This window comes from Megascapheus bottae, unplaced genomic scaffold (genome assembly GCF_031878675.1).
Source record: "Megascapheus bottae isolate mThoBot1 unplaced genomic scaffold, mThoBot2.hap1 HAP1_SCAFFOLD_40, whole genome shotgun sequence".
Lineage (NCBI taxonomy): Eukaryota > Metazoa > Chordata > Mammalia > Rodentia > Geomyidae > Megascapheus > Megascapheus bottae.
Window position 1 is genome coordinate 3,814,615 of NW_028327715.1, and position 144,179 is coordinate 3,958,793.

The window sequence follows — 144,179 nt, forward strand, 5'->3', positions numbered from 1 at the left end:
AGGAGTCAATTATCACTAGCATGCAAACTATGTCTCATGGTGATGACTGTAACTTCAAAGATAGATTGTTGATATCGAGTCTCTGTCGATACCTATAGTCATTTCCCTTGTACTGGACTAAGTAAGTGTGCTTGCTATTGGAAACCCACAGTTCAGAAGCTGGTGGGTGCTGGAGCCCATCTTGATACTTCCTTTCCTACCCTTTCTTTCCTTTCTCAATTCTTTGATCCCATATTCCATTCTTGGGCTGTCCCTGTTTGTAGTTAGCAAAAAGTGGCATCCTAAAGTGGCTGGGAGTTTGGCCTAGTGGTTAAAGTGCTTGCCTAGCATGCATGAAGACCCGGGTTCGATTCCTCAGTACCACATACGTAGAAAAAAGCTGGAAGTGGTGCTGAGGCTCAAGTGATAGAGCTCTAGCCTTGAGAAAAGTCCAAGAACAGTGCTCAGGCCCTGAGCTTAAGCCCAGGACTGGCAAAAAAAAAAAAACTATACGAAAGTGATAGCCTGAATTTTCTAGTGCAGGCTCTTCATGAAGTTTTATATAAAGGTACAGGTATGTTAATGAATTAAAATAAATCTAGAAAATAAGGGGAAAAAAAGTGGCATCCAATATGGGGCTTGTCTGAAAGGTGAACTGTAGTATTTGAAAAAGCCAATCAAAGAACACTGAGAGGGTGGTTTTCATGCTGAGTATGCTGCACTGCCTTACAAGACATTTCTAAAGGTGAAACAAGCTAAATCCACGATGGGCTTTCTCCTAGGACTGGCAGAGGCTGGATTCCTAATTCCCCACACAGGGAAATCTTGGCTAAAACCTGCCTGGTCAGCATTTACAATTCGGAATGTGGTGAAACAAGGATGTCCACAATCAAACATTCTAATACTACCTAAGTGCTTCTGTTTTTATACCATGCAGGAAGGGAGTGCAGCATAGGTTTGTCCCTTTGATGAAAGTAATAAATTAAGAAATCCCATGAATATGAACAACTAAAGGGGAGGGGAGGAAGGAAGGATCAACAGAAGAAAATGAGGGAGGGGTAACAGTGATTAAAAACAAATGTACTCATTACCTTATTTATTTGACCCACTTGTTCATTACATATTTTTTTTGCTGGTCCTGGGGCTTGAACTCAGGTCCTGAGCATTGTCCTTGGGCTTTCTCAAGGCTAGCGCTCTATCACTTGAGCCACAGAACCACTTCTGCCTTTTTCTGTGTATGTGGTATCAAGGAATTGAATCTGGGTCTTTGTGTGTACTAGGCAAGCACTCTACCACTAGGCCAAACTCCCGGCCTCATTTACCTTTTCAATAAAAAAATAAATTAAATAAAAGAAATCCATGGTATTTTTACTATGAGAAGAATGAGACATTGTAAATTAACTCATATCTGAATTATACTTAACTGTCATCTTCTGAACTTTCCACATGCCTCTTTCAGTAAGGTTATCCACATTTATAACTAGTCACCATTTTCAGTACTTGAAGTTGTGTTTTTAGTTCAAGGAAATATGATCAGCTAAGTAGTATGCATGAGAAAACTATAAGACAAAAATCTTGCACTTTTTGCCAAGAATTTTATGTACTATTTTAAATGTTGGTTTTCTGATGTCTCTTGCAATTTAAGCCAATGATATTCTCAGTCATATTTCCCCTAATTTTCTCCTACTCAAGCATCATTTGTCATCAACTGGTTTGATAGTTTTATTTAGTGAAGTGTAACTGTTTACACGAAACACATGATAATGCACACACCCAGAAACAATTAGGTCAGGGAAAAATCACCATGTGTTAAATTTCCCATATCTGTGGGTATTAAAAAATGTAAACCAGCCACACCCATCTGACAATTTTGGATTGAATGCTTGAGCTGGGTTATTTTTTTAAAGACACAGAAGGAGTAATAGATTTGTAAAGGAAAATGAACAGGAAATATAAATCACTTCTATTTAATTTCCAGTGAATACCTTTAGTTCTTAAAGGGATGGAATCCACTCAGTACATTCTTGGTAAACCTTGACCAAAGTCCATTAGTGCTTCATGTGTACTTTAAGTCAGCCTTTTAGACCAAATTCATTTTATTCTTTGACATCTAATTTATTCTAGGTAAAACAGAATGTGACAGAAATATTTTTCCTTTTGTCCCTAGTTTTCAACTTTCAGTCTCTCACAAATTTAATTCACAATGATGGGATTATTTTTGGTGAATAAAACACACAAAATATCAGGTACATGTAAAATCTCATCAAGATCTACTATGGCTAATGTACTGTCTGGCTCATTCTCTTCTTACCAAAGGAGTCAAAAGTTTATCCTTTAGTAAAGTTCAATTTGTAGCAGCCAAGTAAGCATATTTTCTTTCATTTGCAGAAACTAGATCTAAAATACACTAGGCATGATAAATTATACCAGACTAGGCATTTACACACAGTGAGACCAAAAGAGTATATACTTAGGGGAGGAACACGAAGGTGTAATACTTGTGAGTCTCTGATCATATAAAATAATATTTATCGAAATGAATTTCAGGAAATGGCAACAAGAGGGATTTCGAGGGTATATTTGATTTTGTTTGGTCTTCTTTGTTCATTTTTCTGTCTTTCAGAGGGTAAGGAAGGCACAGAAATGGAAAGGCAAAGGGTGAACAAAAGTAGCAAAGATACTCATTAGACAATGTGTTGAAAATGAACTATACAACTTGGGGAAGGGAAGGGAAAAACTGGGAGAGAGTAAGAAAATTGTTCAAAAAGAAATGAACTCATTACCTGACTTATAAAACTGTAACCCCTCTACACATGACTCTTAAAATGACAATAATAAATAAATTAAAAATCCTACTACACAGGAAGGAAATGACAAAGGAAGCTATTTAATAAAAGACAAATAAACAATTACCAGTAAGTTTATCCTAATCAATCAATTATCACATTAAATGTAAATGGTTTAACATACCAATCAATTAAAAGTGTGGCTAGACTAACTAAATAACCAGATCCACCTACGTACTTTCTCTGAGAGCTTGCAAACCACAAGGAGCCTGCAAGTGAAATGATAAAGTTATCTGCCACATGTTGGTGGCTCACATCTATAATTCTAGCTATTCAGGTGGTTGAGATCTGAGGATCACCATTTGAAGATATCCCAGCACTCTTATCTCCAACGAACTGCCAGACTTTGTTTAATGAATGTCTTTGTCTTTTTTATTTGTGATCGTTTCTGCCCTGAAATTCATTAATTTTGTCTGATACAAGTTTAGTCCAGGCTGCTCTTCGGATTACCATTTGCATGGAGTATCTTCCTGTTTTTTGTCAGTACTGGGGCTTGAACTCAGGGCCTCGGTGTCATCTCTGAGCCTCTTTGTGCTCAAGGTTAATGTTCTACCACTGAGTCACAGCACTATTTCCAGATTTTTCTGAATAGTTTATTGGACATATGAGTCCAACTGACTAGCAAAAAAAAATAAAGGAAGGTACCATGAAAGTTTTAACCCAAACCACTATACTTATATGGCAGCAAGGACTATACTTATATCAAACAAAATAAATTATAGGTTAGAAATGATCACCCAAACCATAACTTCGTTATATAATGACAAAGGAATCAGTTCACCAAGAAGCTATAAAAAGTGTAAACATGAATTGAAATAGGAAAGGGAAGGGAGGAAAACAAGATGATTGGGAGGGGTGGGAAGAGGGAAATGGGGACACAACCCATGAGAAGGATATCAATGTGTGAGAAATAACGCACCTACTACCTGGCAAATGCAACTTTAACCCCTCTATACATTATCCTGACAATAAAAAAGAAAAAATTGTAAACACATATGCATCCAACATTGAGGCATATGAACATATACCACATATGAATAGAACCAAAGGAAGAAATATATATATATATATGAATAGAACCAAAGGAAGAAATATATATATATATATGTACCATAAGATTACAGAGTGCAATACTCTACTTTCAATAATGGTTGAATCATTCAAATAAAGAAATATTAAAAATTGAACTATAATATAAAATTTTACAACACCAAATTCTTTTTATATATATTTTTTATTGTAATTAATAAAAGGGTTACATGATATTTGCCAGATAGAAGGTGCATTAATTCACATACATTGATACCCTTTCACATGTCTTGGTACCCATTACCCTCCCCCCACCCACCACCCACTCCCTGTATTGGTTTTCCCCCCTTCCCTATCAAGTTTCAGATAACCAAATACAAATAAATTCAATATATCATATAACAAAGTGAGATACTATAACAATATGAGATACCCAAGGGACAGCAAAGGAGATGAGGGATAACATAGTACATTAAGGACAACAATCATTCGTTATATGGCTTTTGTTTCAATATCCTGGAGGTCCTTTCAATTAGCTTCATACTATATGGCCTTATGTATCAAGGTTTTGCTCTATTGCAGATCTCTGCTAGGAGAGCCCAAGGTTTCTATTGATTATGACAAATGAGGGAAACCATTGAGCCTAAGTTCCTTTGAGTCTGGCTTACTTCACTTAATATGATTTTTTTAAGTCTTTCCATTTCCTAACAAATGGGGCGATGTCATTCTTTCTGACAGCAGCATAGAATTCCATTGTGTACAAATACCACAAGTTGTTGATCCACTCATCAACTGAGGGACATCTAGGTTGGTTCCATATCTTTGCTATGGTGAATAATGCTGCAATGAACATTGTTGTGCTAGTGGATTTAGTATGCCCTAGTTTCTGGATGGTTGGGTAAATGCCAAGTAGTGGAATTGCTGGGTCATAGGGGAGCTCTATGTTTAGCCTTTTGAGGCACTGCCATACTGCTTTCCATAGTGGTTGAATGAGTTTGCCCTCCCACCAACAGTGTAGTAGTAACCCCTCCTGGCCACATCCCTTCCAGCATCTGTTATTATTTGTACAACACCAAATTCTAATAAGAATGTACAGAGAGGTACAGGCTCTTGGAAGACAGTGTGACAGCTTGAGGTAAAGCTAAAAACAGATGCATGTATGTGCTCTAGCACTCAGTCTCACAACTAAAAAAATGAAAAGTTATGGTCACACCAATTTTATACAGAAAAGTTTATCATACCTTTTTTAGTACACACTGAAAGCAATCAGCATGCTTTGAACTAGTGAATGAATGAACACACTACAATATATCCATATAAGTTTATGCTAAGCAATGATAACAAGAAACAAGCTATCGTGGGGACCTTAGAGCCCAATAGCAAGAGCTCTTACAGGGTGTAGGAAGAATGACTGGATGGTATAGAGAAGGATGTATAGAGATTGTCTGATGCCAACAGACATGGCTGGTGTGTGTGTGTGTGTGTGTGTGTGTGTGTGTGTGTGTGTGAGCCTGATGTGCATTTGCCTTATTTTGTATTTCAATAAAAACTCAGAATTCTGAGTGCCTGGCATAGCACAGCGATCCTGCCTAAAGACACAGCGAGTGACTGTGTGCCCCTAATCCTTATTTCTCCAGACATCCTGTTATCTATCTGTTGGCAAAAGAGGAGAGGGGAGGAAATTCTGGATTTCTGAAGGTTATCCCAGACTCTCTCATTTCTCCTGACAATGTTCATTGTCTGTCTTGCATAATACTTCCCGTCATCATGATATCTGGCAAACTATTAAGGCATACCAAAAATATTACAGTGGAAACTCAAGTGTATTGCTAAGACAGATATACTACTCTGCAAAGATGGCATGCTGTATGGCTCCAACTTGATGGAATTAAAAAAAGGCAAAGCCAGAGACAGTAAAGACTTAGGGTCGTTAAGGGCTTCAGGGGTAGTGGAGAGACACACACAGGTGATGCACAGAAAAGTTTTAGGACAGCAAAAGTACTTGTTATGATATTATCATGGTGGAAGCATAACATTATTCATTTTCAAACACCATAGAATTATGCAACACCAAGACAATACTGTATTTGCCATTAATACCAGTTATTGTTTTGTGTTATTACTTTTATTACTATAATTTTGATTAATGATAGTGTAGTATTTGTAATTCACTGGGCCTAACAATGCATCACACTGATGGAAGACGTTCACAGGAGTTTAAATTATGAAGGTGTGAGAATTCTCCATACTCCACAGTTTTCTTTTTATAAATCTAAAATGGTTCTAAAGATAAAATCTATTAATGCAAATGAAAAATATTTCTCTTTGTGTCCTAGAATGAAAATTAATCACAAAGCTCACTATATTCTATACAATCCATCTCTGGGAAATTCGTGGCAATGCAGATAAGAGGAGAGTAAGGGAAATATTTTTGATAGTACTCACTTTTGAACTCAGAACCTTGATTATGGCTGCTGGTACTTGAGCCACGCAGCTAGCCATTTTTGTTATTTGTACTTGTTATTTTCAAGATGAACTGGATTTTCTTTTATTAACTTTTTATTTGCCAGTCCTGGGGCTTGAACTCAGAGCCTGGGGCTTTCTCAAGGCTAGAGCTCTACCACTTGAGCCACAGCACCACTTTGAGCTTTTTCTGTGTATATGGTACTGAGCAATGCTAGGCAAGCACTCTACCACCAGGCCAAACACTCAGCCCTGTCTTATTAACTTTTTGTTTTTTTGCCAGTCCTGGGTTTGAGCTCAGGACCTGAGCACTGTCTTTGGACTTTTTAAGGCTAGAGCTCTACCACTTGAGCCTCAGCACCAATTCCAGCTTTATCCTATGTATGTGGTGTCAAGGAATTGAATCTGGGTTTTCATGCATGCTAGGCAAGTACTCTACCAATAGGGGCCAAACTCCCGGCCCCTCTCTTATTAACATTTTATGCTGCCTTTTCAACCTGTTAATAAAAGAGCTACAAATCCCATTAACATAATGTTATGATTTGTTCTCTGGTAATTTTGAAATGTGTGCATCACATGCTTTGACACTAACTAGTAAAAATCACAATTATTATCTCTTCCCAGGAAACTATCTTATCAGTATACAATTACCTCTCATCCATTTTTACCTTGAGTTACTGAATCACCAGACTTGAGCTGAGTGACATAGGTAAGAGGCATTTGCGGTCAGAGACATCGAATGCTTTATTTCCCTTTAGTGATGGCCATGTAAAAACACTAAACCCCAGAGCAAGAGGGAATTCCATGGAATGAAGAACAACGACAATTTTTAATATGGTTTAATCCCCAGTAGGATCACTACACAATCCTATTCTCTTTAATCTGCTTTCCCCAAAGATTCAAGATATCCTCCCCACCCCCTTCTGCTTATCCGGCTACACCATGTGAGCCTGAGTCATCTTTTCCAGTGACCTGGGCATTTGGCACAATGCAAACCCTGAAACTTGCCTTCTCTCTTATATATCTGTGCTCTTTCCATCCACAGGAAAAACTACACAAGTCATTTTCTCTGTTATTATTCCCCCCAAATGCCTATACTCCATTTAGTCATCCCTCAGCCTCCCACAGAGGTGACCACTGGAAAGCACAGTCCTGTGAGATCACTTTCTATTTGTACAGCATCAATACCCACTGTAAATTTCCTGTTCAACATTCTCAGCTGGTGTAAAAAGTCCTGCTTTTTGTAGTGAGTTTGTTAGGAAAAGAATAGAATTGAAAGATGAGCCATTGGGCCTGGAGGAACTCAGTGGTGAGACTGAGTGCAAATTGTTATCTCCACATCACGATGGTCCCTTTAAAAACAATAAAGGAGCAAATGTGAATGCGCATACCTGTAGACCCTGTTACTTAGGTATGAGAGATAAGAGGATCATTTGAACCCAGGGATTTGGGTCCAGGATGAGTAGTTGAGAGGGAAAAAAGAGAGGGGAGCCAGGTGCAGTGGCTAATGCCTGTAATCCTAACTATTTAGGAAGCTGAGATCTGGGGATCACAGATCAAAGCCAGCCTGGGCACTAAAGTCCATGAGACTCTTATCTCCAATTAACCTCTAGAAAACTGGAAGTATGGTTGTGGCTCCAGGAGTTGGGCAGTAGCCTTGGGAGAAAGGGGGGGGAGGGAGGAAGGCAAGGAGAAGGAGAGAGTGAGAGGGAGGGGGAGAGGGGGAGGGAGAGGGAGGGGGGAAGGACCAAAGCTATCAAGTAGCTTTTGTCTAGTTCTCTTATGAAAAGTGAGCCAGTTCTTTATTTCAGTCAGTAAAATAATAGATACTGTTTCCCCCATTCTTCATTTTCTCCAATAAAAAAAAAGATGTTTACAGGTTCTGTTGCCACCACAGCAACTTCTGCTTCCTGCCCCTACTCAGCTCACTCTCGGTCTCTTTGGAAAACTTTGCCAGGTATCATTTTTCTGGAGAGTTTGCTGAAGGTTGTTCATCTTTTACAATCCTTTCTCGTTTCACTTTTGGCAGTTCTGGGGTTTGAACTCAGAGCCTTGCATTTGTAAGGAAGGCACTCTCCCACTTTACCCTCCCACCCTGGGTCAGGATCCTATTTATGGTTTCAGCATAGCTGGAATAACAGATACATGCCACCACTCTCAGGTTTTATTAGTTCAGGAAGTGGTCTTGACTATGTGTGGTGACTTGGACTGACAATCCTCCTGATCTCTACCTCCTGAGCTAAAGAGCTCAGGGACATGGTCCAGGCCCAGAGTTCCAGCCCCACAACCAACCAAAAAGAAAAGAAAAGAAAAGAAAAAAAGAAGTTTCCCAAATTAGAATGTAAGGCCATTCAAAGACTATGGAAATCAGTATGAAGATTCCTCAAAACACTAAAACAAAGGCTATGCTATGGCCCAGCAATACCACATACATGTATTTGTCTGAAAGACTGCAAGACAGGTTACAACTAAAGCACCTGAACCCATGTTCACTGAAACACAACAACCAAGTTATGGGAACAGCCCAGATGCTATACAATAGAAAATCTGATCAAGAAAACTTGATAGTCACACATGGAGAGAGAGAGAGAGAGAGAGAGAGAGAGAGAGAGAGAGAGAGAGAGAGAGAGAGAGAGAGAGAGAGAGAGAGAGAGAGAGAGAGAGAGAAAGGTGGTGGTAGAGGAGGAGGAAGGAGGAAGGAGGAGGAGGAATGGAGAGGAATTGCATTTAGCCATCAGTAAGAATAAAATGTACTATGCAGGAAAATGAATGGTGGGGGAGAATAATAATGAGTGAAATAAGCCAGGCCCAGAAAGAAAAAAAATGATACATGCTTTTCTCTCATTTGTGGATCCTAGACTCAAAATTCAGCTTACCATGTGAACATGCTTTGGACAGGGAATTGTGGGATGAATGTAGACAAAGCAAGAAAGGAGCAGTAGAGGAATGCTGCCATAACACTCAATGGGCCCGTGTGAAAGAGGGAAATGGGAAAGAGTGTGACTGGTAGGGGAAGGGTAGATGGGAAGGGAGGAGAAGGATAAGACTCTGACTCTGATCAAGCCATAGAAACATCTAAATGAATGTACTGAATTATAACTCCCTGAGGCTGGGTCTGGAGTCCTGAGTTGAATTCCCAGCAGTAGAAAACAAAACAAAACAAAAACAAACAAAAGAAAAGACATTTCTCTGCAAAAGTTTCTCTCCCTATGGGGACTTGACCAAATTAGAACATGGTATTCTATTTTCCTCTGCTCATTCTAATGTCCCTTAGATTAACTTCCCTAACTGTTGAATCTTCCAGTAAATTAATAGTCATCATAGAGTTTCTTTTGGATCATCTGACACATGTCACATGTTACTTGTAGGTGTTCTTGTTTGCATCCTCCTAAAATATGATTCTTTGTCATGAGGAATTTTTCTGAGCTGGTTCTTTTGAGAAATAGCATGCGGAGGAGAAGCTCTGAAACAGAGAGAAGTCCTTTTATAAGGATAACTTCTATTTCTAAAGGAAATTTGCATCTAGAACAGTGAACAGTGTCTCATAGCCAGAAAGAAAAGACTGGGGTTACATCAGTATAGATTTCCTCTGCCTTCTCTTTCCTGCCATCTTCTTGTAGGGAGCCTCTCCAATATTTTTCTTTATTTTATTTTCAACTGAAGAGTGGATTGTAACCTACTGTGTGTGTGTGTGTGTGTGTGTGTGTGTGTGTGTGTGTGTGTGTGTGTGTGTCCTGGGGCTTGAACTTAGAACCTGGGCACTATATCTGAGCTTCAGTTGCTTGATGCTAGTGTTCTACCACTTGAGCCACAGATTCACTTCTAGTTTCCTTTTAGTAGTTATAATTGGAGGTAAGAGTCTTACAGGTCTGGAAGTTTGGGTGAGTGATAGAGTTCTTACCTAGCATGTACGAAGACCCAGGTTCAATTCCTCAGTATACATGCATGGAAAAAGCCAGAAGTGGTGCTGTGGTTCAAGTGGTAGGGCTCTAGCCTTGAGAAAAAAACCCAAGGACAGTATTGAGGCCCTGAGCTCAAGCCCAGGACTGACAAAAAGAAAAAGCCAGACTTAGAAGGCTTCTAAGTAGCAAGGCCTGTAACGGTGGCCTCCTTTTTGAGTTACTCATCCCTAGTTTCTTTCTGTATTTATGAGTGACATAGCAACTTTCTATTTTTTTCTCTAATTAATCTATTCTCACTGGCTCAACAAGTTGAAAAATTAAAAAGGTGGAAGGCAGTGTTTTTCCTCTTTGCCTAGGACGTACACTCAAATTACTGTGCCTCCACCCTTCTCCAGAGTTCTATTTGTTTCCAAAAGTGAAGCCTGTTCCATTAACATCACCTCTCACAAATCACCTCAGCCCTGAATGCTGTCATTCAACTTTCATCCTGATCAGTTTGACTCTGCTGGGTACTTCATATCACAAAGATCATACGATCTTCTTTTTTTGTGTGACTGGCTAAGTTCACGTAAGAGAGCAGGACCTACTTTCCTGGTACATGGCTTCCTGGCATATTGAATTGTTCAAACTGAACTTCCAAAATAGCCTGTGTGGAAGGAGTTTCTGACCTTCCCAGATGTAGGCTATTAGACCTTAACATAAGAGCTAGCTTCCTATTGGTGGACAGAAGCAGAATCTTAGGCCAGAGGACACAGGGAAGAACTAGAAGAGCCCGTCTATGGCTTCCTCGACTGGTCTCCTTTTGGCTCACATCCTTTTTCTCATCACATTTAACCATAGCCCTCTGTTCATAGTCAATCCAGCATAAAACCACATATGGTTAGCCTCTTTTTGGACTCTCCATTTCCTTGTGAAAATTCTTCATCACATAAAACTTAAGTAAACGTCTGTGTGTGCTTTTTTTTTGAAACAATATTTCTCTGGTTTGTTGTTTTTGTTTTTGCGGTTACTGGGGCACTTGCCAAAAACTCCATAGGATGGAAGAGAAAAGTATTTATGGTCCCTACAGGAAAGCTCTCAGAGCTCATGCAAATCCCCTCTAATAATTTGCTCTTCTATGGATCCTTCAGTGGGTAGACACAAGCTATTTCCATCTTTTAGCTATTGAGAAAACAATCCTAGGGTCCAAAAGAGAACCCCACCAACTTTACACAATATGGAGAAGAAGAAAAAATGACACAAAGCCATCTTATTCCTTCACAAATTAATGGGGACTATTTTCTGGCTCTGATGGATGGCTGTGTAGCTAGTCTCTCTCCTTCTAGATAGATATAAGCAGTTGTGGAGAAAGCAGTAGAGACAGTAGTTTGTCATATTGAGGCTTGCGCTATCCCCACTGTCCTGTAACACTGTTTTGTTTTCATTTTTTTGCAAGTCCTAGGGCTTGAACTCAGGGCTTGGGCAATGGGCTTTCTCAAGGCTAGCCCTTTCCCCTGAGTCATAGCACCACTTTCGTCTTTTTCTGTATATGTGGTACCAAGGAATCAAACCCAGGACTTCATGCATGCTATAGGCAAGCACTCTACCACTAAGCCACGTTCCTGGTGCCAATGATGTGGACCCAATGTTTATCTTAACCACAGCCACAATCCTGTTTTCCTGTCAAAATTGCTACCTATACTGTCACTCTCCTACTTGGATTCCAGACCATGACAAGCACATGTAGCCGTTCCCTGAAATGGAAATTTGGTGGGAGGATGAGGGGGATTGTTCATGGACTCTGAGCAAGACAGTGATGAAAATATTAAGAAAAAGTCTATTAAAGTGGGACGTCAGCTCAAAGGAAAACACTCAGTATACAGATAAGAATGCTTTTTTGGGGGGCTTGGAGTTTAGCCTAGTGGTAGAGTGCTTGCCTACCATGCACAAAGACCCGCGTTCGGCTCCTCGGTACCACATACATAGAAAAAAGCCAGAAGTGGTGCTGAGGCTCAAGTGGTAGAGCACTAGCCTTGAGAAAGTCCAAGGACAGTGCTCAGGCCCTGAGCTCAAGCCCAGTACTGGCAAAAAAAAAGAATGTTTTTTGGACCCAACGGCTCATGTTTGGAATCCTAGCTACTCAGGGGACTGAGGTCTGAGGATCGTGGTTAACAGCCAGCTTGGACAAGAAAATCTGTGGAACTGGTAAGCATTAAGAAAGTAGAAACCTTGGGCTCTCCTAGCAGAGATTTACAATAGAACAAAACCTAGATACATAAGGCCATATAATATGACGCTAAATGAAAGGACCTCTGGGATATAGAAACAAAAGCCATATAACAAATGTTTGTTGTCCTTAATGTACTATGTTATCCCTCATCTCTTTTGCTGTCCATTGGTTATCTCATATTGTTACAGTATTTTATTTTGTTATCTTATATATTGTATATATGTTTATTTGGTTATTTGAAATAGAATAGAAAAGGGGGGAAAACAAGATGAGGGGCAGAGATGGAGGGAGGGAAATGGGGACCAAGATATGAGAAAGGTTCTCAATGTTTGTGAAGTAATGCACCTTCTGTCTGGTGAATATAATGTAACCCTTCTATTAATTACAATAAAATATATGGAAAAAAGTTTAGCAAAGATACTTTAGGTACATATATATAGAAAGAGACATGTCAAAATGAATTTCCTTTGCATAACCGATTAATGCAATAGATACTTTTGAAAAGTTAAAAAAAGAATAATTGATTCTTGGTATTATAAATTACAAAACTCAGCATGGAGATTGAAGAGTATACTTATTTCACTCTTCTATAGTGAAGCCCTCATCGCAAAATTAGTTGCAATGTTTTTACAACATTTGTGAAATGGTATCTCTGCAACCTGAAATATTTTGTCAATAGTATGTGTAGTTTTGTATTTCCACATATTTCTGTATACAGTAATCATCACCATCAATAAAAGTTATATTTAATAACAAAAAGAAGGCAATATGGAAGTATGGCTCAATTGGTATAGCTCTAGCTTTGCAAAATAGTTAAGAGACAGTGCTTATGCCCTGAGTTCAAGACACAGTGTCAGCACACACACACACACACACACACACACACACACACACACACACACGTTAATGATGGTGGAGAAAAAGGTCTCTTTATTTTAATGACTTGAATGGTTTAATAAGCTTTTCATCTTTGCTTGTCATTTTCACTCTTGTACAACTTCCCATGAATATCCTTTGGATATTATTCTTATTAAAAAAATTTGTCTTAGAAAAGCCATATGATGAATGATTATTCTCCTTAATGTACTGTTATCTTTCATCTCTTTTGCTGTCCCTTGGTTATTTCATATTGTTACAGTATCTCACTTTGTTACCTGATATATTGGATATATTTGTATTTGGTTATTTGAAATTGGATAGGGAAGGGGGGAACAAGATGAGGGGTGGGGGTAAAGGGGAGGGAAATGGAGACCAAGACATGTGAAAAGGTATCAATGTATGTGAATTAATGTACCTTCTATCTGGCAAATATCATGTAACCCTTCTATTAATTACAATAAACATATATGGAAGAAAAACTTGTCTTAGTTTAACAGTAAGTGCACGCAATGTGGGTTTTGTTCTAGGCATTTTTTCTCATTGAAGGAGTTTTCTTCTACTTCTATAAGTTTTCTTTGGCAAAGAGAAATTTTCTAAATTTGTTTCCTCTTGTTCTCTGGCATCAGCACAGGTACACAGGGTAATAAAGCCTTCTTGCCATGCTGGCTAGTGCTAGGCCTGAGAGTCCCAGGCAAAAGGCTCTACTATTAGGCTTCATCTTTACCTGTAAAATTTTACTAGCTGTATTTTCTAGTAACATTTTTAAATACAAATATTTGTACATGTAGAGTTCATTTTAAGAATGAGTTAAGGATATACTTTTGTGTTTTCAAAAAATAAATATTGAGAGCCAGGTACCAGTGGCTTACCCCTGTCATTCTTGTTATTTATAATCCTTGTTCAAGAATCTGAGAGCTGGAGCATCTTGGTTTGAGGCTATACCAAGCCGAAAAGTTCCTTAGATACTACCTCTCCACTTTACTAGCAGTAAGAAGGTTTGGAGGCATGGCTTGAATAGTAGAACTCTAGTCATGAGCCAAGCAAGCTGAGAGACTGATGCAGGCCTTCTGTCCAAATCCCAGTGCTATTGTCCTAATGTCATCTACTAATTTAAAATGTCATCTTATATGGCAGCTCAAAGGTATCTTAGTTGTAGTTTTGGATTCTCTGCCCCACACATTCAAGGTCTAGCATTTCACTGATGATGCTGTGCTAACCACAGCCTTCTCAAAGTACACAGAAGCTTCCATAGCACAGACGTTCCTATTTCTCCTGGATTTTTGTTTTCAATGTGGATGCATGATGACTATCATAAGATGTTCAAAAGAGTTTTCCTAGGATTGGTCTGGAACTTGTTGATTTCAGGAAAAAACATTTCCCCATAAAATTAGTGCAGAGTGTATTAAGGAGTAAATTTCCTTTGTGGTCTTCAGTAAGATTTCATCCTTTTGTTTTTCATTTTTGTTATTTTCTCTAAATATGGTCAAGGAATAAAATCACAACATCATAAGATCTTAACTGGCTTTAGTCTTGATTCTAGGCCTAGATCCCTACCCTCTCTGGCTTCCTGTCCTCATCTATCTTGGTTGTCCTCCCAGACTCTCCTTAACTCAGCAGAGGCAAGAGCAAGGGGCCCTCATATTGTACTTCTAGACTCTAAAGCTAAAACACACATGAACCTCTTTTCTTTACAGAATATTCTCAGCTTCTGGCATTTCATTGAAGCGAGGGAAAACTGACTAACATACTTGGCTTTGAAACCACAATGTCTGCTAGACTATACCACTTTTTCCATTTTAATTAAAAAGTAACCACAGTGCTTGAGATATAGCTCAGTGGTAGAACACTGTGTATGTTCTAGATCTTGTGTTCAAATCCTGGAAGCGAAGTAAGCAAAATATATTGGAAGTGATTTGATAGGGAATCTATAGAGCATCTTTTTCACCTCTAGACTTCATGGCTTTTACCTCAATCAAAAATTATTATGCTGGTGCTAACATGACATTTCATACTTTGGCATTTCTTTTAATATGTATCTGTTGCTATTTTACTGTATGAGATCACATTTTTCCTATCTATTCCCTCCATCCCTCCTTTCTTTATTTCCTTCTATCTTGTGATCCATGAATTCTCTTTCCTGCAAAAGCTATAATCCATTACTACCTTTAATGTGTAGCTTTCCACTGTACTGCCAGTTTCCATTTCTTAATATTTTATGTATGTATCATCAATATTTATAAATGATACTGATCTATAGTTTTATATTATATGCTAACTTTACTGCAGTTTTTATATGGATGTTGTAAAAGCAATTGGGTACCTTTAAAGCAACCAAAAGTAAAGAAAAATCCATCTGTTTCATCTAAGTTTGAAATAATTTCCGTTTAAAGCTTCTGAGATTAGGTCAACATCTGATTCATTTTCACTGATTTACAGTTATATTTACTCTTTGTCTTACATTTAGCCTTGTTTTGAACAGATATCTGTAACCCACTTTTTCTTTCCAATCCTGGGCTTGAGCTCAGGGCCTGAGCACTGTGCTTGGACTTTCTCAAGGCTAGAGCTCTGCCACTTGAGCCCCAGCACCCAATTCTGGCTTTCTTTTTCTTTTTTTCTGTGTATGTGGTACCGAAGAATCAAACCTGGGTCTTCATGCATCCTAGGCCAGCACTCTTCCATTAGGCCAAATGCCTAGCCCTAACCCACTTTTTATAGCTGTATTCTAGTTATTTCCTCCTTTTCCCACTTCTTACATCATCTGGATTCATTTTCCCCTTCTGTACTTTTTGCTTTTGCTTTTTTAAAATATTTTTTTCTCTTCAGAATATACCCCTGATGTTTGCACCAATCCTGCTATATTTCCTTTGTTTGACTTATGTTAACAACGAATATTAATTTATTTCTTCTGCTTTTGTAAGATCCTTTCCCATTATTTCTTTTCATTCTAAACTTCATTCATCTCTAAATATAGTCATAGACTTATTTCAATTGTGGTCAATATTGCTATTTAATACCAAATACAGAGATAATAGATAGATAGATAGATAGATAGATAGATAGATAGATAGATAGATGTATAGAGTTAGAGTAATGAGTATATAGGTAGATAGAGTTAGAGATGGGTAGATGGGTAGATAGACAGGTGGACAGATGGATAGAAGATAGAGTTAGAGAGAGATGAATAGACGGATAGATAAATGGATAAATAGATAGAGTTGCCACTAGTACTGGAAACTCAGAGCCCTTCCCTTCCACCTTCTCCCATTCAGTAAGGTTCCTATTACTTGTCTATTCTCCGAGCTTCTATCCACTGCTGGGAAATGATTCTGGACAGAAGTTAATGGAATAAGAAAGCTTGTGCCCACTTACAAGATACTTATTTCATGTCTCTACTGTTGAATCCTGATGAACAAATTGGTCTTCCAAGGACCATCTGGAGTGCTAAATCCCATGCTTAATAACCCCAAAGTCTTATCCAATAGGTCTTTTGTGAGACTTCAAAAATTTAGCTTTTCATCAAATGCTCAACTAGATCTGATGTAGATAGCTGGTGCCAGTGGCTCAAGCCTGTAACCCTAGTATTTGAAAAGACTGAAACCTAGAAGACTGAGGTCTGTCAACTTCAGCAGACAAAAAAAGTTGAGACTCCATCTCCAACTAACCAGCAAAATTTTCGACTAGTCGTATGACTCAAGTGGGTGAACACCAGCTATGAGCAAAAAAGCCAAGTAAGATCAAAGATCTTGAGTTCAAACCCTTGATCATTTCCTCTGCTTCCAGAAAAGAAAAAACAATAAAGCCATGCTGTTATGGTTGTACTGATGTCTCACTCACAGCCATTCTTGTTGCTGATAATAACCTCCTTCTATAATAAAAGAGGTTTTTTTGGTCGGGGTGAGGTACATTACTTCATGTACATTTGTCACCCCTTCTCATGTTTTTCTCCTACGTCCCCCATCCCACCTTCTCCCATTCATCTTGTTTTTCCTTTCCCTTCCCTATTTCAAATAAACAAATAAATGTATACACAATATACCAGGTATCAAAGTCAGGTAGAGTAACAACATGAGATAAACCATAATAAAATAGGTTTTTATCTCTGATGTGGCCATCTAGTGAAAATAACTGCTTGCTCAAGGTCTCTGCACAAGCATGCCAAAGACATGTGCAAATTAATGCAGACGCATGACAATTTCATAGTATAGTAAGAAAGATGCTTTGCGGTCAATGGAAGTTTTAATTTTGTTACTCCTTTTCATAGGGTTTTAAAAATTATTCACACCCCAAATCAAAATTATGCAATCATGTATGCCTCTTTAAATTTTAATGTCAAACAATGTAAACATGCGTTCTTCTGCCAGTAAACAACTACAATTACCCACGGGCACTCCTACCCTTTTTTTTTCTTAAGGATATTTTTGTTCAGCACACAGAGCTCTTTATTCTCTTTTAAATTGTAACTAGAGAAATGACTCAGATGACTTTTTGACTCTAACCAACTGGGTATTTTATTTGCTAGAAAAATCTAAGCTATATTTGTTTCAAGTGAGTAGCGGCAAGTAACTGGTCAATTACAACCCTCAAAGTAAAGACCACAAAAATCTGGCTGGGTGGTAAGCCCAGGAACAGGCATGCATCAGTCCGGGGGCTCCTCCCTCGCCCCCTCAAAGACTCACTCTTCAGACCACCACAGTAAATAGTGCAAGAGCACACAGAGTTTAGATGATGACTAGAAAAGGTCATGACCTCTTACCTAGATGTTTAACTGGGCCAATTGTCAAATTCTCTGAGCCTCAATACAGCCCTTGTCCGTTTTCCATTACTGTAATGAATTCCTGAGATAACCAACTTATAAAGAGAGAAGATTTATCTTGGCTTTTGGTTTTGGAGGTTCTAGTCCAAAGTTGATTCGCCCCTTTTGCTTCCCAAGGTTAGGCAAGGCAGCAGATCAGATGGAAACATGTTGCTGAGTGAAGCCAGTGCCATTCACCTCATATCCAGGGACCAAAAATGAAGTAGAGGGCTGGAAGTGTGGCCTGATGGTAGAATGCTCACCTACCATGCACAAAGCCCTAGTGTCATGTACACAGAAAAAGCTGGAAGTGGTGCTGTGGCTCCAGGGGTAGAGCATTAGCCTAGAGAAAGCCCAAGGACTGTGCTCAGGCCCTGAGTTCAAGCCCCAGGACTGGCAAAAAAGGAAGAAGAAGGCATCAGACACCCCACTAACCTCACCCAGGGTCCTCAATATCTTTTAGACCTCCCATCAATCCCCATGCCCTTAATATTCTACCAGTCTTTGACAATAGACTCTTACTACATGGCTTTTTGAGAAGAATCCAGATCCAAACCATAAAATGCATGCTATGGTTTGGATCTGGAATTCAAACTTGGGAGATAGTTATGGAGATTAAAATGGGATTATATGTATCTGCTCTTGAACTGGTCTTATGATTTACTTCAGGCTTGTGTGACACAATAGCAATCGTATGGTTAATTCCAGATGAGTCGTGATCTTAAAATATAGCTCTCTAACTCGATTTGAACTTAATGTACTTCATTTGGAATCCCATCCATCCTTGAGGAGTCTCTGAACTCATGAAAGATAAAATGTACATCTACTAGCATGACTGTGTCTATGAAATTAGTTGCATGTGCTGGGAAGCTAACTGCAACAGAGGACAAAGGAGACCAAGTAAGTTAGCATCTAGGGACCATAAAATGCCACCATCTCTGGTCCAGCAACTTCAGAGCTTTCAGATGGCAGGACGAAGGGACAAGACAGGGGTTCATACTCCTGCTTCACAATTCCATTTCTACACTTCCACATTTCCATGCACAAACTATCAACATTTCTGTAGGGAAATTTTCAAAACTAGCATTGTCATTTTAAATTGACCCTGTGATGCAAATTGTGTTTATTTGGAATGTTTTCTTTTTTATGTGAAACTAAGCATTTATTTCAGAATAAGGCACTGTATTTTTTGTTCAGTGATTCAGTAGAAGATTTAATTTCCTAAACTTCATGCATACCTCCATTTTTTGAAGCCTCATGAATGAGTCTCAGAAATCCATTTCAAAACATACAATTCCTATGTGAACTTGACTTCCTGCATAACATAAGAGACAGATTTAATCATTTATGGAGCTCCAGGGAAGAGGGTTGGGTGGGAAGAGGAGCAAGAAGTTAGTACCAGGCAAGCTTTACTTTCTGATCAGAAAGACATATAGAAATGAGAGTCTTGAACTCAAATGCATTTGATTCAGGATCAACTGTTAGGTTAAGCCATTCATCTCAATGCAATGAGGGAAACAGTAAAGTTGTGTTGTTTTAGCTGACATTCATCACAAATATCAACCTACATGTCTACATCTTGCCCAGGCCCATGATACTCTGCTGGGAGCTATAGAGCATTCACAATGCACACTGATATCAATTGTCCCCATTCACATCACCCCATTTGCTGAAATAAGGTATGTGAAAATGAGGCAGAACACAATTCATCCATTTCTTATAGAATCCTTTCCTTTTCTTCAAATAAGTGGTGATAGACTGCAAAATAGTATCTAGACAGGTAGAAATCATAGGGAAGCCAATAGATGATATCGCCAAGTGCCTGAATAGCAAACAAGTTTCTTCTTCTTCTTCTTCTTCTTCTTCTTCTTCTTCTTCTTCTTCTTCTTCTTCTTCTTCTTCTTCTTAATAAAAATGCATTCCAATGAATCTGTTCACAGAATACATTTTCACTTCTCCATTATCTAAGCCAGAAATGTACCACTTGGTGTATTCAGGAGATAATTTGGGGTAGCTCAGTTACTTTAGAAAAAGGATGCTGAATCATGTAATACTGGAGACACTTAATTATAGCTTCTCCCAAAGATGGTGGAGACATGTTGAATGTGCCTTTCTTTAAGGATACCACACAAGAGCTGAGAAAGACCAGAAAGTGAATGCTAAGGCTGTGGAAGCATTTCTGTGCTGTGTGCCCACGGAAACTCAGAGCGCAACAAACAACAGCTTGAGGGGAAGCCAAAGGCAGGCTGTGTATGTATGCAAATGAAGTCTTGTCCAGAGGGCTCTGCTTGCCAGGCAGCAAATCAGGGCCTGTCCCAGGCAGACAGAGCATGGTGCCAAAACCACCCTCTGAAGGTGCATGATGGATTCCTGCCATGGGTGGTACAGGGAAGAAAAGGCATGTGTCCTTGTAGTTCACCCAGTGACAAATGCCTAGCCCGAAAGATAGCTTTGCCTAAGGACCATGAGAGACCACCAATGAGTTCAGATGGGGAAAAGCTTCCTCAATCTTTCTAATGCCATGCTACATTTTGATGCCAGGCAATTAGCCCCAAGGAGACTTCTACTCCAGCTGGAGTGAGAGCTGCTCACACCCTCAACTGTCCCATGGACCACAACAGGACTTGCAAACATCATGCACCCAGCCCAGGGCTGCTTGTTCTAGCTTTGGTCCCTCTGTGAGTCGGCTTCTAGTTGTTCATTATTAAACCCATGGGTTGATTCATCAAGCAAAAGGTGAGGCTGCAGGATTACCAAACTGATTGGCCAGTTCAGTCAAGCCTCAAGGAAAGTTCTAGGATAAAAGAAAAATATCTGCTTCTCCTTCAGAAAAATCCATTCATCATAGTATTTATTGACCTAGGAGTATTGGCAGATGGACTGACCCTCTCTTCAGAGGAATAAGCAGGAGAGTCACCAATTTTCCAAAAATGCATGACCATATCTCACACACCATCGGTGGTAGTAACCAAAGAGACCACTGGAGGGCGCTGCACCCACCCTGCGGTGGTACTCTCAGGCCAACTGCAGTCCAGGTTCTCAATAATCAGAAGCTATGCACATTTGCGAAGGAAGCGCTAATTATTCTGATTTGGTAGTTGATTACACATTGCACACACACACATTGAATTATCAGGCTGTATTCCACAAAGGTCAATAAATATGTGTCAATTTTAAAAAGAAAAGTGAGAACACTAGTCTTCATGAAGCTGCCATGGGGAAAAGAGAGGAGACTTACCCAGGCAGAAGCATTGTTTCTAAGATTAGGGGTAAATTAACCAGGCAGCCAGGGAGGTGGCAGGACTGTAAATGCAATGATTCTGTGATCTTAAGTAAGATTCAGAACTTGAATTTTAAATCCCAAACTAAGGGTTCCCATTATTTGGGGTGGGGAGTAACCCTTTAAAAATACTCTTATTGGCGGGGAGTTTGGCCGAGTGGCAGAGTGCTTGCCTACCATGCACAAAGCCCAGGTTTCGATTCCTCAGTACCACATACATAGAAAAAGCCAGAAATGGTGCTGTGGCTCAAGTGGTAGAGGTTTAGCCTTGAGAAAGCCCACAGACAATGCTCAGATCCTGAGTTCAAGCACCAGGACAGGCAAAAATGTACTCTTGTTGCTAGATGCCAGGTTCTAGTGGCTCACACCTAGCTTCTCAGGAACCTGAGGTCTGAAGATCAAGATTTGAAGCCAGCCCAGGCAGGAAAGGCTAGAAGACTCCTAACTCCCAATCATCCAGAAAAATGGCAGAAATGAGGCTGTGGCTGAAGAGATAAACCACTAGCTTTGAGGGGAAATAAGCCAAGCGTGAGTGTGGGGTGTTGGAGTTCAAACTTCAGCCTATCCAAATATTTATCTAAACAGAAAGCTATAAATAGATAGCCTTGTTCCAAGTCCACTTGAATTATACTAATGTTTTAATTTTTATTTTTAGTAAGAGCCAATCCCTTGTAGAAAGATTGCTATTCTTGATTTGTTTTCTAGTATTTATCACCACTCCAAGGGAGCTCATTTCTAATCCATTCACTCGTTTCTTTTGTATAGTTAATTGAAATAAGGAGTGCTCTGATGAGGCAGTTGTTCTTAAAACAATGAAATTAAGATTGTTTTATTGTTATTACTATCATTAGGGTTAATTGCAGCTTATTAGCAACAGAGGAAATCTAATAGGAATGGAGGATTCTGTAATTTAGAATAGCTTACTTGTTTTCATTTGTGAGATAAGATTTGCTCTAAGTGCTAAAGCCAAAAACAACAGAGAAGAGAGAGAGAGAGAGAGAGAGAGAGAGAGAGAGAGAGAGAGAGAGACAGAGACAGAGACAGAGAGAGACAGAGAGAGACAGACAGACAGACAGAGAGACAGACAGACAGACACAGACAGAGAGAGGACAGAGACAGACAGACAGACAGACACTGGCAGGCAAAGGCACAGAAAGACAGTGAGACAAAGACAGAGAAAAACAGAGGGAAATCAGCTCTGTGTGAGGAGTGAGGCTAGTCCTTCCCGCGGAACTGTAGGAGAATGCACTGCCCGCTCTGTACCTTGGGAGAAAAGCTGAACTGTGCTCTATGGATTGTGTGTCCTTCGAGAGCACTGGTTGAAGCACTCCAGGAGGACAGAAGGAAAGCCCTATTTTTTTTTGGTGGGGGGAGGTGATATGAGGGAGTTTCTGGCTTTCCTGAGGGTCCTGTCTTCATAAGATCAGACTTGGGGGGTGGTATGTATGTTTAGCTTGAGCTTTGTGCTTTTGCCTGGCTTTGTCACTCAAGGCTGTCACTCTACTATTTTGAGTCACAAGTCTCTACTTCCAGCTTTTTCTTATTTTGAATATTTTTATTACCCTTAAGATGTACAGAGGCGTTATCATTCACCAAAGCAGTTTATGGACACAGTGAAGCTTGAACCATGTCACTCCTTGCAGCATTCTCACCCACCCCTCCCCTTTCATTACTTCTCCTAATTATAGGTTATGTTTTGATTATTCTTCCCTTGGCCCCACCTTTCTCCTCTTCTAAGTACCCATTTCTTGGTACTTATTTTTCTGGGCTATGACTTAGTCTTTTTGAAGAATTAGACTGCCTAGTCAGGTGAGGTGACTCATGCCTGTAATCCTAGCTACTCAAGAGGCTGAGATCTGAGGATCAAGGTTCAAAGCCAGGCCAGGTACTAAAGAACATGAGACTTTCTCTCTCTCTCTCTCTCTCTCTCTCTCTCTCTCTCTCTCTCTCTCTCTCTCTCTCTCTCTCTCTCTCTGTCTCTCTCTCTCTCTCTCTCTCTCTCTCTCTCTCTGTCTCTTTCCTTACAAATGGTACAACATCACTCTTTTTAATGGGATTGTATCAAACTCATGGTAAAGGACATAGAACATAGCTAACAAGCTAAATAGAAAGCCCAGAGAATGGGAGAAGATTTTTTTACTAGATATGTACATTAGCTCAAATAAGGGCCTAATATCAAGAATATACTTGGAGCTCAAAAATTATCCATCCCCAAAGAAACCCTCAAAGAAAAAATAACCCAATTAATAAATGGGCTAATGACTTAGAGATTTCTCAGAAAAAATGAAGTGGGAAATGGCCAATAGACAAATGAAGAAATGTTCAACATCGCTGGCCATAAAGGATATATAGATCCAAATAACACTGAGACACCACCTGATCGCAATTAGAAAGTCAATACAAAGACTACTAATAATAAAAGATGCTGGGGTGGATATGGCCAAAAGGGAATTCTATTACTCTGTTGGAAAGATAAGCTTATTCAGCCACTGTGGAAAGCAGTGTGGAGGTGCCTCAAGAAAATTAAAACATAGAGCTTCACTATGACCCAGAAATTCTACTCCTGGACGTTTATCCAATAGATCACAAACAAGGCCACACTGAAGCCACCAGCACAATGATGTTCATTGTGGCATTATGTACTTTGACCAAGATATGGACTAAGCCCAGGTGGGCCCTCCATGGATGAATGGATCCAAAAAATATACACAGTGGAATTCTGTGCATCAGAAGGAATAATATTGTACTTCCAGCTTTTTGGTGGTTACTTAGAGAAAAAGTTTCATAGACTTTCTACCCAAGATGGCTTTTTAACCCTTGTTGCTTAGATTTTAGCCTCCAGAATAACTAGGATTATAGGCATGAGGAACCAGTGCCTGGCTTCAAAACATTTTATTTGGAGAGTTCTGTGAGGGCATGTAGCTTCCCCACCCCCACCTCCATGTGCAGCCAGGCACGGAGAAGAAGAGGAAAACTCCTATTTAATGAGATATATTAACCTTTGATAAATGGATATAGGAAACTGAGACAGATAATAATGAAACCCAGGTCTAAGAACATTGGATAATGTAGTGAGCTATTCTAGGGAGTTGAGTATGGAGGAGAAAGAATAGAAGCAGCCCTAGCATACTCACTGAGCTGCAAACTATGTTCCCTGAGCTGGGAAGATGGGGGTTGAGAGAGGCGGCAGGGATCTAGGACTGAGGGACTCTCAATATCAAGCATCTGCCAGCCCAGTGAGAGTGGGGTGATATGTATTCCAGCAAGAAATCGGAAGATCCCTCCCAGGGCCCCAGCTCACCAATTGATCAGCAAATAGCAGCATGGTCCAGACCACACAGGGAAAATTGATTTCTGACATCAACGCAGGCATCACATCCCAAGGTGACCTTGATGGGATGGCTCATGGAAATCTCTGAGCCTAAGTGATGCCAGGCTAATGGCCCCTCAACTTACAAGTGCCAGAAGAGATAGAAAACTGGCCAGAAGTGAAGACTTGAATTTAATTTGTATGTGCCAATGAAGAACTGTTTAAAACATATTTAACTCTATATCAAATAGTTCTTCAAGTTAACTTTCAAAAAGTAATTCATAGCGAGGCTATGAGCAAATGGCTCAGGCCTGCATTCCTAGCTACTCAGGAAGCTGAGATCTGAGGAGCATAATTCAAAACCAGCTCAGGCAGGAAAGTCTGTTAGACTCTGATCTCCAATAAACTACTCAGTAAAAGACAGAAGTGATACTGTGGCTTAAGTGGTAGAGCATTAGCCTTGAGCACTAGGAGGTTTAGGGACAGCACCCAAGCCCTGAGTTCAAGCCCCAGGACTAGGAAAAAAAATGTTTCATGTCAGAAACAAACAGGACTGACTATATGTGTCATTCAGCTCATATGGTGAAGAATCTGAAACTAGAAATATTTATTTGAGGGCTCAATAGTAGAGCACCAGGCTAGCATGTACAAAACCCAGGGTTTCATCTCTGATACTAGCAGGGGGAGGGATTACTTTTATGAAGAACTAAAATGTTCACTGTGTCTCATTTTTCACAGGATCTTAGGATCTGAAACCATTATGGACTCAATGGCCCTCAGTAGGGCCTTGCTGGCAAAGATATTTTCATCAAGTGAATTTTGAGCTAAATTAAATACAGGAGGTTGAGATCCACAGGGTCATTGTTCAAAGCCAGATAGGACTCTAGCTCTAATTGGCCAGTAAAATTCTTGGCTACAGCAGTTAATTAAAGTGGCAGAAAATCAGCCACACAAAAGCAGAAAGAAAGGGAAGGAAATGAAAAGGAAGGGAAAGGAGAGGAGACGACAGGAAAGGAGAGGAGGGGAGGGGAGGGAGGGGAGAGGAGGGAGGAGGAAGAAGGGAAATGGGAATGAGAAGAGAAGAAGAGGAGGTAAGGGGTGAGGGGGAGAAGTGAGGGAGGGGGGAAAGAAAGGAGAGGAAAGGAGGAGAGGGGAAGGGAAAGGAGGGGAAGGGGGAGAAGGAGTGGGAAGGGAAAGGAAGGGAAGGTGAAATGTATATGTATCTTGATGGGATTCTGTGATAAATAATCATGGCTATGACCGGTAGCTACATAAGGTAAATGCATTCCTTTATATTATGAAAATACACTGCATTTGATCAAACTGCAAAAGAAAATAACATAAGAAGACATTTTGAAACCCTTCTCTTCCATTTATTGGGATAGAGAGAAAAAAATGGCCTCCCTATTTTGCTAACCTGAATACTCAAAATCCTACCTTTTCCACATCTCTCTAGAGTGCTTTACAGGAGGAAAGATTTCCCCCCAAAAATACATATTCTAGGGTTTCCTGTCTGTATTCTTAGTGCCCCAGTGTATCCCCAATCCCTCTCTTCCCCAAATCACATTTAAAATTTAGCCCTAAAAACTGCCCAGTTCCCAAAGCATGTAATCTCACAAGCCACTGGCAGATTTCTATTTTCCATCATTGGTCTTTGTTTTGCTCATTGACAAAATCCAGAAGAGAGCTACTGACACCCTACCATATCATTTCTTAGAACTCATTACACGCATAGAACATAGAAACTACTCTTAGTGGTTGCTTTGAGAAATCTGGACAGCATCAATTGATAACACTTGAATCACCTAGAGCAGGGAAAGAGAATGTAGGAAAAAGAGAAAAGAATATCTTCTTAAAAGTCAGCTTTTCTACTGATTATGACGAATGAGGGAAACCATTGAGCCTATGTTCCTTTGAGTCTGGCTTACTTCACTTAATATGATTTTTTTCTAAGTCTTTCCATTTCCTACCAAATTGGGCGATGTCATTCTTTCTGACAGCAGCGTAGAATTCCATTGTGTACAAATACCACATCTTGTTGATCCACTCATCAACTGAGGGACATTGTTATAGTATCTCACTTTGTTATCTGATACATTGGATATATTTGTATTTGGTTATTTGAAATTGGATAGGGAAGGGGAGAAAAAAGATGAGGGATCTGGGGGGGGGAGAGAAATGGGGACCAAGACATGAGAAAGGGTATCAATGTATGTGAATTAACGCACCTTCTATCTGGCAAATATAATGTAACCCTTTTATTAATTACAATAAAAATATGAAAAATGAGCTTTTAACTTGGGAGGGGGTGGGAAAAGGGAACGTAGGAGGAAAACCCAGGAAGGGGTAAGAGTGTTGAAGAAGTAATGTACCCAACAGCTGACTAATGTAACTGTAACCCCTCTAAACATCACCCTGACAATAAATTTTTTAAAAGTCAGCTTTTGAGCTTCTGGTACTTGTTTTTGTCTCCAGAACATCAGAAATGTCAGCAACTTAGGTTCAAAACAATTGGAAAGGCTGTGTTTTGTATTTGAGTTTCTTTTTTGGTAGAGGAAACAACTTTTCAAGAAATATGATTTCATGTGTCTCTAGGGAATTTTTGAGTTAAAAACCAAAAATGAAAAAAATCTCCAAAATCAAGAACACTGGTCACTGGCCTCACTCCAAATAACTGGTTTCTCCACAACTCTTTTCTGAACAAAGCGGAAAGTGAGAGCTGGAGAGAAGTGCAGTTTCTAGAGCTCACTGTCTATCAGCCCCTCACAGGAAGGGACTCAGCCCAAGCGCACCACTGTGGGAGCTGCAGGGAAAGGTAATCTGTCATTGTGCCAAAGAAAAACAACCACCACAACAAATGGAACCAAACAATAAAGTGAAAGCCCATTAACTGAAGTTCTGTTGAAAACTCACATCCAATGGGATCTTGGAGATGCTGTGGGTTCTCTGTAATTTATTTTAAGAGAAATGATTTCATAATACAATGCAAACCAGTACAGGTGGTGGTGGCTCAGAAAGATGCTCTGGTTGTCATTCTTTAACATAACCATACACCAAACCATCCTGACTTGCTACTAGGAAAGTATTAGAGAGCCTTCAATTCTCTAGCAGCTGTAGATGTGCAACACACAGCAACATAAGGGCTGTTGGAGATACTCACACAATGCTGATGAAAACAAATGGCATGGAGAGAGCCTGGTGGTTCCATGACAGCCGAGGTGTCTATACCTATGAGTCCACTTCCATTTCTCCAAGAAGACTGAAAACAAAAGCCATGTAACATTGTAACAGGAACCAAAAAAAATGAGAGCAAGCAAAGCAGGTCCCCTACAACAAGCAACAATACATCTGAGCTGATGTACAGTACCCACATCACTTCCTGTTTCTCTCCATAGATCACAAGCAAACACCCACAGTCACAGCAAGAGGAAGAGGAACTGTTAGGGAGATAGGGCAAAATAGTGGTTAACATAACACATAGCTAATACTGTGATCCATCGTGACATTTCTTGTTCCTATGGTGCCTGCTGAGCTGCTGCTTCCCATCATGCTGTGGGTGCCTGCTCAGCCAATGGAAAGAGGGCAAAGTATGCAGGAGCCATCCACCAATCAGTGCAAAGACCAGTGGAGGAGCCCTGTACTATATAGTATATGTATACACTATATATACACACCACATATACATATAGTGTGCATATGGACATATATGCACATGTGTATTTATACATACATTATGTATGCACTATATATATACACTATATATATACATATATAATAGTCATGGGGCTTGAACACTGGGCCTGAGCCTGGGCAATGTCCCTGAGCTCTTCAGCTCAACACTAGTGCTCTACCATTTGAGTCTACCACTTGAGTTTTCTGGTGGTTAATTAGAAATAAGAGTCTCCAAACGACTAAACATAGAGCTCCCCTATGACCCAGCAATTCCACTACTGGGCATTTACCCATTGGTCCGGAAACAAGGACACACTAAATATACTAGCACAAGGATGTTCATTGCAGCACTATTTTTCATAGTGAAGATATGGAACCAACACAGATGCCCCTCAGTTTATGACTGGATCAACAAGATATGGCATTTATACACAATGGAATTCAATGCCGCTATCAGAACAACATCACCCCATTTGTAAGGAAATGGAAAGGTTTGGAAAAAATCATATTAAGTGAAGAAAGCCAGATCCAAAGGAACACAGGCTTAATGTTTTCCCCTCATCTGTAATAATTAGTGCATATCTAAAACTCTCCTAGCATAGAATTACAATAGCTCATACATAGCTAGATACATAAGGCCATATAGGATGAGGCCAAATTAACAGACTTTCAGGATATGGAAACAAGAGCTTAATTATAAATGACTGTTATTCTTTATGTATTATGTTTTTCTCTCTTCTCTTGTGTTGCCCTTTGGTTAATCTTATATTGTTACAGTATCCCATTTTGTTACCTGGTATATTATATAGATATTTACTTGTTTATTTGAAATGAGGGGAAAATGAGGGGAGGCAGTAGGGGAAGGGAAATGGGACAAAAACATAAGAAGGGATATCAATATGTGAGAAGTCATGCACCCTCTATCTGATGAATATAACTGTAATGCCTTATGCATTGAAATAAAACAAAAGCTTAAAAAAAAGAAATGAGTCTCATGGTCTTTTGGTCTTTTAGTGATCAGCTGCCTTTGAGCTGAGATCCTCAGATCTCAGCCTCCTGAGTAACTAGGATTATAGGAGTGAGCCACCAGTGCCTGGCTATATAGATATATGTATATCTCCAAATTCATGTTAAGGACCTGGAGTTCCTGGATATTGAGCCATCACCCTTGTATTATTTCATTCTAATACCCACATATCAAAGAGACCATGCACCTTTTGTTCTTTTGGTCTTGGCTTATCTCAATCGACTCGATTGTTCTACTTCCATCCCTTTATGGGAAGGAAACTTTCTTATTGGCAGTGATAGTTTGACTGTATCAAAGGGTTGATTTTAAATTCTTGTGTATTAAATAAGAAGATGAAAATGTAAGGAAACTTATCAATTACAAGATAAAGCACAGGCTCAGCAATAACTCAGACTGGAGTATGCAAACCATCAATGGATCTGAGTTTCCCATGCATTAACAGCAGGCTTCAGTCAGCTCACTCTCAACTCAGAAGGCAGCTACAGGAACCAGTCTCCAGGACCCATTTGCTGCATGAGTAATGTTGTTTTATTTCCCTTAAGTATTCATGGAAGCATTCCTGAGCTAGACAGCGCTGGAGACTTCGCAGGAACAATAAAATCCATGAATAATTAATCTGACTTAGGTTGACCCTTCTTTTTAACTTTTCCTCTACCAAAAAAAAATACTGTGGGGTGGGAGTGTAGTCTAGTTGGTAGAGTGCTCACCTAGCATTCAGGAAACCCTGGGTTCTATTCCCCAGAACCACATACTCAGAAAAAGGCAGAAATTGTGCTATGGCTCAAGTGGCAATGCACTAGCCTTGAGCAAAAAGGGTCCAAGGACAGTGCTCAGGCCCTGAGTTCAAACCCCATTACTGGCAAACACAAAAACAAAAAAAACCCAAAACTCTGTAAACCACTTCAAAGTGCCTCATTCATGTAAACTCTGGACTTGTGTCTAGATCTCTTGCTTAACTTTGTGCGCCAGATACACTTTAATATGACTTACATGTGAGCACCACTTACTCTGTCTGGTAAGAGGAGGGCCTTCGGAACAGGTTTCCCAGGAAACATAGATATTGAGCTTTTACAATCCTCTCCTAAGAATATCCTCCTTTGTTCTTACTATGTGAATGTTCAGAGTCCTATGTCCAAGTGTAATTTTTTTGTCCTTTACTATCCCTTGCGTTTACTTGTCAATTTTATAGGCACATTCTAATGATTACAAATGACAGAAATATGCAGCCTATGATTTTGTTTTTGGAGTCTGACTTGCTTCTCTTCATATAATTTTCTCCAAGTTTTTCCATTTCCTTACAAATGGGGCAATGTCATTCTTCCTGATGGATGCATAGATTTCTATTGTGTAGTTTACCAAATTTTCTTGATCCATTTTCTACTGAGGGGCATTTAGGTTGGTTCTATATCTTAGCCTAGGTCTGCCTTACAAAGTTGGAGTCTTCTTACTACTCTTCCCAGCCTAACTTAGTGGGAAATGGGATTTGCTTTGTGTGGTACATCAGGAACGAGGTGATTGTACTGTGTTGGTTAGAATCTCTGCAAGTGATCTTGAGTGTAGGTTGAACTGTGGTCTGTTGGGAATCAGTGGCTTTTCACGAAGGAACTAGCTCTAGAGACTCTCCTTTTAGCCTGCCTGGAGCTGCCCTCAGCTTTACATCCTGTTGAGTGTGGTTTTTATTTTCCAGTGAAATTTTACAGACTTTTGGTTTTTTAATTCCAGGGGTCAAGGCTGGCTATAGGTTGAACTGCTATATGTCTAGAGTGTTGAGCTTGTCTTTGTTCACTGAAGAGAGGTATCTCCCTAAGGCTGCATCCTCCAGGACAAGGCTATTTCCCCCTGAGCAGAGATGTCCCACCCTGGGTAGAGCTATCTCTCCCTGAAAGGAGCTTTCTCCCCCTGAGTGGAGCTGCCTTCCACTTGCTGGAGCTGCCTCTCTCTGGCCCAGTTCTTCATTTTCTACCAGAGAGGGATGGTTCTAGGTTATCAGATCTTTTGCCCTCTTGAAAAATGTCATTGACTTCTCTGTCCCATGTTACTAGCGAACTGCTCTGGCAGGCTCTATGCCATTATCAAAAATGGTTTTCTTCTTGGGTGGAGGGAGGGTTTCCTTCCAGATGTTGTTCTCTGGGAGGGAATGAGAAAGTCTTTTAGGGGTGTTTCAGACAATCTGTGGTGTAACAAGCTGTCTCTATATCTGTCTGGGGTAGGCTGGGATGTGGATTCCCATTCCTGGTCTTTAAGTTTAAGCTGAGAGTGAGTGGAAAGCCTGAGCACACTGTCTTTTCTGCTTTTCTCCTGGCTACCTTTGGTTACCTCCACCACCAGTGGGTTCTTAAATAGGTCTTCTTTAAGCAGGGTGATTGTAAATTTTTTATATAAATCTCTGTATTCGGTGTGACTGTTTAGATGCAGAAAATTCAGTGGGACCCCGTAATTCTACTTCTTCAGAGGGAGCTCTGTTGGTCCACTGTTAATTTTCTGTCATCTTCCCCCTTGTTCAATTTCTTACCAGAAACAACTTCTTGGAGTGTTTAGACATATTGGATCGTGCTACAGGCCCTCTGATCACACCAACAGTCATCGAGGCTTCCCTTGTGATGAGAACACAGCTAACGCATGTCAGGCAACTTCTCAGTCACGGGAGATTGAGTTCGAAGTATTAATTACAGGGAATATAGAAGAGTAATAAAAGAATAGATTTGGCATTCAGATGTAATTAGACACAATAACTTCATAGGAGAAGCACACACACAAATGAACAATAACCAGTGTTGATGAAAACTGGGAATAAAAGGGAGTCCCATGCTATGACACCGGAGATGCAAATTGGTGCATCCATTCCAGAAAATAGTAAGGAAACTCAAGAAATTAACAGCAGAGCCTCCTTGTGGCTCAACAACTCCCTACATGTGTACATGTGTCCCTGTCAGGACATATTCCCTTTCCATTCTTGATAGCGTTACTCACAAAGGCAAGATATCAAAACAACCAAAGTTTCCATAATGGACAAATTGATGAGGATACTTTGGTACAATTTTAAATTCATGCATATATATACATATATGTACACATATGCAGGTGTATATATTTACATATATATATATGCATGTGTGTGTACATATGTATATACATTATATACACACATGTGAATAAGGCTCAGACTTGAAAAAGAAGAGAACTTGACATCTGAATGGGTATTCAGAGCATGCAAGTTAAATGTCAGATCAATAAGAGAAAATACTGTAATAATCATATTATATGTGGATTTGTAAAGTCAACTATATAGAGATAGAGAATAAAATCCCAATCCAGGATTGGGGCTGGGGAGAAACTGTGAATATGTAAGTCAAAATATGCAGAGTAGTAAATGTGTATGATTGACAGCCAGAAACACAAATGTCTAAAACAGTAGGACTGAAGCCATTAACAGTGTATTTATTCTATTCAGGACTTTTGTTAAATGTGCACTTAAGAGAAGAATGTGAGATTACAGCTATGTTAATTGTGTCCATTTAGTAACCATTTTATCTGATGCTCTTATGACATCATATTGTGCATCTTCTTGTTTTACCAGTCCTGGGGCATGAACTCAGGGCCTGAGCACTATCCTTGGGCTTCCTCAAGTCTAGAGTTCTACCACTTGAGCCACAGCAGCACTTCCAGCTTTTTCTATGTATGTGGTATGGAGGAATTGAACCCAGGTCTTTGTGCATGCTAGGTAAGCACTCTACCACTAGGCCAAATTCCTGGTCCATATTGTACATTTTGATAGCATTTATCTTTATAAGTTTAGCTTTACCACTTAATCTTGAGCAAAGTCCTTAACGTCTCAAAATAACTATTCCTTATCTTAAAATAGTGTAAAATATTATCTTCGTGTACATGTGATAAGATTGTTTATTTTAATGTTATTGTCAAGGTGATGTATAGAGGAGTTTCAAGGATGTATGCATATGGTACTGAAATCCAATACTGTGACAACAGGGGATAAACCATAGAGGAAAAAATACAAAAGAAAAAAAAATAACTTCATATAGTACATTAAAACAACATCCTCTTGTTTCCTCTTGTTTCCATATCTTGGTGTTCATTTTGCTTGGCTTCATTTTATATAGCCATATGTACATAGCTATTAAGCTATATACTAATTATTACAAATGAGGGAAACCATGGAGCCTATGTCACTTTGGGTCTGGCTTACTTTACATAAAATGATTTTTTTCTGTTTCCTTATGAATGGGGCAATATATTCTTTCGGATGGAAGCATAAAATTCCATTGTGAATACTTAGTGATGAATTAAATTATTGTTATACATGTACACAGATATGATCATTAATAGTTTGATTCTCTTTCTTGGTAAACACATATACTTACTGAGGAAAATTCTTCTCAGCATGTTCTTCCACCTAACTTCCATTTGTGAGCGAGCATGCACCCTGGCCTCATGGAAGTGGAGGAAACCTGAAAAACTATTATTGTCTCTAAATTTGGAATGCCAAAAGTTAAAAACGGGAAATTAACAGGGGCTGGGAGTTTGGCCTAGTGGTAGAGTGCTTGCCTAGCATGCACGAAGACCCAGGTTCAATTCCTCAGTACCACATATATAGAAAAAAAAAAACAAGAAGTGGTGCTGTGGCTCAAGTGGTAGAGAGGTGGCCTTGAGAAAAGCCCCATGACAGTTCTCAGGCCACAAGTTTAAGCCCCAGGACTAGCAAAAAATGGAAAATTAAGATGGACATCTTTGGAATTTTTAATTAAAATTTATAAAGCAAAAGCAGCTGTTCCTCAATTCGTTTTTCTGGCCTTGGTTTCTAAACCATCCTGGACGTGTTGAAGGTTTGTCTTTTTTGACATATTAATAACAGTCTACTACTTTGGAAGGCAAATGGCATTGGCAAGAGATTAACTTTGGATGAGACACTTAAAAGTCCTCCTTGGCTTGATATCTTCTTTATATTTTGCATCTGAATTTCAAATGCAGCAACAGGATGGAAAGAATTACCTATGGACACCACCGAATGTCTCCTGAACTAAATAAAGATCAGCTATTTAAAGTAACTTCATATGGAACAAATTAATTCACTTCTAAAGGAAAAAGAGTGAATTCTTGAAATCCTCAGGATCATTTCCCAGCACCCAAGACCTGAGTATTGGATGGTGATTTTTATGTGTGTGTGTGTGTGTGTGTGTGTGTGTGTGTATACATATATATAACACATATATGTTTAGAATATATAGTATAAATCCTAACTCAACCATTAAGCAATTTGTGTTACATCCAATAAAGTATATAACATAAAAAGGCAAGCAATACACAAACCATTTAACAAATTGAATAAAACAATAAAGACAAGATAAAAGACTTTTAAAACAGATAAGAAGCAAATAAGATTATAAAAGAAGGACATCATGGCCACAAACCTAGCCACACTAATAATCACATTAAATGTAAACAGTTTCCAGTTAAAAGACCAAGATTTTCAAAGGGTCTAAAAAAGCCAGACACTGATATCTCATGCCCATAATCCTAGCTAGTCAGGAGGCTAGGATGTGAGAATTGCTGTTCAAAACTAGCCAAGGCAAGAAAATTCGTGAAGCTCTTATGTCCAATTTACTACCAGAAAACCAAAAAGTGAGCTGTTACTCAACTTGGTAGGACTCCAGCCTTGAACAAACTATCTTAAGGATAGCACCCAGGTCTTGGGTTCAAATCCTACAACTAACAGAAAAAAAAGAGGGGAGGGATCTAAAACAAAAAGCAAGCAAGCCCTTACTGTTGTTAGAACATACGCTGAATAGAAAGGAGACGGGGGGGGGTGGGATATGGAGGACTATACGACTCTCACATTGTGGTGATAGAGATAAATTAAAAGGCATCTTTTAGGAAGAGATAATACCAATTCTTATACCTGAGCAGAGGCAAACGGACTGTTCCAACATATTAATAGTGAAAAGTAGGTTAGGGCTTACTGAAGAATAAGAAAAATCTGATTCCTAGTCAGTAAATTGAAATTGTATTTTTACATTTCTCTGAATAAAAAATAAAGCTAGGAAAGTTGTAGAATACAAGAACAATGACAAAAAGGCTGAGCCACTGTGATTTTAACTACTCAAGAGGCCCAGACATGAGGGTCACAGTTCCACGTCAGCCTTGGCAGGAAAGGCTGTGAGTTCAAGTCCCAGGATACATGCCCCACCTCACCCCACCCATAGACATAAAGAACAAGGACAAAAATTCAGTGGTATTCCTATATACCAATCATAAATTGAAAAACAACTATATATAGAAAAGGTAATATAAAATGTGTTGGGAAAAATACAAAACTATATAAGAAATGCACACTGAATATTGTAAATATTGCTGAAATGAGATGTATTCCTTGTGTATGGGTTGGAGGAAAGCCTTGTTATCATTCCAGTTTTGTCTACATGATATATCAATTTCATGCAAATTTAGTCAAAATAAACATAAGCAAGCCCTTTGTTTGATAGGAATAGTCACGTTAATAGTAAAATTCACAGGGGAAAAACAATCGATACCAAATAAACCCAAGCAAGTTGTAGACAAAGGTGGAGAAGTTACATCCTTAATTTCAAGGAATAATTATTAAAAATAAAACTTAAGATAGACAAAATGATAAATGACACTTGATGGAAGGAATAGAGATAACTCTACATCTGTATCCATGGCTTTATGACAAAAGTACTAAGGCAGATTAATTGAGAAGAAATAGTTATTCGAAAGAAATAGACATCTATGTCACAGTGACCTAAATTTAGCAAACTGGCAACACTTTATATCTCTAAATCCAACTGACAGTCAAAGCAGTTGCATTAGCGAGATGATTAACTGTACCAGGCATACAGAACGAAGACCAGCATTCATTGGAGCAAGTCCTACCCAAGCCCTGACCCACTGTTCACTGAACACACCTCTGTGTTGGAGCAATTGATGAGCCTCTGTTCAGGTATGCCCGGACCCATTCCTCATACATTCCATTTTCCCTTTCATTGCTTTTTTTAGTGCCATGTCTTAAGTGTCTTTATTTTTCTTGGTGTTTACCTCTGCTGTGTCCTTATCTTTTTTTTTATTATTTAGGTTGAGTCATGATCCCTTGAATTCCTTAGGACACAACACTCAATACTCCAAACCTGGTTTGGGGGTAGGTTAGCTACCAGTAAATCCCAACCCACCTTTATCTTTGTCATACTCTGGGGTGCACCCAAAAGTTTCTGTCTCCTTCATAGAACAGCTGTTACCCTCCTCCTTGTATTTAGTTTGCAGTTGTGTGGCTAGAACTTCTTTTCTAGGCTGTAGCAAAGGTCAGGCAGATTCTAACTCAGTGAAGACTGGTGTGTCCTTAGCCTTGCCTCTTCAGAAAAGTTTGTTATGTCTTCTTGCATATGAGAGCTTTCGCATATATACTGAAAATTATGGGACTGTACATGCACAGATCCCTTTTAAGTATTGATTGAATCCTGAGCCCTCATCTCCCTAAGACCAATTCGTTCCCATGCCTCAGACTCCTCCCACATTCCCTGAGCCTATTACAGAGGCCCATTCTCAGCATCTCTGAGCCACCTGGCTCGAACCCACCAGTTCCCTTAATTGTGCATTATTGCTCGTTCAATTTCCTCTGTGAAACTCCTTGCTCGGCTACTTCAACACTAATGTGTCTCCATCGACTCATGTTGCAGACTCCAAAAACTGAAGATCTTGTCCTCAGAGATAACACCCAAGGGTCAGGTCCACACCTACCCTCCAGGGTAGGATGCCTCCAGCCTCATGGTTCCAGTAAAAGCTCCACTTTTCAATTTTACAGTAGTATGACAGGAACAAATGCTAAACAGAAACTATCTCTCTAATTTTCACTTGTGATGTTTTACCCCAGGGTAAGTAGAGGAATGCCAGTCCTGTCACACTACTGGACAGAAATAGTAAGTCCCAGCACCCAGCCATAGTCAGCCATGAGAGCCTACAGAGTACTGGATTGCTGAGTCAGAATGGTTAGTAGGTTAAGAGTCTTCAGTGTACCTTGAATTAACAACACTGTCCAGTTATAGGTCTATCAGGGCTTTCTGGGTATCATAAATTGTGGTCCTTAGAACCCCTTCTGTCCTTAACAGATGATGTGACATAAAACTGGCAGACACATACATATCCAGTCAGAGGGAGACAAACAGAGAGACCCTTAGGGCAATGCCTTTTGTGAGGTCCCAAGGTGTTATCTACGCTGATGTCCCTTGGAGTTGTTACGAGTGATTTTAAAGCAAAAAAATGAAGTGTTAGAGGAACCATACTGTGACTGAGAAATGGCCTCTGCAGGATTTCTGCACAGTCCACGTGGAGTGTGGGGTCAATGCATGGATGAGTGGCATCTTAGCTGCCCCATAGGAAAGTGCTTACCAGGATAGAATTGCATAAAGCAAGTGTTTAGGGAAGCTAGGCTGGTGACCACAGTGGAGTAGGAAGCCTTGAAACTGTCCACAGTCACTAAGCCTGTCTGCTTAGATCTGAACTTCCATTGTCAATGCATGTTGAGGCTAAAACAAGTAAGAATTAACTGAGTTTGATTTTTTTGGCATCATTGATTCCCAGCTCCTCCCTCCCCCTGCCCAGGTTTCACCAATGGCTCACTGTCTAGGCTGAGTCCCCGAGGGAGGTCCCTGAGTCCCCTTCCCTATTCTTGATTGAGAGTAGCTTCAAGGTCATCGTATGTCCTCTGGGACTGCCTTTCCTGGAACACAAGAGGCTGGTGCAGGAAGTCCAGCAAGGAAACAAAGACAAGGCCTCCGAAGCCGGTGTGGTGGCTTCACTGGCAGGAGTCCTGGCAGTTTTCAAACTGATGACAGGCATAGTGTCCAAACAGCTGTGAAGTCACAAGGGCAAGCCCTGCTGTGGACAGAAGAGAGGCTTCACAGCTGACATTTCCCAGTGCCAGGCTGAGGGGAAGGGTCTCTGCCTTTAAAAGAATTGACCGACCAGTTTCATGCTGTTTTGCTCATTCGCACATCTACATGGGCACACATCTACCTGTGTGCCCACACCCATCCACACACACTGAAGAGTGTTTACAGTCAAGAATTGAAGCTGAACACTGTATCTAACAGTGCTTCATAGCACTTAACAATGATTAAACTACCTAACAACAGTCGCTCCTCCAGGTCCTACAGATAGTTAAGTTCCTCCATCTCCTAGGAATCATTTACAAAATGCAACCCGATGTTGCCAATAAAATCAATCTAGCAAAATTTTGCTGCATTTTTAATTGCAAAGTCCTGAATAATAGAGTGGCTTTATCATAAACTCGATTAGATCTTAATTGCAAATGCATCTGCTTTCCCCAATTGATATCTTTCCTGTAGGGAACCCATAAATACCAGATGTTGTAAGCTGCTCTTTACCTGGAAGAAGGGTTTCTCTCATGTAGCAATAATCAGCAAACACAAGAATCCAATTCTTCACTTCTCTAAAATATCAGTACCACTGCATACATTCTCATTCCCATATCCATGTCAAGTGATAGCTCCCTGTCATACCCAAGTTAGTCATCAGAGACTGCCATCTCCTGTCATCTCTCTCCTGCGCAACCCCACAGATTTTATGTACATTGGTTCACTATGTTGATGGCACCATGCAGGGAGAGGCTGAGGCTGATGTCATGGCCGCGATGGTCTTGCAAGGCACATGTGTGAGTGCTATGGATTGGGAAGTGGTTGAGTGTGTGCCCCAATTCATAAAAATGAAAAATATCAAAATGTGTAAGGCACAGAAGAAACAATCCTTATATTAAATGCTTGTGGACTATTGGCCACTTTCTGGGCTTACAACTCAAGTTATTATTTTAAAAGTTAAATCCAATGTAGGTAAAGGAAATAAAACAAAAAAGAGAAGAAAAGAAATTTTTTTAAAAAACTAGATATACTGCAGTGTCCAATGTAGCAACACATTCTCTACACATCTGTGCAATAATTGGTATATGATATTCCAAGTCAAATGACTAACAGAAATTGAATTTTATTATTTTTAAAGGGCAAAAGGAAAGAAGAGAAAATTAAAGTTTATTCATTGTTTATTCATTTGTTTTTCCAATCTATTTTTAAAAGGTAATTCTGCCTCCACTGATATATTTCCTTCTACAATTTTTTTTTGCCAGTCCTGGGCTTGAGCTCAGGGCCTGAGCACTGTCCTTAGACTTTTTCTCAAACTAGAGCTCTACCACTTGAGCCTCAGCACTATTTCTGGCTTTTTTTTTATGTATGTGGTACCAAGGAATTGAACCTGGGTCTTCGTACATGCTAGGCAAGCACTCTACCACTAGGCCAAACTCCCGGCTCCCTACAATTTTTTTTATTATTTTTTTTAATTCAGAAAAGTAAAATATAAAAAAGGAGAAAACTACTGAAGCCAGTTTCAATCTCTTAACATAAATCAATAAATTGTTAAGCCTTTTTTTAAGACTGATCTGTTACAGGTAAGAGGAGGAAAAGACAAAAATTTTCATTGTCAAAGATAAAAGAAATCACCATGGATTCTACAAATATTTAAGTAGAGTTCTGTGTGTAACAAATACTTGTTGATGAGTCAACCTTTATAGAAAGGGTAGATAAGACCACTGATTCAAATTTCACAAACAAGATTTTTATTTAAATGGAAAGTTTATTTTTATAATTAATTTACGTTATTGTTATTATAAAGGCGATGGAGCAGTTACACAGGTCAGATAACGAGTCCATTTCCTTCCAGGCAGTGTCTTCTTTTCCTTGCTCTCTCCCACTCCCTCCTTCCCATCTCTATCCATGAGTTGTCCTGAAATTTTTTTTGGCCAGTCCTGGGGCTTGAACTTAGGGCCTGAGCACTGTCCTTGGGCTTTCTCAAGGCTAGAGCTCTACCACTTAAGCCACAGCACCATTTCCAGCTTTTTCTATATATGTGGTACTGAGGAATGGAACCCTGGGTCTTAGTTCATGCTAGGCAAGCACTTTACCACTAGGCCAAACTCCCAGCCTACCTATGAGTTGTTTACCAGTGTCATTTTCTTCATTGACCAGTGATCTCCACTGCTGTACTTTTTTACCCTTTTCCCTGTTCTGTATCCTCCCCGTAATCACCTGAAGATACATATGTGACTACACTATACATAAAGTAAAAAAGTCTATTAAGGAAATTAATTAAATAATTTAAAAACCCTCAGGCCTCAGGGTATAGCTCACTGTTAGAGTGTTAGGTTCTGAGTTCCAGTCTCACCATTAGGAGAATTAATACTTGAAAATCTTCTAACCAAGAAAAAAGAGAAAAAAATCCCAAATATACTTAGGAAGAAATAATAAAGTGATTTAATTCTTTATAAGCTCTTTCAGAAAGTGGATGATGAGAAAATTCTTCTAATTCAGTTTACAAAAGGAGCACTACCCTAGTACAAATGCATTGCAAAAATCTACAAACCATGAATTTAAGTGTGCAATCATCCTCAAAATTTTATACATAAGGTCCAGGACCCTGAGTGGCTCACCCTAGCTACGCAGAAGGCTGAGATCTGTGGACTGATATTTGAAGCCAGCCCAGGCAGGAAAGTCCATGGGGCTCTCATCTTCAATAAACTACTCAGAAAACTCCAGAAGTAGTGCTGTGGCTCAAGTGATAGAGCACCAGGCTTGAGCACAAAGAGGCTCAGGGACAGCCCCTAGGTCCTAAGTTCAAGCCTCAGGACTGGCAACAACAACAACAAAATTTATGCATAAAGTTCAGGCATTATTAATATTTATATATGGACATGTACCATATATGAATTTTATATGTATATAATGTGGAATATAGTTCTGGAATATGTTATATGCATCTGTAATAAATGTTTAATATATATGCATATATATGATAACCATGCCATGTTTATCAGAGATATAAGGCTTTTTAATATTTAAAAATCAATTCAAATAGAATTCAAATAAAAGACAAATGTATGTGATTGGCTCAAGATCTTCAATAAATTCATCAATAATTTATAATAAATTTTTTCACCAAATAGAAATTTCTGCTGGGTATTGGTAGCTCACACCTATGATCCTACCTGCTTAGGAGGCTGAGGTCTGAGAAGCACAATTCAAAGCAAGCCAAAGCAGGAAAGTCCCTGAGACTCTCACCAACCATTAACTAGCAGAAGGCCAGTAGAATTGTAGCTCAAATGGGAGCAGGCCAACTTTGAGCAAAAAAATACCAAGCAATAATGTGAAGTACTGGCACAAGAAGGAAGGAAGGGGGCTAAGAATGTGGCTTAGTGCTAGAGTGCTCATGCAGGAAGCCCTGAGTTAGATACTTCAGTACCATAGACACAGAAAAAGCTGGAAGTGGCAGTATGGTTCAAGTGGTAAAGTGCTAGCTTTGAGCAAAAGCAGCTAAGGGACAGTGCCCAGGCCCTGAGTTCAAGCCCATGACTGGCCAGAAAAGAAAAAGGGAGGGAGAGGAAGAGAAAGGGAGGAGAGAGAGCAAAAATGAAAGGAAGATTATTTACTGGATAAATACAATCAAAGAAAAATAAATACCACATATTCAGTGGTGATCAATGTCCTGTGTAAATTCAGGAATAAGGCAGTTTGTCTGCTCTTAAAAATGTTTCTGCAAACATTTAATCAGCTAGTGCAATAAGGAAGAAAAAGAAAGAGGAATGCAGATTATCATCAAATAGTAAAATTCTATTCACAAAAGGTATGATTAAGGAAACATCAGTTTTTAAAGGTCTTCAAAACTATTGGAAATAATAACCGAACTTATCAATGCCACAAAATGTAAAGCCAATATATGAAATATTCATTGTATTTTATATATTATGATAACTATTCAATCGAATTTCAAAAAACCTTTTAGAATACTATGAAAAAACGCACTTAGCAATTAGATTAATAAAATATAAGCAAGAATTCCATAGTGAAAACTGAGAAAAATTAAAGATCAGTATAATATTAGAAATGTTTATTGGGAGGACCTATATTGTTGTGTTATTGGTTCTGATCAACTGAATCAACCCAAGTCCGATAAAAAGAAAAACAATGAGACTTATTTAATAGAAACTGACTACCTAGTTCTAAAATATACTTGGTAAAATATGTAATAATATGCTTTTGTTTTTAGTGTTATATGTATTTAATCTTAAGGCCTTACAATTGTGAGGCAGGCACTCTACCAGGTAAGCCATGCATGTTCCCTTTTGATTTTAATGGGTTTTGAAATAGAGTCTCATGTCTTTGCTAGGCCATCCTAGATTGTAAATCTTCCATTTATGCCTCCTATTAGGGGGATAACAAATGTACACCACTACATTTTCCTCATTGTTTTAGATGCAGAGAAGGAAGTCTTATTTTTTTCTGATCTTTCCAGTTGTCACTTCCTATTCTTATTAAGTAGTTGGAATTAAAGGGATGAGTCTGCAAGTGTCTGTGTTTATTTGAAAATACAAAGAATAACCAAACTTGTTTTGAAAAAGTAGAAAATGGAAACAGGTAGTTTATCTTGTGTGGTTGTTGTTCTTAATGTACATATGTTATTTCTCTTTTTCCCTTATGGTTAACTTCATGTAGTTATTGTATCTGACTTTGTTACCTGGTATATTGTATGTACATTTATTTGTTTATTTGGAATAGAGAAGGGAATAGGGAAAAACAAGATGATTGGGAGGGGAAGTGAGGAGGCAAATGGAGACAAAAACATGAGAAGGGATATCAATGTATGAGAAGTAATGTACCTGCTACCTGACAAATGTAACTTTAACCCCTCTATCCCTTATCCCAACAATAAAATTTAAAAAAAGAAAAAGTAGAAATAATTGCCTTCTAGGACCTCTCCTGATTCTATTAATATCTTACAGGATGCTATGATGACTTAGATAATGTATTAAGCATAGAAAATGTACCAAAAATTTCAAAGATGGTGCCACATATATGGTCAACTGATTGATATCGATAGTGCCAAGAAAACTCATGATTACTTCCAGATATCTAGAGAAAAAAATAAAAGCAAAATAAGTACCAAATCCAAACTTTGTCTTACACATCACACACACACACAACACACACACAAAGACACACAAACAGCTGAAGATATAAGATTTCTGAAAGCAAATATAGAACATTTTTGTATATTGTATATGCCAGATTTTTAGAGCATATATAAAGCTAAAAGTAAAGGAAAAATGATGAAGAGTTATTTCCTAAGCTACTTACTCTTTCCAGATGGATATAAGAACTGGATTCTAATGTAAAATTAAAAAGATTTATGACTTATTAAGTATACAAATTTTAAAGTGACACAGAATCTCATAAAATACCAGGTCTGACTTCTTATTTTATATATGAATGAGCTAAAACCAAAAGATTCAGATTCATTCCCATTATTAATGGCAACACCACAGATTCTTTTTGGGTTCTGACTGCTTAGCACAGCCTGCATTACAGAATGGTAGCTCACTAACTACTCAGTGAATGTGCATGGATGACTTCCAAATATCTATTTAACATAAAAATGTCCCAAAGTACTGTTATAATTATACTTACTATTTTAAACGTAGAAGTAATATAATTTTAGTTTAGTTTAGTCTACTGGAGGAAAAGAAAATGACATCCAAAAATGTGTACCTCAATAGCCAATTCTGTCATTATTTTCATCAAGTAACAAAGACCAGACCACCACGACTTTATACTTTTTTTTTCTTTTTACAGTCGTGGGGCTTGAACTATGGACCTGGGCATCATCCCTGACCTCTTCAGCTCAAGGTGCTCTATCATATGGCCACAGTGCCACTTCCAGTTTTTTGGTGGTTAATTGGAGATAAGAGTCTCACAGTCTTTTGTGCCCAGGCTGACTTTGAACCATGGTCCTCAGTCTCAGGCTTCTGAGTAGCTAGGAGTACAGGTGTGAGCCACCGGCGCCTGGCTCAACTCTTTATAAATTTTAAGTGGGATATGTGGCATCACACATGGAAACACCACTGCTGCTTAGCTGACTGCCTTACATGAACTCTTCCATCTCTTCCGACTGGAGCCACATGATGTGCCCTAAGGACTGGGCCCTTGTCATTTGGCCATGCCAGAAAAAGAGGCAAAGTACTCATTTCCACACTCTGCTCTATACCGGCTTCCAGTGATCAGGATGCCACTTCCTTTTGATGTGTGGCATAGTTTTCCATAGAAACAATCTGACAGCCAGCCACAATGCATGAACTCTGGAAGGAAGTCCAGGAAGCAATTCAAATCCACCTTATTTTCTCCTTCTTGGCCAGAGTACCTTAACTCACCCTTCCACTTTCCTTTGCCTGGGGAGTTCTATTTACTGTGTATTTCACTATTAGAATATTCTTTCTGTGTATATAAGGTCTAACATTCTCAGCATGGAAAGTAATAAGGCCCGCCTGTTGATAAATCCTTAAGATAATCAATGTGTAAAAGAGAAGGTTCATTTGGGCTCACAGTTTGAGACATTTGAGTGAACCCCCTTTTCATTTTCAAGTGAATTCCTTGCTTTTCTGCTTCTAGTTGGGGGAAGAAGACACATACCAAGGTAGGAACAGGAGGTGGCAGAGCTCATCATCTAGCCAGTACTCAGAAGAGAGAAGAGAGAAGACAGGTACTGGGAGTTCACACCTTTAATCTTCGCTGCTCAGGAGGCTGAGATGTAAGGATCACAGTTCAAAGCCAGCCCAGGCCAGAAAAATTTAAAGGCTCTTTTCTCCTCTTAACCACCAAAATAAAATCCAGCAAGTAAACTTGTGGCTCCATTGGTAGAGTGCCAGCCTTGATCAAAAGAGCTCAAAGGCAGCTTCCAGGCCCTGGATTTCAGGGCCTACGATTGGCACATGTGCACATACACAACACATGCACACACACACACACACACACACACACACACATGCACACACACAGAGTGACATTTCCTGTTACCAGACGGCCTCCTAATCTCCCAACTGTCTGATGCTAAGGATTAAGTGGTTAATGGGCATTGGGAGACAACTAACATCCAAACCACAGCAGCCTCTTACCAGATACATGGCTGGCTTGCTTTCTTAAGAAATAGTTTCTTAAAGTGTGCTTTCAGTTTCTTTTCTGTGTACTTTTTTTAAAATATTTTTTATTGTAATTAATAAAAGGGTTACATAATATTTGCCAGATAGAAGGTGCATTAATTCACATATATTGACACCCTTTCACATGTCTTGGTCCCCATTACCCTCCCCTCCACCCCCCTGTCTTGGTTTTCCCCCCTTCCCTATCCAATTTCAAATAACCAAATACAAATAAATCCAATATATCAGATAACAAAGTGAGATACTGTAACAATATGAGATAACCAAGGGACAGCAAAAGAGATGAGAGATAACCTAGTACATTAAGGACAACAATCATTCATTATATGGCTTTTGTTTCAATATCCTGGATCCTGGAGTAGATTTCATATCTATACTACCCTGTCCCCTACATAAGGTATGACCTAGACACCAGATAAAAATGAATCTTGTAGCCAGGCACTGGTGGCTCATGCTTCTAATCCTAGCTACTCAGGAAGCTGAGATTTAAAGATGGAGATTTGAAGCCAACCTGGGCAGGAAAATTGATGACATTCTATCTCTAATTAACCAAATGAAAAGCAGGAAACAAAATCATGACCCAAGTGGTACAACACCAGCCTTGAGTGAAAAAGCTAAAGGATAGAACCCTAGCCCTGAGTTTAAGCTCCGTACAAGCTCACAAAAGAAATATAACTTCTTAAATTCCCCCTAACCTTTAGATAAGTAGAATGGTATTATTGTACATTAGACTTCCCAGTTTTCTTTTGGAAAATTAAGGACGTCATTTAATTCTAAGCAATCAGAAAGCTTCAGTTCATAGAAACCTTAGAACCACATATTACACTCATCACTAGGCTCGTTAGTTGTAGCAGTGTGGAATAGACTTACTTGTAAGACCTTAGCCACTAACTATGCTCTCCCATTTCACAACTGGAACTGTTTGCACACTAAGTTTGCAGTCTCAGGACACATTTCCTGGCTTCCTCAACCAAGCCACACTGCTACCTTGGTGATATATTATTTTCATGGGGTTTGAAACTTCTCAAATGAACTGTTTTAAATGTGGAAAATACAAAATCCTATTAAAATGCTGGTTTTAAAATATATTGTCAGGTTCTAAGTTGCCTATACTTTTATGAGATTTACCTTCTGCAGAACTCAGAATGACAGCCCATGTCTGTAAAAGTAAACAAAGTGAAATCTCTCCCCCAGATATTTTTTCAACTTTCTCTGATAACTTACAATTAGTCAGAATTAACTGCAATCAGTAGAGTAAATCTCTGGAAGAAATGTGTCTTGTTAGTATTTCTGATTTAGGAAACATTTTTCAACATGGATTCATTTCTCAGCCATACCTTATAACTCATCCTATTTTCTCCAAGTGTACATTACTGAGACAACTGGACTCTCCCAACAGGACATGGCAGAGGCCTGAACAGGTTTGCCAAAACAGTTCCATAATGAATTTGTACATACCAGATTAAGCCAAAACCAAATCTCCATGGAAATTCTGACAAGAACTACTGACAGATACAGGGGCCCACATATATAGAGAATATAGTCTTCTCTTACCCAGCACCCCTAAAGTATCAGAGCTTTATTTACATTTAGTGCACAATAACTCAGCACTTCACTTGCTGAATTTTAACAAAGAGAGTGGTGAGTCTTTAGCCAGCCTTGTGTTGTGATTACCTTCAGAAAGGTCACAGATGGAGAAAAGGAAGTAATTCACTCATAATAAGCTTCTCTAGTACATAGTTGAGTGTATAATATGTTATTTTTATATGCAATCTTTTGGTCTTACTGGCATAACTTCTCAGGCAATAGCTTCATGAAATATTTATTTGTTCAACATGTCTCATCATAAACAGGAAGGTGGTGATTTGTAGAGTTTTTTCCTTCGGCTTTATTCTTTTCATGAGTGAGTAATTGACTAGTAGTTTTGATGATTACCAGAGTTTTGATAAATGATGGGATATTTGTTAACTTTTGGTCCTTAAGTTTGATAAAATAAAACAAGAAAATTAGAAGCTGGGCAATTGGCCTGGTACCCATAATATACAAGAAGAAATTGATTAGTAAAAGACCTGGATATATGCTGGGGTTTTTTTCCTGGAAAATACAAAACAGAATAGAAACTTGAGAAACATTAGATGCTGACTTAAAAAAAAAGAAAGGAAAGCCAGAAAAGACAATGTATACCTATAATATCCATTTCTGAGCTAAATTCTGACAAAAAGGGATTACAAATTAAACTTCCAATTAGGTATAAGATTTTTTTTAGAAAATACATCTTTTTTCAAGTACAAAAGGATTCAGAGTAACTCTATTTGCGATCTCTTTAGAAGTTAATGGTTCTTCAAAAACCAAAGGGCTTTTCTCTAATCTCAACTTTAGAAACAAATCACAAAAAAAGAACATTTATCTTTCAGAAAAAAATATTTTAGGCTTTCTTTTCCACAAAAAATGGAACTTGGTTAACATCTTTCAAGCAATACAAAAATGTTCAGCCTCCAGGAAGATTACTTTTAGGCTGTCTTTTCCACAGAAACAATTAAAAAGCAAAGACTCTCCCAACAGGTCATGGCAGAAGCCTGAACAGGTTTGCCAGAATAGTTCCATATTGAATTTGTACACCCAAGATTAAGCCAAAAGAGAAAAGAATTTCTGTTTTCAAGAATTTGTTTCTGTCTCAAAGAATTGATATGATTTGGTAACAAGGTCTCTGACCTTAGCTATTCTATTTCTTCTTGCAGGCTCTAGATATTGCCATAGACTGTCATGTAGACAATTGAGCTCAAGTTTAATTATCAAAGTCGGTCACAGGTTCTATAGAGAACCTGTACACAGTAGTCTGACTGAAGGTCTGATAGGAAACCTGTTATTGTCAATTGTTACAAGGAGATAAAAAGAACATCTGCCTCTCAGACCATTTCTCTTTCCATAGGACTACCAGCAAAAGGCTTAAATCCTGGACACTTCTGGACTAAACCTTGAAGTTTAATTCCATCTGCCCTTTCTCATTCTGACTTAGTAAGCTAAGTTTGCTGTAACAACAGAAAGTTCTTGTCTCAATTGACATCAGGACACCAGTGCCCTCTTCCTGACTTGCAGAAGATATTTCTTCCTATATGGCTGTATATGCTGTGTGATTCGGTCCTTTTGTGCTCAAGGGTAAATAAAGAGTAAGCCCTCTTTGTTTCTGCTTGTAAAGGCACTAATTTTGTCATGGGCCTCCACTCTCCTAGTCACATTCATCCTAATCATTAATCTTTCTAGTCACTTCTCAAGAGTCTCATCTCTAAATACTATCCATCACATGAAAAGGGAACAGCTTTAATATGTGAAGTTTAGGGACACACATTTTGTCCACAGCTCCTCATTTTGAACTCAAACAAGCTGGAAAGCTGAAAGCACCTGGCCACAAATCTCAAAATGAAAGCAGAGGTTTACAATAGGGCAAAACCTAGATACATAAGGCCATATAGGATGAGGCTAAATGAAGGGACCTCCAGGATATGGAGACAAGAGACATATAATGTGTGATTGTTGTTCTTCAATGTACTATGTTATTTCTCATCTCTTGGTTATTTCATATTGTTACAGTATCTTACTTTGTTATCTAGTATATTGTATATATGTGTATTTGTTTATTTGAAATAGGATAGAGAAGGGGGGAAAAGATGAGGGGAGGGGTTAGAGGGAGGGAAATGGGGACAAAACCATGAGAAGGGGTATCAATGTTTGTGAAGTAATGCACCTTCTTTCTGGCCATTATAATGTAAATCCTCTATTTATTAAAATAAAAAAGAAAGTTATCTAGGTTTCAGAATAACCTGATGAAGTCTAATAATCCTGACTCAATCCACAAAAGAATTATCCCAGTGAAGAAGAGCTTTCAGCCCATTAGAGGCAGGATTCTGTCCTCTATCCTGAGTGAAAACAGTGACCCTGGTTTCATGGCTCTTAGAGAGGAACAAAACAAACATTTCATAGAATAAAACCTTGTACAATAAATGTTCTTACCCCCAACTGCACCAGTATTTCATTCTTTTTCATCTAAGTGTCACAGTAATAGTGGAAAAAAAATGACCTTGTTTTATAACATCTAGGCTATTGTAGTTCTTGACATCCAGTGGTTCTATAATTTTCATAAGAATTCTACTTCATATGTTATACATTTCTCTGCAATTTGACATTGTGGATGTACATCTGGATCTAATCTGAAAATTTCATGCAATAATTCTGTAGTAAAATAAATTTTATGAAAAACTAAAGAATGCAAAGACATAACCTAACCCTAAATTATGTAATTTTTTACTCCTACATATGTTGGCACTTCTCCTCAGAGATGAGCAACCACCAAATTCTGACGCCATCCATACTCTGAATGAAGAAATGAGTATAGATTCTTATACTTTTCTATGGTCTATGCAAAGGTAAAGCCCAGACATAACACCTTTCAACTCATTTGCAAAATTGATTTTACAAAATTGATGGAGACATTTTCCCTAATGTATTACCTAAGTTTTCGTTTAAACAAACTTTTGTTTTGAAGGAAATGAAGGCAATGTGTAACTTAAGTAGAGTAAAGATTAGTATTCGTAGTCTTTTTTGAAAAAAGCATGACTTAACTTTAAAATATGCCAAATTTTGCTTGAGACAAAAACACTACCAACAGGGCCGGGAGTTTGGCCTAGTGGTAGAGTGCTTGCCTAGCATGCATGAAGACCCGGGTTCAATTTCTCAGTACCACATACATAGAAAAAAGGCGGAAGTGTTGCTGAGGCTCAAGTGGTAGAGCTCTAGCCTTGAGAAAGCCCAAGGACAGTGCTCAGGCCCTGAGCTCAAGCCCAGGACTGGCCAAAAAAAAAAAGGGCATACTAAATCCACTAGCACATCAATGTTCATTGCAGCATTATTCACCATAGCAAAGATATGGAACCAACCTAGATGTCCCTCAGTTGATGAATGGATCCACAAGATGTGGTATTTGTACACAATGGAATTCTATGCTGCTGTCAGAAAAAACGACATCGCCCCATTTGTTAGGAAATGGAAAGACTTAGAAAAAATCATATTAAGCGAAGTAAGCCAGACTCAAAGGAACTTAGGCTCAATGGTTTCCCTCATTCATCATAACCAGTAGAAACCTTGGGCTCTAATAGCAAAGATTTGCAATAGAGCAAAAACTTGATACATAAGGCCATACAGTATGAAGCTAATTGAATGGACCTCCAGGATATTGAAACAAAAGCCATATAATGAATGATTGCTGTCCTTAAGGTGCTATGTTATCTCTCATCTCTTTTGCTGTTCCTTTGTTATCTCATATTGTCACAATATCTCACTTTGTTATCTGATATATTGGCTACATTTGTATTTGGTTACTTGAAATTGGACAGGGAAGGGGGGAAAACCAAGAGCAGGGGTGGGGGGGAGGGTAATGGGGACCAAGACATGTGGAAGGGTATCAATGTATGTGAATAATGCACCTTCCGTCTGGCAAATATCATGTAACCCTTTTATTAAATACAATAAAAAATATTAAAAACAAAACAAAACAAAAAAACACTACCAACAAATTTCTTCCTTGTTCACCAATTGGTTATACTCATGGTAGCTGTAGGAGAGAGAGAGACAAAGAAAGAGAGAAGAGAGAGAGAGAGAGAGAGAGAGAGAGAGAGAGAGAGAGAGAGAGAGAGAGAGAGAGAGAGAAAGAAAGAGAGAATGTGTATGACTGATCCCTAGACATGTAAAAGATTATGACAAATATGAGAGAATGATTTATAATAATTTATAAATGTTATATTCATAATACTGTAGCTTCTGAAAGAATTACAACGTGAAATTAGTTGGTGAAAAATCTCTGCTGTCTGTTGAGAAAAACCACATGGGACTTTCTGCTTGGTTTTCAGTGCTTTGACCTTTAGTATTCTTTCAAGGGCTTCAGGGAGGAAATACTCCTATGGCATATTTATAAATTAGCTTATAGATAATTGGCTGATGGGTAAGAATACATTTACATCAAATGGAGCCCCCAACTTAGGAATGGATTATACTTTAATAATTTGCAAGCAGATCCTTTCCCTACAGATAATCACGCGATGAGTAGATTGCTTGGCCAGCTCACAGAATTCATTTTATCCAAACAACAGCTGAAATGGTCTTGACTCATGCAATGGCTTCTGTGTCTGTAGATTTAGCAATGAGGAAGCCAGCTAGAAAAGACTAAGCTGTACTGCCTGGTAACTGTGGGGGGCCGAGTAACGCCATGTCTAATAACTTTCTGCTGAGACCCGTAGTAGGGGTAAACACGTGGACCTCTTTGTCCTGCTCACCTGCTGTGCTGATAGGCTATGGCACCGAATATAAGGAGGAGGGATTTGGGGAATAGAGAGAGAGATTTTCCTGCCTTGATGAAGCTGCTTGGCGTCTCTGTTCGTGCCCCTGGGGAAAAAGGCTGAGTGCGGGAGGACAGTGGGCCCTCTCCTCTCATGGCTCGTCCTGGTCGGGGCATGTTTTTCCCCATCCCTCCTACTAGTCAAGAGGGCCCGGGGACGAAGGACCCCAACAGTAACTAATAAATCAAGGATTTATGAACTGAGGCCTGCCTGTCCACACTACCTCTGTAGGACACCCATATACATGAGTTGATAAGAATCTTAGTCTTTATCCTATCAAGTTCCCTCAGGACAAGATAGTTAAGAAAAACGTGTCAAAATAAGATCAGCATATTCCTATTATTGGAAATACTAAAAAATTATTTTGATTTATAATATTTTAATTACATGGCTTAAAAATAAAACAGAATTTAGTTTATGAGCCAATTATATCTATAGAACAAATCCATTTTTCTGAACCACAGCAGAGAAATCAGAGATCTTTGTATATTACAGACGTGAGAAAAATATGTGGGAATACCCATGTACCCAGGCTAGAAAACTTTTAAAGGCAAACATTTACCATTGAATTAGCCAGAAATTGGCCCCAGATCTCTCTTGTCAGGCTGCCTGTGCTGTGGTTTTGTGATTACTATTGCCTGTATCATCAATTTGTATTTACTATAGCCCTCTCTTAAGTGGAAATGCAGTGTACTGCCTAAACCACAAAAGCCTCTTGTCTTTTGCACTCAAGCATTAATAATGCATCCTGATGGCTGCTCGTGAAAGCAAGTGCATTTACAAACTATGCGTTAACCATTGAGGCCTCCAGGCCTCTGGGGAGCCTGATGCCACTGCTTCCATGGTGGCCTCTGCCAGCAGCTGTTCCCATCCAATAGTGGCTGCCAGCACCTGCAAGCCCCATATCTGCTCACAGAGACACAGACTCTGGGTCTGATGAGTTTACCTCCTTCAAGAAAGGAGGCTTTTTTAAACATTTAGAAGGTGATGAATTATACTGGAACCATAGAAAGCCAAGGTCAGCAAGTAAAACACTACAGGTATTTAGGGAAAGTTAAAATATTTATGGAAAAGAGGCTTTCTCCATGAGCAATCTGTGTCACTTATTACAACACAGCCCCTTCCCATTCCTATCTCCCAGAGAGACTCATTTGAGATAACACTCTTTAGTGCAGGCTCAAACTTTTGTTCCTTCCAGCTCTGTGACCATTTACATATAATTAGTGTTTTATATCTTATACACCGTCCTGCCTTTCTTGTTCCTTTCTCTCCTTTCTTCCTTCCTCTCTTCCCTCCTCCCTTTCCATCCTTTCTAGCCTCATTTTGTCATTTCTTTCCCTTTTTCCTTCCTTCTTCCTTCTTTCCTTCCTTCTTTCCTTCCTTCTTCCTGAGGTCCCTTCTCTAATTTGTAACAGTAAAATAATCTTCCTAATATCTTTATGTCACCTTATGTCTGTTTTGCTTTGTCTTTCTTCCTGGAATCTCACTTGTCAGACAGCCTGGCCCACCTCCTAGCTAGGGCTCTTCCAAAAACCACATACTTTAGCTTCTGCTTATATTTCAGAAGGAGGCTTTAAAGATGCCTTCTAGGGGTGGGTTTGTTTTATCTGTCCATGAAACATTTAAGAGGCAGGAAAGTGTTTAAAGCATGCAAAGGTTTGAAAGTGAAAAGAAATCCATGAAAAGAGAGTAGTCTGATTCTATAGAGAAAGGCCCAAAGTGGAATCCACTGGAGTCTTCTCAGAGAGCTGCTTTTTTAGTTCAGTGTTTCTCCCATATCTCCTCCCTTAGGCTTTGCTATGATTGCTTGATGACTTGTGCTTGCCATTCCTTAACTCTTTTTTTTGGCCAGTTTGGGGGCTTGAACTCAAGGCTTGAGCACTGTCTGTGGGTTTTCTCAAGGCTAGAGCTCTACCACTTGAGCCATAGCACCACATCTTGCTTTTCCTATGTATGTGGTATCAAGGAATCGAACCTGGGTCTTTGGGCATGCTAGGCAAGCATGATACCACTAGGCCAGACTCCAGGCTCCTCTTAACTCTTTTCATTGGCTGACAGGACACCTAGAGCATTATGGGAATAAGAAGAAATTTGAGGCACTATGAGAACAAGAAAAGCCACGATGGGCCAAGTATTATATCCCACATGTTATGTTTGCCTCTTTTTATTCCTTTCTACCGAATTGTTCTCCTTTATTTCCCTCACTAAAAAATGATAAAGTACAAAAATCACCTTTAATAATTTTCTGTATCATAAAAAATGTCTCTTTCCTACATGAACCAAAACACTGTGAGAGAAGAACAATAGGGGAAAAATGCATAATAAAAAGTTTCCCAGTTGGGAGTTTTGCCTAGCGATACAGTGTTTGCTTGCCTCATAGGCACAAAGACCTGGGTTCGATTCTTCAGTACCACATACATAGAAAAAAGCTGGAAGTGGTGCTGAGTCTCAAGTGGTAGAGCTCTAGCCTTGAGAAAGTCCAAGGACAGTGCTCAGGCCCTGAGCTCAAGCCCAGAACTGGCAAAAAAAATAGTTTCCATTTCATATTTGTACCACTCACATCATAGGCTTCCTACCCTCACCAATGCCCAAAACAGTTTTTTTTTTATTTTTACATATTTCTTTAAAATCCAGATAAATAAGAAATCCATCTTGTCTTTCTCATTCACTTGAAGGTATTCATAAACCGAAGAATAGCAAATAATTTTGTTAGGTATAAAACTTCACCAAATTCCATGGAGCTTGAACAGTTAAACGTGGTCTTGGAAACACATTGGATTTCCAGTAAAAATCACCTAGATGGTTCCGTCATATGGAACTGCTTCTTTTTTTTTGCCAGTCCTGGGATTGAGCTCAGGGCCTGAGCACTGTCCTTGGACTTTCTCAAGGCTAGAGCTCTACCACTTGAGCCTCAGCACCACTTCCGGCTTTTTTGTATGTATGTGGTACTGAGGAATCGAACCCATGTCTTCATGCATGCTAGGCAAGCACTTTAAACACTAGGCCAAACTCCCGGCCCCTGGAACTGCTTCTTAATACCATAAAATAATGTAAGCAAAGTGGGATGCATTCCTAATAAAAAAGAAAGACCCTCATCTTTCTGTGGTCTTGCCCAGCTATCAATAAGCATGTGGTTCCCCTGCTAATTTATTTTTCTTAAAATAGGGTTGAAACCTACAGATCATCTGCTATTCCAAATTCAAAATGGAATTCATCTTGTATCCTGCCCAAAATGCTAAAGGGGAAACCTCCAAGAGGAAGATCAGATCTAGTCATCTCATGTTGTTTAGTGTTGCTAAATAATGAATGCCTAAAAGATGAAGCGCAGGCTTGAGATGGTTTTAATAAACTATGAGTGCATATGAAAGTGGCAAGTAAATTTCATCCAGAGCCATTAAGTTTAAGGAGCACTGTTTGGCCATTATATAAGACATATTTATTTGGGCTCTCTTTCCATAGAACATATTTTAAACAATGTAAGAGAAACACAATTAATATTACCTGGTTTTTCTTTAAGATTATAATTGAATGGAGTCTATTTACGTAAAATCTTTATAAACTGCAAGCTCAAACACATGTGCCATCAGAAAGATAGAGAGACCTTGGATGTTTTAAGCAAAGAAAATATAGCTTTAACTGAAGGAAAGGTCTAAGTAGAGAATACAATATTACAAGCATTTACAAGGAAATTTCCTCCTTTCCTAAATACTTCCCATAGATTACTGGCACTAACACATAGCAAATTATAGATCTAACACATAGCAAATGACATGTAAACCTTTGTTCAATCAGATGATGGGAAAAGCATTAGAAATAAATGTGAGTACATAATGCTGCGTGTGAATCAGGGAGACTGTTCTCACATCCTCTGTGCTGGCCACACTGTGAGGGCTACAACATGTACAAGCAGAAGACAAAAGACAGACTGAAGTTTTTCTCAGAAATCACTCTACCACCTCCCAATTATCACTAGAAGTTATTTGATCTGCATTGTCTTAGTTCGAGGATTGATACATATATATTTTATGGGGAGGGCCACCACAGACACCTGATACTCAGCAGTTAAGGTAGCCAATAAATAAGTAACTATCATCAGTTACCAGTCAGGGTCCTAAGGCATTGTAGGAGCCAATGACCAACATGAAGCTAGAGGTGTGTCACCTGGAGTAAACAGCTGGGGTGTTGATATAGCAGCTCTCATAAATGGATGACAACTACTCTTAGGGAGTACTTATTCTCCACTGGCAATTCCTCTGTGGCTCTACTTCACGAGGCAGCAAAATGAGTTTAGCTGACCAGTGACCTCCCTTTGGTAAAAATACAAAACATGGGTGAATAACTGGCCCTGACGAATAACTAGACTCCTACCTGTAATCCCAGCGATACAGAAAGCTAAGATCTGAGCAGTATGGTTCAAAGCCAGCCCAGGCATGAAAGTCTGTGAGACTCTTATCTCCAATTAACCACTTAACAAGTATATGTTAACAGTGTGATTCAAGTGATGAAGTGTCACCCTTGAGCACAAAAAGCTAAGCCAAAGGATAGTGCCCAGGCCTTCACTTCAAAATCTATTACTGGCAGAGACAGACAGACAGACAGACAGACAGACAGACAGACAGACAGAAGAGGGAGGTAGGGAAGGAAGGAAAGAGAGAGGGAGAGTGGAGACAGGGGAGAAAGAGAGGGAAGGATTAAGGGTGGGAGGGAGGGAGGGAGAGAAGGAAGAAAAGAAGGAGGGAGGGAGGAGAGAGAAAGGGAACATAGGCATAGATTTTGTTAGGTTTGAGTATTAATGTAGGAACAACAAGAAAAACACATAGCTACTGGAGCATCCAATCATGGAATCATGGAAGGTCAGTCATGGCCAGGTAAGTACGTATAAAGCCATCAGTTTCCGGTCAGAGATGCAATGAACCTATTTCAAACACTCTGGTTGGCCCTACCATGTGTATTGCAAAGCATGGAGAAGGCACCCTCTCTTCTATTCTCCTCTTCTTGTCTCTCCTCTTCCTGTCTCTCCTGAAGAAAGGACACACAGAGTCAAGGAGAAACAACCCCACCTCACTGGAACACACCCCAGAGGTGAGGGCTGGCATGCAGTGAATCCTCCATGCTGCGGAGAAAGGATGCCTTGCCATTCTCTGCCCAGAGGAACCAGGCACACATTCTCATTTGAGTGATGCAACTGCAAAAAAAATTAAAAAGTTTTCCCCCAACAAATCTGAAAACATTACTCAACATAGTTCTAAAGTAAAGTAATATATCTTGAAGCCTGTAATGACTTTCTGCTGACTGTCGAGAGGTTGAAAAAGTTCCCCACTAATATCCAACAGCTGACAACAGTTTTGCCCGAGCAAAGTACACACAGCCTTCTCCTCAGAGCATGAATGAGGGCCATGACAAATGGATCTGTCATATGAACAATGGTATTACTGAAGAGGCAGCAGGAAATGGCCCTGACCACTTTTCTTATAACTACAGTGATTGTGGCTATTGCTTCTTATTTATCATCTGTACTATTGCAAAACAATGAAGCCTGACTCATCTAATACTGAGGAAATATAGTTTCTATCTAGATTCGGAATTTCTGAAAAAGATTCACATTCAAGATGACACATTTTGAACTTTTTTGTTGTTTTTTTTAGCCCCAGTACTGGGGCTTTTTTGCTCAAGGATGGTGCTCTACTATTTGAGACCTGCTTCACTTACAGTAGTTTTGGTTGACTGGAGGTAAAGAGTCTTAACAGATTTTTCCCCTTGGTCAGGCTTCAAACTGCAATTCTCAGATCTCAGCCTCCTGTGTAGCAAGGATTACAGATGTAAGCTACAAGCACCTGGGTAATATTTGAACTTCTAAAAGACAATACACTCTCGCTAGGGTGCCATGTCTTCTTCAGGGCCATATTTGAATGATGGTAGGTGTCTGGGGTTCAAAGAGATTGCTTTGTTCTATAGACACGCATACTGTTGGAAGCTCTTCATGAAGAGGCTATAAACACAATGAGTTTGTTCTTATCCTGGTTTAAGGACACTTTTTTAAAAGTGCCGTTTTTCTAGGGATTGAACTGACACACTCCACTTGAGTCACAACTCCTGCACTTTAGCTTTTCATTTAAATCGGGATCTTGTGTTGTGTTTGTCCCAAATACTCCCAGACTTTCATCTTCCAAGTGGCTGGGACCACATAGGCATGCCCCTGGGTTGGGCTTGTATTTGAGATAGGGTACTGACTAATGCCTGAGCTGTCCTTTAACCACAGCTCTCCCTGTAGTTACTGAGATTACAAACACTCACCACCAAGCTGAGTATAACAAATTTTTATTGGCCAAACTATTTTGGGGTACTAAACTTGTGCTGCTAAATGTCCATAAGAGAAAAAATTACGATAATTCTAAACTTCAATGTATATCTTAATTCACTTTGTGATTCTAGAATTAGACTGTTGTATGAACTGAAAATGGTTCAGGATACTCCACCCCACTCTAACAGCAGGTCATACTTATAGCCAAAAAAATAAATGATTTGCTGAAAGTGGTTGTTAGAAAGAGACCACTTGATTGATGGTGGCTTGAATATGTCTTATCTGAATATGATTCAAAGAGCAGGTTGGGATTGGCTGGGATTCAACTACTTGTAACAAGAGGGAGGTATAATCTATTTGTCTATTGAGTTAGATTTCAAATTGCTATGCAATGAGAAACAAAAGGATCAAATTTAAAATATGGAGGTGAGGTGGCTTTAGGGCAAACTAATGGTATGCTTTCTCAAAAAGCATGTCTAAGAATGCATTTCAGGTCTTTTTCACAAAATAACCCATGGAAGTAGAAACTTATATTTCCTTTCAGCTCACAATCTTTTCAGCAAACATAGAAAATAGAAAACTTAGATGTTCATTGCAGCACTATTTACCATAGTGAAGGTATGGAACCAACCCGGATGCCCCTCAGTTGAAGAATGGATCAGCAAGATGTGGTATTTATACAAAATGAATGGAATTCTATGCTGCCATTAGAAAGAACGACATTGCCCCATTTGTAAGGAAATGGAAGGACTTGGAAAAAAAACATATTAAGTGAAGTAAGCCAGACTCAAATGGTTTCCCTCATTTGTCATAATCAGTAGAAACCTTGGGCTTTCCTAGCAGAGATTTTCAATAGAGCAAAACCTAGATACATAAGGCCATATAGTGTGACGCTAAATGAAAGGACCCCCAGGATACAGAAACAAAAGCCACATAATGTGTGATTATTGTTCTTAATGTACTGTTATTTTTCATCTCTTTTGCCGTCCCTTGGCTATCTCATATTGGTACAGTATCTTACCTTGTTATCTGATATATTATATACATGTTTATTTGGTTATTTGAAATAGGATAGGGAAGGGGGAAAACAAGATGAGTGGCAGGGGTGGGGGGAGGGAAATGGGGACAAAAACATGAGAAAGGGTATCAATGTTTGCGAAGTAATGCATCTTCTATCTGATGGATATAATGTAACCCTTCTATTAATGATTATATATATATATAAGAAAATAGAAAACTTAGAGTGGTTTTTGTAGTAGTACATGCATAGGTTATATTAAAATAGACAACCAAATGCAATTTACAACCCCTTCCAAATGATCAGTGCACAATATCTCAAACCTAAACTCCTAGATACACAGAAAGCTGAGATTTGAGACTGGTGTCTCAAAGCCACACTGGGCAGAATCTGAGGTTGAAGTGTTAGAATACCAACCTTGAATAAAAAAAGGCTAAAGGAAAAGAGGCAGGCCCAGAGTTCAAATCCTCATATTGGCATACAAAAGCAAAAACAAAACAAAAAAAAAACAATGGGAAAAAACATCCCCAAATGGCAGACCTTTAGCTCATAGGAGAGCATACAACTAAACTCTAAACATAAATTCAACAAGACATAAAATCTCCAGGTTTCTTTTTTTTTTGTCGGTTGTGGGGCTTGAACTCTGGGCCTGGGTGCTATCCCTACGCTCTTCAGTTCAAGGCTAGTGCTCTACTACTTTGAGCCACAGCACCACTTCCAGTTTTCTGGTGGTTAATTGGACTTTCATGTTGGGCTGTCTTTGAACCCACATCCTCAGGTCTCAGCCTCCTCAGTAGCTACGATTACAGGCATGAGCCACCGGCGCCTGGCCCATATTTTTAAATACAATAAATACAACTCTACATTTGGACCTAGATTTGAATTTGTTTTTCACTAGATTACTCTAGGTTACATATTCCTTGCCACTTTTTCTATATCCATGATGTTCAGCCATCTAAAAATCATAGACTGAAGCTTCATATTCACAGACAGAAGTCTTAACAATTAGATTTATTTCAGTTACATGCATTTCTCTAAATCATTGACAAAGTTCTTTCTTTTTTTTTGCCAGTCCTGGGCTTGGGCTCAGGGCTTGAGCACTGTCCTTGGACTTTGTCAAGGCTAGAGCTCTTCCGCTTGAGCCTCAGCACCACTTGCGGCTTTCTTCTATGTATGTGGTACCGAGGAATCGAACCTGGGTCTTCTTGCATGCTAGGCAAGCACTTTAACCACTAGGCCAAACTCCCGGCCCCAGAGTCCTTTTTCTTTAAAGGGTCTAGGCTTATTTTGTAAGCCTAAACCAGACAGACTAGCCAATGAAGGGCAATTTTCCCAATGGAAGAACCAGGCAAATGTTTACTTTCAGTCAGGTCTTTACTAGGTGTTAACCAGAATGATGACAAACCTCAGAAAGCCCTGAGCTGAAGGGTTCTGCCATTCCCTCTCTGTGAACTTGTACAGTAAAGCAAGCAGGTACTTCAGCATTTTCTCAGCCTTCTCATCCATTAGCTTGGAAATTCTGTGGTTCTACACTCTACCTCGTGCAATCAGAAAGTGTCATCTAGGCAAAGAAAATGGTTCTAGGGGAAAAAACCACATTTTTTTCTTGCAAATGAAGTACCAGTATGTATGTGTGAGCATGTATTTATCTATGAATACTGGGCTTGAACCTGGGGCCTCTGGTTCTTGCTTTGCCTTTTCACCTCTGTTACAGGAGCCACACAGTTCCACTTTTAATGCTCAGGCTGGCCTGGAACCTTGATCTTTCAATCAGTCTCCTGAGTAACACGAGTCACCAGCACTCAGTTGAGTCTGTGCCTGAGGGCACCATCTCCCTAAGATCAGAGTTCTTAGAAGCCAACAGAAAACACGTTCTGTAAATCTCTCACCAATTTCCAGTTTTTACCCAAAGCAATGGTAAATGTGTGACATATGCTGGTTTCAGCAGCCTGTTCAGTAGATGGGACTCAAACCCATTCATTATTCAGCTGAAAACTGAATGCAACTTCTATGTCACATTTAAAACAGAACTTTCCAAAAGGCAGTGTGTTTTAGAGCTCAGGAAACTTCCTGGCCTTCTGTTCCCTGGTTTTTCTTTCTGCTTTTCACCTGGCACCTGCTGTGGGCCAGGCTCACAAGACCACAGGGCAACTCTTCCAAGCCCTTGTGTTTGCACAGGAGCTGGCTGCACCTGCCTCCACACTGCCCCCTTGTGGTAGATGCTACACCAATTGACTGATCTATTTGTTTCTCTTTTTTTCATATATTTTTTATTGTAATTAATAGAAGGGTTACATGATATTTGCCAGATAGATGGTGCATTAATTCCCATACATTAATATCTTTTCACATGTCTTGGTCCCCATTTCCCTCCCCCCCACCCCCACCCTTCATCTTGTTTTCCTCCATTCCCTATCCAATTTCAAATAACCAAATACAAATATATATGATATATCAGGTAACAAAGTGAGATACTGTAACAATATGAGATAACCAAGGAACAGCAAAAGAGATGAGAGATAACATAGTACCTTAAGAACAACAATCATTCCTTATATGTCTTATGTTTCTATATCCTACAGATCCTTTCATTTAGCGTCCTACTATATGGCCTTATGTATCAAGGTTTTGCTCTATTGCAAATCTCTGCTATTAGAGCCCAAGGTTTCTTGAGGCTAAGTTCTTTGAGTCTGGCTTACTTCACTTAATATGATCTTTTCTAAGTCTTTCCATTTCCTAACAAATGGGGCAATGTCATTCTTTCTGACAGCAGCATAGAATTCCATTGTGTACAAATACCACAACTTGTTGATCCACTCATCAACTGAGGGACATCTAGTTTGGTTCCATATCTTTGCTATGGTGAATAGTGCAGCAATGAACATTGTTGTGCTAGTGGATTTAGTATGCTCTTGTTTCTGGGTGGTTGGGTAAATGCCAAGTAGTGGAATTGCTGGGTCATAGGGGAGCTCTATGTTTAGTCTTTTGAGGAACTGCCACACTGCTTTCCATAGTGGTTGAACGAGTTTGCACTCCCACCAACAGTGTAGTAGTGATCCCTCCTGGCCACATCCCTTTCAGCATCTGTTATTATTCGTTTTCCTGATCCTGGCCATTCTAACTGGAGTGAGGTGGAATCTTAGAGTTGTTTTGATTTGCATTTCTTTTATGACCAGAGATGTTGAGCATTTCTTCATGTGTCTATAGGCCATTCTTGTTTCTTCTTCAGAGAAGACTCTCTTTAAGTCTTTGGCCCATCTTTTAATGGGATGGTTGTTACTTTGGAGGTTAGTTTTGGAGTGATTCAATTTTTTGAGCTGTTGATATATTTTAGACATGAGGCCTTTGTCTGTTGTATGGTTTCTCTTTTTATACCACACCCTTAGATGAACTGCCATAGTAGAAGTAGTGCTGTGTGCACACATATGCCATGGCTTTTCTCTTAACAACTCCAACAGTTTGTCTAAGCTACTTCCTTGGCAGTAAAAAATCAAATTTATGTTGCTGGAGAGTAGTCCTCCAGCTTGAACTCACAGCCTGGGTGCTGTTCCTGAGCTATTTTTGCTCAAGGTTGGTGCTCTGTCATTTGAGCCATAGATCCACTTCTGGTTTTTTTTTCAGTAATTTATTGAAGAATCTCATGGACTTCCCTGCCTAAGCTGACTTTGAATTGCGATGCTTAGATCTCAGCCTCCAGAGTAACAAGGGTTACATACATAAGGCATGAATACACAGCATAGAAGAAAATGGGGGGAAAGGAAGAAATCTCAAAGATTAACTGCGATCATGTAAAGAAATTAGGGTTCTGAGGAGTGAAGTATCTTGTTGCAAACGTTAGAACTAAGCAGGTATTCTGGGCCAGTTCTTTGGCTTCTCCAGGTCCTGCATGGCCTCCTGTAAACCTTCTCTTTCTCAGAGCTCATTGTGAAGTAAGCTTTCATGCTCATTTTCCCTACTTAGCCTCAGTTCAGGCTAAGGAACTCCTCCGTACTCTTCATGCTCATGAAAATTTTTTTCCAGTCCTCTAGGGCCTATATTTTAGACAACATTATAAATTCATGGATTGTGTACTCAGAGCAAAATCAATTCTTGCAACATTGTTTTGTCAAAATCACTTTGTTTCTCTGGTACTTTGATGTATGTCATCCTGAATACTGTCAATTATGTGGACTAATTTGACCCCTTTTCAAACATTGTCTGACCACACCACAGCCCTTTTGAACTGAGTTTCAGCCTACCTTTTGGTAAATTTCAGAGTTGTTGTTTTTTTTGTAATCCTCTGATTCCTTCAATATTAATTTTGTGGGGGTGTGGGGTTTACTAGCTTTTTAGGGAGACTATATAGATCTCAAAGCAACCTGCTCATATTTGCAGTGGCTCTTTAGTTGAATTCTGAATCCTGTTCTTCAATACACTTTCCTTCTTTCCTTCCTTCCTTCCTTCCTTCCTTCCTTCCTTCCTTCCTTCCTTCTTTCTTTCCTTTCTTTCTTCCATCCCAGTACCGGGCTTAAATTCAGGGACTTGTGCTTTCATTTGACTTTTTTTCCTATCTGAGCTACCTTTAAACCATAATCCTCAGATCTCAGCCTCCAAAGTAGTTAGGATTACAGATAGGAGAGCCATTAGCTCCCAGCTGGTTTGAATTTACCTACTTTTCTTTTGGTGCAATTCTTCTGGGCCATTACTTCTCAACTGGAGTCTTTTTCTGACACAATCCATTGCATATTTTATTTCAGATCTCAAATAGTCTGTGTCATTTAATGGTACAGTTTCAATCAGTGATTAATAACAAGCTCACAGTTGTTTCTCAAAAAAAGAGTTTACTGGCAACCATCTCAGGCAATTTTCTAATATAAAATATTGAGTGGCCATCATTCATTCACAATCAAAGGCTTTTGTTTGCCCAAAAGCCAGTCAGCATAAGTACATGTTGCTGACATCTTTATTATCACTTCTTCAAGTTCTTTTTAGAGATTGCTTTAGAGATTGCAACATGCATCTTTATCACGATTTCTGAAAGTTAACTTTTGATTACTGCTGATGAAATGTAAAAAGATTTTCCCAAAATGCATACAGTTGAAGAGAAACACATATAGACACATATACACATGTGGTCAGATAGCCCGCATCTGTATAAGTTCATTCCTTTATTAAAGATCAGGTTACCAATGAAAGAATCATCTAAAAGATTTTCTTTGGTCCATTTTGGAGTAGAAGTTAGAGTGTAATTGCATTTGTGGTTCACTATGTAATGTCTTTTTTTAACATTTCAATTCTAAAAGATAGTTTTCACGAATATGGAATTATTGGTTACAGTTTGGGCTTTCTTTTGCTTCAGTATTTTGAATGTGACATGGTCACATCTTCCATTTTGTATTACTCCTATTGAAATACTATCTCTTCACCAGCCATACTGCTCACATGCTGCATGTTATTTTCTTTCTGCTGTCAAGTATTTTTCTTCATTTTTGGTTTTTGGATATTTGAGTATGATGTACCTACTAGCGTTTCCTTTATCTTTAGTTTCTTTTGGATGTATTGAGATTTTTGAATTATAAATTAAAGGGTTTCACAGTATTTCTGCAGCTATTTTATTTCAGCGGCTCTCTATTTCTTTATCATTCCCTTTTCACTCTTCTGCAGAAGCTCCAACTCCACATACCTTTGTTATGATTTGGATAGGAAATATTAAAAAAAAAACTCCATGTACTGAAAGCTTGATTTCTAATGCAATAGCCAGAAGTGAGGTTTTAGGAATATTGGATTTCATGGTCTATGGATTAATCAATGTATTAATCTATAGCTGCATTCATAACATCATGCTATTATTGACACAAAGTGACAAAAGGAGGTGGGCCCAGCTGGAGGAAGTAAGTCACAGGAGGGTGTGCTCATAAATATTGCACATTTACCTCTGGTCTTTACCTTCTGCCTTCTCTCCCTCATGTCATCTCTCTCCTCCTCCTCTCCTCCCTTCTCCTTCCTGGCTATCCTGATGACAGAAGCTTTGTGTTACCATTTCCCCTGTGTCACAGCAGTATGTCTCACCACTGGCCTCCAACCATGGAGCCAAAAAACCATGGATGAGGAAACCAAGAATCAAAATACATCTTTCTTCCTTGGAGTGGTTTTCTCAGATCTTTGATCATAGTGACAAAAGTTATCTACCATGACATTGGTGCTTTGGGTATTGTTTTGCAAATCCCAGAGGCTTTCTTCCTTTTTGGAGATTATTTTCTCAAATTGAATAACTTCTATTATTTATCTCACCAGGTTCAATATGCACCCATTGTTTATTGAGTCATTTTATGGTAAATTTAGAAACCCTGTAATGATGCAATTTTATTTTCTTGTCAGTTTATTTACTATCTTTTTTGTCATTTTGCATTTTTATTATAATGAGTATCTGATGTATTTTTAGTAACACTCAGATTATGAATTTTTTAAAATAAATTTTCAATCATCTATTAAAAAATTTAAGAAGGGTTGGGAATATGGCTTAGTGGTAGGCTGCTTGCCTAGCTTGCTTGAAGCCCTGAGTTAGATTCCAAAGAACCACATACACAGAAAAAGCTAGAAGTAGCATTGTGGCTCAAGTGACAGAGGGTTAGCCTTGAGCACAGACAGGCTCAAAGATAGAGCCCAGGCCCCGAGTTCAAGCCCCATGACTGAAAAAATATTTTTAAAAAGTTAAGAAAAGGAAAATAAGGTTTATTCACATTCACCTGCATATTTATAATCCACTTCTTCATTCTTCCTGAATAACTAAGTTTCCATCTTGTATCATTTTCTTCCTGCCCTCTCTTTGCTAGTTCAAGTCTGCTAGTCATAAATACAGATGAAATCCATCATTTCAGTTTCCCATTCGCAGATTTTTGTTACATACAGAATTATGTGTCGATAGATTACTTTTTTGTTAGATATAGATTATATGCCAATAGCTAGTGGCTATGTAGACAAGACTAGCCTTGAATTTATGATCCTTTTGCTTCTTGCTTCAGCTTCCTGGGTACTGAGATTATAAACACACAATACCAGACTCAGCTTTTCTTTAGCCATCTCTAGTTTGCTGTTAAGCTTTATACATTCCATCCTAAGTTTAAATTACTTTTTATACCTTTTTGTTTTTTGTACAGCTTCTTTGCAGGAATATAACCATATCTATTCATTTCTGTCAATTTTGCCTTCAAATTTGTATTATATTTGCATTTTAAGTAAAATTTGCATTATAATCTATTTCTGGTTGAATGCCTTCTCCCTGAATTATGAGTTCTGTTTATTTGATTTTGTTTTTTTTCCAAACTTCTCATTATAGCAATTTTATCTGTTGTTCTATGCTAAATGCTGTTTTCTTTTGTTCTTGAGTGCAATGTGTCTGCTTAGTGCCTTTATATGCAGAACTATCTCACTTTACTGGGGCTCCAGTTCTTGAGGTTTCCTGTGGGTCTTGGAGCAGATCTTGATTGTCAGGGCATTATATAAATTTCTTCAGTTATGGACATTCTAGGACTTCGGTGGTAAGTGATAAGACTGTTGCAATTTGATGAGAGTCCAACTCTCTTCAGGGAATCAGTTAATTCTGTGGAGATTTTTCTATCCTTTATGTTTATGATTTCTTGTAGGCTCTTAGAGTGCTGCTGTAGGGGTTCTAGATCTGCTCAGTATATGTAGGTATTTTCTTTTTCTTTTGCCAGTCCTGGGCTTGACCTCAGGGTCTGAGCACTGTCCTTGGGCTTTCCTCAAGTCTAGAATTCTACCCTGAGCCACTGTACCACATCTGGCTTTTTCTATGCATGTGGTACCAAGGAATCAAACCGGGGTCTTCGTGTATGCTAGGCAGGCACTCTTACCACTAGGCCAAACTCTGGCCCATGTGGGTATTTTCTATGAAACTGTAGCATCTTTACTCTGCCTCCCACCAATTAGTAGGTTTTTTTCTCCTTAATTTAAAATCTTTGTGACAGCCATGAACTCTGTATTTTGACATATAATTCCCAAACAAGTGGTAAGGTTTCCCTGCTTAAATTCTAACCATTCCCATGATGTGTGATTTGAGATGATTTTCAAAAGAAAATTGATATAATTGTAGTTCTCATCCAGTGTGCCTTTTCTCTCTTTTAAGGATCAAATGTGTTTTCATTCTTCAGTAACTTCTAATCATTGTGGTTTTGAAAATATTTCATCCAGCGTTTATAATTGCTGTGTGCAAGAGAATTCGTATGACCAAGGGTATTCCAGTACTTCTGGGTCTAGAACTCCAATAACTATAGTTAAATATTCATTTGTCTGTGGGTTTTGGTTTACTAGATCAAATAGGCAATATATATACAAACCACAAACCACATGAGGATCAGATTGTGGTTACAAATTTTCAGGTACAATTATTCATTTGTACCCAGAATTCTAACTAAAATAGTCACATTCAGAAACTCACAGTGTCTTAAGTACATTTTTTATTCACTGTTTCACTGACAGTATAGTGTTCCATCAACTAACCTTATTTTACATGACATTACCTGCAGTGTTTTCCCTGGAGGAATATTACCCTTTATTTTGTTGTCATTTTTTTTGTTTGGTTTTAACACCATTGCCTGCTGCTAGGGCAACCAGAGAAAGATCATCCTGTTCAATTTTTAGTTAAATTTTAGTGTGCTTTCAGATCAAGCTGTTTACTTAATATACTGTTTTTATGTCTAATAGAAACACCAAATATTCTCTGCCTAAAGCAGAGACTCTGAATTTTCCTATCAACCATCTCTTTCCTTCAGGCTTCTATATTCTAGAACAAATACCATCATTCTCTATCCTCCTCTATATGCTCAATCTTCCTCCAAAATGCAATCTCAATATGTCCATTTATCTCTTCTCTACCATTATCCTAGCCTTCTTTTTAGACCATTGCATTGCTTCCAGCCAGCCAATTTATTCTACTCTCTGACATAAACATTTAAATATATAGACAATATCACATTACTTTCCTGCTTAAAAGCTTAATGGTGCTATGTTCTTGTCAGTATAACATTCAAACTATTGTCATGGGCTTTATGTCCTGTACAATAGAATCATGGGTATCTTTCCTGTCTCAGCATCTATCACTCTTCTCATTTCTCCACACATACTGACTAGAATAGTGCTCTCAAATACACATTTAACACATAATTTGGAAGAAAGGCATTTTGTATGTTAGAGAGAGTGTGTTCAAGTGCTGACCACATAGGAACATCTTCCAGCATGCTAAAGGTAAACATGTGATTCCAGTCCATTCCAGTCCACATGGCTAGAATAAGTTGGGCTCATCAGGTTGGATCCTGAAGGTTGAAATAGTACGGAAAGTAATTTTTAAAGTTTTTTAGTGTAATAGATATCAATACTTGAACATCATTTTGTTGCAAACTAGCTAGGAAAGGCAAATTGGCACTCTGCTTAAACCTGTGACTTCCTTTTACCTTTTTTGGGGGGGTCAGTTGTGGGGCTTGAACTCTGGGCCTGGGCACTGTTCCTGAGCTCTTCAGCTCAAGGTGAGAGCTCTACCCCTTGAGCCACTTATGGTTTTCTGGCATGAACTTTCCTGTCTGGTCTGTCTTTCAACCATAATCTTCAGATCTCAGCCTCCTGAGTAGCTAGGATTACAGGTATGAACCACCAATGTCTGGCTGACTTTCTTTTTATAGTGATTATCTAAAGGATTGATCAGTAACTCTTTCCTCTAGACTTCAACACAGTCAGAATGTTAAGCTTTGGGGACAATCAGTCTGTCAAAAAAAGTTTGAATCCAAAGCATGGTGCAAAATTAGCTCTCAATACACTGTCATAAATGACCTCCATATGACCCTGTAAAACTTATAGACACTGGAATTCAAATTTCATACAAATCCCTATGTCATGAAACATTATTATGTTTTTGATCTTATTCCCACAGTTTAAAAGGTGAACCATGTTTTCAGCTCAGAGATTAAAGAAAACAAGTCATGGGTCAGATTTGCATGGGCTGTAGATTGCAATACTTGAACTGGAGCACCACGTGGGTCACGTTGAAAACTGTTATATAACTTTATCCCAAAGTTACAACTTGTCTGGAAGTTGAGTATTGCTTTCCCTCCATCACTACTTGATCTGAGAATAGCTGTGAGTGGGCAGAATCCCAGAAGCATGTCTTTCAGTGAGGCTGTGGGCAAAAGATAGAGTTTTCTATAGATATCCCAGACCAGCTTATGATGTTTAGGAAATGCTAACAAACAAATAACAAAAAGACCCATTTCAAAGATGAGGGCATCTACTCAGCCCTTCAATACATGTGGTTATTGAGTGATTTCCCACCAGTTTTGAAAACAAGACAGAATTGTCTCAACATACAGGGAGTGTATCAAAGAAGACAGGAAATCACAAAAGTCATGAATTAGGAAGGACTCTGCTCTGGGCATGAGAGAAGGCTACCCTGAGGAAATGGTGGTGAGGCCAAAGCTTTAAGAATGAAGTGTAATAAAGAGATCCTTCATTCACAGTTCAGTGAGCTGGAAAACACAACCAGGGGCCTTTGAACACTAGCAAACATGTCAATTCTACATCATGTGTCTCCTCTGGGGCTCCTAAGAGATTATTTGTTTTCTTCTAAAGCAGAGCAAAATTAGATTGCAAAGTGAAGGCTACCTCCCTGTCTTCCACCAGAGAGAGGGTTAACATTTAGCCTGATCCATTTCCTTCAGGCTTCTAAAAAGTTTGCAATTCAAGAATATTGATCTCTCTAAAGTAGAATGTTGGCCTTTAGTAAGCAATAAAAGGAAAGCATAAACAATCTCTTTTCTGTCAAGCGTTTTGTTTTCGTTATCTGAGCAGCCATACCTTATAGAGACTCCAGCTGGACCATTCATTGCTCTTCCAGCAAGAGCAGTAAATATTTCAACATCCAGGAAGAGAGAAGCCATGAACTGGGCCTCATTAATGAATCACCAATGATTTTTATTTTTATCTTATGACTTCTAAGAGTAATAACAAAGCTAACTTACTTGCTTGCCTACGTTTGACGCATTCAGGATAGTGTCTTTACATTTAATGCATGCTATGATACTTGCTAAAATCTTTCTATTTCATGATGACTATAACATGCTGAACTGAATTCCCTAGGTGGAAAAACTGACCATTTAGGAGCAGCCCAATCACCTAATTGCAACTATGTTTATGAGCACTATCTTGTGAAGAATTACTGCATTTGGGTTAAAAGGGCAACATTACATTTATGAAAATGTGGAGAAAAGAAAATCTGATACACTGTTGATGTGACTGAATATTAGTATGGTCACATCATCTTAAAATGAAACCAGAAACCAAACAAACATCACAAACAGGGTAAAAATGGCCATACAGGGACAAAATTTCAGGTAGTTTCATGTAAAGAAAGGCTAGTAGCTGAAACACTATACCATTAATTAATCCATGGATAAAACATGTATGTAGGTACAGTGAGGATATGCATCTGACTATTTTAGTCAGAATTCTGGATACAAATGACCCTTTGGAGGTTGCAGTGAGGCTGATTCCAGGCTTTGACTCTTGTGAAGAGTGTAGCAGCCAAAGCAGATGTGCGGGTGTCTTTGGAAGCTTATATCATTCCTTTGGTTATGCGCTTAAGAAGTGGGATAGCTAGGTCATTTGACACCCGTGTTTTTAAAAACACTGGTTTTTGTATTTCTTCAGTTCTAAAATTTCCCTTTGGATTCTTCTTTAAGATCTATTTCTTTGCTGAAATGTTCTCTTTTCTGTTGGTTTTGAGCACTTGGAATTATTTTTTCAAATACTCGTTTTAGAAGAATTGTTTTATAATCTTTGCACTCCTGGGTGGGGAGTTCGGCCTAGTGGTAGTGAGCTTGCCTAGCATGCACAAAGACCCAAGTTTACCACATACATAGAAAAAGCCAGAAGTGGTGCTGTTGCTCAAGTGGTAGAGCTCTAGCCTTGAGAAAGTCCAAGGACAGTGCTCAGGCCCTGAGTTTAAGCCCCAGGACTTTTAATCAAGCTAAAGCCCCAGTATTTTTAATCAAGCTAAAGTTTCTCTGGTTCTCATTACAATGAGTGGTTTTCTTTTGAAACCTGAGTCTTACAGCACTGTTCCCTTTCTATCTTGGTCTGACAGGGCTGCCACACAGGTGGCAAATGCTGTCTCATTACTACCAGAGAGTAGAAGTTCAGGTTTCCAAACTGTGGAAACCCATGGAGATGAGACCCAGCTTACCAGTCCTCCCGTTCATCCTGCCCAGACTGGGAGGCCTATTTACTGCCACCTAGCAAACCTCCACAGGTACCAGACCATGGGGCCTCATGCTCCTGGACAGTGGAGATGGCCCTCGGACTCCATGGATTCCTTAACACCCTGCTGGCTAAGAAGGAAGCACATATCCTAAGTTTATAAGGGGGTCAGCTGCCAATTTTAGGCTTTATGATAGTACAGAGGTAATGTGCCTTCAGTAGGAACAGTCATTCCAGTTTGAGAGTTAGATCTTTTGTCAGGTGAGTGACAAGCTGGGCAGGGAAAACAACTTCCTGTCAGCTCAGAGATCACAAGAGGACATAACTTGCTGCTCTGGGGTATGGGCTGCTGATTAAGGGTGCTCAGAAAGCTGAGTGTGTTTGATATGTTTTCACCTTGTGATGTTTTCAGCCCATGATGGGTTCTAGGGCTGTCATTAAGGACTACAATTCAACTTTAGCCAGGGGTCTCTGGCCATGCTGGATGGGTAGGTCTCCAGCACTTTTCCTCTTCTGACACTACCACCTTCAAAGATGGAGATTATGAAAAGGAGCATCTAGGCTCTCTCTCAGCCTATGCTGGTGGAGACAGTTTATTTCTTTCTGTTTTATTTGCTTATTTGTGCTATTTGTCTGCAGAAGGATTGTTTTCTACCTTGCTAGGCTGTCTTTTTCCTAAATCCTTTTATTTTTGGTTGTTGGGCTTGAAGTTGAACTCTAAGATTGGGTGCTGCCCTGGAACTCTTTCATTCAAGGCTAGTTTTCTACCACTGTGAGCCACATCTCTGTTTCCTTTTTTTTTCCTGGTGAGTAAATGGCCATAGTAGTTTCACAGATTTTTCTGCCTGGGCTGGGTTTGAACAACAATCATCAGATCTCATCCTCCTGAGTTAGCTAGGGTTACAGTTGTGAACTAACAATGGCCAACTCATTTCATAGATCTTTGGCAAGAAAGACTTTATTTTCTTTGGGGTACTGAGGACTGAACCTAGGACATATTCCAAGCAAGTGTTTTAGTCCTGAACTACATCTCCCAGTCTTGTTTCAAAATTGTATTTCAACATAGGTTTTAAGGTTTTTTGGGTTTTGGGGGGTTTTTTTGCCAGTCCTAGGCTTTGAGCTCAGGGCCTGAGCCTGGTCCTTGGGCTTTCTCAGGGCTAGAGCTCTACCACTTGAGCCTCAGCACCATTTCCAGTTTTTTTCTATGTATGTGGTACCAAGGAATCGAACCCAGGACTTAATGCATGCTAGGCAAGCACTCTACCACTAGGCCAAACTCCTGGCCCTCAACATAGGTTCTTGATAAGGAACTCAGGCAGGCCTCAAACTGGATGTCCTTACCTCAGCCTCCTGCTTACAGGTGTGTACCACCATGCTTGGCAACAGAAAACTTCTGTGCTCATTTTTTTATGTGCAGTAGTGTCTTTAGGTTTTTCATCTTGTCAGCTCCAAGTCTAGAATGCATATGATAGAAGGAAATGTGCCACTATCTTGCCACTCCAGTCTCCACATCTCTGGCCAGTCTCCTTCCATCTTCCAGGTGGTCTTATGTGTCGTTTGTATTCTGTGTAGAATTTTCAGGGCTGTTAGTTGGACTTCATGGGAGGACTAGGAAAATGTTTCTACTGCACCTTCCCAGAAGGAGAAGTCCCGACAATTAACTATTTAGGAAATTTATCTGCTATTTACTTTTCTGAAATATTTAAGAACTTTTTAGATTTGTCAATTCCTTTCATTGCAGCAAATGTTTGGATGAGGCAATCAGTAAAGAAAATGAATCTGACATGCAGCATCAGCCCATGGGAAGCAAGGGCAGAGACCAAAGGAAGATAAACAATGGCAAAAACTGTGTTCCGAGGAGCAGATTCAGACAGAATTGAAAATGCAAGAGTAAATGTATGGAAGATCTCCAAGCATATGAAAGCCAGTCTAGAACCCAAGTCTCTAAGAACAAGTATGGCTATGATAGATAAATGACAGCCTCAGTTTCAGGTAAAGAGTGTTAATGCCTTTAGATAAACATGAATGAATACCTAGCAAATTATTTGTATTGACTGTGCATGAAAACCTTATTCTTCCTTCATAGTTGAAGGGGAGGAGAGGAATAAAGGAAAAGAGGGAGTAAAGAAGGAAAGGAGGGAGAGGGAGCAGAAGTGGAGAAAGAGAGTGGGAGAAAGGAACCAGGGAGGGAGGGAGTGAATGGTAGAGGGGGGAAGAATAAATATGAAGGAGGAATATGAGAGGGTCAGAATTAAGGAATGAGGAAAAGAGGAATGATGGAAGAAGGAAGGATACAGGAAAGAGGGAAGGGAGGAAAGATGAAAAGCAGAGAGAGGGCAGAAAAAAAGAGAAATAGCAATGATTTTGCTGCATGCATCTGCAGTTCCAAAGCTGGCCTAAGATCAGGGTTACCTTGGCCACATAAAAAGCCAACTGCAATATTAAAAATTGAATTTTCTGTAGTGCTGTCTTCCTGCCTGAGTCTAAATGCTGTGCTCACAGACTTTCTTGTTACTTGGCTTCACTGCTCACTATGAAAAGAGCTTGGGTTTAACAATGAGGGCTTTTCTCTTGAAACTCTCCTACCTACTCCAGAAACTTAGTGGAAAAGCTCTGTGAATTACGGGCTAAAACATTTCTGTAGGTTAGAACTGCATTATACTGATTTGCAATCAAAAATCCTAAAGATTCTCAGGCCAGCAATGTCTGACCAGAACCAGAAAGACACAGTCTCTGGCAAGAGATAATGAGCCAACAGTAAAATTGAAGGGGTAGATTCTATCCATACATAGAGGCTGCAGTCACTCAACACACTAGAAGAGAAGAGTTTGACTACTCCAGATAAAAAGAAACGAGAAGAAACTTGGCCCCAGTGACTAATACCTGTAATTTTAAGAGGCTGAGACCTGAGGATTGTGGTTCAAAGCCAACACTGATGAGAGATTCTGTGACTCTGGAACTGTAGATGTGGCTAGTAGAGAAACAGCCTTGAGCAAAAAAGCTGAGGAAGATCAGCCAGGCCCTGAGTTTAAACTCCAGTACCAGTACAAGAAAAGAAATAAGGAGACAGTGATGAGAGTCACCTGGATTTGATCAGTCCATGTGGCCCACATGTGTGCTGAAATATCACACTGTGCACCATAAAAAATGCCTAAGCATTATAAGCCATAAGCGATCATATTAAACCGAGACGAAAATGAGTGGTGAATAACATAGGCAACAAAACAGTGTAACGAGGAGTAGGTTCTGACAGTGTATCTCCTGCCCTGGGTAGACAAGACAGAGCAGAAATCTATTCCTGGACAGAGCAGACACTGAGATATGGAGCCAACCACAGACTTGCTAAGCAGAACAAATCTGCCCTGGGAGGCAAATGATTCCAGTCTGGTTCCCATGTAGATTTGTCTACAAAAAGAAAAGAAGCAGGGTCAAGGATCTGACGTACTATTAGAACACCTATTAGGCTGTAAGTTCTTTCTGGAGAGCAAAACAGGAATATTTAGCTTTTTACCCATTCCGGTCTAGTGAATTTGATATGAGTCAGTTCTTCAGCTCCCATGCTTCTAAGAATATTAATAATCCAACTTGGAACTTAGAAGCCAAGAAACAGCATGAGTATCACCTGCTTTCTGAATTCCTAGGAGGTTTTCCTATTAGTCTTCCTCATACATACAGCTCCTGGGCTCTGTTGTGGTTGCTCTCAACTGCAACAAGTGCCTTCCACCTTTCTGCAGGACCAGAATCTCTGCCTCTCCTGCCAGCTAAGATACATCCATATCACCACACAAGACTTTCACCCATGTCTGCCACTAGGCCACATGCCCGCTCCAGGAAGCAACTTCAGTTTCCTGTCCAGTTTCCTTTCAACATCCCACAATTATCTGGACCATGCGTAGACAGATCTCAAGATACAGACTCAACTTGCAGAGAATTAGTCAACCCAATTATAATAAATGAATGTTTTCAGTGAGATTTACAACTTTTCCAAACCCTACAAATCATTATGGTTGCAGACTTTGGATCTGAAGCCCACTCAGAAAAGCATGAACAAATTCAATACTGTCTTAGTGTCTAAATGTATAATGGAACTTATGCTACAGGTGAGGAAAATTGCTTTTGTTGATATGATTGTAAACATGACCCATGAATCATAGAAAACAAGTTAAAAAGCATAACCTGACAGTACATCTTGTTAAAGCATCACAACATAACTCAAGATACAAATCAACTAATTCCGTTTTACCCTTCTAATCAAGGAGCAGTCTAAGCTCTCAGAGACACAAGGTAGCGTGTGTAGTGAGATCACCTTTTGCAGCTGATAACTGAATCATTTTTTAATGGCTAGGTATTGGTGGCTCACCCTTGTACTCCTAGCTACTCAGGTCATTGACACATGAAGATTGCCAATTGACCAGCAAAAGGCCAGAAGTGGAGCTGTGGCTCAAGTAGTAGAGCACTATTAGCCTTGAGTGGAAAAACATTAAGCAAGAACACAAGGCCCCGTGTTCAAGTCCCATTACTGGTGTGCACACAAAAACAGGTCAAACATAACTGCCGGGTGTCCCTAGATGGAAGTACTACCTCGTGAGATAAAATCACCCCATATTTTCCACCTCCTCATCCCCTCAGAAATTGAGACCTCTCAAGAATCTATTCAGGTACATAGGTAGCCAAGAGGCAAGTACTCAGTAATGGTTCTGAGTGAGACCCCTCCCTCTTCAGTAGCCATTGCCCTGAAGGAAGAGCTCAGAATTTCCTTAGGAAGGGCTGGTCTCCTCCATCCATCTATTGACCCTCTCAATCTTCTCTATTTCAGATAGGCTCCATGATACTTGATGCAAGAAAGTACGCAGTTTATCAAACACAAAATATAATCCAGGTCCAGAATGCTATAACATTTTCACACTCACACCTATCACAACGTGATAAACCTGGGAAACATTTCCACTTTAATTTCTGCAATATTTTGTCAGCCATAGTTGAAAGACTGAATAGCTTGTGTTGTTTTCACTATACAATTAAACGTAATTTACTTAACCATAGTTCCCAGATGTATCTCAGATTCTGAGGTAGTATAAAAAGAATCTCTTATTCTAGTAAGTTTAGAAATACTACAAATGATATCTTATGTTTATAGACTTGCAGGAAATTTGCATGCACTGCCTGACAGTGGTTATATATATTTGTCGTTCCTAGGGCTTGAACTCAGGGATGCTGTCCCTGAGCTCTTTTGCTCAAGACTAACACTCTAGCACTTTGAGCCATAGTACCACTTCTGGTTTTTGAGTGGTCAATTGGAGATGAGTTTGATGGACTTTTCTGCCCTGGCTAGCTTCAAACTTCAATCCTCAGCTCAGCCTCCTGAGTAGTTAAGATTACAGATGGAAGCCATGAGAGCACCTGGCTGAATATTTTTATTTATTTATTTATATTTTTACTTATTTACTTTTAAGCTGTGATGAGGCTTAAACTCGGGGCCTTAGGTTTGCCAAACAAGTACTTTACCATGTGAACAGTCTCTTGCTCCTTCTTATGGCAATTATTTTCAAAGTAGTGCTTTGCTTTATGTCCAACCAGTCAGGGCGACAAACCCTTCTATTCCAGATATCACTGAAGGTTAACAGATACCCATCATGCACCTAGCTCTTGGTTGAGATGGAGTCTCACAAACTTTGATTCCTAGGCTGGCCTCAAACCAAGGTCTTCAGATCCCTTTCCTTCCATGTAGCCACAGTGACAGGCTTGAGCCACCAAATGCAGCATACATTGTGAATGTTAAAGATGCTAGTTAGTTTTGCAGTGAGGATTAAATTGAATATTAATTATCCCAGGCATATTGACAGATAGATATGGATGTGAACCACCTATTTTCACTAACTTTGCTGAGGTGATGTGTAATTTGCAGAGAACAAAACATATACATTTGCTGCTATATAGTTTCATTTTGACAAGTGTATACACTCAGGTAACTACCATCCTAATAAGAAACAACATTTCTATCATTCAGTTTCTTCATTCTTCTTCTTATAAACCTAAGCCCCAGTCTGATGATGACAAAAAACAGCACAAAAGCCCCAAATTATGCAGCACTGCACAAGTTTCTGACAGCAACCCATCAAACTGGTGTCATAAACAACAAGGAAACAAGGAGAAACTGTCCCAGACCAGGGGAGAAAAAGAACAGTTCCCAAATTAACCTGTGAAATCATCTAAGTGCTGGAAGTGCACGAGGGGAAGGCTGGAGTTTAGCTGGAATGATGCAGTTAGTTTAAGCTATTGTGGACTTTTGGTTCATGCAGTACTGTAAGAAATAACACTAGGGGTAGATGAAGCTTCCAGAGAGTAGAGAGCTCTCTGTGTCATTTATCTGAAGGTCGGGAATCACAGCATGGGTACAGAGGTCTCTGCCTGAGGTCTCAGTTGGTTTCATTGTTTTCTAAAGGCCTGCTCATATTTCTGTTGAAAGGATTCAGTTCCTGGCAGTTGGAGAACCACAAGGTCCAGGCTTCCTACTTCTTGTCTTAATCCTGTTCATCTCCCACAGATAGATGACACTGTGTTGCATAAGCTACCTATACTCGCTAGAACCCTGACTCCATTTAACTGAACCTGTTCCCTTTTCTGCACTTGAGTAAAACTGTCATTGCATCATTGTGGCTCTACTTTCACCTATGTTCATTGAATATTATGATTGCATTCACCCTCCCTTCCTTTCTCCATTCATCAGACCCATTCGCCTTGAGCCCCACGAGGGGACATTGATCAAGATAAATTGTGATATGCTGAATTGAAACCCTGGTGTACAAATACTTAAAGATAATCAACAGGCATACATAACTGCCCTTTCACAAGCTGTAACTGTGTCCATGACTTCTTTGTTTGCAGCCCAAAGTCCTTACTTGCTTCTTAAAGACTAGAATTGAATCACTCCCCAAGAGGCTAAGATGGAGGCTTTTGCAATATGAAAACTGAAGGAATACCATCTCATCACCTTTGACATCCCATCAGCCATCACTTCAAGGAAGCCAGGCATTCTGCAGTTAAACCAGAGAAAAGAACCTAGGCAACTATCTTCATTCCTTTTTGTGTGGTTTGTATGGTTTTCACCACTTGACTTAGGATTGATTGTAAAGACAAAGAAACAAGATTAAATGTGGCTGGGAGTTTGGCCTAATGGTAGAGTGCTTGCTTAGCACACACAGAGACCCGGTTCAATTCCTCTGTACCACATGCATAGAAAAAATATTGTGGTAAAGCTCTAGCCTTGAGAAAGTCAAAGGACAGTGCTCAGGCTCTGAGTTCAAGCCCCAGGACTGGCCAAAAAAATAAAATTTCTATTTCTATTCATTTCTATTTCTACACTTGTTGACATTGCAGTTTACACATCTTTCCATACTAATTCTAATGTCTGTTATTATCTATATTCATCTAGGGGAAATCTAACCACAAAGTTTCCCTGCGCAGAATCCACACATATTCAGGAGCATATGGCCTGTTTGGTGTTTTACCAACACAGGAAAGTTTTGATGGTGATAGACAACCTATGTATAAGATGCCTGTATAGGAGAGAGAGTCCTGTATATGCAGTGCTCTGCCCGGGCTAACTCTATCTCCCAATTTAGCTGAGGCATTCAGAGCAGCCCTCAGAACAAAGGGCCCAAACTGTGGTCCACAGACCACTGAAAATTCCTCACATTTTGTTATCATTTATATCATGATTTTATGATAGTATGTTTTAAAGAATATTGTCCAAATCGGTTTGCTTTTCTAATTTTTTTCAATAATACTGTGCTTATTAGATGCCTTTCTTTCTGTGTTGATGTGTATACCTTAGCACAAATCCAGGCAGGAGAGTAACTGCAGGTGGTCATTGCATTCTTCATGACAAAGGTAAAGCAGTCATTTTCATGTGAGAATGTTTTTGATAACTAAGTAAATGATTTTACTTTTGTCTGGGCCTGAGCGCTGGCTCTGAGCTCCTCAGTTCGAGGCTAGCACTCTACCACTTTGAGCCACAGCATCATTTTCGGTGTTCTAGTGGATAATTGTGGCGAAGAGTCTCATGGACTTCTTTGCCCAGGCTGGCTTTGAACCTTGATCCTCGGATCTCAGCTAGGATTACAGGCATGAGCCACTGGTTCCCAGCAGTTTTAGATTCTAGAGTATACATGTCGTAGGAGGCAAATAGCATTCTTATAAAGCACTTCTATGCCACATGGGAGATGGCAGTTATCTTGAGGAAGTTATCTCTCTGGGTAGTTATCTCTCTGTTCAAGTTGTATATGGACCCAAATTGTATCACAAATTGTGCCCAAATCATAAATTTGTCATACAGCTGAGTTCCCAAATAAAAACAAGACTGCCAGCATTGTATACACTTGTCCTACAAAGAGTATTGTAACTTCCTTTCCCAAAATACATAGCAAATTGTTTTCTTCTTCTTTAAAACACGGGATCTCATATTTGCCTACCTGGCACTCTACCACTTGAGCAATGCCTCCGGCCCTGTATTTTTGCTGGTTATTTTGGAAATAGAGTCTCATTGACTTATCTGCCTAGACTGGCTTTAAACCATGATCCTCTGGATCTCAGCCTCTTAAGTAGCTAAGAGTACAGACATGAACTACTAGTACTAGGTTTTAAAAAAATGATCATACTGAGTATACCTTTCCAAAACTGGATCTGTAAAATATAATTGCTTATATTGGATTTTTAACTATTGAAGTAGGGATGCTGGATCTGGCTGGCACCATCTTGGCTGCATGGTGCCATCTTGTCTTCATGGTGGAGAAAGGAAATTCACACCTCCTAGGTGATAAACATGCCTGAATTCCTGGAGGCAGGGCCAGGGACTGGGACAAAAGGTTATTAGACCTGCCAGTCTCGGGTCATGAACTCTTAAGATTCTGGGATCTTACCCCTGCCCCAACCTGACTCTATTTAAGACCAGACCAGCTCAGACACCATTACATTGGGCCACATGTCCTATATCCTGTGTCCTGCCTCCTGGATCTCCTTTGGTCACCATGATGTCCCAGTTCAGCTCTTCACTGGAGCTAATCTAGTTTGTTGATATTGTTTTCTGGTTCTTTCTTTCCTTTCCAGCTCTCATAGCTCAGTTTTCATGGGGCTGCAGGAATTTGCAACAAGAGTCTGCCTGCATTTGCTGGCCTCCTAGTAAACACTCCCAATTTGACCTCTGGTTTGTCACACTATATGGACACTAGAAGACTGATACAAGACATTATGGCATCTGACAGTCCAGACCTGGGTTGAAGTACAGCATTGAAAGAGTAAGTTTACCAAGGCTATCAACAGGAATTTTAGGATTGACATTTCAGATACCCTCAGAAGGTGAGGAAAGTATGTATGAAGCTGGAGTAAGAAATGAGGGAGGAAGAGAGTTGAGAGAACTACAGAAACGATTTTGTCAGATTTACTGTCAGCAAGTTCACAGAAAGAAGCATTTGGGTGTTTTTTCCCTTCCCTTTCCTGACCCAAATCCATCCCTTTTACACAGTGCCATGTTTGTAATCCATTATTGAAGGTGTTTATGCATAATCCATCACATCCTTCTCTTCTTGCTCCCATCACTCCAGCACATGTAAGCAGAACTCAACAAAAAAGTACATAAGGGAACAATGAGGAGAAAAGTTATTCAAATTAAGCAATGAGAAAAGACTACTTGATGACAAGGGAACAGCATTAGTCAAAGCCTGGTCAAAAGTGCGCCAGGCAGACAGACTTGTATTCATTTTACACTTGGGCAAATCATGTGGCCTGTGTATCTCCATGTCCTCAGCGATGCAATCAGTGTTTTCATATTTTTCTAGTTTGAATGTTCTAAGGATATGACCATGAAAAATAATACATATAATGGAATGGCTCAGCAATAGTCCATTCACAGCAAAGATTCTGTGAGTGATGACAGGAATATCAACCATGGCTACAAGAAGACCAATACTCTTCTAGATATGCTTCTAGTCACATACACAGAAACAGGTCCTAGAATGACTAAGACCTATAGTACAGAGACAGAATGTGTTTAAAATGTGTGAAGCCTTAGATTTAACCCCAGGCAGCAATAAACCAAGTAAACTAGCTCCTCTAGACCAGCATTTTCCTGAGAGTATTCTATTCCTAGCCATTTAAATATTCATGTATGTTTAGAAAGGAAAAGAAATGTGGCTGGGGTGCCGTGGCTCATGCCTGTAATCCTAGTTACCTGGGAAGCTGAGATCTGAGGATCAAGGTTCAACACCAGCCAGGGTACTAAAGAACATGAGATTCTTGTCTCCAGTTAATCTCTAGAAAATGGAAAGTGGGCCTATGGCTCAAGGGGTAGGGTGATGCCCTTTAGCTGTACTCAAGGTTAGCACCCAGGCCCAGGTATAGGGTGGTAGCCTTGGGCTGAAGAGCTCAAGGACAGCACCCAAGGTCCAGAGGTCAAGCCCCATGACACCCCCCCCAAAAAAAGAAGAAATGAGGCCAGGAGTTCCTCCAGTGATAAAAATTTTAATATTGTAAGTTAAGCAAGAAAAATATATTCTCATGAAATGTTTCTTTGGGATTTAATATGCTAATGAACATTGAAGAACTCCAAGATAAAGGAGAATAAGATAGAAATGAGTTCAGCCGAATTATTTTTGAGGGAGAATCACATTAGATTAGTGACTTTGGGGGAAAAATATGAAATTTTCTACTCCATAGATATAAATAATTGGCAGTACAAATAAGAGTAACACAGTAAAAACTGTTAGCTGGAAGCAATGGAAATCATTTTCATAATTTAATTAATATCAATAGCAACAATGCATGTCTCCGGACATTTTAGTTGTATAATCCAGAAGCAAGGCATAAAAATACAAATATCCACCATCCTGAGGCATCTGGGTTGTGTCAGCCCTTGTCTCAAAACTGTCACCAGCTCAGGTTTGGACCTTCCTTCCACAGGCAGAGTCCAGCTTACCTAGTCTGGGTATAAACAGACAGAATTCCCTTCCAAAGGTCTTCATAGAATTTTGTTATCTACTTTGCAAGTAAGTTTTACATACCCAAGGCTAAAGCCTTGCAAAAACTCCTAACTCATCTCCACTGGAGGAGAAAGAGGTTGAAGAGACCAAGTAGAAATGAAAGCAAGGCCACTTTCAATAACAAAAGCTATTTTAAGACAATATCAAGTCATGCCAGAAAGTATAAAGTGTTCAGTGGCCCATTACATCAACTGACAAACTCCCAGGCCCTACATCTGCATAGATTTTAAACAAACAAGGTAAGTAGAGAAAAGGTAGCTGACAGGCACATAGGATTAATAGTCAGCAACTCTATTATCTAAGGATATCCAGAAATATCTCTAATTTCAGGACCATAACAGTCTATCAGTCTTTTCATCTTGTAATCACTGAGCTCAAATTTGGAATTATCTCTGAGAGGTTAACGCATTAAACTCTCTACATTCTACAACCAGCAAGTACTCATTGCATGCTAGAACTATGTGCCTACTATATGTTAGGATTGTTCTAGTTGCGTTCAGACCAACAATAAATGAAACATGCAAACTGTCCTAATAGAGTTTGTGTTTCACCATGGTTATCAACAATAAAAAGTTTCTGAAGTCAATTTTCAGACAGTTGGGGAAACATTGAAAAGTGAATTCAGGCAGTTACTGGCAGCTCATACCTGTAATCCTAGCCATTCATAAGGCTGGGATCTAAGGCTTGTGATTCAAAGCCAGCCCATACAGGAAAGTCCTTTAGATCCCAACAAACAGATAAAAATGGAAAAGAAACATTTTAAACAAGAAGGAAGGAAGGAAGAAAAGGAGGGAGGGAAGAAGGGAAGAAAGAAAAAGAAAGAAAGAAGAAAGAAAGAAAGAAAGAAAGAAAGAAAGTGAAAGAGAAAAAGAAAGAAAGAAAGCATCAATCAGGTGGAGCTAGCCAAAATGGAGCTCTTATGACTGCTGGAAAAGCCTGAAGACTGAAGATCCTGAACTGTAGAGCCATGGAGAGAAAGAGAGAGAGAGAGAGAGAGAGAGAGAGAGAGAGAGAGAGAGAGAGAGAGAGAGAGAGAGAGAGAGAACGTACATAAATGCTCACACAAGTCCATATACACTATATTAGGAATAATGAAAAATGAAATAATAGTAAAAGAATAAATATTAGTGGACAATAATTTCGTTATTGACTTCCTAATAAAATTGAACCACGTCTACCAAGTTCAAGAATTATCCTAGGCTTTGTTCATATATAAAATGATATGAGAAAAAAATAAGTGGATCTCTACAAAGTACTTAGCAACATTGCCATCTTTATTGTAAGTCTGATGAGTTTCATTAACTATTTACGTTGTCTTTGCTAATTGCTAAGTGCACTTGGGGAATTCTAAGAGGGTGTATACTTTTAATGGGTGAATACAAACTCTGAGTCTGACAAATCATTTTTATAATAAGCTGGGAAATTAAACTGATGAGTATAGTTTAGCAGAATGCCTCTAGTATGCCTGGTCTAGTAGGTTCACCCGTTACCACAGAGGCTACTATCTCGGTCCAAACACAGCAATCCATTTAGAAAACATGCAAACGTTCATAGCCATTCTTGACAGTTTGAAGTTATGCAATTCCAGGTTCAAATATATTTGGCTCTTTTTGGCTAGAATAACTTATTAATTCTCAAAAGAAAAATAATTTACAGCAGATCTTTTCCTATTTAAAATCATAATATTGAAGACTCTGGAATTTCATTTGTTTCGTCTGTTCCACAAGGTACAATGAGCAGCAGAGTTGGAAGTGAAAAAGAGAAGACTTGAGTAGATGTAAAGGAAGAAATGGATGGGTACCTAAAGGGTTTGTAATAACTCATTCAAGTATCATTAAAAAGCTGCAGTGTGGCTTCTAAAAATGGCCAACATACACGCTCTTCCCAAGCCTTGCCATTCCCTTCCTCATCCAAAGGAAAATCTCAAATTTCTTCCACTCAAGTTGGGTTGATTCTCTTGTAATAACAGAATGCAGCATTAAAACTGGGTCAAAAATGGTGATAGGGTCTACACCAGCTAAGCCAGATATTAATCTTTAGAATCCTTATCCTAAATGGAAGCCCAAGCAACATGGAAAGACCAAGTGTATGTTCCAGTTGCAGCCCCAGATGAAACTATACAGGCACCCAGCATCAACCACTACTGCACATGTGACAAAACCTCCAGGACTTCAGCCCCTAGATACCCACTCTTTTGCAGGCTCCAAGTCTCCCTGCTAAAGTCCAGACACTGAGAAGCTTGTATGAGTCAATCCATCACTACCATGTCCTGTCTAAACTACTTACCCATAGAATCCAGGAACAGGAAAATGATTTTTATAGCTGCTAAGTTTGGGCTGTTAAGTTCCTGGCAATACAAATGAAACAGGCTTGTCTTTCTATTATACATATCCAGGAGAAGCTACTACATTCCACTCTGATTTCCTCTAGGTCTCAAGATTTCTAGCAGGTCTTGTCATTCCATTGTATTTAATGAGAAAATTAGAGTTAGAAGTTGCATTTTATGGGAGTCTGGAGTTTTGTCCATTGGTAGAGTGCTTGCCTATCATGCACAAAGGCCCGGGTTCAATTCCCTGGTACCACATATATAGAAAAACCGGAAGAGGTGCTATGGCTAAAGTGGTAGAGCTCCAGCCTTAAGAAGGCCCAAAGACAGTATTCAGGCCATGAGTTCAAGCCCAGGACTGGCAAAAAATTAAAAATAAAAATAAAAATACAAAGGGGAATTTTAGGAACCCTGACAAGGAGTCTGCCTTGGGGTGAGTTGACAGTACATGTTGAATGGAAGCAATGAGTCTTTTTTCCCCTGGGATTCAGATGTCCTATTTCATCAGAGAGTGAAAATTTGAAGGAATTCATATTTTAAAATGTCAGCATATTGGATTGAATTAGCAAATTCTCCTGGCCTTCAGGCAAAAGCCAAACTGCTCAGCAGAACAAAACAGAAGATAGAGGTAAAAGGACCACGCATGAGACCACAGAGGTTATCTTCAAATTCAGTATTAGCTTTGTTAAACTGGTGTGAGTGTACAAGCAAATGAACTGATTGTGAAACTAAGCAGTATAACCTCTGGGAATGAGAGGAGACATAAATTTTAGGCAACACCTGAGAATAAAACTCCTCTGTCTCCAGGTAAAATGATCATGGCTTTCTTGGTAATATGCACAATAGCTACAATGTGACCTTTTCACCATACTTCAAAGAAGGCTTGGGAAGAGCTCTCTGAAACCCATGCCAAAATTTCAACCCATTATATTTCACCCATATCTTGAGGTCATATGAAAAAGAACATGAATCTAGAGAAAATCCTAGAATTTCCTCTCCAAATCACAGGTGTGACTTGGCTAAGTCCTGGGGTTGTATCCAGCCAAGGAGTAAGATGTCTCAACAATGTTAGTCTTTAGCAAATCTAATTCTCAGAAGTGAAAATGTTAAAGGGCTGCAATTTTCCAAAAATGCTACAAGAAAAATCCTTCAAACTAAACCTAAAATCAAATGCAAGGATGGATCAGTGATGTTGATAATAGCTGAAATGGACTGCGACATCTTGGTTCCACAGAACAATTGTACCTGGGTGGTCTAGGAAAATGAGCAAGTGAAATTCTCTCAGAGGACATATCTGTGACCATATGGTTAGCCAGCAAATTTACTTTGCTATAAATATTCCATCAACAATTAATGTTTATGAAAGTTGACGGTCCTTTCACTTACTTTATGGTGCCATAAGAGTTTCCAGTGACATGACTAATGTGTATGGCACAATATTGAAGTTTCATTCACCTTTCTATCTTTAGGGAATAGGAAAAGTAGATCCAGAGCAAAACAGAGAAGGAGCAGATACAGATTGGGCATCCTAATTGGAAATATCAAAGCCAAATGCTACAAGATCTGAAACCTCCCATTGATGCCACCTCTTAAAGGCTCCAAGCCCTCAGCAGTGCCTTGTGGTAGACAAAGTCTCTCCACATGGTCTCTGAGATGTCTTCAAGACAGAAATCACAGTGGAGGAGTCTCCTTCCCAAAGACCACCACTGACTCCATTACCAGAAGACCCTTTCTGATGAAGGCCTATATCTTTTTAGACATCTTCTTCATCTTCTCTCTGGAGCCACAGAATGCAAGTGTATGTCTTTCGTACAGATCAAACTTTCAGGATAGAGGTCATATCATCTTTCTTGTTGCAAGAGATACACACTAGCACTTTTTTCTTTCAAGGATTCCATGTAGGACACAGTTTTCTGACCTTCAACATCCTGGAAGCCCAAGAAGATATTTAGCTATGTCACAAATACTTTACTCACTTCTTATCATTTTTCACTTGGGTAGAAAGCAAACCCTATTTCTACACAAATGGACATTATACATATGACCCAAGTAAAAAAGATAAAGTTGACATTTTGAATAATTTACCTTCCTAAATTGAAAGAAGAGTCCCTTTAAAACGTCATTTCTCATTTCTCCCTCTTATATTTGAATATTTTTCATGAAATAATAATGACAGCCAAATGCACAGCAAATGCAAATTCCAAAGACTCTGTAACTGGATTCCCACCACAGACAGAGTCACTGCCCTGTCCAGCCTTCCCAATCACAGTACCAATAGCCATTGAGAAGAGAGTAGCCCTTTTTTGCCATTTATACAACTCTTCCTCCTAGCAAAAGATTCTCACTTGCTCTCTGGGAAAGATCAAGTGGAGAAACACTGAAATTACAAGCCTGTCTATGAGTCATTTCTCCACCTTCAGCCTCTGTGTTAGTCACCCTTCCATTAGTGTAGCAAACATAAATCAACTTTTTTTTGCCAGTCCTGGGCTTGAGCTCAGGGCGTGAGCACTGTCCTTGGACTTTCTCAAGGCTAGAGCTCTACTACTTGAGCCTCAACACCACTTCTGGCTTTTTTCTATGTATGTGGTACCGAGGAATCGAACCAGGGTCTTCATGCATGCTAGGCAAGCACTTTAACCACTAGGCCAAAGTCCCGGCCCCATAAATCAACTTTTAAAAAAGAAAATAAATCAACTTAAAAGAAAGGAAGGATTTCAGTTCATGGTTGCTTAGTCCTGTAGTTTGGGGCCTGTGGCAGAACAGAATATTATGGCAGAGACACTACAAAAGAGACCTATTTACCTCTTGTCAACCAGGAAACAAAGGAAAAGGAAAAAGGGCTGGAATCCCAATGCCCCCTTCAAAACCACACTCCTTCTAGGTTCCTCTGAAAGGCTCCACCACTTCCATTATCTCTACAGGCTCAGGCCATCACCACATGGGCCTTTGAGAACCATTCAATGCCTTTGAAGCTCTAACCACAGCCTCTCTACTAACAATTTTAACTCAAAGAACTTCTAACTGATGTACTCAATTCTAAACTTACAAAGGATTTTATACAGGTCAACATAGAGAATCCAAGCCAGTGTCTTGTCTTCCCGAAGCCCTCCAAAGGTGTTGAGTTTTCCTTTGTTAGGCCAGGGGTGTGGGATAGATGGAGGGAGACCACTATGTTTAACTTCCCGTATGACTTCATGCTTCCCTTGCAGCGGGAGTCTCTCCTGTGATTGGACAGGGAAGGGACACAGAGGACCCTTATGCCCCTTGTGGTGAAGAAGCTGGGTGGCTGAAGGCTGCCCAGGCCCCAAAGCTTTTCTCAGGTTGGACTTCCCCAAGACTAACTCAATCAGGCTTTTCTCACTAATCGTACAGTACACTCCAAGATCAACCCAGTAAGGCATCTACAGGTGAGTCTGGGAGCATGCATTAGTATATAGAGAAAGGAGAGACACACAAAGTTGAAGATGACCTAGATTCTGAAACTGAAAGATGGCTTTCTGCTTCAAACAGCCTAAAAACACACCTTAAACTGTAGAGAATTGGGGATCATTTATTGTTTCTCATGAACATTTATCAATGTTTCCACTTCTTTGTTAAAGGGAAATTCTACAAAGTAGAGATGTAGCCTAGCTTAAGTTGGCATCTGAATGAGCTATTTTGTTTATTAATAATGAAAATTGTCTTGGCAATGTAGACTCAACCTTTGGAAATTCTGTGTAGGGTTAGGGATTTTGTGTTTGTTATTTATATTTTGTTAAATATCTAGAATGGATGGAAGCAGGTTTACGTGAACATGTATGACTGTTTTCCAGGAGGCTGTAGAAAGGATTAAGTAAAATGCAGGAAATCATTCCTCCTCCTACCTATTTTCCCCACCTCAGCCTCTGCTCCTTATTTGTAGAACTAAAAAGGTGTCTGAGGTGTACTTCCAAATCTAACACTCCGTGACTGAAAGATAACAGCCAAGATCCTTAGTAATGCTTCAATTTCTCAGCACTGTGAAAGAACAAGGACATTGCTGGATGCCAGCAGTTCTCACCTATAATCCTAGCTACTTGGGAAGCTGAGATAGGCAGAATCACATGTTCAGGCCAGGTGGGGAAGAAACCAATTCTCAGTCCATGGACACAGAAGTGCATGCCTATTATCCTAAGCTATTATGAATCTGACACTGGGAGGTTCAGTGCTCTGAGCCAACTCTAGTAGAAAGAAATGCAAGTCTCCATTGTCTCATAAAGAAGCTGGGGTGCTGCACACCTGTAATTCCCAGCAACCATGGGAAATTTAAAATATTTAAAGTAGACAGATGGCAGCTCAAGCACATGGCCAAATGGGTAGTGATACCTTGCCTTAAAAGGAACCAGCAAAATATAAGACTGGAGATATTATTCAGCAGCAGAGCACCAGACCAAGTGCAAGGCACTGAGTTCAAACCCAGTATCACCAAAAAGGAAAACAGCATTAAACAAGGATAGCTACAGAGCCATTGTAGAATGCTTTCTGTGGAGTATTTTTTAACTAATCTTCAGTGAATAGCCCAAGAAAATATAATAAGTGCTATTTCTACTAATAGCAACTAGCAATATGTTTGGCGCATATTAGAATCTAATGATCCTTGTAACATGAATAGATGATTGTGAATATTCACTTATTGTGAATAAATATATCTATTATTTATGATTATCCTACAAGAATTCAGCATCACTACAGAAAAACAATAAAAAAAATTTATCCAATAAATAAATTCATGTAGTAGATACTTTACTTTTATGGCTTTACTACCCTACCTGATCAAAGGATATCCTTTTAGAAAATATGTGATGACAATTGTGACCTAAGTATGTTAAGCAAATCAAAATATAATTTAAATAGCTGAATTGAATAAGATTCTAAAATGCTTTTGGAGTGAAATTGTTTTTAAAACGTACCCATAAAAATACAAACACTTTGGGCCAGGGGGTTACACTTGTAATTCTAGCTACTGAGGAGGCCATGAGATCTGAGGGTGATGAGCCAAGGGCAGACTTGGGCAGGAAAGTCCAAGAACTCTTATTTCCAAATAACCAGAATAAAACATTGGAAGTAGAGGGGTGGTTCAAGTGGCAGCTTTGAGTGAAAAAGCTAATGGACTGGACCTTGGCCTGAGTTCAAGCCCTACTATGGGAACACACACACACACACACACCATATGGTGATAAATATTTGTGTAGTAAAATGCTGACTGATAACATTATAACAAATCATTATGCTTAAAACACAAAAGCCAAGTTAAAAGTGATCTGCTTCCTATACAAATTCTATTACTACATGGAAATACATGTACGAAACATGATATAAGAAAAGCAAAATGTCAAGGAGCATGAAAAACACTGTGTACAGTGGTTTGTCAAATCTAGCTTAGGCTTCTCTGTATCTACACCTTCTATGCAGTTTAAAAAATTCCTCCAGGGTCATCTATAGCCCGTGATAGCCATAAACAACAGTAAGAGTAAGGATACTCAAGAGGTCACATCTCTCAGGATTAAAAGCCTGGGGTACCTAGCACAGCACCAGGGTCTACAGAAGCATGGGTTAATAATAGGAAATCTTGAACTAGCAGTAAAGAGGATATGGTGACTGTAAGTAGGATCCAGACATTGTCTGTAGTAGTTGCAACTGGAGCCCTGGAGCTTGGCTCACAGACCCCCTTCCAATCTTCATGAGGGCTGTAAGTGACCAGCTCCACTTTCTGGGAAAAAGTGAAGTCATCTTGTTCCTTGGCTATTAAGTTTGTAAAGAACAGATGTGTGCCAAGTCACATAAATCAATTCTCCAAATGCAGCCTATAAGTGGCCGTCCATTTTCATATTAAATCAGTTTTCTGGATGGTCGTCTTCCCATATTAAAATCAGTACTTGTAGATTGAACATGAAACTCAGCCACATTTGGGCATCGTTAGAAAAAAAGGAATGGAATAGTGTGTTTATTACTAGCAGCTTTGGCTTGGGAAGCTGCTTTATCACAGTGCCCTACACCCCCATGGCTGTCCGATTGGTAATTTTGAGAAGCACAATCTCAGGTGTTGAAGTTTTACAGTAATGACTAAAGAAAACGAAGTCATGGTCTCCAAAGTTGCACAACTAGTCATGGTGGAAAAATGGGAGTCTGAGTCCTACATCATACATATTGTCTGAATCATACAGCAAACTCCCCTTACAGAAAACAGACATTCTCGGCTTCCTCTGCTGACATAGTATGGCATGGCTTTCTCTGCCTCTATTCTCTTCTTCATCTAAGTTTGTTACTTACTGCCTCTTAATATACCTACTCTTTGTTTTTGCTCATCTGTCTCTCACATTGGAAAACTGGAACATGTGTTACCTGGTTACTACAGGAAGTATCTTCCACAGCTCATCCTGGGCCTACAAAAGTACTTTCTGTTCAGCTGCAGTCAGCATTCCTACCCGGTCCAGTCAATTTGGGACAATGTACCTGGAACTCAGTGTGAAGGGAAGACATTCAGATGGACAGACTCTTAAAAGTACCCATGACATGCAAAAAGATAATCATCATTGTTCTAAATAGTTTTGTCTTTCATGTATAAAATGTATGCATATTACACTATACCACCATTCTGTTGTGGATTAGGTTGTTTTCTTTTGACTGCATTGCTTTCTGAGACAGGATTTCACTATATTTCCCAGGCTATCTTCAAATTCCCATACTTAAGAGATTCTCCTATCTCAACCTCTTGAGTAGCTGGGGCTATACGAATACCATCATATCTGACTTGAAGGATCAACTTTTTTAACTTCTTATATAACTGGTTTCAACAGATTTAAAAAAACCTTAAATACTTCTTTCAAATTAAACTTAGTATTTTTTATCACATCTAGAATCAGCTTAAATCACCATGATTTATCCCACAGCTACTATAGGAAACAGGTGACTACAATTGCCTTTCTACTTAATACTTCCATTGAGATGGAGTCAGCAGTCATAATCATACCAGTATTCTCTCAGTCCCTGTTCTTTAAGAGATTAGTGAATTTTCTGTATCCTAGAGTGTCTTCTCTTTGCTGTACAGTTAGACTCCTCTAATATTGTTCCAAACTGAGCTCAAAAGACAACACCCATAGGTTGAAATGCACTAAGTCATCCACAAATAATCAAGTGACAATTTCATCAGTGTCAATGTATTTTCTTCAAACATCCATGCACTACCCACTAGCCCTTCCTGTGGAATGTCATATGAAACAAGAAAACAAAAATGCTCATTTTAGCATTACCGAGTGACAGGAGGGACTCTCAGCTGTGAGTATTCTGTGTTTATTCTGAAGTTCTAACTGTTGGGTTTATAGAGAACACAGGATAGTGCACGGATAACCCCAAGGGAAAATGACTTCATTGGCTCTGAGCAGTAGGGATACTCTCACACTTTTCGGGGTTACAAGCCCAGGCAGAACACAAAACATATCATCTTAGTAAAAGATACAAAACTGATCTCAAACACACACACAAAAAAAACATTATATGCTTAGTGAGCTTTATTCATCAGATGAATGAGATGCTAGCTTAACGACTCTAATTATTAAAATTGTGAAAGCACAAATGACCTTAATAGTGAGAAAAAAATGAAAGATTGAAAATGTCTTCATTTTCAAGAGAAAAAAACCAGATGGCAAAATGGATACAGCCCTGTTTCAAGCCCTTCAGTCTTCAAGAGCAGAATTTATGGTACCAGTGCTTTAGGACCTCCAGAAACTGGCCTAACCTAGACAATGGATGCACTGAGGGTTTGTCATAATGAGTTAACAGCCCAAAGCCTCATCTTCCAACTTTCTGGTCACTTTCTTCTTTTCTGCACTCTGACTTGCTTCCACATTTCACTGTTTTTTTCCAGCGAGCTACAAAGCTTTTCCAAAAAAATATTCCTGTCATGTATCTCTGTGGAATCAACTAGGTCAGTATTTATCTGTGATTTACAGTTAATGTTCTAAAAGTAACCCTGTAGCCTGTATTGGATAAAAAGTGTCTCTGTTCTTGGACTTTAATTTCTGAAGTCAAACTTCCTGGGGTGATGGAGAATCTCCATGCTGCTAAATCCACTGGAATTGGCTCAGTCCTCCCTTTTGACATCTGTAGCAATTGGCAGGCTTGAATATTATTCTCTTCTTCTGGAAATGCCAGCTCCCTTTGGCTTCCCAGAAAATATATTCTCCTGGTTTTCCTCCTACATTTTCCCTCTCTGCCTTTGCTGGCTCATGTTTTCCTACCCAATCATGAGATGTTATAATTTCTCAGAGTTCATTCATTTCAAACTCTAACAATATCCATAGCTTAGCTGGTGTGGTGGCTCACGCCTGTAATCCTACTCAGGAGGCTGAGATCTGAGGATCAAGGTTCAAAGCCAGCCCAGGCACAAAAGGACCTGAGACTCTTACCTCCAGTTAACCTGTAGAAAATGGGAAGTGGGGCTTGGCTCAGGGAGTAGGGTGGTAGCCTTGAGCTGAAGAGCTCAGGGACAGTGCCCAGGCTGAGTTCAAGCACCATGACCCACAAAAAAAATATCTATAGCTATGAAATTCTTAATTCTAAATTTTTGATTTAATATTTATCACTCTACCGAAGTGTACATCTATGTAAGTGGTCTACTGCCTTTTGACTGTCTCCATCAGGCTATCATAAAGACATATGATACCTTCACATACATCAAAATATATAGTGTGTAATTATCCCTCCTCCTCCTCCAATAGCCCTCTTCCAGGGTGAGTAAAACAATCACTCAATCATTTGGAGAAACTTAAAACCTGGTAGTCAGTCTCCATCCTTCCTTTCTCCTGCCTGCCGATGTTTCATCTCTGACTCGTAGGGATTTTCCTTTCTAAGTTTTCCTTTGTTAGTTCTCACTATCTTCATCCTTGCAGCATCCATGTTTGCTATCCACAGCCTCTCAGTTCTGCTCCCAACAGCTCTCTTGGCCTGCTGCTTTTCCTATTCACATGGAAGAGACAAAGTTCCTTACAAAATACAAATCAGATGAAGCTAATTGAAAGGACCTCTAGGATATTGAAACAAAAGCCAGATAATGAATGTTGTCCTTAATGTACCATGTTATCTCTCATCTCTGTTGCTGTCCCTTGGTTATCTCATATTGTTACAGTATCTCACTTTGTTATCTGATATATTGGATATATTTGTATTTGGTTATTTGAAATTGGATAGGGAAGGGGGGAAAACCAAGATGGGGGGTGGGGGAAGGGGAATGGGGACCAAGACATGTGAAAGGGTATCAATGTATGTGAATTAATGCACCTTCTATCTGGCAAATATCATGTAATCCTTCTATTAATTACAATAAAAAATATAAAAAAAAAACTCTTCAGTGGCAACCTCAGCCCAACAGGCTCCTTGTGGTTTCCCTGCCTTCAGACAGTGGGGAAATGAAACTTTTCTCCTTCCATCTCAGTTGAAACCTGGTTCCCTAGACCATCCTTCCTGAGGCTGTGGTCTAGATCAGGACTTGAACACTAGGCCTTTCTTGGGAGCACTGGCCATATCAGTAATTATTTTATGGCAGTTCTCACATTGCTTAACACTAGGGTCACATTATGAGAAAAACATTGTTGAGCAAATTCCTCATGGAATATGCTTATGAAAACTTCCTAGGTGGGCTGGGCATGGTGGCTCATGCCTGTAATCTGAGCTATTCAGGAAGCTGAGATCTGAGGGTTGGGGTTCAAAGCCAGCCCAGGCACCAAAGACCGTGAGACTCCTCTCCAATTAACCTCTAGAAAACTGGAAGTGGCGCTGTGATTCAAAGGTAGGGTGGTAGCCTTGAGCTGAAGAGCTCAGGGACAGCACCCAGGTCCAGAGTTCAAGCCCCACAACAGACAAAAAAATAATACTAAATAAATAAATTCCAGGGTGGAACAGCTTCCCAGACACCTGGGTTATATGGAATGCACCCACACCCACCCACAAGCACATATATTCCACATATGCAATAGGTTATTGCTCCTAGGGCCATCATGAACAAAATAATAAAAGATTAAACCAAATACAATAGGAAAGATATAATACAAAGTCACTAAACCCAAGAAGTTCAATCCACTATAGTTTCATTTTTAAAATATAACTAGATGTACACTCTGAAATAATGATAATATGTATAAGATTGTAAATACTCAAAGCAGTTGCATAATAATTTGTTGGGTTTTTTTAAAATTATTTTATTTTCATACAGAGGGGTTACAGTTACATTCATCAGGTACTGGGTACATTACTTCTTGAACATTTCTCTCTAATTTTCTTTTTTATTGTAATTAATAGATGGGGTACAGTTACATTTGCCAAATAGAAGGTGCATTACTTCTCACACATTGATGCCCCTTCTCATGTTTTTGTCCCCATTTCCCTCCCCACACCCCTCCCCATATCTTGTTTCCCCCCTTCCCTTTCATATTTCAAATAAACAAATAAACATATATACAATATACCAGATAACAAGGTCAGATACTCTAACAATGTGAGATTAACCAAGAGGCAAAAAAGAGATGAGAAATAACACAGTACATTAAGAACAACAATAATCATTTGTTTTTGTCTTTTGTTGTTGTTTGTTTTACTTTACTTTTCTGTGTTGATATACTGAGGCTTGAACTCAGGGCCTAAGGTCTGTCTCCACATTTTGCTCAATGTTACTAACATAGCACTTGAGCCACAGCTCGACATCTGTTTTTGTTATTGTTGTTGTTGTTTGTTTGTTTTTTGTTGTTTTGTTTTATTTTGTTTTGGGTGGCCAACTGGATATAAGAGTGTCATGGATTTCATTGAGGAGGCTAGCTTTGACCATAGTTCTTAGATTTCACCCTCCTCAGTAGCTAGGATTATGGTGACAGTCTTCATTTGTTCTGATAATTTACTTATGTACATTATGCTATTCGTGATACTTCCATATAGCTAGTAACACAAACACATGAAGAATGGCATGCCTTCCACAGCACAATGACAATAGAATTGTTCAGTTCCATTATAAGGATATTCATACTAATTACATTCTACACATTGTACATGTGTTCTTGCATTTACTAAAATGTTATTATCTTGTACATTGGGAGACAGGCAAGTGGGTGCCTGTCTGATTGCACTGCTATCTAGATTGAACCTGAAGTGTGTATCCCAGGCCTTCAGAGTCAGTAGACTCTGAATAAACACCAAAGTACCACTCTTTTTAGGAAAACTTCCAGGATACATAGGACCACTCAGGAAGAGATGGCTTGTTCTTCAATTATCAGTCTAATAGATTCTTTCAGACTCCCACTTCATCCCCTGATTCAGGCTCTGTTTTTACTTCTTTCAATAGCCAATAGGTTATCTTCAACAGGCAAGAGGAGCCACTATTTGTTCTTCACAGTAGAAGCATGATTCTTTGTTAGGGAAGGAATCAAAATATATACTAGAAGTCATTTTGTGGGATTAATCAGGTCACATCCATCAAATGCTCCAGAAGAGTGGGTTAGTGGACATGAGCTTAAAAAAACAACAGCGAGCCAGGAACTAGTGGCTCACACCTGAAATCCTAGCTACTCAAGAGGCTGAGAGAACTGAGCATCACAGTTCAAATCTATCCCAGGCAAAATAGTCCGTGAGACTCTTATCGCCAATTAACCACCAGAATACCAGAAATGGGGGATGAGCAATGGTCTTGAGCTGAAGAGCTCATGAATAGTACCCAGGCCCAGAATTCAAGCCCCATGATGAAAGAGAGAGAGAGAGAGAGAGAGAGAGAGAGAGAGAGAGAGAGAGAGAGAGAGAGAGTGTTAAAATTATAGGTCACAGCTGTGCAGTCCCAAAGCTGCTTGCTTTGGACCTCACATGAGTCATCTATGATGGTGGAAAGAATAAACTCCTAACAGGGATTCCAATATGTTGGCCAAATAACAAATAAAAGGTCATATTGTCACATTGAGTATTAGCAACGAGCAATAAATGTGTGGAATCAAGTTCTTCCCCTTAAGTTTAAAGGGCTAGATTAGTCACCTTAAGAAAAGATCACCATTAAAAAAAATAACTCCATGCTTTAAAAGAAAAGAGTTATGGCATTAGATTTCTATCAGGTTCTCCTTGCCAGGGTGACCATAGAGGCCTGGAGGCATTCAGGTGTTTTCCAAGGAGGAACACAAATTCTTCAGAGTGACAAAGGGCTGATTTATTTACTTTTTGGTTAAACTAGGCCAACTGTAAATATGAAAAGGCCAAATGCTTTCTGGAAAAGTGACACATAGGACTTTATTTTCACCCTGTTGGTTTTGGCAGATGGACCTCAGACACCAGAGGCAAACAGTAGCGAATCCAATTCCACAGCCTGCTCCCTGACATGAAACCAATATGGCGGGAGGTGGAGTTGTTTTCTGGGAACAATGAGCTCAATACAAATCCAAAGTTCAAGGAGTAGACAAGAGCCATCAAGCATGCATGTGTTTTCCTGCTTTTTCTCATACACGTGAGTTCAGTTCTGTGTAATAACCAGATTTAGCGATCGAAACAGCAGAGTGGTTCCAGATTGTAAGTCAAATTTACTTCAAATGAGTCTGTTTGGGGCCCTCTGGGCTCACTGATCCATCTTCTTCCAAATTCCAGTGAAATTTGGCAGCAAAGAAACCATGGAGAGTGCACTCAAAGATGCTTCAAATGTACAGTGGAAGAAAGAGATCAGAATGTATTAATCCTTTTCTAATTTGTAGTAAGTTCAATTCTACTTACATCCTAGAAGTGGGACTTCTAGCCAGAAAATAGACCCCAAACATCCACAAGGCTGTGCTCAAAAAAACACAGATTATACTTGAATGTGTCATTATTGTAGCAGCCTGGGGACCTTTATTCTCTATCACATAAGCTAATCCAAGAGTTCCCCTTGTGTACAGGTGTGAATAGAAAAAGCTGTACATGTGGGTGCATTGTCGGTCATATCATCACAACAAACAGAAATGGTCAGCCTTTACTAAACCATTCCATGATGAAAACACTTTTAAATGATGAGATGACACAGATAAAGATTAGGAAAATGTATTAAAGAAGGATAAATAGCCACGTGCCAATGGCTCATGCCTATAATCCTTGCTATTCAGGAGGCTGATACCTGAAATTGGACATTTGAAATCAGCCAGGGTAGACAAATCGGACAGACTCTTATCTCCAATTGACCAGCCAAAATCTGGGCATGGAAGTATGGCTGAAGTAGTAGAATACCAGCCTTGAGCATAAAAGTCAAGAGAAAGCATGAGAGAAGAAAGAAACAAAGGAAGAAAGGAAGGAAGGAAGGAAGGAGGGAGGGAGGGAGGGAGGGAGGAAAGAAAGGAAGGAAGGGAGGGGGGAGGGAGGGAGGGAGGGAGGGAGAAAAAGATGGAGGAAGGGAAGGAGTGAGAGAAAGAAGAAAGGGAGAAAGAAAGAAAGAAAGAAAGAAAGAAAGAAAGAAAGAAAGAAAGAAAGAGAGAGAGAGAAAGAGAGAGAGAGAAAGAAAGAAGAGAGGGAGGGGGAAGTAGAGGGAGGGAGGAAGGGAAGGAGGCAAAAAACCAGAAAGAAAGAAAGGAGGGAGAGAAGAAAAGGAGAGAGAAAGGCAGAAAGGATAAAATGGAAGGAAGAATCTGTGAAGTCAGAAATATAGAATAGGAAATGCACATAGCTCTTGATTAAAGTAGTATTAATGGAGCACCCTGTACTAATACTACCATAAGAGTCCATAATGCATATTTTTAAGCTTTTGATTGAAAGGTGGTTTGCAGGTAGATATATACAATCAGTTCATGTTTATGAATCTATTCAAAGAAGCAAAAGCATCAGTACATAAATATATAAAATAAATATCGACATATACAGTTCATTCTTAGATAAAAATGACCCCAGAGCCAAAAGGACTTCCAGAAGGGTACAAGACACTGACATTCCAGGGGCACGAGGACTAGGATGTGGCCAGGCACCCGGGCCGACCCCTGTAAGCCTAACTATTCAGGAGGCAAAGATCTGAGGACTGCAGTGTGAAGCCAGCCTGGAAAGGAAAGTCCATGAGACTTTTATCTCCAATTAACCACCCCCAAAAAGCCAGAAAAAGCTCTGTGGCTCAAGTGGTAGAGTGCTAGCCGTGAGCAAAAGGAAGCTCAGGGACAGTGCCCAGACCCTGAGTTCAAACCCTAGGACCAACAAAAGGAAAAAAAGAAGTAGATATGTCCAGGTATTATTAATTGTTTCTATCCCCTGGGTATTGTTTAATTATATAATTTTGTAATTTATGATATGCTATGTTTGTTTGTTTTTTTGCCAGTCCTGGGCTTGAGCTCAGGGCCTGAGCACTGTCCTTGGACTTTCTCAAGGCTAGAGCTCTGCCACTTGAGCCTCAGCACCACTTCTGGCTTTTTTCTATGTATGTGGTACCAAGGAATCGAACCCGGGTCTTCGTGCATGCTAGGCAAGCACTCAACCACTAGGCCAAACTCCCGGCCTATGATATGCTATGTTTATTATGTGTTTTACTGAATTTAATTTTAAAGAGATGACTATGCAGACATTTAGAAAGATCCTCTTGCTCTATAAAGTTAAAGGAAATTTTATTTTAGGAGACATTTCTTTCAAGAGTCAACATTTTAAAAAATCATTTACTAATATATGTTTTATATGTAATCTTTATTTATCTTTAAAACAATCATTTGAAATGTACATTTTTAATTCTAACTTTTGTCTCCATCTTTGATCATCTGTTTTTCTTCCATTGTCTCATTTGAAGTCCTTCACTGCTGCACCCAAAAATAAGGGGGGTGTGGGGGGAGGCAGTGTGTCCTAAAGCCAGAGAGGGTGTTATCTGCCAGATTGAGTCTGAGTCCCTGGGTCTCAAAGGTTATGTGTCACTTAACCTGATCTCCAAACCTATTTCTTTTCCTTGTGCTACATTAATTAGTTATCTAGCTTGTATAATGCCCCTATGAGTGGAGACACTAGCCTCCAGTTCTTGGCATCGGATTCAGTACTTAGATGTAGACAATAGACAGTGAAGCCTATTGTGATTGGTTGGGGAAGGGGTTACGAGATGGAGAGTGACAGAGTGTGTGGCTTTCATTCAGGTGCATTGTGTCTACATGTAAAGAAGTCAAAATGAAGCCCCACAACTAACTGATATGAATAAAAAAAATGTAGGGGAAATTGAGCTGCCAATGGCTCACACGTGAAATCCTAGCTGCTTAGAAAGCTGAAATCTGAGGATCATGGTTTGAAGCCAGCCCAAGCAGGAAAGTCCATGAGACTTTTACCTCCAGTTTCTTTTGGACTGTACCCAGGACTTCAGTTCAAGGCGCAGGTCCAGGAAAATAAAAAACTAGAAATGAGATTTAGTTATTTTTATCTACATGTATCTTCCTGAGACACACATCCTTCAAATGGGAGAATTCTTCAAAACTATGATCTTTATTTTATCTATAATCTTTATTTTATAATCAATATTTTATCTAACTCTAGAAGTATTTCTTCACTAATTGTACTATTTTTCATGGACCTGTTTGTGAACTTAAGCCCCAATTTATATATCAATAGGGACATGTTTCTTTACAACAGTAAATTTGTACATCGCCCCATGCAACAGTTAAAAGAACTGTGATAATCTTTAGACATAAACATGTAAAGATCTTTATAATGTTATCTGCACATGACATATTATAGACATATAAGTTGAATATGATATCATTTATTATTATTATTGAGTTGTGCAAAAGTATTAAAGTTCTACAAATGATCTCATTTTTAATTAAGTAAATGAATCATGTATATTCAGATGGATGAAAATAAATTTTCAGAAGTCTTTCATAATTTTGCTCTTTGTAAAACAGCACCTCACACATGCATAAATCTGATCTCACTGATAAAAATACAAAGAGAAAGAAACTCCTTTCTCCTACCCCAAATAAATCAAATCTCTGTCTAGCCCCTCTGACATGGAAAAAGTCAACACCTGTCTCAGAATGAGGAATAAAGGAAGAAAAATAAATTATGAGCCTGGTACTGATGGCTCAAGCTTGGAATCCTATCAGTTCAAGTAGAGGTCAAACTTCAAATCCAGCCAGGGAAGAAAAATAGATGATTCTTTTTTTTCAATTGTGTTTATTGTCAGAGTGATGTATAGAGGGGTATAGTTACATTCATCAGGTAGTGGGTACATTACTTCTGGAACATTAGGATTCTTGTCTCCAGTTAGCCAGCAAAAAAATTCAAGTGGAGGTATGGCTCAAGTAGTAAAGCACCAGCCTCGAGTGAAAAAGCTAAGCAATGGAAGAGGGAACAGGTAAAAACAGAAGAGGAAGGGAAGAAACAAGAGGAGGTAGGGCAGGATGCTAGAATAGAGGGTGGGAGGGGAGGGGAAGGGAAGGGAAGGGTCCTTTCTTCCTTCATACCTTGAACTGTTGACTCGAAGCCTTGCTTGTCAGATCCTGGCACAGGTAGACTGCAGCTGTGTGAGAAAGCTACTCTGGCTGCAGGTCACCCAGGACAAGGGAAAGAGGGAGGAGAGCATGGCTGCCATGCTCCGCCAGAGCAGCTGAAGGGTGCACCCCATTGCAATCATGTGGCTTAGGGAGCATTGAAAAAGGCAGTATGGAGCCCAATGAGTACTTGAGACTGCCAGAAAGTGAGGGTGCCCCTCTCCCCCCACCTCCTGTGAACAAAGGATGACTCAATCAATCAGTTCCTCTACTTGTCTAATTTAAGTAGAGCTTGTTAATAAAGATGATGTCTATGCGATAAACAAATCACTTCACCACACTGTTGTCTCCTCTGGTATCACACCAATCTCATTGGCAAAAATGTCTAACTAGCCAGGCACTGGAGGCTCAGGTCAGTGGCTAGTCAGGAGACTGTGATCTGAGGATTGAGGTTTGAAGCCAGTCTGGGGCCACCAAAAAGTGAGAAATGGAGCTGTGGATCAAGTAATAGCACCTATTACTAGAAAAAAGATAGCACCCAGACCCTGAGTTCAAAACCCAGTACTGACACTATAAAAAGCTGGGGCCAGGAACATGATCCAGTAGAAGCGGGCTTGCCTAGCATGCATGAAGACTCGGGTTCGATTTCTCAGTACCACATATACAGAAAAAGCCAGAGGTGGTGCTGTGGCTCAAATGATAGAGCTCTAACCTTGAGAAAGTCTAAGGGAAGTGCTCACGTCCTGAGTTCAAGCCCCAGAACTGGCACACAAAAAAGTATCTATCTGTATTGATCTCTGCTCTCTGGGAAGTTGGGGGGATAAGGCCTAGAGAGATTCAGAGCTCAGCTGTTCCATGGAAGGCTCATGGCTAGAAATCCAGCTACCCATAGCCAGCCTGAACTCCAGCCTTCCTCCTGCAGATGTGCCTTTTAAAAGTTTTCCTGGCATTATTGCTTTTTTTTTTTACTTCTGGTAACTGCTTTAAAAGAACAAAGCTCTCTGTTTAAGGGGGGCTCAGGGACTCTCATAATTGCTACAAGGCACATGAACAGTTCCTAGACTTTCTAAACAGTTTCTCTTTTAACATTAAATATTAAGTTCCTAATGTTTAGCCAAAATGGAGAGGCTCCTTCAGGAGGAGAGGCGATGCTATCAGGAAGATGGTTTAGATTGGTAAGAGAGACCTCTTGGGTCACTTACCTCAACATCACAAGACAAGAAGCCCCCTTGGGACGGCCCAGGATGGCCTGTGCTTCAACAGCCAATGACAAGTTGCTAGAAACATGGCCTGGGGTAGACCAAGCAGCACTGAGATTTGAGGCTAAGACCACTGCAGACGTAGTTGGACACACTATGAGCCAGCTGTTCATTTATTAGATGGGTCAAATGGAATCAAATCCTAAAGGTATATACATGACAGTACTTTAAGCGCCAATGAGACTCTGACGAGAACAGAATGAAACCTCTGAGAGCAGGGGCTTAGCATCCGGTATTCAACAGCTCTAGTGTCCCTGACGGCAATCAGGAGACCAACTATTTGAAGGAAGGCAGGATGCACACAGAGCCAAGGCTGAGCCCGGCGATTCCACAAAGGGAGAGGATACTGGGCAAAGCCTAACTTGGGAACACCAGTTTTCCAGATAATAATGTCCTGTTTCCCCAGAACAGCTATTCTGTGATGAAAGGACATATGCCTAGGATTTTATGACCAAAACCTACAATTCAGAAACCTACTTGGGAAAAGAAACACCCAATTCAATGAGCCAGGCTTTTTAGACATTCAGAAACAATGTATGAGGAAAATAAAATCCAACCAGCAATAAAAACCAGCTTTTCAAGCCAGGTATTGCTTGATGCTTAGTTACACTTGTTAAAGGATTCTTTTTTATGTTTGCAGCATGCTTTACTCAGATCCTGATTTGGAGTTTAAATTACACAGTCATAAGCTGATTAAAAGATGAGAAGAGAGAGAGACAGACAAAGACAGAGAGGGGGAGAGAGAGAGAGAAAGAGAGAGAGACAGAGAGAGAGACAGAGAGAGACAGAGAGAGACAGAGACAGAGACAGAGACAGACAGAGACAGAGACAGAGAGGTTCACTTTTTGTTTTCAAAGACTTGAAGGGCTTGTAGCCAAATTGCAACCCATAGCTTTTGCATTAAAACCTCACACTCACTTCAAGAGAAATGGTTAAACCTCTCAACCACAAGCTGACTCCTGTTTTTGCTACAGAGACAATCTGAAGCAAGGCCTAGGAATGGTTCATGAAGCCCTTATTGTGATTAATGTATCATTCATAAATCATTGACTTGGTATTGAAAATATGCAGAGCCATTGTAACACCAGAAATCAAATCTGTATTCATCAGAATTAGATTCAGCCCAATACAATAGCAGATAATCATGACTTAACTGAAATTTGCTTTCATATAAAATATCTATACCCATTTGGCAACTCCAGGGTAAGCACGGATCGATGACTGTATCTATCTTCTTTTTTCTTTTCTTTCTTTATTTTCTTTGCCAGTCCTGGGGCTTGAACTCAGGGCCTGGACACTGTCCATGGATACCTTTTGCTCAAGGCTAGGACTCTGTATCTATCTTTTTGCATGGCCCAAGGTGGCCATCAGCATAATACTCACAAAAATCTCATGTGTTGAAGGCTTGGTTCTCAACTAGCTGATAGATAAACTTCGACAAGTGATTGAATCATGGAAGCTCTGATCTCCAGTAAGTGATTTTTTCTTTCTTTCTTTCTTTCTTTCTTTCTTTCTTTCTTTCTTTCTTTCTTTCTTTCTTTCTTTCTTTTCTTTTCTTTCTTTCTGGGCTTGAGCTTAGAGCCTGAGCACTGTTCTTGGACTTTCTCAGGGCTAGAGCTCTACCACTTGAGCCTCAGCACCACTTACAGCTTTTTTTCTATGTACATGGTACCGAGGAATAGAACCTGGGTCTTCATGAATGCTAGGCAAGCAAGCACTCTACCACTAGGCTAAACTCCCAGCCCCTCTTTCTTTTCTTTTTTCTTTTTTTTTGGAGATAAGGTCTTACTATGTAGTCCAGGCTCACCTGGAACTGTCCATGTAAGTCAAGTTGGATCTAAATTTTAAAACCTCCTGCTTCAGCCTCCTGAGTATGGAAATTATAGTCATTTTTTTCACCATACCTAGCTCAATGGATTCATTATTTAATGGTGTTATTTGGAAGTGGTAGGACATCGTTGGAGGAATATATTTTATCATAAGGGTAACTTTGTCTCCCTCTCCCTTCCTCCTTTCTCTCTTCCTCTCCCTCTTTCTCTCTGTGTCTCCTTTTTGGCCACCATGAGATGAATAGCTTGATCTCACCAAACCCTTCTGTCTTGATATCCCCCGCCTCGTCACAGAAATATGGATCAAAATGACCACAACTGAAGTAGAAGACTTAAGTCCCAAACTTGACTTCTACAGTCTGGTGTCTGTTATTGTCTTGTCCCTGGTCATAGAAGGTTACTACAGTAGATGAATAAAGAGAAGAGGGAGGAAATGCACTCAGGATTCCGATATAATTTCTAAAACAGTAAGAAGAGTGAGGGAAGGTGAGTAAGGAAGGGATGGGGAAGACTGTTCAAAGGGGTGACATGATCAGGACATGTATTCACAAGCTGACTTGTTAAATGACAACCCCTTAGTACAACTACTTAAAAATAAATTAAAAAACGAAGAACAAGGAGAAAACTAACTGCAAACAGAATAATAAAAATCCTCTTGTTTCCATTGTTTGGCGTTCATTTCAATAAACATCATTTTATATGATCATAAGGACATAGCTCTTGTGACCATGCAATCATCTCCTAATAATATCCTCCTTTTCTGTCATTGTTTGAATATTTAAAGTCCACTTTAATCCCGTCCAAGTATAATTTTTTGTCTTTTACTATCCATTAGGAATTCTTATTGGTTTATAGGAATAGTCTAATTATAACAAAGGAAGAAAGCATGCAGCCTGTTTCTTTGGGTCTGGCTTACTTTAACTAACGTGTTTTTCAAAGTCTTTCCACTTCCTTCTGGAAGGAGTAATGTGATTCCATTGTGTACATATACGAGATGTTCCTTATCTATTCATCCACCAGGGGGCAGAATGCAACCACGATTCTAAACACCCTTTCTCTTTCCACTTCTATCCTTCCTCTCCCTTTCCACCTGTGTAAAGGACTCCAGAGGAATTCGTTTCATGACTTAAAAAAAACATCTGAACAGGGCAAATGCTAAACTCTTCAGCTGTTGCCCTTACTCAGATTTCAGTCAGCTCATTCCCTAGTGAACATTGAGTTCAGCAGAGAGGACAGTCACAGCAATACTGGGTCAGGTGACTGCAGAGAACAATTAAGAAGGCAAAATTAATGTGATTACAGTCTTTTCCTACTGTTTTTTCTTTGCTTTTGTTCTTGTTGTTTTGAGTTCATACTGGAGTGTGAATTTAGAGTTTTGTGATCTTAGTTGGGGCAGAAGCACAAAGCTGGTACTCTACCACTTGAGCCATACCTCCCTCTCCACTTTGTTTTTTGGGTTTTTTTTGTTTTTTTGTGGTTTTTTTTTTTGGTTAATTGGAGATAAGAATCTCACATATTTTTCTATCATGTCTGGTTTTGAACAAAATCTTCAGCCTCCTGAATAGTTAGGATTATAGGTATGTGCTTACTGGTCTTTTGATTTTTTTTGTATCCATCTTAGGGCTTGAACTCAGGAACAAAGAGTTGTCCCTGAGCTTGTTCGATGAAGGACAGAGCTGTACAACTCCAGCCACTGCTCAACCTCCGGTTTGTTGGTGATTAATGGCAGGTAAGAGTCTCATAGACCATCCTTCCTGGGCTTGCTATAAACAGTGACCCTCAGATCTCAGGCACTTGAATAACTAGAATGACAGTTGTGAGCTACTAGTAACCATCAAGCCTACTGTTTTAATCGCTGCAACATTCAGATAAATCCATGGATATAGAATAGAACCACACCATATCAGAGGAACCTGAAATTCAAAGCTGGACCAGGACTCTTCTAGGCAATTGTCCCAGCTAGACCTGATCAGAATATAGGCCACGCTTCAGTGATTATCTACAAAGCAGAGACCAGTGGAGAGGAAAACTAGCCTGCTGAGCTGCTTCATGAAGTGGTGATTGAAAAACTTTCCACTGAGCATGCATTTCACAATGCAGTTAAGGAGGGAGGAAAGAGACGGCGACCCTCGTGTCAGTCTTACAAATATTCTCTGGGAAAGTGGGCTGATGTATAAACAAGCCCATTGTGTGCACACAACTCTGACAGACAAAGCCCCAGGGTCCTAAAATATTGTGAGAAGCAGGCTCTAATCTATTCCCCATGTTGTCTGTACTATGCCCTGAGTCAGGACTGCCTGCAAAACACAGCTCATATGTCCTATGCTCTACAAGAACCTCACAGGACTTCAACGAAGACAGGAACCCAAACAAAGATCTGAGAGAGTTTACAGGTGTCTGTTTCCTCTACCAATGACCTAGTTCTATGTTCTTGGGAGATTGCTTTATTGGCCATTCTCCTACAAAACTAATAGAGTGGTTCAGGACAGAAGCAGAAAGCCATATCCCACAGGCTTAGTTGGGAAAATAAAGGTTTCCTGGGGCCAGACATCGGGACTTACACCTGGAATGACAGCTTCTCAGGAGTTAGGGTTCAGGAGGACTTACAGTTAGTTAGCTCAAGGCCAACCCTGGCCAAAAGTTAGCAAGACTTCACTCTGCCAGCCTATTTTTGCACTGGTTGTTATTGAGGTAGGGTTTTGCTTCATACCTTTGCCTGCCGATGTGGACTTTAATCCTCCTATGAGTTTCCTTCTCTCTCAGGATGACAGGCAGACAATACTGTGCCAACTCATTTTTGAGATAAAGTCTTGTGAATTTCTTTTAGGCTAGGCTGGCCTCAAACTGCATTTGTTTCATCACCCTCTCTCAAGTGGCTAGGATTAAGTGCTTAAGCCACTGGACTCATCTTAATTTTTGATGATGAGCTTCTAGTTTAGTTTAAGAACCCAAATTCCATCCCTTTGCAATTTCACTGAGGAGTTAGCTGACGTTGCCTATTTTATGTAAATGTTTGGTTCATTTTTTTAATTGCTGCAATTATTATGGTCACACCCTCCTCTCTCTGTCTCTCTCTGTCTCTTTCCTCTCTCTCTCCATCCTCCCTCTCCCTCCCCCCTCCCTCCCCCTCCCTCCTTCCCTCCCCCCCCCCTCTCTCCCCTGAAAGGAATTAAAAGACAAATTCACCCAAGCAGTGCACAAACTCCAATGTAGAGAAACAACCAATATAGACAAGAAAGGCAATACAAGACAAGAGAAATAAAGTAGTACATAGTACATTTTGTTGCCCTTTGGTTAATCTCATATTGTGAATGTATTGGGCTCGTTTACCTGGTATATTGTATACATGTTTATTTGTTTATTGAAATGGGAAAGGGAAAGGGGGAAAATAAGATGATTGAGGGAAGGGAAATGGGGACAAAAACATGAGAATGGGTATCAATGTGTGAGAAATAATGCACCTATTATCTAGCGAATGTAACTGTAACCCCTCTATACATTACCCCAAAGATAAAATATTAAAAAAGAAAAGAAAGGCAATAAACCATATCCAAAATGTCATAACAACTCAATAACTAAATCCAATCATGAGTACAGTGTAACATTAATACACATTTATTCAGTGTGTACTGGTCAATTCTAGAAATTGAAAGATACATCACCTCAAATATTTATTAATTTGTACTAGAAAATTTCAGTCCTCTCAATCAGATTTTTTGTTTTAAATACACAATTAACTGTGGTCATTCACAGTTTGCCCAATGTCTTTTGGAACATCAAAAATTATTCATTCTCTCCCAACATCCCACCCCAACTATTTTTCTAATCTCCACTAACTCCTGACCTTTTCTCTTCAAGAACATCGACACATTTTCTAAACATAAGTATGTGTACATCTGTCTTTATATCTCTGGATTATTTCACTTAGGAAAATGATATTAGCTGCATAGATACAAAAATAAAAACACCAAAGCCATATTCATACATTTGCATTGTCAAATGAAGACACCAGAGTAGGTATTCCATTTGAGAAGGTAGACAGGAAATGCAGTAAAATCCTCGACAGATCAAATGTTGTACCAGGGAGTCGTGGAGTCTGGAAAAGCTTCAATAATCCATGGTGTGCTAACATTGATGGGCGATATCAGGATCCATCATGGGAGGAGAGAGGAAAAATATTCCAGAACTGACTCTGGCACATGACAAGCAGCAGAGGGGGGAATCCTAGGGAGAGAATGACATCATCACTGCTTGTATTTTCCTCGGAAGGCCATGGGAAGGTCTATAACACAGAGTCAGTGAAAGGACCTTCAGATATCGGCCTGTCAGGAAATGTGGCATGTCAACAAGAGTAGGTCTAGCAGTTGAAAGGAAAGGAGATGTGATACACTGGAATGAAAACACATTAGAAACCAGGCACCAATAGGGAACCACTGTAATAGCTGCTCAGTGGCTGAGATGTGGAGATAGAGGTCCCAAGCTATCTCCAGAAGAAAAGTTCCTGACACTAAAAAGCCAAAAGTGGAAGAGTGGCTGGAGCAAAGAAGAAAAAGGAAGGACAGTGGCAGGTAAACAATGCAAGCCTCACAACTGGCACCAGGAAAGAACACAAACAACCATTTCATGTCTTTCATGCAAGCTACACTGGAGGCATAAATAGGAGCATCCTAGTCCAGAGGCCAGTGTGGATGAGGGGACATTAGGGGACAGGTATCCAAGGAATATCACAGGGCCTGGAAATGACATCACCTGTCATTGAAGGAAATCAAAGTTACCTAGCTCCACTGGACAGACATGCTTTACCCAGGCTTCAACACTGAGGACCCAGTAAGGACACGCTTGTGATTGTAGAATGAGAGACTATGTGTCAGTGCCAGAACACATTGGACTGAGCCTCAGTGCATTTGTGTTTGCAGCTTAGGATATTGTGAAGGTTTAGCCTGTCCACTAGACAGCCCGTAGAATCTTACAGGGTTCCTCTTCTTACCATTGCCCTGTTGTCTCTTTGAAGTCACCAGCTTAGTACTCTGGAAATTGAGGTAAGAGGTATACAGGACTGGGCACCAGGAGGCACAGAGCCCATCTGTATCTCCTCTAAGGTGGTGTGGCTGCTGCACCCAGGGCTACCTGGGGAGAGTAGTATTGAACAGTGGCTGAAACACTGAATGGATGAGGTCATGCTCAGGACTAGCAAGTGGTGAGAAAAGGGGTCATCTGGGGAGGGTGTGTCAGAAGGAAGGGCTCAACTGAAGGGCCCTCCACAGATGACCTCACTTCCTTCACAGTGGAACTTAGAACCTTGGTATCCCGGCAGCCACAGTCAACACAAGCCCCCAACTGCTCACTTGTGTGGCTAGCAGCCGTTCAGGAGATGTTTGCCCGATTTTTCTCAAATGGGAGAGGCTCGGGCCTCATGGAAGAGCGCAGAGGGTGCCTGGCCCACGTGTGTCCAAACAAGGCCAGGCCTGGCCTTGGACACTTCTGGAGATGTTGTCGTTGGACCCCACAGGTGACATGGGGAAGTTCAGGGCAGTGAGAGTCTGGGGAGCTGAACATATCTAAATCTCCTGGTCATTACCATCCCTATTTTCCCAGTGTATGTATCTGTTTGTGAGTATGTGAGTGTGTGAGTGTGTGTGTGTGTGTGTGTGTGTGTGTGGTGGGGTGGGTGTGTCTGTGTGATTAATAATTTTTTAAGTCACACTACCACATATTTGGGTATTCTTTTAGCATATGACTGTGAAATATGCTTTGTCAAAATATCATGTACAACCTTACTAAAAGAATGACAAATGAAAATTAGAGATGTATTCTCATATTCGTTGACTCTCTGGCTAATCCACACTCGTGTAAACATGTGATGACACACTACTCAGGATGAAACATAAGGAGTATGCTTGGTCTCAAAAGGGAAGGCCAGGTGAAAGTCATCCTAAGGGAACACAAACATTGCCAGGGGCTAAGTTCTTTTTGCTAGTCCCTCAGTTTTCCTGTCTCAGGTTAGTACTATACCGCATGAGACACGTTCCTATGGTACCACGTGGATACTTGGACCTTTAACTCTCACAGAATTTCCTCCATAGGCTGCCTTTGAATCTCCTTGACATCTCAGACTCCAGAGTAGCTAGAGTGCAGGCATAAGCCGCTATCACTGAGCCTGTTACTTTCTTTTTTTTTAATTAATTTATTTATTATACATTCATTCATTTACTTACTTATCCTGACACCCAAAGTACGTATTTTTATATTTTTATTGTAATTAATAAAAGGGTTACATGATATTTGCCAGATAGAAGGTGCATTAATTCACATACATTGATACCCTTTCACATGTCTAGGTACCCACTACCCTCCCCCCCCATCTTGGTTTTCTCCCTTTCCCTATCAAATTTCAAATAACCAAACACAAATAAATTCAATATATCAGAAAACAAAGTGAGATACTGTAACAATATGAGATACCCTTCACTCAGAATCCAACGGTTGGTCTTGAAAATGAACAAGTATGGAATTTATCTCTAAGAGGCAGTCAGTGGTTGGTGGGGCCCACAGCTGGACATAGGCAAGGTGAAAGGCAGGTGTTAGATTTCATCCTCATCCTACTCAGAGTAGTGAGTAACTAAAAATTTGTGGGAGGGCTGGGAATTGGGCCTAGTGGTAGAGTGCTTGCCTAGCATGAAGGAAGACCGGTGTTTGATTCCTCAGGACCACACACATAGAAAAAAGCTGGAAGAGGTGCTGAGGCTCAAGTGGTAGAGCTCTAGCCTTGAGAAAAGTCCAAGGTCAGGGCTCAAGTCCTAACCTCCAGGACTGCCAAAAAATAGAAAAAAAATTATGGGAGCTTTCAATTATGTATAACTCAGCATGAGAGCATTCACCTTGCATCTACAGGCTCCACAATTGATCCTCAGCACCATACAAAAAGAAATAATTAAAGAAATAAAATTTATGAATTTTCTGGAGTTTTTATTACTATTGTTAGACTATAGTTGACTTTGAACAACTCAAAAAGACAGCCCACAAATACAGTAAGAATTATGATATTTTCTCTCCCCCATCTCCTCCCTCTCTCTCTATATCTCACTTGCTGGCTCAGTTGTGTGTATGTGCATGTATTTTACACTCTGGCTGTGTTGTCCAGACTGTTTGAAACAGCTAGGCTCAACTGATATTCCCATCTCAGGTTTCCAAGGTTTCTGGGACAACTAAAATGTACCACCATACCCCGCTCAGAACCAGACTATTAAAAATCACTCTCTCTTGTATAACTACAGGGGAATTTTATGAGAATAGGCCAATTCATTGTCACAATTTAAAACACTATCTGTAATACCACCATTTTTTCTTCTTCTAAAGTGTTGCTCTTCTTTATAAGAAAATTCTGGCTAAACTTTGTCTCTCTCTCTGAATCTTAAGTTTGAAGGAGAAGCAAATCTATCATCATATTGAAATTAATATAGGGAATACGTCACCAGCCATCAATTTCTCCTGAGGCTGAGATTTGAGGATCATGGTTCAAAGCCAACCCACATGAGAAAGTCCATAAGACCCTTATCTCCAATTAACCACCAGAAAACTGGAGTTGGAACTGTGGTTCAAAGTGATAGAGCACAAGCCTTGAGCAAAAGAGCTCTGGACAGTGCCCAGATCTTGAGTTCAAGCCCCACAACGAGACCCAAAACACAGACACAGACACAGACACAGACACACACACACACACACACACACACACACACACACACACACACACACACACACACAGGAAGACTTGCTTCTAGGTTAGGTTGAGGGAGGCTCTACCTGTAAGGTAGAGGTTTAAAGTGTATACCACATGTAGCTAAAGGGGCATGGACTCTGCCCACAGGAAGGGCTCACTGACCTGTCCTTAATGATTCAAAGCCTCCCTGAATCCCCCCAATCAAATTCCTTGTATACTTGTACCACATTTGGAAGGGACTGGGTGTCCTATAAGCTCAGTAATTGTCTTAATTGTGCTCTGTTCATCTGGAAAGGTGGGATGAGAAAGACAGATGCAACACTTCTGTTCTAATCATTGAAGCTACCCAGTGATATTTTATCCTTCAAAACAGATCTTCCTCTACCAGATCACTGAAGAGTCTTGCCATGTCATTAGATTGCTATCTTCGGTTGAGAAGAAATACTGTGGTGTGTGGATGTAGAAACTGCAGATGGGCCAACCAGGAAGCATGAAGCAGATGGGGCTAAGATCCAGCAGAGGCCCCTTGATCTCTACAAGCTGGGTTGTGATGCATTGTGACAGGAAATCAGGCCCAGTTGCTCGTACCCGTAGGTAATAGTGGTGGCATTACTTGAGGTGGCGGGGGCAGTCTGTCTGTGGATGGTTTGGGTGGCATATTTGGACAAGTAGCAAAGTGGGAGCTTGGATGATGAGAAGTAGATTGTTGGTGAAATGAAGCTTTCATTTGGGAACCCAAAACCTTAATTTCTTTTTTTTTTCTTTTTTTTATTGTAATTAGTAAAAGGGTTACATGATATTTGCCAGATAGAAGGTGCATTAATTCACATACATTGATACCCTTTCACATGTCTTGGTACCCATTTCCCTCCCCCCCACACCCCCCACCCATCCTGGTTTTCCCCCTTCCCTATCAAATTTCAAATATCCAAATACAAATAAATTCAATATATCAGATAACAAAGTGAGATACTATACCAATATGAGATAACCAAGGGACAGCAAAGGAGATGAGAGACAACATAGTACATTAAGGACAACAATCATTCATTATATTGCTTTTGCAAAACCTTAATTTCTTAAACCTTGAGCCACATACTCTGCTTGAACTGTATGCCTTTTCTGGTCGATTTTTACTGAAGCTTATGGTAATGAAAAGTGAACTTAGTCACATGGCCTACTGTACTATACACCTTAAAATCTACAGCTGACTTGAATTCTTTTTTCTATCATTTAGAAGACTTTTCTTTTCTTTTTCTTTTTTTTTTGCCAGGCCTGGGGCTTGAACTGAGATCTGAGGATTGCAGTTTGAAATTAGTCTCTGCAAGCAAGTAAACGAGACTTGTTTTTAGTTTTTGTGCTAGTCCAGGGGCTTGAACTCATGGCCTACTCTCTGTATCTGAGCTTCTTTTGCTCAAAGCTAACACTGTACCATTTGAACCACAGCACCACTTCTGGCTTCTTTTGAATATTGTATTGGAGAGAAGAGTGGCATAGACTTTTCTGCCCTAACTGGCTTTGAACTGTGAGCCTCAGATCTCAGCATCCTGAGTAGCTAGAATGACAGGCCATGAGCCAGTAGCACCTGGCAGTCCATGAAACGCTTATCTGCAATTAAATACCAAAAAGCCAGAAGTGGAGCCAGATATGGCTCAAGTTCTAAAGCATTAGCCTTGAGAAGAAAATTAAAAGCTCAAGAAGGCACCTAGACCTTGAGGTCAACCCAGGACCAAGACACACACACACACACACACACACACACACACACACACACACACACACACACACACACACGTTGTTTCCTATACATTAAAACTGCAGTTCTTTAGATTCCTATGTTATAAGGCCCAGTGGCAGTCTCCCTGCCTTTTTCTTTTACTATAACAGCCTCCAGTGTCTATTTGATGTTATGTGAAACCAGTGGCTATAAATTAGACAGCTTAGAACAACAGAAAATAAAATAATCTCAAGTTATTAAAGATATTTATAACAAACTTTAAATACACATAAGACTGCTTAAACAATTTTCCATCTATCACTTTGGGTTTACTCTGAAAAACACCAGCTCCTGCTCAGTATTTAACTCAGGCAGATGGACTCTGAACAAAAGCTTATCCAATTTCCCTGAAACAGATGCAGTCATATCAGTTTTCCTTGACACAAAATGTGACAAGCTACTGCCTTCACTTCTCTGGGTTGTGCGGCAGGCCTGGGCACTGTCCTTGGGCTTTCTCAAGGCTACAGCTCTACCACTTGAGACACAGCACCACTTCCTGCTTTTCTGTATGTATGAGGTACTAAAGAATCGAGCCCTGGTCTTCCTGCATGCTTAGGCAAGCACTCTACCAGTAGGCCAAACTCCTAGCCCTGCCTTCAGTTTTATCCATGGAGAAATAGATTCAGATGTAAGAACTGGACTAAAATAGGTCCTTCCAAGAATGGGAGGTAAATGAAGGAAATGAGAGAGAGAGAGAGAGAGAGAGAGAGAGAGAGAGAGAGAGAGAGAGAGGAAGAGAGGGAGGGAGGGAGGGGGAGGGAGGGAAGGAGGGAGGGGGAGGGAAGGAGGGAGGGAGGGAGGTAGAGAGAGAGAGAGTGAGAAAGAGAGAGAGAGAGGGAGAGAGAGACACAGAGAGAGACAGAGAGAGAGGGACAGAGAGAGAGAGAGAGAGAGAGAGAGAGAGAGAGAGAGAGAGAGAGAGAGAGAGAGGGAGGGAGAGAGAGAGAGAGAGAGAGAGAGAGAGAGAGAGAGAGAGAGAGAGAGAGAGAGAGAGAGAGAGAGAGAGAGAGAGAGAAATGCTCTTCCTCCAGGGACCAGTGCTAGAAGGTTCTGGGACATATCTCAGAGTTGATCCATTAGAGGAGTAAGGAAGCTGGGATATTTTATGCACTAGCTCATATTCATTATTATTTAAGGGCTGTCCTGGAGCATTAATGCCTAAGGGACTTCCAGATTGCCCCTTACATAGGCTGAGCATGCTACTATAGGTAAAAAAAATGTCCACAGGCAAAAAGTGACAGTAATTTGCAGAAAGAAGCCATGACATGATGAAGACATGTGGAGGGATGGCAACCGTGTTGATTCACAAATGACTCAATTAGAGCATTCCTGTAAGAGGGTGCAAGAGCAGTGACTCTCCATGCAAGGGTCATGTGTGGAGTGAAGCACTAGTTACTCAGTTAAGTTAAAATCAGCTGAATTGAGGCCTTATAATGACTGTATTGCTAGCTACCTGGGAGGTGGACTTTGGGAGAATGGTAGCTTGCAGCTATTCTGAGTATGTAGGTTTATGAGACCTCTTCTTTAATACATAGCTGACTATGGAGACTTCTGCCTATCATCTTAGCACACGAGGCTAAGATGGAGAGATCTGTGATTCTAGGACACTCTAGGCACAAAAATTCCCTAAAATCAACAGAAAGGTCAGGTAGGCCACTGGCCTGAGATTCTTATCCCAGTTACAATGGAAAAACTAAAACAGGTAGTCATGGTCTGACCCAGATTTAAAAAAAAATGACTAGTGAAACAAATGCCTGGGGAAGTGGCTCAGTAATAGAAAGCATGCCTGGTAGGCAATTAAACTTTAAGTTCAAAGTCTAGTACAGCCAACTTATTTATATATACATGTATGTGTGTGTACATATGTGGTGTAGATATGTGGTGTACATATGTATTGAAAGACAATCTACCACTCAGTTGCACCTTGCTTTAAAAACTGGGCCAGGGGCATGGCCTTGTGGTAGAGTGCATGCCTAGCATGTACGAATCTCTGGGTTTGATTCCTCACTACCACATGCATAGAAAAGACCAAAGTGGTACTATGATTCAAGTGGTAGAGTGCTGGCCTTGAGGAAAGCCCAAGGACAGCACCCAGGCCCTGAATTTAAGCCCCAACACTCACACAAAGATAAATCAATAAATGACTTCACAAAGCACTATAGCCTTAAGTCCTTTTTTACATTGTTTACTACGTATCTATGAACCACTTATGGCCAAGTTAATGATGAAAAGACTTCTTTTTCTCAGTGGAAATATTGCATTGGTTCTTCACATTCATTAAGCATCTTCCTGGTCATGTTCAGTGAACAAAAAATGAAAGAAGAATGTGGTATGCCTGATGATCACAGATTAAAAGACACAGTAAAGGGGCCAAGAGTTTGGCCTAGTGGTAGAGTGCTTGCCTAGCATGCACGAAGACCTCAGTACCACATACGTAGAAAAAAGCCAGAATTGGTGCTGAGGCTCATGTGGTAGAGCCCTAGCCTTGAGAAAGTCCAAGGACAATGATCAGGTCATGAGTTCAATCCCTGGACTGGCCAAAAAAAGAAAAAAAAGACACAGCCTGGTGCTGGTGTCTCATGCCTGTAACACCAGCTAGTCCACTCTGAGGATTCGGTTTACAGCCATCCCAGGCAGGAAAGTTCAGGGGACTCTGACCTCCAATCAAATACTCAGAAAAGGCCGAAAATGGCACTGTGGCTCAAGTGGTAGACTAGGAGCCTTGAGCAAAGGAAGCCCAGGGACGGTACCCAGACCTTGAATTCAAGACCCATGACTGATGAGAAAATAAGCAATAAATAAATAAATGACACAGTAAAAAAAAACAAATACACGTGATTCTGTGTTTATTTTTCATTAAAACATCAAGCAGAAATGAAAGAGATTGCTAATCATTACCTAAAGCATTTTACAAGGTAGGATTTTTAATACATTCCTATAAGGTTAATGAAAGGAATTCTAAAATCTAATAAAAGTTGGTACTCTTGGAGTTTATTAACTAGATCATTCAACCTGGTATCATATAAAGTCTCTCTTTTACTTTAACATAGGAGGTTATTAGCATTATATCATTTCTCTTGTCCACATCCTGATTTTTGTTAGTTCTATTTCTATTCAGTTAAGATATAACAATTTACATTCTTGTATTTGTCCTAATTTTCTTTCTTTTTTTTCAGGTAAAAGAAAGGACTTTTATTGGTGAGTTGGAACAGGAAAAGGTATGCAATAAATCACAAATGCCACTACAAGAGTCACGTGACTAAGAATTCAAATTCCTTAAAAGACAGTAAATAACTTAATCTAGACTCATGTCTTCCTCTTCATCTTTCTCGTCTTTTGCGTCGCCCTCCTTCTGCTCAGATTTGGCATTGTTCTGCATAGCTTTGGCAAATGCTTCCACATAGCCCTTGTTGGCGGCCTTCATGGCCTCCACGGGCAGGCCAAACTGGCCCATGAGGGGGCCCAGCTGCCCCGAGGCCAAGGCTGCACTGAACGTTCCCAGGGCCTGCTGGAACTGGGGCGAGGTCAGCGTGTTCTGGATCTCGTCCGCGGTCTGGGGCAGCGACTCACCCGAGGGTAAGTAGGGCAGGAGGCGCTCCTGGACATCGGCGTTGGCCAGAATGGGGGCCATGATCTCTGGGGTCAGCACGCTGGCCAGGTCCACTTGCTGGCCGCCAGCTGGCCCGGCTGGCACGTTCATGGTAGCCAAAATGCTCTGCAGGTTGCTCAGCTGGATGGGCTGGGTCGGACTGGCTGCGGTACCCGTTCCATTACTTGAACTGGGCGCGGGGCTCGGGCTGGTGGCCGAGGCGGCGGTTGGGGCAGAAGGGGCTGGGGTGGCATGGGCAGAGGAGGTGATGGAGGATGGGGTGACAGCTGCCAACTGGCTCTGGAGCTGGAGGAAGAACTGCTCGCTGGAGGCCCGCCGCTACCTACAAGACTGGCCAGGCCCGGCCCTGTGAGGGCCCTGAGCCCACCCAGTCCTCCAAGGCTAGCCGGTCGGATGCGCTGCAGGAGTTGGCGGTGACTCATGTTTCCAGCAGGCTCTGCAGGCCACCCTCACCACCCAGGGCCGAGAGCTCGTGGCCACCGCTCCCGCTGGCCCCCAGTGCCCCAGGATCGGGGGTTATTCAGATACTCATTGACTTTCCGGCAGTGCTCCTCGTCCTGGTCAGTCTTGGGCTCCTGCATCCAGAAGAAGAGCCTTTTGGACCCAGTTTTGAACTTGAGCACGTAGACCCTCCCACTGGGGCACTGGGCCACCCGCTTGAACTCGCAGTCGTCAGGGAAGATGACCAGGTCGTCCTCCACGGTCCCCGACGTCCTGTCCTTCCAGCAGAGGTGGAGGAGCGAGTCGTCTGTCTGCTGGATGGACAGGAGCCCTGTCCGCTTGTCCGGGGTCACCGTGGTCCCCTTCAGGGTCATCTTCCCGGCCCAGAACTCCACGAGGTACTTGCTGGAGGACCCGAGCAAGCCTGGCACCAGGCTCGGGAACAGGGCGCCCGACGTCTTCATCCTGGTTGCGCCTACGCTCGGCCGAGAGGCACCGTCCGGGCTCGCTCTTCCCCGTCCTAATTTTCAGAATTACATGATTAAATCCACATGCTCATTCCAGAATGGCATATTGATTGACATTCATCCCAACATGCAACTCAGCCCAGAAGTTTACTCTCAAGTTATTGTATATGTTGAGGGAGGCTAAAAGTAAATCCAATAATACACAATGAAATATAAAATTACCAGACTGCCATTGCATAAAACTTTGAGCAAAAGGGAATGAAGTTGAAAAGTGTTACAAGAAACCAAACCACTCTGACAAGTCCATTGTCTCATATGAGAGGGAAAAAAAATCCTTTGCTAGAGAATTATCTTCACCAATGATCTAAAGTTTTTCTCTTTTAATATGTACCTTGATGAGAGGGGAGTGGGAAACAGGGACAAAAACATAAGAAGGAGTATCAATGTGTGAGAAGAAATGCACCCACGACCTGACGAATGTAACTGTAACCCCTCTATATATTACCCCAACAATAAATGTTTTTAAAATGTACCTTGATGATTAAAAATTAGATGCCCATTCTCAAGTTAAGAAAATAAACCAGGATAAGAGAATATGAAAAAAAAAGTTACTAGGAAGGGGCCGGAGTGTGGCCTAGTGGTAGAGTGCTTGCCTAGCATGCAGGAAGACACAGGTTCAATTCCTTGCTACCACATACATAGAATAAAGCCAGAAGTGGTGCTGAGGCTCAAGTGGCTCGAGCCTTGAGAAAGTCCAAGGACAGTGCTTAGACCCAGAGCACTGGCCAAAAAAAAACAAAAATAAAAAAGTTACTAGGAAGCATACTCGAGTGTCACAGTGGACACACTAATCAGATCAGGGTGATAGGAAGAAGGGTAAAAGAAAGCGTCCCCAATAAACTTAAAGCCAGACTCTGCAGTTCAAGTGTAACTTGAAAAAGGAGCCAGACTTCTTAGACAGAGAAACAAAAACTCCAGTAGAACCTGTTAACCAGTGAATATTGTTTACCTACGAGACAGATCACAGGCAAAAACCCAATAAGAATCTCACAAAACACTGGACCACAGCACTCCTCTCTTAACCACAATGACCCAACATTTGTTGCCCTGGCTACAGAACTCCACTGCCTAGTGAGGAGCAGACAAACAGGGTATTCACACACAAACAAAGGGACCAAGGACAGAACACAGGAGTTTGCCAGGTCTACAGAGGCAGAGCAGAAGGTTTTTATACAGACTTTAAAAATGAAGCTATAACTGATAGAGGAGCTATGTATTAGAAGGCAGGAAAGACAATTTATCTGAAGGAAACCACAGGCACTCATATCAAGGTTAGTGAAAATAACACATGGAATGCTTTTTTGGTCACACTAGGCCAGCTGGCTACTTGCACCCACTACCTGACGAATGTAACTGTAACCCCTCTATACATTACCACAACAATAAATTTTTTCATGTACCTTGATGATTAAAAATTAGATGCCCATTCTCAAATTAAGAAAATAAACCAGGATAAAAGGATATGAAAAAAAAAAGTTACTAGGAAGGGGCCGGAGTGTGGCCTAGTGGTAGAGTGCTTGCCTAGCATGCAGAAAGACACAGGTTCAATTCCTTGGCTTCTCAGAAATTAGTCCTTTTTTTTGTTGCCTGGCTGTGGAGGAAAAGGATCTCCTTGAATTGGTGTCTGGGTACAGAAGATTCTTCTGTACTAGAGATGTAGAATTGAGAGCAAGGAGGAAGAGGGAGGTGAGCTGTAGAGCCCATGTCTATTTCCCATAGTTTTATTTGCTCTCTTACCTTTCTAATAACCCTGGCTAAGTTGTCTTCTTGGACCAAAAAAGATACCTGACCACCATCTACCTTCAGCTACATGCCTTTTCTCCTCATCTTTATTAAATAGAGAAAAAAATTCACCCTCACTTTTCATATGCTCCACTGTATTTTCACAAGGTAGTTAAGTGTTGCTGTCTCCCCCCACCACTCCCCAACTGCATAACCATGATTCAGGGTTTTCTTCCCTTCCAAACGTCTGCTTGTTTCTCTCTAGGAAGTCTACTGACTGTCTACTTTTATGAAGGCAGTGCCCGCATCCCTGTTTTCAGAGCTGATTTCCATAGGTCAGGTTATTTAGGGGCTGCAGGAGCTGAGGTGAGATCAGCACTGCCACCTAGTGGTGAGAGATAAGATTCCAGCCCTTTTTTTTTTTTTTTTTTTGGTGGGTCATGGGGCTTGATCTGGCCTGGGCACTGTCCCTGAGCTCTTCAGCTCAAAGCTACCACCCTACCCTTGAGCCAAGCCTCACTTCCATTTTTCTAGATGTTAATTGGAGATAAGTGTCTCAGGTTCTTTTATGCCCAGGCTGGCTTTGAACCTTAATCCTCAGATCTCAGCCTCCTGAGTAGCTAGGATTACAGGCATGAGCCACCGCACCTACACCAGCCTTTTCTGAGGGTGAGGGAGAGGAGTGTGAGGAAAAAGTAGTCTTTTCTGTCAAACTGAAATGCTTTTGTATTGTATATTGATATTTTTTGGTATTATTTGCTTTTTTAAAATATATTTTTATTGTAATTAATAGAAGGGTTACATGATATTTGCCAGATAAATGGTGCATTAATGCCCACACATTGAAACCCTTTCACATGTCATGGTCCCCATTTCCCTTCCCCCCTCTATTATTTGCTTTTTAAAGACGTATTTCTGTGCTGTGTATGACCTGCAGCCATGTGAGGAATGCAAATCTTGTGCCAAAGGAGTTGAAAGAGTGAAATTGCAATTATCAGCTGTGCTGCTGTGACCCACTGGCCAAATTAGGGAGATAAATATTTATCGAAGGAATTCAAAGAATAAAACTGCAACTGCCAAGTGTGTTGCTTGTTAGAATAATCTTTATCAATGGAATTAAGTCCCCCCCACACACATTTTTTTTGGCCAGTCCTGGGCTTGAGCTCAGGGCCTGAACCTGTTTTTGGACTTTCTCAAGGCTACAGCTCTACCACTTGAGCCACAGCACCACGTCTAGCTTTTTTCTATGTATGTGGTACCGAGGAATTGAACCCTGGTCTTTGTGCATGCTAGGCAAGCACTCTATCACTAGGCCAAACTCACGTGCCCCCCCTTTTTTTTCTGTGGGTCACGTGGCTTGAACTGTGCCTGGGAACTGTCCCTGAGCTCTTTTCAGCTCAAGGCTACCACCCTCCCCCTGGGTCTGGGTCGGAGGTGTCCCTGAGCTCTTCAGCTCAAGGCTACCATCCTACCCTTGAGCCAAGCACCACTTGTTTTCTAGAGGTTAGGTGGAAATAAGAGTCTCAGCTCCTTTTGTGCCTGGGGTGGCTTTGAACCTTGATCCTCAGATCTCAGCCTCCAGAGTAGCTAGGATTACAGGTGTCAGCCATGTGCCCCAGACCTCCCCCTTTTAAATGGGAGCTTTCTGCTGACTTCATCAACCTCTCTCACTGTATCTGCCAGCCACTCTGTTCCCAGTTCTGCTTTCAGACAGCTGTGATGAAAAAAAAATTGTAAATCTTTTAAAAAAACAATCTAACGTTGGTAATCAGTTATATTTAGAATGTGAGCCTAACTCCTTGACAAGGGACAGATTGGACTGGGATAAAAACCTACTAAACTGCTCTGCCCAGTGTGCCTGCTTAGCTCTGGGTAGAGTGAGGCATTGCACCCTTTTGAGCAAAAGTAAATTGCTTGACAAAATTTGTATCTCTTGTGTGTCTATTCATTCCTGACACTGGAGATTTGTGCTTTTTTTGTTGCTGTTTTTGCCAGTCCTGGGGCTTGAACTCCCGGGTTTGGGCACTGTACTTGGACTTTCTCAAGGCTAGCACTCTACCATTTGAGACACAGCACCACCTCCTTGGCTTTGTATGTGGTACTAAGGAATCAAACTTTGTGCGTGCTAGGCAAGCACTCTAGCACTAGACCATGCTCCCCTCCTGCCCAGAGTTTCTAACAGGAGGGAGGAAAGGCCAGGAGCTGAGGCAATCTTGCACATCTGTTCACTTTTGAGCACTAAGTGGCAAGCAAGAGGGACAGGGCCCAGGCTCAGAAACAGTCTTTCCTGTCCAGTCTTGTTTCTATATTCAGGAAAATCCTTCCTAATGTTGGACCAAAGTCAACTCTAGTAATCAAAGAAATACAGCTGCATTTAGATCTTTCAGGAAATACTAGCTTTTTAAAATAAAAATTAATATGTCAGTTAATTATCAAAAAAAAAGTTCCTAGGAAGCAACTCGGAGTGTCACAGTGGACACACTAATCATCAGATCAGGGTGATAGGAAGAAGGGTAAAAGAAAGCATCCCCAATAAACTTAAAACCAGACTCTGCAGTTCAAGTGTAACTTGAAAAAGGAGCCAGACTTCTTGGACAGAGAAACAAAAACTCCAGTAGAACCTGTTAACCAGTGAATATTGTTTACCTACGAGACAGATCACAGGCAAAAACCCAAAAAGAATCTCACAAAACACTGGACCACAGCACTCCTCTCTTAACCACAATGACCCAACATTTGTTGCCCTGGCTACAGAACTCCACTGCCTAGTGAGGAGCAGACAAACAGGGTATTCACACACAAACAAAGGGACCAAGGACAGAACACAGGAGTTTGCCAGGTCTACAGAGGCAGAGCAGAAGGTTTTTATACAGACTTTAAAAATGAAGCTATAACTGATAGAGGAGCTATGTATTAGAAGGCAGGAAAGACAATTTATCTGAAGGAAACCACAGGCACTCATATCAAGGTTAGTGAAAATAGCACATGGAATGGTTTTTGGTCACACTAGGCCAGCTGGCTACTTGTTGATATCTTCTCTTGGGAAGAAACTATCAAAATCAGGAATCCAGAGCTAAGAATCATGAATCTGACTCTCCTAGTGTAAGAATTGTAGGCAGCGGCGGGTCCTTCTTTCTCTCTGCCTTTGCCCTGCAATACTGAACCTCAGCTACTGCTGAGGAAAGACTTCACAGAGTTACTGGAGCATTTACCCAGCATCCACCGCAGGCCAGGCCGCATGTGAGGCCTGCCCCAGCCACAGGTTGTGGTCATGAAGATGCTGCTGGAAAGTACAGGATGCTTTTGTTTTATTATCATTATTATTATCATCATCATCATCATCATCATCATCATCATCATCATCATCATTATCTTTAAGTAGTTTTACAGAGTAGTTGCCATTGAAGAAAAACATTTATGAAAAGACTATAGCTGAAAAAATGTCACCCCTGGATAAAATCAAGCCAGTGATTCCAAAGTCACAAAGCTCAAGGTTGATTTTTTGTGTGTTCACACAGTCAACGAACTGTCAAATCTGGACTGAGGAATTGCTTATCAATAATTCATTTTTATAGAAGGTTGAAGCCATTATTTTCAAAATTATGAGTCTTATCTGTCGCTTTCATCAACAACTTCCACAGATCTCAAGCCAGGAAATTCAATATCATTTCCTGGGTTGTCCTATTTAATTGTAGTTCACAGACAATATAAGACACATTTGGATTTTGGTTTTAAATGGAAATGGAACTCTACTAAGTACAGTAACCTGTGGATCAACAGAAGTCAATCAAATGGAACGATTCAAATTCTACTTTGTGGTAAAGCTAAAGGCATTGACGCCAGAAATACCTCCTATTAGAAATTCCTCTATATGAAGTGTTTCTCCTCTACATAGGATCTGAATTATTATTATTATTACTCTTTTGCCAGTCCTGGGACTTGAACTCAGGGGAGCCTGGATGCTATCCCTGAGTTTTAGGCTCAAGGTTGGCATTCTATTATAGTGTTAAATTATGCATATATATACATATATATATATATTACAGCTGGGAGTTTGAGGTTTAGGCTCAAGGTTGGCATTCTATTATTCGAGCCATTTCCAGCTTTTTTGTGGGTTAGAGATAATAGTGTTATGGACTTTCATTCCCAGGCTGGATTTCAATGGTTATTCTCTGATCTCAGCCTTATGAGTAGCCAGGATTACAGGCATGAGCCACTGGCACCCAACTTGAATTCTTTCTTTGATTAAAATAAAAGAAAAAAATATATATATATATTGCAGCTGGGAGTTTGACCTAGTGGTAGAGTGCTTGCCTAGCATGGACAAAGACTAATGTTTGATTCCTCAGTATCACATACATAGAAAAAAGCCAGAAGTGGTGCTATGGCTCAAGTGGTAGAGCGTTATCCTTGAGAAAACCCAAGGACAGTGCTCAGGCCCTGAGTTCAAGGCCCAGAACTGGCAAAAAATACATTACAGCCCTGAGTTCAAAGCCCAGAACTGGAAAAAATACTTTACAACTATGTTGAAAGCAAAATAAATACCTTATGGATGGGAATGGGAAGGAAAAACTGTAAGAGACAGGGTGACTCTGTCCAGGAAGAAATGTACTCTTTACCTGGCTTATATAGCTGTATACCACCTTTACAATAACAATTTACTTTTTAACAAAGGTAAATATACCTTTATTTAAAAGGTATATTGTAATTAAAAGGTCACCTTTTTGGTTGATCTGACTATTCAACTGGAGATGAGAGGCAAGAATTTGAACAGCTTTTAAGAAGCATGAAAATTAGTAAACACACTTTTAAATGTCATGAAGCATAACCAGGTAATTCAATGCAGAACATTTGCAAGGATACAAAAATGCTGGCAGATAATGTGATCAATATGCCTATTCAGAAGGCTAGGCAATATGACTCAATCTTTTGGATCCATCTGGTGGTATACTTACATGAATCACATAATGTACCGGGCAGTTTATTTTCAAAATCCGTTGGCACAATTATGCCTTTTTAGAAAGTAGAGGGGGGAGGGTCAGTTCTAACCAGCTGATGAACAGAAAAAGACAATTTCAGCTGGGCACTGGTGTCTCAAGCCTAATCTAGCTATCCAGGAGGCTGAGATCTGAGTATCACCATTCAAAGCTAGCCTGGACAAGAAAGCCCTTGAGTCTCTTATCTCCAATTAACCACCAAAAATCCAGAAATAGAGCTGTGGGAGAGGGCTAGCTTTGAGCAAAAATCTTAGGGATAGCTCCCAAGATCCTAAATTTGAACTACACACACACACGACAATTACATACTCGAATCCATATACACACATATATTGTATATATAGTAGATAATAGGTAGATATTGCAACTGTATTTTGAACATATTCTCTAACCATGTACAGAAAATCTAGGGCAACATGAAGGAAAATATGGTTTTTTAAAAAACTCACCTCTAATGTAAAATGTAAACATAAATGATTATATAAAATCATGTTATTCCAAAGTTTTATCAAAGCAAGATGATAAAGGATGAAAAGTATACTTGTTCATGCCACTACTTATTTTATAAAGATCAAACAATTAAACAAAGTAGAGAAATGTTTCATTTTTTTGTAATTCGAGTTATAGTTATCACAATTTGAAGTCAAATTCAGATTGTACACATTAATTCTTTATCTCAAGAGCAAAATTTTTCATTTAATGAGAAATAAAAGTATAAATATATCTATCAAGCCTAGGAAAAGCAAGTACAAAATGTGTCCCTTAAAGTCTGCTTCATTATCTTTAACCTAATTTGATTTCCTTTTTTTGTAGGGCTAAGAAGAACAAGGTGAAGCCTATAATCAGAATAAGCAAGAAGTCTGAGTCTCTTTTAGAAATACAAATAGTATCTGTCAGTGCCCTCACCCACCCAGCCACCCAGGGGTATCCCTCGATGCTCCCAAGAAACCCGACGGTGGAAGGGGAAGAGCACAGGACATTTTTAACCACAACACTTGCAAACCTGCAAGCCACCTGCCTTCCAAATCATAGAGAGTGCGTGCATCTATGTCATTCTCAATACTCAGGGCAGCCCTTTTACATCACCCACCTATCACCTAAAGATAAGTTACACAGAATGCATTCCCAATGATGAGGAGTTAGGAAATCATTCCTTCACTAGTCTGTATGAAATTGATATTAATTATCATCATTCAATTATAATAAACACTGCAGTGAAGTAAACTCTAGTCGTCGTTGTAGATACTTACCAATAGTTGCTTAATTTCATCCCCGACCATCCTCTCCAAATGGGTACAAGAGTAGAATTTCATTATGCTGTGAAAGAGAAATGTAAATCAAATAAACACACACATGAAGAAAATGAAACTGTCCTTAGAAATTTTGTTTCAAGGAAGTATTCATCTCTTTTTTTTGGAATTTTAAAAATATTTTATTTGAAAATTTTATGCAAATTGAATATTATCTTTTCACTTGGCAATCTTCTTATAATTATATAATATAAAGAAACATGATGATTACTTTCACCACAGCCCATATAAAGTGTATCCCTAAGCCCCTCAAAATTTACCCCAGTGTGCCACGTGAAGATGATCATCTTCTGTAGGTGACTCCCAGCACATCTGAGAACCCCTGTGCATAGCCAAGTGTCAAATAGGAATTATCAAGAATATTTGTAAAGCATTTAATGAGGTATGAAAATACTTTTATCCAAAAATAGAATCATAAAAACTTACACAACATGAATTGTTATGAAAAGTAATTTTTACCAAGTCTTTTAAGTTAAAGGAACTGGAGCCATGGCTTAGTGGTAGAACATCTGCCTGGGAAGTATGAGGCCTCAAGTTCGAACCTCAGATCACACACACACACACACACACACACACACACACACACACACACTCACTCTCATAGACTCACTCACACATACACACCCACACAAGTTAAATATACAACTGAAGAACATCTAAACAAATTTGATTAAATTTCTATCCGGGGCCATAATTATACTTCTAAATCATTCATTTGAGTAACTATTAGAAATTCAAAGCCTAGTGATTACTTCATATAATATCTGAATTATTTCCTTCAAATCAATTGGAATTAGTCAATTTCTCCTCTTGGCTTAGCATTTTCCTCCTAAATATCTTCTGAGTAGGAGCAACGCTATCATTTTCCATTGTATCCTCTAAGAGTCTGCCACATGAGTTCTCCCCAGAGCCCCCAAGCCACGCATGCACTTGTCCTAGGAAACCCTAGAAGGTCCCGTCCCTGACCAGGCCACTCGAGTGACACAATACCTCGAAACTCATGTGCAAGAATCATGGAAAGACATGATGAAGCAGCAGGACAACTGCCATGACTAATTCCTCATAATATCTCTGATTACATTAATACCTGGTAATGCATAATCTGCAGTATAAAGGTGACACAGATTCACAATGATAATGTCTAGCAGCAATAATAATGTCTTTGGGGGTAGGAAGGGCAGGAAGATAAAAGAAACATGTACTTCCTGCCAAAGTAATCAATGCCCAAAGTAAGAAACAAAACATATTAGATTTACATTCAAAAGCATGTGAAACTTTCTCAAGTAACTATAACTAAGATTGCTTGGAATAGAAGAGATTGTCTTTAAATAGTGGTAGCAATAATAATCGCTGCCATTGTTATGAATCCCTACCACTGAATTGTATTATAGTAAGAGATGTCACAGACATCATTTCTGATGTCTGAAAACCTGGGTAAATAATTTATAGAAAATATAACCCCATAAGAATGTCTTTATATTCAAAGGTTTAAAATTTTTCCATCCCAGCCTAGCTAGCAGCTTTTAAGACATCAAAACTACTGAATATCTATCTCCTCTACCATCTTTGGTTATTCTTCTTTCTTCCAATTCCAAACATACAAATGAATTTAGGACATTCATACGAGATACATTGTCTCTGATCTCTGTAAATATTTTTAAAAGTTCAGCAATATACAGGAACTCTTAACTGCTAATAATATTTCAAGTTTTACAAACCAAACCTTTAGGAAAGGCATTAAAGGCATCAGGTTTACTTTATACTCAAACAGGAGATATTACAGGTGAGGCGGGCGCCTTACCTGGTACCCGAGCGGGCTTGGGCGCTCGCGGATCTCGGGGTGCAGGTGGCGGCGGGTCCGGGTCACCATGATACATTTCATCTTGCTGTTCAGTCGACAAGGGAAATTACGGCTACAGAAGTGGTACACCACTCTCCCTGACAAAGAGAGGAAAAAAATAACCCGGGGAATTGTTCAGATTATTCTCTCTCGAGGTCATCGAACAAGCAGTTTCATTGACTGGAAGGAGCTCAAACTTGTTTATAAAAGGTCTGCGAGCTGGGTATCATCTTTAATTTTGAAAAGGCATATTTTATCCTTGATGAGTTTATAATAGGTGGAGAAATTCAGGAAACATCCAAGAAAATAGCTGTCAAAGCCATTGAAGAGTCTGACGTGTTACAGGAGGAGAGAGAGAGAGAAAGAGGAGAGAGAGGGAAGACAGTGTAGAGGATGCAATTCCTAGTGTCTCCACTAGGGACAGCAGCTGGTTGAGAAGAGAAGCTCAAATGACAATGGAAGAATCCATGAACAAACCTACAGTTTAACCGACTTGAAGACTCCGAGTGCTGCAAGTGCTGAATTTTAAATCCTCATTGTTTTGTATCCAGTGCAGAGCCATGCCACAAGTAACTTAAAGAAAGGGATTCTTACTTAACTAGCAAATGTTCACGTTGGCTAATATAGTATATTTGAAATGTCTATGTCTATAGTATACTGTATATGATGACTTAATCTGCCTCTGTGTTGGAGATAACTGCTGTATAACTTGGCAGACTGAATAGTGTGTAAAATTTTAAAACTCCATGAGATTATTTGTAAGAAATAATTGCAATATATATTTTTGGAATTTGATTTTCTGAGGGATGAAAAACTATACATAGTGTAATAGCTCCTGCTTATGAATACATTGTAAGTATTCATCTCTTAAAGAAAAATAAATGCACGTGGTAAATGAGCACAATGTCTTAGATGTAGGAGGCCAACATGTTTCTGAGCTTTACATCCTATTCAACCATGGACATAGTTATCAAGGGTGTGGTTTCAGTTAATGTTCCACACATCCACGTGCAAAGTGGAGGTTCGGGGCCAGTCCTGGTGCCACGAAGAGGTCGCGGACTGTTCAGAGGGGAAACCCAGTGGGAGGAGGTTAGGAGACTAGGTCGGCGATGGAGGATGGAGGGGACAGGCAGGAGGGTTGGGGAGGACGGGACAGGGCTCACCTCCCCTCCAGTCTATTCCCCATCCTAGCCCAGGAGGACCCGCGTGAACGGCTCCAGAGGGAGGAAGGGGAGTCCAGGGCGGTGAGGACCCGCGCTGTCAGCCATTGAGTCACTGGACCTGCGGAGCCGTTATTTCTGGGTCCTCAGCGGAAGGGGCGGTGAGATCCGGGAGGAGCAGAGTGGACTTCTGGGGTGGGCCCTCCAGGGTCCAGGCCAATCAATTCTCTACCTAAGGACAGGGATTCCCTTCCCCCTGCAGAACAATGTGCTGTTGAGCAGGTAAGCAGCTCCTGGGAATCTAGGCTGGACCCAATGTCTAGGCTCTGGCCCAAGTTGGTGCCCCGACATGAATCTGCTTGAATCCTGGGAAGTAGCATGCTAGGGACAACACCCACACTGTCTGAGGGTGGAGCAGAGGCACGGGCTGTGAAAATGCCTGTCCTGGTCCATGCCTTCAACAGCTGGGTGTGCAGAATTGTGGGTGGGGCCTAGAGAAGCTCCCCTCTCATCAACACCCCTTTCTCTCCATTGTGGCCTCACTGTCTGAGACCTTAAGCAAAGCCTTTTCCAAGTTCTAAAGGTGATTGACGTTCTTTCTGGGGTCCTGAACTAACTGTACCTCACTAGGAAGCACTAGAGGGACACAGAGAGGACACAGGCTGCCTCGAGCAACATCCTTACTGCATAGTGGAAGATAGGGAAATCACACCCCCAGCCCAGGTGATGGGCCTCCCTAATGTCTGAGAGTCAGGCTTAGGGACCTGGATGGTAGGTTACTGGACCTGTCAGTCTTGTGTCTTGTGTCTTGAACTTCAGACTCTCTAGGTTCCTGTGACCTTGTCCTCTCACCTGAACCTAATTCATGATCAGACAGCACAGAAGCCATTAAACCAGGCCTCCTGTACTGCACCCCATCTCCTGGCTCTCCTCAAATCAACCAGGTTTCCCACTTCAGCTTTCTACTGTATTGATGTACCTTGTTGCTATTGGTTTTCTGCTCATTCTTTCCTCTTCTACTCTTATGGCACAGTTTTCATAGAGTGTTAAGTATTCTTGCGAAGCTGCTGATCATTTTGACAGGAATCTGCCTGCAGATGCTAACTTTTTCATTAAAGACTCTCAATTTGATCTCTCCAAAGGTGGTTTGTAGACCTGGGAGTTTGGCCTAGTGGTGGAGTGCTTGCAGAGCATGTCCGAAGACCCTGTTCAATTCCTTCATACCACATACATAGAAAAAACCCGGAAGTGGTTCTGTGGCTCAAGTGGGAGAGCTCCAGCCTTAAGAAAGCCCAAGGACAGTGCTCAGGCCCTGAGTTCAAGCCAAATATGTGATTTGTAAGCTGGGAATGTGGCTTAGCATGATAGAGTGCTTGCCTAGCATGCATGAAGCCCTGGGTTTGATTCTTTAGCACCACATTAACAGAAAAGGTTTGAAGTGTTACCCTTGAGCACATGCTGCTCAGGAACAGGACATAGGCCCTGAGTTCAAGCCCCCCCAAGACTGACAAAAACATAGGACAAAGAGAAAGTGGCTTTTCTGCATCTTGCCTACTGGATTAACCTTGCAACATTAGCACCTCCTACTACCTGGTCACAGAACTTATCCTGCCTCTGTCATTCTAATTCCTTTCTGGATCCTCACTGAAGACAATGCATTTTGTCTATGGATGCAAATTCTCCTCATGAGTTAAAAATGACCTCATATTTAAAGGGAAGAGAAATCAAATCACAAGGAAGACAAAGTCTTGCTAATCTTTGATTCTGAACATAATTTTCCTTTGTCCTGACAGTGCTATATTCACCATTGTAATTATGTTTATATTAAGACAGTGGCATCTAGACCCTTAGCTGCCAATGACCATTCTTAAGTTACCACATTCAGGACAAAGTTTATTTTTTAATTCAGAGCCCAGGTATAGGTAAAAGAGTTCCTCAACTCCACATGCTCATTTATTCATGGGAGGCATTGATTTGGCTCAAGACTTCTTTTTCCTCTCACAAAATATCCTATATGAAAATAGTCATATATGAAATAAAGCTACTGGTTTTTGTTTGGAACTGTCTGCTGTAGGGGATAAGAAGTTGCATTGCCTTAATTGTTTTATCAGTAGACGCTAAACATCCTGGAGATACAAATAAAGGGGAAAATGTAGCAGAGTCTTCTGAATAAGGGGACCGCAACCAGGCCAGGAGGCAAATGCACCTGTCTTCATCTAGGAGATGCTACTGTGGGCTACAGTCCCTACCAAGTCTTTCACACCTATCTTGAGGTCTTCCCTATATTCTGGTGAGGTGGCCATTGGTATCCTCACCTTGTGTGTCCCTGCCAGCTCACACACCTTTCCAGGAGCTGAAGTGTTTTAGCCAATGAAACATTTGTCGGGACAATAAGGGAAATGTTGCAAAGGCAGAGAGTACTTCCTGCACAGCTCCTCTTTCCCATTCACACTGTGGCTCTGCTGTCTGCACATAGTATCCTAAAGCCCAGAGAAGCTGCCTTACCTCCACAATGTATCCTTGTTCTCCCATTATCAGGATGAGTGAATCATTATAAAGTAGAGGCGTGCATAGTGAACTATATTAAAGTAAAGAAAAATGAAGGATCTAGTCAAACTTTTTGTTTGAGGTGTGTGTGTGTGTGTGTGTGTGTGTGTGTGTGTGTGTGTGTGTGCTGGTCTTGGGGCTTGACCTCAGAGCCTAGTCACTGTTCCTTTTGCTCAAGGCTAGCACTCTACCTCTTGAAACACAGCTCAAAGTTCAGGGGTTATTTTGAGACGATTGCCTTCCATAACATGTGGGTCTCTGTCTCCTATTTCACTGGGAAATTGTGAACTGAATGGAACTGCTCTGAAGGAAAGAAGCGAAATGAAATCCTGTTCGTTCATGTCTAGTATCTCATGTAATCTTGCTCCACAGTAAGCCATCAGTGGGGAATGAATGAACACATAAATCCATCCATCTGGCATGTACGTCATTTTCTTTATGGTATATGTTCTTCCAAATTAATCAAAGTAGGATATGAAATAGAAATTTAACAGTCAGGTAATCCCATGCATAGAGACAGTAATTTGGAACCAGAGATTGAGGGATTTGGACACCTGAAGGATCACACTTTGAGAGAAGCCTGGAAAACAAAAGTTTAGTGAGAAGCTGTCCCCATGAAAAATCTAGTTGAGTAGGGTCATGGATGTCTATTCTGAAGGTAGAATGTGATCTGAGCCTCCTAAAGCATGGGCCACCAGCCCACACACTGAATCACAAAAAAGGAGACTTTGGACATCCGTTTGAATGGACAGACCTGGGGACAGCTTGTCTCTAAGCCTCAGGCTTTTCCCAGACTCTTCTTGATGAAGTAGCTCACCAGCGCTGTGGCCTCTGCTGATACTCAGCAAGCACCTCGTGAGGGCTGCTGATCTGGACCCCTGCAGGTGGTCCAGGAGGGTGATGCACACCACTGCAACTGCCAAACACAAAGACCCTGTCAACCCCAAGGGCCAGATCTCTAGCTTCATTCACAAGAATCAGACCAAGCATGGACCTGGGAGCCTCAGCCTGTGCATGCCCTAGGCAAGTCTGCTATGTCCACTCTGACTCAGGAGAGGATGGGGGATGAAGCAAGCAGGGAAAGGCACCATGGTTGGCTCAGGAACTCTAGAAGCTTTGTCCTTACAAGCATCACCTTGTGCTAGGTCTCCCCCACCTCTTTCCTCGGTTCTGAAAGAAAAGTCCTACTAGGCCAGGGACAGTGGCCTACACCTGTCATCCTAGCTACTTGGGAGATGGAGATGAGGAGGAAAATGATTCATAGCCAATAGGGTAAAGGTTTAAGATCCCGTCTCAAAGGAGTTGTGGGGTTTCAGGGCTAAACTCCCAGTTACAAGATAGGTAGAAGATTACAATGCAAAGTGGCCTGGCCAAACTCCAGACTCTATCTGAAATATACACACAGCAATAAAAAGGACGGGAGCATGGCTCACTTGGTAGTGCACCTACATGGCAAGAGAAGGCATCAAACTCTGACTTCATACCTTAGCCTATCAGAAGGAAATAAGTTAATGTCTGAGCTAATTGCAAGGCAGGCTCTCACCTGTTCTGTACAGCCTAGAAGGCTAAGGTGATTTGACCAAGGGAAGACTATGGGGACACCAACGATGCTGTCACCATCACACAACATTTTCCCCAAGGGTGCAAGGGTATCAGCTCGGTGTGACACTGACCTGTGAGCCCAGTGCATAAAAGCCCAAAACATAGATTGGGGTGGGATAGGAAAAGGTGGCCTGGACTTCAGGATTGGCCAGCAGAGCAGAGATGGTGGAAGAAGGATGCCCAGAGGCCATCATGTACCTGCTTACAACAAAGGCCACACAAACTCCACATGGCTGCAAACACCGAAGATTCCATCTCGATGTTTCAGATGCCAGATGCGTGGGCAGCTTGAAGGGAGGCCTGCTTGTCCTTTTCCATGTAGGAGCAGAGGGCATCATCCAGGTGGCCTCTTCCTGCAGCACACACATGGGGACTCTGTAGTGTCAGCTGCTATCACAAGGTGGCACTCTGCCCACACTCAGCATGGATGCAGGGGCTGCTCCCCCAGCTCCTGCCTGCTCCTAGCATTGCTCCTAGCCACTGCTATCTCCACCAGGAAAAGGCTGAGATGGGGTGACAGCCAAGGTGCTGACAGCCCACCCTGGACATCCTTAGAAGCAGAATCAGGGCAAGGAGGGGCTCTTGAGTCTAGATTTCACCCCCACACACACACACACCACACACCTTCATAGAAGTCCAAAGTGCACATGGTATTTCCCACCACAGTAGTGAGCTTGCTCAGGTCTGCAGCACCAGCTCCTGCACCAGCTGCTCATCCAGGTTGGTCCTTCAAATGACCCGTTTCCCCAGGACAAGCTGCTCAAACTCCAGCTTGAAGCAGGCATCCACTGCCTGCCTGGTAATGACCATGGCGCCAGCAACAGACCTGAGGAAGAAGCAGATGTTCACAGCTGTGCTGGAGGCTCAGGCAGGGCACAGCACAGATCAGGGAGAAAAGACCAGGATCCATCACAACTCGGAATCCTAACAACTTAGGAGAATGAGATAGAACGATCATCATGCAGAGCCACCTGGGGCAGACAAAAAACTACAATAGAAGTGGGGCTCAAGTAGTAGATTGCCATCCTGAAGAAAATAAAAAGCCAAGTGAGAGTTCAAGACCCCTCTATACAATGAAATGAAAAATACATATAACATAAAACATACATTTGCCTAAAGCATAACAATCTACACCACGTATACATCATATAAGGTATGGTGGAACAACACTGAAGTAAGTCAGTTTATATCGCTCTAACACCAAGTCTCCCTCATTTGTCATAATCAGTAGAAACCTTGGGCTCTCCTAGCAGAGATTTACAATAGAACAAAATCTAGAGACATTAGACCAAATAGTATGCCACTAAATGTAAGGACCTCCAGGAGAAGGAAACAAAAGCCACATAATGAGTGACTGTTATCCTTAATGTACTATGTTATCTCTCATCTCTTTTGCCATCCCTTGGTTATCTCATATTGTTACAATATTTCACCCTGTTATCTGATATATTTTATATATGCTTAATTGGTTATTTGAAATTGGATAGGGAAGGGGGTAAATCAAGATAAGCGGGGGGAGAGTGGGAGAGAAATGGGGACCATGTCATAAGGAAGGGTATCAAGGTTTGCTAAGTTATGTACCTTCTATCTGGTGAATATAATGTAATCCTCTATTAATTACAATAAAAAATAAAAAAAACACCCTGTATCTGTCGATTAAGTCCATTTGGTTCATAGTGCCATTCAATTCTGATATTTCTTGGTTCATGTTTTGAGGACAGGAGTGGTCTGGGTATCCTGCCTGTTGGAGACTGAGGCATCATCACACCCACAAACACTAGGTTGGACTCCATCTGCACTAGCAAATGAAGTGCTGTTTGCTTCATTAGTTTAGATGCAACAACATGAGAGCTACATGTGTAAAAATTGTTAACACTTCTTAAGAGATCAGTTTCTTCATTAATCTGAAATGATGTTCCCATGTTTCTTTCAGTTTGTCTCTTGTAATTTTCATATTCCTTGTTGTGTACGTTCAGTGCTTTAAATATTGAGTATCTAGTCCTTCTTTTTCCTGATCTTCTCTGATTGGTATCCTGAAGGCCTCCTGCAGGGATCTCAATGGAAAACTCACTTCACCTGGAGAGTCAGATACCTGTCCCCAAACAATTGAGAACACCCACTGAAAAGGAAAACGGTTTATATTGCCTCATGGTTTGGGTCAATGTATCTGTTGGCTATATTGCTTTGTGCACAGTACATCAAGATAGCACCATGTAGTTGAAGAGGAGGCCTATGGTATATTTTATATACTTTACTTGTTTAATTGAAATAGAGAAGGAATGGGGAAACACAGATGATTGAGTAGGGGTTGCGGGAGGAAAAATGAGAAAACAACATAGGAAGGGGAATCAGTGTTCAAGAAGTTATGTACCCAATGTGTGAAGAATGTAACTGTAATCCCCCATCCATCTCCCTGACATTAGAATACAATTAAAAGGGGAGGCCTAAGTACCTCACAGGGTCTGGAAGAGATACGGGGAGAGAGAGAGAGAGAGAGAGAGAGAGAGAGAGAGAGAGAGAGAGAGAGAGAGAGAGAGAGAGAGAGAGACAGAGAGACAGAGAGAGACAGAGAGACAGAGACAGAGAGACAGAGAGAGGCAGAGAGAGAGAGAGACAGAGAGAGACAGAAACAGAGACACAAGACCCCCTCATCCCAATATCCCATTTAAGGGCACACTCACAGTGACCTAATTTCTTCCCTCACTCCTCAATTACCCCAGTACTGAGGACCAGTGGAAGAACATAGACCTGAGTTCAAACATCCAAGAAAGCACTGGAAAAACTTAATGCCATGTGTTCATGGGCTATATCAGGTCCGTCATGGACGTAGAGAGGAAAAGTATTCCAGACCTGACTCAGGCTCATGACAAGCAGCAGAGAGGAGAATCCTAGGGAATGGAATGGCATCATCACTGCTTGCATTTTCCTCGGCAGGCCACGCGAAGGTCTATGACATAGAGTCCACGAAAGGACCTTCAGATATTGGCCTGTCAGGAAGGTCACGACAACAACAGTGGGTCCAGCAGTTGAAAGGAAAAGGAGATGTGATACAAAACAGTGAAAATTCATAATAGAAACCAGGCGCCAATGAGGAACCACTGTACTAATAGCTTCTCAGGGGCTGAGATGTGGAGACTGAGGTTCCAAGCCGTCTCCAGAAGAAAAGTTCCTGACACTCAAAGGTCAAAAGTAGAAGAGTGGCTGAAGTGATAGAGTACCAGCCTGGAGCCAAGAGGCTCAAGGACATTGCCCAAAACCAGAATGTAAGCCTCACAACTGGCACCAGGAAAGAACACAAACATTAACCACTTCATATCTGTCTTCCAAGCTCCATTGGAGGCATAAATAGGAGCATCCCAGTCCAGAGGTCAGTGTGGATGAGGGGACATGAAGGGACAGGTGTCAAGGAATATCATAGGGCCTGGAAATGACATCACCTTTCCAAGCTGAAATACAGTGTCCCCTAACCCACTGCTGATAGCCACACACTTGGACGAAATCAAATTTTCCTAACTCCATCAGACAGACAGGATTCAGCCAGGCCTCAATCTCAGGGCCCTGTGAGGACGGTCTTGTGGTTGTAGACTGAGAGACTCTGTCAGTGGCCAGAACATACGGGGCTGAGCCTCAGTGCTTTTCTGTTTGCAGCTTGGGACATGGTGGAGTTTAGCCCTGAGGCCTGTCTACCGAGCATCCCATAGAATCTTACATGACTCCTCTCCTTACCATTGCCCTGTTCTATCTCTTTGAAGTCACCAGCTTAGGACATTGGAAATTGTGGTTAAAGGGATACAGGACTGGGCACCAGGAGGCACAGAGCCCATCTGTATCTCCTCTAAGGTGGTGTGGCTGCTGCACCCAGGGCTACCTGGGGAGAGTAGTATTGAACAGTGGCTGAAACTCTGAATGGATGAGGTCATGCTCAGGACTAGCAAGTGGTGAGAAAAGGGGTCATCTGGGGAGGGTGTGTCAGAAGGAAGGGCTCAACTGAAGGGCCCTGCACAGATGACCTCACTTCCTTCACAGTGGAACTTAGAACCTTGGTATCCCGGCAGCCACAGTCAACACAAGCCCCCAACTGCTAACTTGTGTGGCTAACAGACGTTCAGGAGATGTTTGCCAGATTTTTCTCAAATGGGAGAGGCTTGGGCCTCATGGAAGAGCACAGAGGGTGCCTGGCCCACGTCTGTCCAAACAAGGCCAGGCCTGGCCGTGGACACTTCTGGAGATGCTGTTACTGGACCCAACAGGTGACATGGGGAGGTTCAGGGCAGTGAGAGTCTGGGTAGTTGAACATATGTAAATTTCCTGGTCATTAACGGCTCTCCTCTCCCTATGTGTGTGTGTGTGTCTGTGCTTGTGTGTATGTGTGGTTAATAATTCTTTAAGTAATTCACCTGACCCTATGTTCGCATATTCCACGTGCCTTTTTCTTTTAGCATAGAGCTGTTAAGTATGCTTTGTCAATAGTCATGTGCATGCGTACTAAATGAATGACAAACAAAAATTAGGGATGTGTACTCATATTCGTTGACTCTCTGGCTAATCCACACTCGTGTAAACATGTGATGACACACTACTCAGGATGAAACATAAGGAGTATGCTTGGTCTCAAAAGGGAAGGCCAGGGGAAAGTCATCCTAAGGGAACACAAACATTGCCAGGGGCTAAGTTCTTTTGGCTAGAGTCCCTCAGCTTTCCTGTCTCAGGTTAGTACTATACCGCATGAGACACGTTCCTATGGTACCACGTGGATACTTGGACCTTTAACTCTCACAGAATTTCCTCCATAGGCTGCCTTTGAATCTCCTTGACATCTCAGACTCCAGAGTAGCTAGAGTGCAGGCATAAGCCGCTATCACTGAGCCTGTTACTTTCTTTTTTTTAAATTAATTTATTTATTATACATTCATTCATTTACTTACTTATCCTGACACCCAAAGTACGTATTTTTATATTTTTATTGTAATTAATAAAAGGGTTACATGATATTTGCCAGATAGAAGGTGCATTAATTCACATACATTGATACCCTTTCACATGTCTAGGTACCCACTACCCTCCCCCCCCGTCTTGGTTTTCTCCCTTTCCCTATCAAATTTCAAATAACCAAATACAAATAAATTCAATATATCAGAAAACAAAGTGAGATACTGTAACAATATGAGATACCCAAGGGACAGCAAAGGAGATGAGAGATAACAGAGTACATTAAGGACAACAATCATTCATTATATGAGCGTGTTTCTTTCATCTTAGAAAAGGAATGAATCAAAGCAAGGCAGGACAGATGATTTTTGGACTGTTAGTTTGCTTGTTTTTGTTATGCATTGAACTCGAGACCTTATTCTTAAGATAGACAACCCCATGAGCCTGTAAACCTTAATCACTGTTCTTTTTTCAATAAGTGGACTCCTCGTTAGTACATGATTGAGTATGGAGGACACTCAATGGGATAGGAGTACCTTGCTCCAATCCTCCTTATGAATGGTGGTCATCCCATAAGCATGAGGTTCAAGAGACCCGTGGTCACCCACCCACACAGGACTGCAGCCTCTCAGAAAATGTCACTGGAATTGCAGAGAACATACACTGGACTTACAACACATGGTATTCCATTTAAATGCACAGGGCCGGGAATGTGGCCTAGGGGTAGAATGCTTGCCAGGCATGCACAAATCCCTAGGTTCAACTCCATAGTACAACAGAAATAGGAAAGCCTGCAAAGAGGTGCTGAGAAACAAGAGGTAGAGCCTTGGCCAGAATCTCTAGGAAACACTAAACCCCAAATAACTACTCCAAAAAAACAGGCAGTGACCCTGTGGCTCAAATGCTAGAGCTCTAGCCATAGGAAAAAATAAAGTTTAAGGACAGCTCCCAAGCATGTATTTAAAGATATCCAGACTGGTAAAAGAAAAGCAAAATTAGATTTGGCAATTCAGTCTAGGCTTGTGACAATTACTTACATATAGCCATAGAAGAGAGAGATGCACAAATATATAAGTGTGTGTGTGTGTGTGTGTGTGTGTGTTCTCAAGAAACTCAAGGGTATGATGTAACATAGTGGAGATAGAAAGCAGCTGCTCTATGTAGTCAAGAGTTCCAGCATCCCTAGATCTAATGACTCTCCTCAGTGTGTAGGTCTTCCACTGTTAAAGAAGCTTCATTCTTGGACAGATGTTCCATGTCTGATGATGTCCTGTAATGCTGACTTCTATGCAGTCCAATAATTGCTAGAAAAGTGATTTCACTGCAGAAAATGGACAAACATATTTCTGAATTCAAATAATGCCAATGGGGCTAATAGGCCTCAAAGGAGTATGTCACCAGATGACCATGAAACTCACATTCAAGAAGCTGCACACAGAACATTCTCCAACAATGATCCACTGTTAGGATACACAAATAGCCTAAAAGAATACCAAACATGCACATCATTCCTCATATCTGGCTGAATGTGGGGTTTCTATGAGGTTACACCATAAAATAGACTTCTGATTCAAACCAGTAGAAAGAGATAATGAAGGACACTGCATATTAATGAAGGGAATGATCTAAGGGGAAAACACTCAAGAAGAGGTAAATATTGATGCACAAACCAATGAATCAACTATTATACTTTAAAACAGTGTCCTGAGGCTACCCAAAGACGATGGATCCGTTCAACAATAGATGTTAACAATCTACTCTCAGCAAAGTAAATGTTAACCCAACTAAATCATCTGTGAAGACCAGGCTGAAACATCTGACAAAACAATTACCCCATACACTAATCTGTTTGCCATATATATATATATATAAATATAAATATAATAGACAGGTATATATACGTACTCAGAAACATATCTCTATGAACGACACTGTATAGAAAAACATTTTTTTCTTGTGGGGTTTTGCTGATTCTGTTTTCTTATTTCTTTCTGTACACTTGTTTTGATGTCTATCTTGGGTAGGAACATAGAACTCAGGACAAAAGTGTGAAAATGTTCATCACTGATGTTCAATAGACATTGTACTGAAAGAAATCTAGACAAGTCACATGTAGAAGCAGAAGAAGGAAACTGATAGTTTGCGGAAGGAATGACACTGGACCAAAGGAAAAGAACTCAATACATATCCTATGTAACTGTAACCATTCTACGCATCTGTGAAAATAATGTAACTTCTTTACATAGGGATAAAAATCACAGTGAGAGCCTGGTTGGTGCTGGTGGGAGGCTGAGATCAGAGGATCACGGTGCCTGTGCAGAAAAGTCCCCATGAAATGTTCCTCACACATAGCCACTGGGGCTTAAAGCTGTAGTACTCTAGCTTTAGGCAAAAAGAGCTCTAGAACAAGATCCAGGTCCTGAGTACAAATTCCTAAAGACAGGAAGGGCAAGGTTGGAGACCTTGACAATACCCAGGTGCTCATGGGATCCAAGCTATGTGACCGCAGCTGGGAGAGCCTGCGGGCTGCATGGGGTCCTCTGCAAGCTGGAGGAAGGAGGGGTCCAGTCCTCCACCTCACTCCTGAGGGCAGATGTCCATTCAGCCTCTCAGGCCCCTGCCAAACTCTCTAGGAATAAGTGGGAGAATGTGGGGGGAGCGATGAAGACACCAGGAAGACAGCAGAAGCACACGTGTGTCCAGGAGCAGGTTAGAAAAGAGGTCCCTGTGGCTGGAGAGACATGACACAACACACTTCCCAGTGTGTTCCCCAAACCCACTGCTGACAGCCACAAAATGAAGTCACACTTCCCTTGAGACCACACTCAGCCAAGCTCTACCCAGGTGTCAATCCTCCGGTCCCAGTAAGGAAGGGGTTGTGCCCTGTCTAGACAACAACTGTGTATCAGGGACAGAGCACCTTGGCCTGAGCCTCCGTGATTTTCTACTTGCAGCATGGCAACTGGTGAGACTTGACCCTGAAGCCTGACCACTGGGGAATCCATAGCATCTCTCAGGAATCTTCATCTTAAGGTTTCCCTTTCGTGTCTTAGAAGACAAGTGAGGAGCAGAGTGGGACTTGAGAGAAAAGGGGTTTAAGGTTGGGTCCCGTGAGGCTAAGAACCCAATTGTGTCTCCTCCATGGTGGTGTCTACTCCACACAAGTCTACCCCGGGACCATAGAATTGAGGTGCTGGGGTAACACTGGACAGCTATGTCCTGCTCGGAGCCAGCAAGAGGATAGAGAAGGGGACCTTTGGAGAGGGTGTGTCAGAAGGAAGGGGTCAATTGAAGGGACCTCCACAAATGACCTCATTGCCTTCACAATGGAACTTAGAACCTTGGTACCCCAGCACCCACAGTCAAAACAAACCCCCCACAACTCACTTGTGTGGCTAGCAGACGTTCAGGAGATGTTTGCCAGTTTTTCCTCAAATGGGAGAGTCTCAGGCCCCATGGAAGAGCGCAGAGGGTGCCTGGCACACGTGTGTGGAAACAAGGCCAGTCCTGGCAGTGAAAACTTCTGGGTCATTGGACCCCACAGGTGACATGGAGGCCCAGGCCAGTAAGTGGCTGGAAAGCCCACCACATCTAAGTCTCCAGTCATTACCAGCTCATTTGTATGTGTGTGTGTGTGTGTGTGTGTGTCTGTGTGTGTGTGTGTGTGTGTGTATGTGAGAGATGGGGGGGCGAGGCAGACAGAAAGACAGACACAGACACAGAGAGAGGCATACAGACAGACAGAAAGACATGGAGCCAGAAGGACTGACAGAGAGTTACAAGAGAGTAAGACAGAGAGACCGAGAGAGTCAGGGAGAGAGATACAGAGACAAAGACAGCAAGACATACATAGAGAGAATAGGAAATCATTTTAATGTAATTCCCTGGACTGTATGTCACAGTCCTCTTTGGTTCCCTAGTTTCAGCTTAAACTATTCCCCTGGTCCCACTCCAGGATGAAGCTCCAAGCCAGGACGAGGGCTGCAGGGCAGGCACCCTGGAGCAGCTGGTGGAACACTTGGTTCCTGCCCAGCTGACCGGGGAACACTTCTTCATCCCCACCTTCCTCTCCACTTACCGAAAATTCACCAGCACCGAACACGTCCTGGACCTGCTCTTCCAAACGTGAGTAGCAACTGCAAGGGCAGGGGACTCTTTTTCTCCACGGGACCCTGGGAATGACCTGCACAACTCTCAGGGCTACTCTGATCCTGTGGAGTGGGGGTGGGCAGAGAAGCACCTTAGGTTATGCCAGGGCCATGGGAAATGCCTTGTGTGCTCCCCAGTAGTATAGGCTCAGTCCTGTGACCTTCTTCCTCAGGACACAGCTTTCTGCCTCCAAGCTCTGAGCCCTCAGACAAAGCAGACTTTCCCTGTTTGGAGAATGGTTCCTCAACTACACATAGAGCAGGGATAGCTGAAGGCAGAGTGAGAGACCCTCGGCCCACAGGATTCTCAAGGGAGAAAAGGCTTGTCCCTTTCCATTGCACATAGGTTGAAGCCCCTCCGGGTCTGGACATGTTTGTAGGGAGAAAGCACAAATAAGCCGCACTGTTGCAAGCCGGATAAAACACAGGAAGAGACAGACAGTAACTGTGCAATTCCTCCACAGGTTCAGTAGAGGTGAGGCCTTCAAGGACTCCTCTACACAGGATGAAATCCTTCCTTTCTCCAGCCAGGATGGCATGCCACAGGACAAACTCAGAAAGTGAGTGGACTTTGCTCTCAAAGGAGGGCATCTGTGTGCACAGTGGAGCCAGGTTTGAGTGTAGCGTGGTGGGCGAGCTCAGGATCCCAGAGATCTTGACGTCCTCCCCACAGGGTTGAAGTGTGGCACATGTATGCAGGAGGAGGCTGACCCATGACCAGGAATGCTGTTGGGAGAGCTGAGCCCTGTGCCAACCCATCCTCTCCACAGCCCCTGATGCCCAGCCTTGCCTGTCCTCACCATGGCCTCGCAAACAGGATTAGAGCATTGATGTCATGTTTTAGGACTTCTGCTGACCCTAGGAAGGCTGGCAGTGTAGAAGGACTGGCTGGGTCACCAAGAGAACAGTGAGGTGGGGAAATAGCCCACGTGTGGCTCTTGGAACGGAGGCAGCAGAGTCACCAGTGGATGTGCACCAGCAGCCAGTTCATGCCAGGCATACAACAGACCCCATGGAGACTCCATGCAGTGGGGAGGGACTAGAGAGCTGCAGGAGTATGGGGAGCTCCCTGGAGAGGGGAGAGTTGCTCCTCCCATGATTGGGTGCTGGCTCCCTGGAATTCCCTTCAATCCTTCCTTGGTTCCTGAGCACTGTCACTACCTCCACCACCAAAGAGGCTTGGCTTGGGGAGATACTGATGTCCATATTTCAAATGAGTGCTGAGAGTGTCTGGGGTAGCCGCTGGCCAGGTTTCTGACTCTGCTGCCCCCCATCTGCCCCTAGTGCCCTCTCTTCTATCCTGGACATGTGGCTGGACGAGTACAGGGAGGACTTCTGCCAGCCTGCACACGTTGCCTGCCTCAAGCAGTTGCTGGCTCACCTGAAGAGGCACATGACTGGAACACACGTGGAGAGCTGTGCACAACGGCTCCTGGATCAGATGGAGGCCCAAGAGCCCAGCCAGACACAGCCTGATGGTGTGGAAACTGGGTGGGAAGGCAGAGGAAAGAGGCGGGATGAATGTGGGCCATCAGAGGGTGGAGAAGGCTCTAATATA

The 144,179-nt window shown here is 40.7% G+C and overlaps 1 protein-coding gene, 1 long non-coding RNA gene and 1 pseudogene across 2 annotated transcripts in view; 1 reads left to right on the forward strand and 2 right to left on the reverse strand.

The window, feature by feature from the left end:
- Positions 1-12,341: 12,341 nt before the first annotated feature.
- LOC150039364 (uncharacterized) lies at positions 12,342-78,545 on the forward strand. Its single transcript, XR_016534407.1, has 3 exons — positions 12,342-12,403; positions 73,150-73,400; positions 78,294-78,545. It is a non-coding gene; the product is annotated as an uncharacterized LOC150039364 (long non-coding RNA).
- A 29,415-nt stretch (positions 78,546-107,960) lies between these two features.
- The window catches only part of LOC150039365 (uncharacterized), a 42,624-nt gene continuing 6,405 nt past the window's right edge, over positions 107,961-144,179 (reverse strand). The window contains exons 2-6 of the mRNA XM_090327872.1: positions 142,552-142,684; positions 134,169-134,370; positions 133,743-133,897; positions 126,336-126,402; positions 107,961-108,518 (exon numbers count right to left, since the gene is read on the reverse strand). Coding sequence (XP_090183998.1) covers positions 108,420-108,518; positions 126,336-126,402; positions 133,743-133,897; positions 134,169-134,174 — 327 coding nt within the window. The 5' untranslated portion in view covers positions 134,175-134,370; positions 142,552-142,684 and the 3' untranslated portion in view covers positions 107,961-108,419. The remainder of the gene's footprint in view (positions 108,519-126,335; positions 126,403-133,742; positions 133,898-134,168; positions 134,371-142,551; positions 142,685-144,179) is intronic.
- Positions 116,559-118,771, reverse strand: LOC150039366 (proteasomal ubiquitin receptor ADRM1 pseudogene; annotated as a pseudogene).